The 143093-nt window shown below is 43.6% G+C and overlaps 3 protein-coding genes across 6 annotated transcripts; 2 read left to right on the forward strand and 1 right to left on the reverse strand.

Annotated features, from left to right (window-relative positions):
• Positions 1–6790: 6790 nt before the first annotated feature.
• On the forward strand, positions 6791–88433 carry RBM20 (RNA binding motif protein 20). Its single transcript, XM_074159085.1, has 14 exons — positions 6791–6902; positions 62117–63314; positions 64928–64989; positions 65147–65238; positions 65587–65678; positions 69988–70131; positions 71514–71645; positions 73500–73579; positions 74391–75075; positions 76965–77063; positions 78535–79204; positions 81628–81747; positions 82520–82641; positions 86507–88433. The coding sequence occupies exons 1-14, from the start codon at positions 6889–6891 to the stop codon at positions 86615–86617; spliced, it is 3621 nt and encodes a 1206-aa protein (XP_074015186.1). The 5' UTR covers positions 6791–6888; the 3' UTR covers positions 86618–88433.
• Positions 88434–102290: 13857 nt separating this feature from the next.
• PDCD4 (programmed cell death 4) lies at positions 102291–121576 on the forward strand. Of its 4 annotated transcripts, none has more exons than XM_074159251.1 (13): positions 102291–102366; positions 106196–106340; positions 107534–107630; positions 110936–111235; positions 111766–111860; positions 113616–113729; positions 113988–114209; positions 114479–114576; positions 116033–116147; positions 116984–117091; positions 118129–118239; positions 119343–119482; positions 120822–121576. In XM_074159251.1, exons 3-13 carry the CDS (start codon positions 107591–107593, stop codon positions 120880–120882), a joined length of 1404 nt encoding a protein of 467 aa, XP_074015352.1. In that variant the 5' UTR covers positions 102291–102366; positions 106196–106340; positions 107534–107590; the 3' UTR covers positions 120883–121576. The 4 variants fall into 4 exon arrangements, with proteins under 4 accessions (XP_074015352.1, XP_074015353.1, XP_074015350.1 ...); XM_074159252.1 differs by lacking the exon at positions 102291–102366 and adding an exon at positions 104800–104845 and having other exon boundaries at positions 120822–121574; XM_074159249.1 differs by lacking the exon at positions 102291–102366 and adding an exon at positions 104805–104932 and having other exon boundaries at positions 106200–106340; positions 120822–121574.
• Positions 118588–122810, reverse strand: BBIP1 (BBSome interacting protein 1). Its single transcript, XM_074159254.1, has 3 exons — positions 122754–122810; positions 122503–122672; positions 118588–119857 (listed from the first exon to the last, which is right to left on the reverse strand). Exons 1-2 carry the CDS (start codon positions 122797–122799, stop codon positions 122518–122520), a joined length of 201 nt encoding a protein of 66 aa, XP_074015355.1. The 5' UTR covers positions 122800–122810; the 3' UTR covers positions 118588–119857; positions 122503–122517.
• Between the last annotated feature and the right edge of the window lie 20283 nt (positions 122811–143093).

Raw genomic sequence — 143093 nt, forward strand, 5'->3', positions numbered from 1 at the left:
TAAATAGTTTTAATAGCAGACTCCATTTGAAGAATTTGAAACATCCTCATTTTTATTTCCAAAAACGGTACATGAAATGTATTTATTTAAGCGGGTAATAAAACTAAAAAGCCAGGTCATAAAGTGGTGTTCACTAAAACCTACAAAAATAAGGCAAAGATTCTTGTCATGTGATCTGGTTATGAAACCAGAGGAAATAACTTCCTTGTGTAGCTTCTCACGCAGGTGGAATAGAAAACATCTCTCTCAAAATAAGTAATAGACATGTATGTAATATATCCACGTTTTTATGTGCACGTGTTTGTTGGTATGTGTGTGTTTGTGCACTTATATATAGTTTTATTTAAGGAACTCCTATTTTAGAGATCATTCACAATTTTAGTTATTAATAATGCTAACCTTCCCCAACATATATATACTCCATTGTAGTCTCCCACACAGCTGTTGTGTCCTCCAAAAAGACCTGTGCTCCTTTAACCAGGGAACTGTGGAAAAACGGTGTTAGGACAATGATGTATATGATAAACTAGATTGCCCAAAAGGTCCATTGGTTTCTTACCACATTTCCGGGGCAGTCTGGGTCAAAGCATTGATATGATGGAAACTATCTTCATATTTTCAGGGCATGATTTTAAAAACAAACAGACCTGAACTGTTCCAATCCCCTTCTCCCACTGCTTTGGCTTTTCTGTCAGTTGAGATTTTACATTATTGCATGCTCGTGTGGCACGACCTAACTTTTACAGCAACTTCTGTAAGGTACTCCTATAGGTTTTAGAACATTTGTAATAAATTTGTGATGAGGTTAGCCTGACCCGATTGTTTGGAGGGTTGAGGATTGTGGAAGAGTTGAGTATGTTGTATAAGGATGGCTTTGTAGAGTGTACATGTATGTGTGCGTGAGTATTTCTGTATATATACACATCCATAACTCTGTTCTCTTGAGCTGTGGATAATATCCCACGTTACACGTGGGTTATTGCACGTCTCCTCAGGGATACTGAAGTATTGAAAGCAAAATGGGAATGGCTGCCTGGGAAAGCCAATCCCAGAGGTCTCATTTGCTGAGCTCTCCACAGGTTGCCCTCTCAAGGGCTTGGCTTTGTCTTCCTGGCAAAAAATATCTCAAGGAGCAGGATGGAATGTGTCAGCCCAGGACTATCTTTAAAGGGGATCCATTGTGAAACTAAACTGCTGCGTGTTTCTGACCCTTGTTGGCTTTCAGCCCTGGAGGAAGTTTCACAGAAATGGATGCAAGTGCTGTTGTATAAACTTTGCTTCGCAGGTCAGAAGCGGTGCTAGTCCCTTCCTGGCAAGGAGCGTGTCCAGCTCCCCTTGCAGCGAGAGCGAGCCCTGCAGTATGTGCATCACGGGCCAGAAATAACATAGGATGCTGGGCATTCCTGGTGGGAAAAGTGGGTGAATACTAAAGGCAACTGTGACTGTACAAAACACAATGTTTGGGTGCTGAGTTGCTCTCGGTGCATTCTTCGGGCAGCATTTCTCTTCAGCAGCTGACCATGAGCAGTTTTTTCTGCCCCTACCAGCAGAAGAACAACGTATAACGCAGGAATAACCCACAGCCCCTGTGACTTCAGTGGCTCTGTCCCCTGCCAGCCGGTCCCAACCCACGCACTGAGCTGTTTGGGGCAGTGACCTTAAATTTCTCTGTTGCTGTCAAATGCCCTCGCGCTTTTGAATCTCGCTGCATACCTAAGAGAAGTTGCTAACCAGTCACTGGGGAATCTTCAAATCACCTTGCTGGTCCTGGAGAGCTGTATTCCAGTATGGTAAGCGCCATAAAATCCACTGCAAGAATGGATTTAGCAAGACAATTCATCAGTGGAGATTTGCATCAGTATATAATTGGTTAAGGATCTATAAGCTGTAATTAAAATTTGTACTTAGATATGGTTTTTATTTAAAACAATATCCTACTTAGAATTTCAGTAACATATTTTACAGATCACTCTTCAGATGCTCTTTCTGGAGCTCAAATGGTTACATTATAAATGAAGAACGGATTCAGGAGGCTCCACAGTATTAGTGTTTATCTTGTAATGTTTTCCAGATGGCAGAACATGATGTAATCCATACTGCCCGGTTCGTTTCACGGCGCTGTATACTCTGCCCTACCCAATAAGTAACCAAGAGACTTTAAGAAGCTCATCAGGCTGTTATGACGATAGCTGGTTAATCCAAATGTTCTTTATTACGTTATGAAAACTGCAGATTAACAAATCACTTGTTGGTGAATGCAGGAAGATTGATTGCTATTCAAAGCTCTGCGAGAACTAGATACGCAACTGGGATTAGTTTAGCTCAAGCTACACTTTGGTGAATGAATTCCATTTTCCTCAGGGCTATGAAGTAGTTTACATCTGTTCCATTGTAAATTTCTCCAGCAGCAACTGGGTAATTTTGATTCCTCTTCCTTGGAGAAGTGATGGGAATGTTTATTTGTTGTTGTTTGCATGGATCTGAAATAAAACCGCAGCACCAGCATCACTGGTTGTGTGGGCACGGTGGCTAAGGTCAAATTAATTGCAGCTTGCAGTTGCTCATAATTCTGCCAGTGTTCGTGCAATAATGTTGTTTACTAACTCGTGCTTTTATTAGGCTGACAGACCATCATTTGAATGGCAAACCCATCAAATTTAAGTAGGCACTTAGCTCAGGATTTTCTCAGCATTAATTGAAGGCGCCAGGGGTACTGCCCTGGGACAGGTGCAGTCTTGCTGTGCAGAGGCAGGATTTGAGGAGTACATGGGGAACGAAAGCTCCCTGTGCATCTTGACATCCAGCTGTGTAGGGTTTCTCACTTGAACCCATGTCCAAAAAGTCTTCAAGGGAGATTAGGGCTGGGGTAGGAGGTTTCAACCTACTGGCAGTTACCCTGTAGAGTGGGTTTTGTAGGCACTTCTTTAGGCTATCCTACCCTTTGGTTAAGCCCCAAAAAATGGGATGGAGAGAAGAATAACAAAAGAGATAGAAATACATGGTATTAACTAGCTTTTGGAAGGGAGGAGAACATTTTTCTGAAGTGGGTTTAATAACTTTTGATTGTCTCATCATCCATGGAGCAGCTGCTCGTAGGTTGCCATTGGTAGGACACAGATCTCTGGGCTGGTTGATCTGATCTGGCGTGGCACTTTCTACCGTGTCTGTATGCAGTCAGGCCAGGAGAGTTGGAAGAGGAGCCGAGAAACACTGGAAAGAAGAGCAGTTTCCAACACAATCGTCGTTTTGATGGTTGTGCCATGTTTGCTTGTGTTGCTGTTTTACGCAGTGACTTCCTCATCTGGTTTTTATCATACATGGTGTTGCTTGGCTGGTAGCTGTTTTTATTTTTCCTTTAGCATGTCTCTGGGGAATTCCACAGTTCAGTGTCTAAACATTGCCTTGTAGGAAAGGAGGGAAAGCGGAGAGGTTTACATGATGCACATGTCTCATTTTACAGTTTCCTGATGATCTTCAGTTTGGCTGCTCGTAAGGAGTATTTGTTGTTCGTAGTCACTCGGTCCGGGCTCGTTTATTGACTCAAGCTGTCTTTGCTCACTGCGGTATTGCTGGTGATTAATGTGCTTTGCCGTTCCCATTTCTACGGCTTGTCCTGTGAAACAAAATTAATGACAGTGGCTTTTGGAAACCGAAGGGTAGCTGAGAGCTAATTACATTTTTCATTAAATATTGCTCTGAGTCCAGGGGAAGGGCTGTGATGCTCAGTTTTACGCAGCCTCTTTGCCTCTTTCTCTGCATCTTTTGCAAAGAGTATGTGGAAAATGGGCTCTCCAGTAAAATAAGGGCTGGGAGAAGGGGACAGAGGAGGGGAAAGAGTCCTGAAAGGATGGATTTTTCATGCCCTTCTTCCCACAGCCCTTCTCTCTTTCCTCAGCAACTCTTCCTTCAGTTTTTCTCCCACACAAAACCTTTCTAGTCTTCCATCTGGTTGGATTGGATGATCTTAAAGGTCCCTTCCAACCTAGACGATTCTATGATTCTATGATTCCTGATGCCCTGTCACATCCTGATCTGTCTGATTTTCAGTTTCTCCTCTACCAAACTTTCTTTGGTTTTAATTTTTTTGGGGTGTAAGAATTGGCTGCTTCTTCCTCAACAGCTAAGCCTTGTGTATAAAGCACAAGGAAGAAATATCCATTGCTTTCTCCTGTTTGCAGGAAATGCCATAGAGAATCACAGCAGACTGGACACCTGGAAAGGTTTTTGCTCAGAAATCCAGCCCGCTGACATGGTTTAAGACAGTGGGAATGGAAACTCGGAATTTGTTTGTCTGAGAGAGGCCAGAGATTTTCAGAGTTGATAGAAAGAGAAAACTTTATGTTCTGGAAATGTAACGTTTATCAAAGGCCCGAAAGTGATCTGTTAACAGTGGCTTTCTAGCACTATGGGGTCTCTACTCCAAAGAAAAATTGACTTTGTTGATGAAGGAGGGAGCGACTGTAAAAGACATTACCTTCCTGGGGAGGAGTAGGGACCCCCTTCCTGTATTTTAAAGAGATTGTATAAAACAAGTTGAAATCCTGCCTCGAAGGATTTTTTTTGGCATGCAGAGCGCTGCTGTAAGCGTAGATTTTGTGTTGGCTCAGCGCGCAGACCGCAGGTCTCGGAGCCGTAAGCGCAAAAGGTCAGGATTGCATTTAGCCCGTAACTATCAACTCTGTGATATACCATTAGTCATAGAAACTTGAGTAATTTGTTAAGATATTCTGAGTTTGATTTTGATATATTGGAATAGCTTTTAAAATACCATGATAGTTTAAAGTGGTACTGCCAGTAGGAAAGTCAGTTGATCGAAATAGTGGTTTTAAAAGATTTTACTCCTCCTATGCTTTTTGTGAGTTTACAGTCATACGCCAATTTTAAGAAAAAAATTTTTCTGTAAGTGTGAAAGCTGTCTGTCTAGAATTAATTCTTTATGCATAATATGGTTAAAATACTTTCATGTAACTTTACAGTTGTAGGAGTAAAAAGCAAAAGCAAAATGGATAATCACTCACGTTTATCCATCAATCACCAATAACATACCGTGGCGTATCAGAAAATATTTAATTACAGTAAAATTTTCTATTTAGATACATTAAACAAAATAGCGTCTCACATTTGTTCATATTATATCTCACTCTTGCTTACCATATCAGTGTATTTATTCTCTCAAAGGTGATTGCAAAAATGTCCCATTTTTGTGCTTATTCTCCAGACATGCTGAACACAGAAATTTAAATAATTAGTTCCAGAAGCTATTACTTTCTGAGAGATACTGCCTTATTCTTATTTTGAATTGTTTCACATTCTTGTATATGTATGTAGAGCAGAAGGAAAATACATGTTTTCATCTGTATCCCATCAAGATGATTGTGTGTCATTGAAAAAAACCTTTCAAAAAGCATTTTCCTGGTAAAGGAAGTCCCTTTGGGGTTAGAATCCCAGATTGGAGACTGGCAGGTCAAATTCTTTATCACTTCTAAACTGAACTTAGATAACGTGAAAGCTATTTAGGCATGTCTGAATCTCCGTGGTGCTATTTTGAATTCTTTTTCAGAGCACATATAGGAAAAACCTTGACAATTTTTTTACATTCAATGATTTTTATTTTTTTTAAATCAGGCTTGGAAATAACTTGTTTATTTAAATTTGTGAATAAAAATCTTTTAAATAAGAGGGAATGCATGTTCAGAAACAAATTTAATGGAATAATGCTGATTTCATCTGGTTTAGTAGGGTTTTTTGTCCTGTTCTATATGCTGATACTTTGTCAAATGTGACTAGTTAAGTACTACCAAATAATACCTGTCCTTTCAGTTGGTCTATATAGCTGATTTTCCCCCTTGATTTAATGAAATTTTTGTTCTCTCTGCAACTGTTCAATATCTTAAAATCCCCCTATACCTAAAGGTTTTGAAAGTCAAATATTAATTATTTTCTAAAGCTTTCTGTTAAATATCAAGGTTATTGGTAGAATTTTCTTTTAGTAAATATTCTGAGTAAAATGCAAATGGAAGATTTTTTCTTGTACAATTTAAAAAATCATCTTTCACTACTTCTTATCATGAAAATGTCTTTTTGCAACAATGTGATCTAGTCACGATGCAGAATTCCTAAACTATTAAAACTTTGGAAGGTGTTTTTAAAACTTGGTTTCTGATGCTGAATTTAAAAATCATTATGGAAATTTATGTTATTGTATAGTCTTGAAAAAAGATCTATTAGTACTCAGTTTATAGAATCTAGAATATGTTATTTTTAAATAAAAGCAAAGATTTTCCTTAAAGAAAATAGAAAAAGGTTTCTTATGCAAGACAGCTTTGCAATGGAAAAAGCTTGGTCCTGCTGTTTTGCAAAAAAATCTGCATGTCTGAGCTAAAAAGCACACCACCTTTTTATTAATTAAATTGCGTATCTCGGAAACTGGTTTATTTAATTTTGTTATGAAATTATAAAACTCTGCGGTGGAGAAAGTGTGGGTCCAACACCTCTCTATTCGAAACAGATCTTGTGAATTGATGAGTAAAGGGTAACCTCTAGCGGAACCTGGCAGATGATCTTGTCGATGCATTTACTTCATTGTTGATCTACAAACTATAACATAGCATTAATTTGTAGGCTGTCCTGGCCTTAACTATAACATAACATAAACTTATAGACTGTCCTGGCCTTAAGTTCTCTTTTAAGCATTCGATCCCTTTCAAAAGATAAACTTTCCATAGGCCAGTGCTTATCTGCCTAGCTTCCTGGCTGACTGAGATTTAAGCTATACTGGCTTGGACAACGCGGGCAGTTGAACCCTGCTAACTTCTCTGAGTGCTCAGCAAGAACATGGGGAATTCCTGAATTTTTATCAGTAAGAGGAAAAGCTCAAAAGCAAAGATAATGAATCAGAAAAGGTAGCGTATTCATTTAACTTGATGATATGGGTTTGTTATAATTACTTAGAATAGCATTTAGTAGTTGGTGGTATTTCTTTCCTAGGTCCGTAAAAAGGAAGAGACCATAGGGTATGGTACTGCTGCCTGTGGCTATTGGATCTTTTGTTAGAAGCATTTGTGCCTCCAGTGTGTAGTATTACTGTGTTGATTAGCAAAGGCTGATGAAGCTATATGTGCTTTGGTTTTAATTCATATTGTGAATGGGATGGTGGTGGTGTTTGTAAAGAAGGCGTTTGCTTCTATGGAAGGCATAATGCACAGACACAAGGGAAAGGGCTTCAAGGTAGAATTTGTTTTTCTTAATTGTTCCTATTGCCCTTGACAAACGTGCTTTTTCTCAAACATGATTGAGTTGTTGTTCCCAAATGAGTTACAGCAGATACATATGCTGTTATATGAAGTGCTTAATGTGGTTTGCGAAACAGTGAGATAACTGTGGAAGTGTTCTATGCTGCTTTCAGATGCAGACAGTCTATTTTTGACCTGGAGACCAATATCAAGCCCTGGATTGTGTCAGGTCAGGGGGTGGGCATCGAAGACCTTATCTCTTTGTTTCCTTTGTTGACAACATATCCTTATCCTTCCGGGGTCCTGGGGTGACTGCTAGATAGTGCTGGTATTTAAAAGACCTAAACAGGAGAAGTCATTAACTTCTTTTTCTATTTTTAAGGATGCTCACTAAAGTTGCTAGCGAGGCTCAGCAAGCTGCTGGGGTGCGGGACAAGACTGGGGGAGAACACTGTCAGTGAGACCAGGAAGCCACAGAAAAGCACGCCGCCTTCTATAGGGCTTTGTTAAACAGAGATGTATTAAAAGCATAAATTAGTGTTACATAAGCGTAAACAATTTGCAAGTATTGAATATTTTATGCGCTTCATTTATTTATTTATTGTTTTTATTTAATAAGTGTACTTTCAGGAAAAGAGTATTTTAAATTAAACAGTTTGTTTTTAAGAAGGACCACTGCAATTACGTAGTGTTTTATTTAAAGAGAAGTTATTTATGTGCATTTTTTTTTAAGATTTACTGTTAGATAAGCAGCAAAACCTCAATTATACACCTTCATATAGGTAAGGAATTGAAGGAAGCTTCAAAATAGCAAATAGAAGGAGCACATCAAATTCTGTGCAAACCAGTAGAATGCGTAAAGGACTGCTTGGTCTGTGTTGGAGTCTGGAGGTAGCCAGATTTACTCATGTTATGTTAAATGGATTTCTTTGTTTAACCATTTAGTGTCATGGCTCGACATTGCTCCCCTGCCACAAATTCTTGGACCCTGAAGTGTTGAAAGAGAAAAGCAGTTTAACTGCAGAGTTACTGCTCTGTCTCTGTGTGGAGGTTAATAATAAAGAATTACGTAGCTAAGAAACTATGTTTTAATTTGCTTTATTTATATTGGGATTTAAAACTAAAAAAAAAAATTTAACCAATCTGTAACTGTGAAAATTTAAGAAATCTGCAGCTATAAATAATGGACAGTTTTCCAGAAGAAATGATGACTGTAGACTCAAAAGAAAAAAAATCTCACAAGAGGTTGTGCATAGCTTCTTGTTATTACAGTATCACTATGGATAAATATTGGTGGTTTTGGCAAAATGGTAGTTTTTCCTCTGTTTTCAGTCTCTTTCATTATCATAACAACTCTTTCTTGTTCCTTGAGGGAGCAATGGGGAAGAGAAAAACAGTTTATTCAATATCAGCATTTAACTGGTAAATGGTTCCCTGTCTGAAGGCACATTTGCAAAATTTAAGCAGGACTTTGAGGGAGGAAGCAAAAATGTTTCTGTGTTAACGGAAAAATGAATGCTCTTTAGTGGATTCAGGCTGTATAAAAATGTAGTTATTAATAATCATTAAGTTGCTTCTGTCACTTCAACTTAATGATACCGTGGAAAATGTGTTACAGGAATATTTTCCTCATGGAAAGTTCAGAGGCTACTGAGGCTTTTTTAATGCCATTTGTTGGCACGCCTATTGACGTTAACAATCATTGTGTAATCAGCAATAGTGGTGAATTATACCTGAAAAACAAAATTAAGATGAAAAATAAAATGTGTTCGAACTTGTGTTAGTGAAGCCCAGAAATGGCTAGTATTTAACACCTGCATGTATGTAATCTTATTAGGGAATGGATGTAAATAACTGTACGAGGAGGAAATGCTCTGAACAAAGGAAACCTGAAATTCTTGTGTCTTTCAATATAAATTCTTAATCAGAAGAAACATGGTCATGACAGCACCAGTTCACACAGTCCAGTAGCTCATTAATGAGGTCTTTCCTGGACGTCTTCAATATGTTAACTGTTGTATGTCTAAATTTTCATTCTCTGCAATATTAGTCTAATGGAGGTTTGTGTGAACTGATTTTAAATGGTTGGAAAGACTTTGTGAATGAAAACAAGTGCTACATGTTGGTATTGAGTAGGATTAAAAAGTAGTTAGAAGAGCTGAACAGATAATCCTTGATATCTTACTTCTTATTTATATTGGTCTAGATAATTTCTGTTACAGTCTCAGGTGAAAAGCAGGAGTTAAATTAAAACCACAGAATAAATTGTAGCTTAATTATGCCCTTGTTTTTCCTCAAGTGACAAAGATCTTTATGCCCTTTAGGAAAATGTTGACAGTTATCTTATTAATTACTATTATGATAAACTGTTTCTGTTGCAGTCATTCCCATGAGTGCCGCTCTGTACTAACTACATACGGTCCTGCTTGTGTCAACTAAAAAATCCAAATCACACAACTCAGTCACTCCCAGTCCTGGGAGTTTGTAATTCTGGCTACATAGATTTGTTAAATGCTCTTATAAAAATTATAAATTTAGCAGCATAGACTGCTCTGAAGCACTCTCTAATCCTGTGTAGATAAATCCCAGTGACTCCCAGGAGTTGTTGTGTAGATACGAAAACGTTTACCTGTTCAAAAGTGTGCAATCTGTTTTTCAGTGGGTTGTATGTGGTTTCTGGTAGAGCTCTGTAGAGTTGCCGTATGGAAGTGTTGATCTTTTTTAGTGTCATTCACCTGTCTTGAAACTGTCACAAAAAAAAAAAAGGAAAGAGGGAAAAAAAGAAGAAAAAAGAGCCATAGTAAAGAACAAGCTGCTTTGGTCCCATCCAGATCCTCTCGACCTCTCCAGCTAGAGAGCTGGGATTTCTTCTTTGTCACCTATCATCAAGGATTTAAACAGCCAAAATATTCTATTTGGGTAGTAGTAATGGCTTAACATCCACAATATATTGATATTTTCGATGTTAAAATTTGTAATGGTGACTTTTTAAAATTTCCTAAAATCCAGTTTTCATGCTCTTCATGTATCCAACAGGTAACACAGGTCAGCAGAGTATTAGAACTGTGCTGAACGTGGTAAATTCCTTCAGTGATATTTTGCTGTCCTTTCACTTGGAGTTTGTTTTATAAAGCAACGACCCGTGTTTTTCTACTTTTGTTTTAGCTGGAGTGAAAGCTTATAGAATTTTGTTTTTAGCGGATGTTACTGCTGATCTTCAATATGGTTTGAATATAATGTTTCCCAGTAAATGGAGTAGCAAAGAAAACCTAATCTCGTTGCTGATGCAGCGTTGTCCCTCCAAAGACTGGAGTTGCTCAACTATGAGCTAAACTTTTCAGTGCTGGCAGCGACCTGCTGCGTACAGCACCCTAAGCAAACCTGTGGGGGAGTTTAAGCTGCAAATTACTCATTTGCACAATATATCAAATATCACCATGATGGGACGTGAGGCTTATTTATCTTTTAAAAATACTCTGAAGCCGTTGTTAAGGTATGCTAATAAAATCGGGAAGGAATTATATTCCTTAGGAATAATTAGCTCTGAAAGAGTTCATTACCTTTTTTTTTCAGTGCATGTACATATACATATAACTAACCAAATCGTGCAGTTTTGGAAATCCTACTATACCAATAAATATATTCCATCTTAACAGCCCCAAAGAGCAGCAGGGAGGATGGACTCTTCCTTTCCAGGAGCATGCAAATACATTTTCTATTCTTTTCTGTCTCTTCATCATATATCACAGTGTGCTTGTACCAAAAATATTTTAGAGACTCCTGTTGAGCTCTCTCAGAATTGTACTTGTGTGCAAAGTTGCCAAAGGCAGTTGGTTTGGGGGTTTCTGTTTGTTATTTGTTAGTCCTGCTGAAGCTTGAAAATTTCCTTTTTAGAATTAGCAGTTCTTTTTCTGAATCTTTGCTTGAAGAAACAAGCCAGGGAATCCCCCACATGCTCTCTGGTATCTGAGCAAAATAGATGTTAATGTCCAGTATTAAGCTTTGGTAAACAGTCCATAGAATGAATAAATACTGAATTTCTCAATGAAGTGACTGAAGAAAGAATGGGAATCTTGGCTTTGTTGAGCAGGAAAATAATCTGATTGTGTTCAGTCAGTGATTTCAGATACTCCTATATGAATAATTGATGTTGCACAATTTGAAGCTGTAGCCCAATTAATTCTCATTGATGAATCTTAGAGCTGCTGCATTTATGGAAATTTATTCACTTAAAATTTTGGGCTTGAGAGAAAAAACCTAAAATTACCTTAAAATCAACCAACCGATGAACCTGTGGAGGTGTTGGTAACCTTGGCCACTCTCACTGAAAAGTGCCCCCTAAAGAGCCCACGGAATTAGTGATTTTTTTCCTTCGTAGCACAACTGGGACGCAGAAACCCCGTTTTCCTTAGCGAGAATGCTTGGACGCCCTCCAATCGAGTGGGAACAAAGAGTTGTCTGTCAGGGTCCTGGGAGCCCCCACATCTGCTTTTTAAAACAGGATGTGGGGATGGGGAAAAATCCTCTCCATCTGTGACGCTAGCGCGGCTTTGAGAACACCTGGAATTTCTAGACCCGGCATTTGAAGCTTATCGCTGGAGCTGATTTCTGCTCGATGAAATGCCTTTATGGGCTGAGTTTCTGTGGTGCGTGGGAGCTTTGCATCAGGGCAGATTTTCCACTGGAGGATCTGGACCCTAAAATCTGAATCCAGTCTTTCTTTGGAAAATTGTAAAATAATTTCAACAAATAATTTCTGGGAGACTGTTTAGCCTGTTTTTAGCTTTTATTGAAAAAAACCACACCACCACAACCAAAGCCCAAACCAACAAAATAACAGCAACGGAAAAAATGCTTTGAGTAATTTTTAGTGCATTTCTCTATCCACTCAGAATTTCGTAAAAGCAAATGCATCAAATTTATGCCTTTATTTTTGTTAATTGCTTTCTGTTTAAGTTGATTTCACTTGTGTGAATGTCCAACAAAGCCGAGAACACTAAGCACACAACTGGGTTGTTTAAGGGAGTTTCCTTCTGTGCTTGAAAGAGTATTAAAAAGTAGCTCTGCATTTTCAGTAGAGCCTGAAAGCGTTTCTTCTGATCGATGTGTAGTGAAAACAGCCCAGTCGGCTTTCTACAGAATGTAATTCAACTGGTACTCAGATAATTGGCTAGCTAATAATAAAAAGAAGAAGAAATATTTTAGTGGACAATTTGTAAAAGTCTAGAGTTCTTCATATTAATTATTCACCTGTCTCTTTTTTCAACTAAAGATGCTGTTGGTGAATTCTGTCAACAATTTCAAATAAGTAGTGATGTTTAATTTGATTAAAGCTGTCTTAGGGCTCTGTGTATCATGTCAAAAAGATTGGGTGGGTTTCTAGTATTTTGTTTGTTTCATTTGCAATGGGGAAACAGTAACGGGCCATGTCCTGGCTCTAACCCTTCAAGATTTCAGGAACAGCAATAATAGAACTCATCTGAGCAACTTACAAAAACTCTACTTTCTATTTCAAAGATTCTTCATTTAAATCAGTGACCTAATTATCTGCATATTAATAAGTGCAGAATTTCTTGATATAGAAATAATCTAGTTCAGAATACAGGTTACAATATATTTTAGAAAGTAGCCATAATAAAAAAATGTGGTTATAGTCATCTTTATTTCTGGAATTTCAAAGTTTGCAGGAAAACTCTGAAATGGAAAGGTTGACAGCCACAATTGTAATTATGTGTTCTTGAAGCTAGTGGGTGAATATGTTAATGACCGCTTCTTGTATTCACTGCTCATCATTTATGATAGCATATAATCTTAAAAGTTCATCAGGTTGTGTTTGATGTTTTTAATATTGAAAAACCCCTGCTTATTAAGGAGGATATGCAGTATGGACTGAGAGGCAACTGAGAGCATTAATTCTTGTTGTTTCATTTTTATGGTAAATCCCAAATGTTAAGGATGTTCACAGCTTTTTCAGCCAGCTGAGTTTCTGCTATTTTTCTCAAGTACATGTCTGAATGATGTGCTCAGAGTTTTAAAATTCGGTTGTTTTGGGAGTCAGCTTCGGTTACTAAGAATGAACGTTCCATTTCATCTCTTGTATAATTGTCGTCTTAAAAGAAAATCTTTAAATTGTCACAAACTACAACAGAGTTAATGTGTCAGCTGGGTTGGTTACATCCTTATTAACAGAGACGTCTGCGAAATACTGAAACCATGAAGATCTCTACTTCATAAGTTCAAATAAAGATAACTATAAGATTGTTTGAAGGATTACTTTTAAACTTAAGAAATAGAGAATATTTTAAATGGAAAACACCCTATGAAATTAGGTGGTGGGAGAAAAATCTCTTTCTTCTTACAGTCTTTACACTGTGTGATCCTCCATAATCTAAAACTGGGTATGCACTGCTTTTTCTGTGAAATAAAATATCACCTAGAGGGGAAAAAAAAAAAAGAAGAGGAGTAACAGTTAAAAAAAAAATCCAAGCCTGTATATTACAGAGTTTTTTCTAATTACTTGGGAGAAAGTATCAGTTGCTATAACTTTTAGAATAAAGTTTCATTACTGTACTGCTGGCAATCTAGCCAACATTTAAGAAATTTTGTACTCCTGTATTGCTGTTCTGAGAGGTTGCACATACAGCTGGAGGCTGCTACGCTGTTGGCTTGCTGGAAAAAAGTACAATGAAAATTTCCCTAGATGCTGGCTGTTGTAGTAAAAACATCTTTAAAAGCCATCTCATTCTTTGTGAGTGCTCTAAAAGTAAATTGTTTATGTTAGAAACTTGTTTTTAAAAAATAGTAACACCTGGCTTGAATTGATGCTTTTTTTTATCCTTTTCAATCAAGTATTTTCAAAGTAATGGTTTTAGTAGTTTTTAAGTATATTTCTGTATATTTCTAGGAGGCACAGTCTAACAAAAGTATAGCAAAGATGAAGGGCCATTGAATGGTGGTAAGGAAAAACAATGAATCTCTTGGAAAATGCATTTCATCAGTATGTGAGAGTAGTTAAAATGTTACACAATTTCTGTTGCTTTGAAGTTAATGTATTCATAATAATGCTGGCAATTAAGTAAATTTTCTTGAAATCCTCACTGAGCTCAGTAAGCAGCGTTCTGTGCTGTCCAGAGGGCACAGGGAACGAATGCAAAAGCATTTTGATGTTATAATTAAGTGTCAGTGCGCTATAATGGTTGAACAATATGAGCTTTTCATGTCAGTCAGACAATTCTTTGATGTGTTTAGCATTAGATTTTGGGGGGGATATGTAAAAGGTGTATTACATAAATATTGTTAATTACCATTATTCTACATATTATAATACCGAAGTCATCTGATGATTATGTTTAACTATTACAGTGTTTTTAACGTTGCATTTTAAAATTGGAAAGGAACAAAAACTTTGTTTTCCTTTGCATGCATTTAAATATCTTGAAACGAGTTTAATTTTATTTTAATTGTACAGCTGTACTTTTCCTTTATGGAGCCAGTTTTGATCTTCTAGCTTAGGGGAAAGTGTTCGTCATACAAAAATACCATAGTGTGTTACCCATACCCTTTAAAACGGAATGGAAATACAGAGCCATGGCATATATCATGAATTCCTTGTGTAGACACACACATACCCTCCAGTCTCTTCTTCCGTATATGGTGATTGTTTGGGGGGGGAGATGAGTTTAGGTGGCTTGAACCTAGCTGGCTTTTTTGAAATATAGAATTTGTATTATATTCCTATTGATTTTTATATCTGAACTGATTATCAATGCTTCATTTTTGAGTACTTTCAAGGGATATGCAAAACAAAAATACCTAGGAAATATCTGGTAACTCCGGTGAGATCTGTGAAGAGTAATGACTGGAATACGGAGAGGATGAAATTACAGACAATGCAATAATCTACCGTTATACTGCAATAACTAATTAAAAATGTAATAACTCAGTAAAAGTTATTAAACTTAAAAGTTATAGTAAAAGTTATTAATTAGTAAAATTATATTTCCCATGTTATTTAGACCAGGAACAGTCTGTCGGTGCTAGGAAAAGAGTGGGTAGTTGCAGTAAACCCTCTGTGTTATCCACCTGGCTGTCAGTGTGCGGCGGGGGCTCCGGGCGTAAGGAGCTCCGTGGGGGCACCACTCGTGAGGCCAGCGGCAGGACGGGCGTCCCACAGCACGGGGGGCTGCGCCGACAGCCCCGGAGCCAGAGCTCTCGCCCTCCGTATCGCTACGGCTGAGGTTGCGTGGGGGGCTGAGAGGTCTCGGTGCCGTTCCCGTAGGCGCCGCGCACATCGAACTGGAGTGGTCGCCTCTACCTCAAAGACTTTGTGAAGGATTAGAAGGTTTTAGCAAGGATTGTGTGGTTTCGTTGCTCCGAGAGTTGGAAAATGCAGTTGTGGTTTACGCGGGTAGAGGTTACAGTCCGGTTTGAAAGATGAGCTACAAGAGGTTCCCATAATACCGTGAATTAAATAATGCAAGTTGAAGCACAACAGAGAAGATCATAAACACGGAGAGAACAAAGGAGAGAGTAATAACACTGACAAATGAACTGGGCACACGGACTGTTTCTGGGAACACTCGGGTTGCCTTGAAACGATAGTAAACAGTTTAATAGTCATTTGCCAATATATATTTGGCTACTGGTAAGACTCAACAATATCTTGCATCCTTTTTCCTTTATATATTGATTAAAAATAGAATGTATTACTCTCTCTCATGTGAACGATCTGGGATACTCCCTGAGTGCAGTTTAAAAGATCAGTATTATAATTTAAACCATAGAAAACACAGGTGCAGAGAACATAAATAAGATTGCACATGCTTTAGCCATTCCATATCATGAACTGCTTAATTATCCTTCTTTGCTTGTAACTGAATATAGCAAAACCAGTCGTGTGTTTATGAACGGCAATGGGTGATATTTCTTACGAGATTTCTCGATGAGATTGCTGTATTATCTGACACTCTTGACCAAAAATCATTTTCTTACCTCCTAGCCTGTCAAGAGCAGTAAACCTTTTTTTTTTTTTTTTTTTACAGCTTGATGACAGATGAGACTAGTGTGCTGCACATGGGAATCTTCTTTGTGCTAAGGTGCAAATAAATGAGTTTTATAGCAGAGAGTTAAGAAGGCTTTCGCCTTTTTCTTTTAAATGAGCATGAAGGGCATTGATGTGGGCCATTAATGATAATAGTCAGCTCTAAGGAGAAGGCACCTGCCTGGATCCTTCAGGGGCACAGGGAAAAGCCGTCTGTGTTCAGGCCACAGTTTCGAGCGTAAAGCCCCGTTGGTAGTATCTGAAGTTGGTTGTTTTTGGTAACTCCTGAACAGCAAACTGATAGGTCTGATTTGGATTCCTAGTGAATAAGCATCTGTATCACAAAGCCTGGTTATTGGTCTCAGCAAAGGGAGACCGCGTTACTTTAACATCAGGATGGAGTCAAGGTTCTCCATCGTGTGGGAGCTGCTTGAGTTCACTGGCTGGTGTTTTTTGGTCCATCAATAGGATCCTGGTGGCCAGGCGAGCTGTACTTCCCAGTAGATCAAGGCCCTTCCTATTTCACTCTTTCTAGACAACCAGGATTTACATGTGAGTTTACAGTGGTGTTCTCAAAATGCTAAAATGGCTGCATTTTGTTCTGAGGTGTTGCCTTTCTCAGCCAGTTGCAACTGGGGGTTCTCCACAACACATATAGAAAGTGTTAGAGAGACAGGAATTATGGAAGAGGGATGAAACCCCTGCTGAAACCAGCCTTCTGAAGTCAGTGTCAGAACTGCAGACAACTTGCTTGTTAGTAATTAAGAGTGATATTTGAGAAATAACCTTCCCAGAAACAAACCTGCCGTCCCGAACAAGAGGAGAAACATCACCTTTTCTGGAAGTTCGCTACGTGGAAGCAACTTACAGGCTTTTCCGTACTTTTTTCAATTTGGGGAGGAGCTAATGTTGTGCTGGAGAGAGGTTTGCAAAGAGGTCACCAAGCTGTTGGGAGAGTTACTGTGATATCGCTGCAGTCAGTGGGTTTGTCACCTCAGGGCACTGGAGTGACAATGTGGCTGGTTGATCTCTTCCAGAAACCTCGGGACTCCAAGAATAAGTTTAAAGGTGATTATAGTATGTGGTATCATTTACATAACTTATCTATCAGTAACACTTCCAAAATTGTCAAATGTGTGTGTGTTTATATATATGCCTGCTGAAAGGATCGGGTTCAAAGGATAAACTCTGACAGTGATGGGGACGCAATTTGACCTTGTAAAAAGGTAAGTACCGCCTCCTTGGTGGTACTGCTTTTCATAAGAGAAAAAGCAAGCGCCTACGTTAGCCATTTCTTCTTCCACTACACAGACCATGCAGGACTTTTCCTTGTAAGAAAAAGGAGCAAATCTGGTTATATCCCTTGACTTCTGACAACAATCTGTTTTGGTTTTTGTTCATAAGAATTTTCTGTTGTCAAAGACTTGACTCACGGTTAGGATAAACGGCTGGAATAACAAGGATTTGGGTCACTGTTGATAGTCAGCAATATCACTTAGTGTGGCTTTTCACCAGGCTTCATGCCATATTAATCACGAAGTTTGAGAGCAGTGGTGGGACCTGTCTCCTCGCTGTCAGTCCCCGCAGCCTGTGTGCTGGATGTATCAGCACAAGGCCTCTGGCAGATGGAAGAATTGCAGTAAATATGCACAGTTATGGTTTAAGTGAAAAAGCTGTGGGAAAGGAAATACATTAATCCATTGCGGCTGTTTTTTCTTTTAAGTAACCCTCTGTAATAAATTGAAAGCTTTTCCTGGACTTATCCTTTATATTTCTAGATTCCTTTCTTGAGTGGGGGATGGAGTGGAATAGAAATTGAACTGAAGCAAAGAAAATATTAAAATACAGAAGCAACTGAAAATTAAATTAGGTCTTGCATGTGGAAAGAAATCCTCTCCCATATGGTCTCTTTCGTGAACACGCTTCAGGAAATCCTGGTCTAGCAGGTCACAAAGTATGCACTAGACATACGAGTCCATCGTTTGTTTAGGTGGTGGTGTAGAGGCCATGTTTAGAAAGTGCTTTAAAGCCAGAAAAAAATGGCTCCTGGAATCTGGGAAGAGCTAAACTTGATGAGTGATTGAGTATGGGCTTGCTCTTTGAAAGTATACTAAATATTTGGACTTTCAGCTCTTTGGGTTTTAGATACGTTCTTCCTACGTAATCACGGTTTTCATGTATGATCCTCTTTTGATTTTTGCAGTTTTAAGGACATTTAGCCAAAAGGAGAGGATGTTGAATATTTTACAAAACATTTTTTTTAATTCAAAACTATTAGTATGGTTTTGAAAATCCTCTTGTTTCTCAGATGCCTGATTTTCATTTTGATGCTTATGTCATCACTTTGCACTTTTTCCAATTGTTACAATTCTTCTATCTTACAAGGACCAGATATCCTAAGAAGGCAATCTCCTGTGCCATACAGATGTGGAGAAAAATGATGTATTTTTCTCTCCCATTTCCCCTTCTCCCTTAGTTGTAAACCATCTTTGAGGTGCATGAGAACTTCACTCCTTACTTTTAAAACTACTGTGGCCCCTGCCCAGTGTGGCAGCGGTGCAGGATGCCTGCTCCTCCGCTGCAGTGTCACATACAGCTGTGTGGGGTCTCCATAGGGTTGCGAGGGAGGGGTTTGGGTTCCTGCTCTCTGCAGGCACCACAGCTGCTGTTGCGGTATGTGGCACAGCTCATTTGCCTGTTTGATGTTGATGTGGGTGTCGCTGCAAGGGCTGGTGACAAGTGGCAGTGCGCTGAGGACATGGGTAGCGGGAGTCTAAACTTTCTCTCCAGAAGCGCTGTTAAAATGGAATAAAAATGCCTGCTCAGAGACGGGGTAGGAGCGACAGAGCCTGCACACCAAGCTGAGCTCGGAGGTGGGCACTAATCCGAGCCTAACGTCTCTACAAGCTGTGCCAGTTGCTTTTGGTCCTCGTTGGGATAGATGAAGCCGTGGCAGAGCTCTGTGTTGTTACATCTAGACCCACTTCTTGTGCTCAAGCCAGTTTATTTTGAGCTAGCTTGAAATACCTCTATGCTGCACCATAGTGGGTAATGTATGCAAAGTCATGGATTTCAGTGGTATCAGTTGCAAACTACTCTTCTGTCACATGGAAACCCTACGGGCAGGAGAAGATAAATAGAAGTAAATAGTGTAAAACTCTAGCTAAGCTGTTGCTGACTCTTAAATATTGGTCTCTTGCTTTCCAGAAATTTTGTGGAAGCTGGAAATACTCTAGGAAAAGGTGGCCAGTTAAGGACACTTGGCTGACTTAAGTCATGGCTTATGTGGGTTCTGTTGTGTCAGTAATTTCATATCCTCCTAAAAGCTTGTTGATCTTCTTACAAGGGTTTGATATGAGCAAAGTCGGGGCAGAAGCTGATGCAAAATATGTATTACGCAGCCAAGTCACGCACAGCGAAATGGGTAAACCCACATGCATTTGTCCTGCAGGCGCCTGCTCATGGGTTAAGTGTTTTGTCAGGTCTGTCGTGGTACTTATATATGTGTAATTGGTTTTGTTCACCTTCTGGCGGCTCTCCACCATTGGAAAATACATTGAAAATTGCCTTAATAAGCTAACACTCAGGAAAACTTTAGCAGAGCTGATTTTTTTTCTCTTTTTCTCTTTTTTTCTTCTTTCTTTTTCTTTTTTTTTTTTTTTATTTTATTCTATTTTAATGCTGCTGAAGTACATTGTGAGCAGAATAGCTTCAAGCTCAACTCTCAAAGCAGGCTTTGTCCTTAGAGAGGCCAGCGCTAGCTCTGGTGCAGATGGGGCACCTAATTCCCTTGGCGAAGGAGAAATTGTAGCCATGTAAACAGGAGGAAATGCAGATGTTTTCCTTGTTCAGATCCGCTCCTCAGATAATGCTGTACTGTGCACCATGTGTGCACCGTGCCATGTGGATCCTGCAATTCTCAGAGGGGCTTTCTTTAAACATACGCTGCAGCATTCCAGAGCCGTGGCGACACGGATGCCCATCGCAACATTTCTCCTTCATGCGTCTTTTCTGGTGCTTTACCCGTGCCAGATACATAGGTATCTTAGGAATGAAGCTTTTACAGACTAATTTCCTCTGCTGCTTATTTTCTCATGTAGATTTTATTCCCTTTTTGTGTGTGAGTTGTATTTGTCCATTGTCAGTAAGAGGCGCAATTTCTTGTTAGCAACTGAGGGATTCCAATCTGAAGTTTCATTAATGTTTGTGCAACTTTCTGGCCTGTGCGTTTTGAGATAAAAACGTGAAGCTCTTCTACTCCACCAGCTGATGGGTTACTTTTTCTTCTTAAGTGTTTAATTGTTCTGTTGCTTGTCAAAGTGATACAGCCCAGATGACCGCCCCCTCCCAGAATAGGGGAGAAGTTTCCTTGACCTCAAGAAAACAGACTCCTGTTTCTCTCAAGAAAAAGCCTAATGTTTTGGTGGGGCGGTAAACCTCGTTTCTGGCATTTTGGCAGAGTGTTTTGTGAGCAGCGTACCTCGTGGAAATGTCTGCTGGCATAGATGGAGATTGAGAGGAAAGATAATACTGTGTTTCTGAGGCTACTTCAGCATAAAGGGGACAACTTCATCAACTAGGAGAAAGAAATCCCCGTTCTGTTGAATTTTTGAAAATTAGCTTCAACTTAATTACTTAAAGACATTTTAAAAGTACCTGTTGCATCAGTGGAAAATAATACAGCAATCTTATACCAGCTGTCTTTTTGATAAATGTCCCTACATAGACCAGCAGAGGCTGTGACATTCCTCTTACCCTCTCCTGATAATCTGACAATCTTCTGTGCTGGAGCATCTGCTCCAGGGCAGTAACGCAGGAACGTCAGATAAATTCTGTGTTTCATTCCCTGGTGGATACATTAGCCAGCAAGTTATACAGCAAGTCCGTGTGGGAAAAAGAGGTTACACTGAAACCTAACGGGATGTCTTTCCTGGGAATCAGGAATATATTAATGGCAGTGTGGAAAGATATTGATGACTGGAAGAAATGGGACAGACTCATGACATGATTACATTATCTAAGAAGGAAATCTTATATTAATCTTCAGAAAGAGTATTGTAAGCTCACTGCTTAATCCCTGTCTATTGTACCAGAGCCTTAGCTCTGCTGCACTTGAGCTGGGGAACTCCATTCCGATGGGTGTTCAGTTTTCTGAGGACTCTAAAATCAGTAGTTTTTCTTGGGCTGTCCTGAAATCTGGTGCCTCATTGCACGAGAGAATTAACCTTCTGAGTTTGGGGATCTTATGCTGTCACATTTCCCAAAATACAGCATCCCTCCACCATAGAAGCTTTTATTTCAGCAGATTTTACTGCTTTTTTCATATGAACATGTGGGAATAGTGCTATCGTTCTGATCCCACCCCAAAAGCAGCAGGAGCTCTGCATGTTCACCTGCATAACGCAGGACCCCCTTCATCTTCACCAGAGCAAAACTGAAAGCTTGAAGATTAGTTTGGAGGGACGAGAGGGGCAGAAATCCGATGTACAGGAGATACAGATTACCCTACCTGTGCAAAGATCGTACTGAGGCTAAAAGAGAGGCTTTTAGCCTCTCGGGCATCATGAGAGCTGAGTAGTCCAAGGAGATGTACAGCAGCCAGTTGAACATCGTTTTTAACCAGCTGGTTTCAGTTCTTTGCTATTGGTCTTGTTTTAGCATGTTCCTTGGAGCGCTGTAAAGCTTCTAGCCTTCCTTTGAAGAACTGACCACTGTTGACAAATGTGAAAGAAGGCTTGTTCATCAGTAAGTGAATGTTCATTGTAATGAATGAAATTCATTATGCTGATTAAGTAGTAGATGCACTGATCAGTAAATCGTAACAAAATTAGCACAAAGTACCCTTCTTTTCCCCCTTGATGAATCTGATCTCTGAAAGAAAGATCTCTCTCTCTACCACTCAATCTCTTACGAGTTACCTCCGCTTTTTTGTAAAGACGTACCTCAAGGCATCAGTGACATCTTGCCCTTGTTCACCTCTCCCGTGCTCTCTCGGTGTTCAGACGCTCTCCAGAGCCCGTGGCATTGCTCTTCAGCCAGGTGTTCAAGTGTGCTGGAATGCAAAGTGACCTTCGCTCTTAACTAATGCTATGGAGATCAGTGAAACGCAGCAGCATATCCCAGCAGTAAACCTGGCATCCTTAATTTCAATTACATGTATTTTTCTAAATCAGTTGTGCAACCAGGCTGAAGTTTGGACTCCATGTGGCTCAGTAATGTAAGTTCATTCTAGAATTAGGAACAAATCTTATTTTTCAAAGTTTCCTTCAGTTCAAGCAGGGTTGACAGGAACACGGATTTTGAAGATATTTAACTGTATCAATAAGCAATTGAATGCAACAGCCCAAAACTTAATTCACTTAAAAGATTTTTTTAATAAACTTCAGACCTGGTACAAGACCTCCATAGCACAACAGTATGTGAGAATGACACATAATTATGTTGTTGCACAATCCAAAGTGCTTGCCAAGGAGTAGAGAACTATAATCTTCATAGAAGAGAGAGAGAGAAAGTTGTTAATGTATTTATTGTCCCAGCTACTAATATGTGCAAAAATCAGATTATTTTGAGAGTTACATCCGTATGTGAATATATGTAATAAATAATTAATAATAATAATAATATGTGTAATAAATATATGTAATAAATAATTTCTCCCACGTACCATTCCAGGAGAAGATTATTCTAATACGCTGGATTTGGCACAGGACATGGAATCGTTTAGAAGATAAAGCCAGTGCAGGATTTGTCAGCTTACTTTTTTAAGCAGTGTCCCCATATAAAAAACCACAGCCTATACTGTGGGTCTGAGCTAATGGGCTTTTTGCTTGCAAGCATTTCAGATATAAAATTTCTGACTGGTCATTTTTTCCTCTCAAATGATCCAAAGGGGAGCTTCCTTCTTGAAAGAGGCACTGCCTCTGCATCCATCGCTGCGTGGCAGCTGAGATCTTTTTGAGGTGCTTTGGGCCTTTTTCTCAGGAGGCTGATGGTGGAGGAGCTCTGCAGAGAAGCTGCGGTTCCCGATGGCTTCAGCAGCACGTCCTTGGGATCCCAGGGCGTCCCGGCATCCAGCCTCCAGCTGCAGAGCCAGGAGCTGAGCCAGTGCTTCGGGTTCCTGCCTCCACAAATGGGAGACTCAGTCATGCGTTGCCCAGCCTTTTGTTGAGGAATCAGCAGAGCAGCCTCGATAGCCCTGCCTGCAGCCAGCTCTGGCAGGGGCTTGCCAGATTCGCTGCTTGGTGGTAGAGAACCAGAAACCTCACCTTAGAGACAGAAAACTGCAGTAGTCTGGGAGGAAACCCCAAGGAGACCCGCCAGCATTGTCATGCCCAGTGATTTTGCACAGAACATTTTGATTGCAAATGAATTAAGGACTCAGAGGTCACAGGCAACACTTTTAAAGGCATGAGTGACTTGATTATTTTCTTTGGAAATAAATAGAAATCTTTCTCTTGGCTTCAGTAAGTTTTGGAATAACATCAGGACAGTTGGTTTTAATTGCCCTGAGTATCCTAAGGAATGAAGTTGAGGAGGTCATGGTAATTATTTACATAGTAGATATTAATTCACTTTATAAAATTATTTACATTAGTATTAATCTAAGCATGACAAGTGATAGAGAGTAAGGGTGGCTTCTCTGGACATTAATTGCTGAAGAATTGTGTCCACCCAAATAATAAATGAGAATTCATCAAGAATAACTTATATGGTGAACTGGAGTTCATGAGGAACAAGGTGATCGTTCTGCTTTGGAAGTCAGGTTTCAGATTTGTTTTCTCTGCTTAGAGAAGGGATTCCAGGTGAGGCTGTGTACCTGGTTTAGATGCAAGATGATCTCACTTTATTTAACGTGAATTCATTATGAAGAGAAGAAAAACAGGAATCTGTTTTGTCTTCAGAAGCTCAAATTCTGTTCATTAGGCTTATGAAGAATAGACCAAACTTGTTTTTATTTCTTGTGGTAATTAGTCATAGAGAAATGTTATACTGTTCCCAATCCAGGCAATCCAAAATCCAAATTATAGCCTTCACGTGTCTTTATTTGTTGACCATCTATTGACTACAAAGGAAGCTAAGGGTGACTATGAATCTAGGCTTATCATACTTGTGGTGTGCTGGCCAAATATAATAATGCAGTATTCCCAGGGAGGATTACCTTGATTTGAAAAAACATACAATTCCTTCCTCCATCCTTTGTATTATTACTAGATTGAACAGTAGAGCAACTTTTCTGGGCTGAAATGCAGCTACTCTTTAATAGAAAAGACCCACCATGCAGCCATTTGGCCCTGATCCTGTAAATCATTACCTACGATCAAATTGTGTTTGCCCAAACCTGTTGAATTAAGACCTTCTTGTCCTTTACAGCTTCCCTCAGCCTCCTGCCCAAAGCAATCAGCAAGGGAGAAGTGGCCAGGAGACTGCTTTAGGAAGTTCTTAATGAGTTTGCAGTAGGAACATGGCGAGGTGATGACAGGCAACAGGAAGCTAATACAAACATAATAGGTAATAAAGGCTGTAGAAGAGAGATTTGAAAATACTGTGCAAAATAAATGGCTTTGCATTTCATATCTAAATATTCCACAGGGATTTGCAATTACCCGCAGGATTAATTTGAGGTGAAATAAGACTGAAATAGATAACGTGAAGTGGTGGATATTCAGTAATGTGTCCAGTCCTCAGGTCTCAGTTCTTGAATTCTTTCCACTACCTTCTGCAGATGGGCTCGTTGTATTTCCTGGATAACTTATCTGCTCTCTCTGGGAGGTTTCCTGGGGGGTTTTGGCTCTGCGTGTCTAATTGGCACTTCCCACTTGAAGACCTGAGGAGCATGGAAGGCTTGTAAATCTGAGGTCAGCAATTCCCCTGTATGTTTCTGTAGGCACAAGGATTAAAAGACATACTTGAGAGACACCACAAAGGTCACTGCAGTGGTGCTCAGGAGCTTTATGACTGATAGAGAAGGGTTAAATTTATTTGCCTGTTGGAGAGTAATAAACAGTTGTCACTGATAATAAATTATTTAAACTGCAGGTGGTCTTTGGTAATGACAAATGCAGACTTTATGACCTATGTTCAAGCTAGTAAACACTTCAGTGCATATCTGTGCTAGCTGGGCTAAAAATAGCCCCTAACCCCAGTGAAATCTACTTTAAGGATTTCTGTACTTAAATAACATTTGTGTTTTACTGTCTGCACCGCAAGAGAGAATGACTAAGAGGGAAAGATCAAAATAGGTAAAATCATTATGGAAAATACGAAAAGTCTAGGAGAAGAATGATTACAGCAGCTGTGTGCGAGGGCTGATGGGTAACACTATAAAGATTTGTTTATATTTATATCTTAAAATTATGGCAGTGCTAGAAGGAAGGAAGCAATTTCTCTGTAACATCTGTACAATCTCAATCAGCGAGACTGCCATTTGCTTTAAATTGTTTCTCAGTGTTTAGATTATTTTTATTCCACAAGATAATTTTTTTTACGTGATCATGATTCCAGTTAACTATTAGAAATCTTAGAACTTCTGCCTATGGTTATTAATTGTAGCTGCAAGACCAAGAAATGCAACAAGTCTTAGCATAGGCAAGCAGTCCTCATTTCCTGGGAAGTCTGTAAAAGTTGCAGTATCTGCTTTCTGCAGTGTTTCAACCCATATCTAGATAAGCTTGAATGAGCAATGAACACCTTCATTGCTTCAGAGCAGTGTTTATTTAGCTTGTGGAAGGCTTACTGGAGCCGTGTGGGCACACCTCCTGCTAGCTCAGCACGCGTGCTAACTCTGTTTGTTTAAGAAAATGCCAGTGTCATGGTCCCGCGTATGGTGGATTCACTGGGTATCTGTGCTCTCCCTCTCTGTGCTCACCTGTAAAACGTACGTTACACTCTACAGCTGACAATCCAAAACTGTAAAACACCATTAAGAAAAATTACTAAAGCACCTTGAAGTTCTGGCATAAAAAAATGGATTTGCAGACAATTGAAATACCAAGAGTTAATTTTGGGGAGGCGAGGCCAGCAATACAAGTATTTAATGTGGGAAATTCAGTTTGAAGTGATTACTTGACCTCTTATGATATTGCAAGACAGAGAGGAGCAGGACGGCAAGAAGTTGGTTCTGTGCATGTTTGCATAGTACCTACCAAAACTTCTACATTTTGCCGTGGCTGCTCCGCACTAAGGGAGGATGAAGTATTTTGCCTGGAATCTGTTTTATTATTTCACTGGGAAGTACTATCTCCATGCAAAAAAGGATGTTGGTGGAAGGGGTGGGATCCAGATCTTCAGCAACATTGAGGCTCATCCCATGGTGGGAGTGGGAAGGAAGAAGGAAAGATTCTAAAACTCAGCGTGGGGAGGTGCTGAGAGTCTTTCCAAACAGGGCTGTTGTTTCATTTGCATTCTCTATTATGAATTAAAACTTACCGAAGTGTTTGGCCTAACAGACAGGTTTGTCTACTCGCAGCTCCCCATTCTGAAGGCTCTCTAGCTGCTAGATTGACACTGTGCTCATTCCAGTGCCCAGGAGAAGTGCGTCCATGCCAGGAACGGTATAGGATGCCAATAGTTGTTGACCAGTGCCCTGTGGATCTCAGTAATCCATGCCCGCCTTTACCCGCAGAGCTAACTCATTATATTATAAAAGCAGAAGACAGAATAAATGTTAGTTAATTTCATTAAATTTAATTTGGGTCACTTATGCTTCACTATGTCCTGTTCTGAAAGCGTGAATCCACATCTGCTCCAACAAGGACTTGTAAGACAGTTTGCGGGAACAAAATTATTCCTGTGCTTTTATCTCTGCTGGGTCAGGCTCTAGGTGTTGAACTGCTCACAAATGGGTTTAAAATAACCCAAAGGTAAGAGGGGAGGTAATACTGTATCAATTGTAAGGTTGTCTACAGAGGATTTTTGACAAGGGTTACTTATTCTAAATTACAGCGCTCAGAATAATTTCTCTTCGTCTAACTACTTTGCACAGGGAAATGGAGAGAAAGAAAAAGGTTCCTTACATTCTTTCTTGGATTTATGCTTTTTCGGTGTACCAAATTAACTTCTTTGCTATGCTCTGCAGCTTGTAACAATCACCTGCTGCCCTTCTTGTGGGAATGTGCAATCCAGTTCTGCTAGGTCCGTCTTGACTTCTGGGAAGCTAAAAACAGCTTGCCCATCCACACGTAAATGTTACACACTGTGAATTGCCCAGGGGCAAGTGAATCCCTTTTCGCATCTGTTTCTGTGAAAGGTTTGATGTTCCAGGTTATTTATATCCTGCAGTTTTTTGCCAAATATATGATGTAATTTCCTAACTTGCAGCCTCATGACTACTTGCTGATGGTATTCCATTTCACAAATAGCATGAATGAAATACAAACTTCATACACCTAAAAGAAAACTTGTCTCGTCTGCTTCTCCCACCTGTTGTCTCTGTACCCATAGACGATGCTGCTGCCATTGCTGGCTTTAGAGATCATGTGGTGAACTGCTCCTCCAAGGACAGCTCTTGTAAATATCAGGCTGTAAGAAGTACAAAATACCTTTTCTATTTTGTGCTTTTATATATAATGTTGGAGGTTCAGGGTTCGGTTACATCCCAAGACGCTGGCGTACATCAATTTATCCATTTCCACATGTACTTCTCTTTGTCCAATGGCCTTGCATTTCTTGAATTGGCGGGGTCGGGCAATTTTAAATCCACTGCCCTTGTAAAAACAATAATTTTATGGTTTATAGCTGTGTGGCGTGTGCACAGTAGGCTAAGCTGATTGGTAACACCAGGGTTTCCCGTGAAGCTGGTGGGATTGACAGCCACAGCTTGATGATGAAGACAGATGGAAATCTGCTGTGTCTGCAGGCGGTCATGCCCAGCAGGTTTTAAGGCTATAGCTATGTGAACACCAGTCACACAGCGAAGTCAAGGCCCCAAACCCCTGGTCCCTGGAACCGGTGGGATAAGAATGAATGAAAACAGCTTTCCCTAAATGCCTTTTATTGTTAGGCTTCCTGGCTTGCTGCTCTGGAGAGCTAATGTAAGCTGCTGATATTAAGACAAGCCGCAATTAGTGCAGCAATTGCATTGAGGTGAGGAGTGAAGTATTTCTCCTTCTTTCCCCAGTGAAGATCTAACCTACATCTACTTCACTTCTCTTGTTGATGCATTTGCTGAGTAGGTGTCAGGAAAAATTGCTGCCACCTGACATTGCTTGTCTGGGACGACTCTTACCTCCTCCCCTGAGCTGGGCTGGGGCAGGCGGCAGCCAGGGTTCCTCAGTGGTTGTACGTGGTGGTGTATTGTGGTTGTCTCTTCTGAGGCACTGGCACCTGAATGCCACTTTTAATCAACAAGAAGAAAGTTTCCCTTATTCCTCTGTGTCTTTTAAGGCAGATAACCAGAAGTGACACTTTTTTCCCAGCCAAGAATAGGAAAATTTTTTTCATACCCATCTCTCATCCGCAAGATTAAAATATGTTCAACATGTCTCTAGCTGTAGTAGCTATGGTGTTGTTCTTCTCAGTTCTGACCTATAACCAAAAGGTGATTGTCAGAAGGAAGAAAGAAAAATATGCAGCAGCTTATAAACTGTTTCCTTATAAGCCAAAAAATTAATCCTGATAGCAGAGCCCAAGCACAACTTTGGGCCACGTTCCAGGGAGCTGCAGAGCTCTCTGTGTGCAGCAGCCTGTACCTCAGAAACTGGAAGGCAAAGCCTGTCTGGACATTTTAAGAAGCAAATAGGAAGGCATTGAATTAATTTACTGGACATTTACTTTACGAGACTGTGTGCTATTGCTAAGTCAGATGTACAAACTGAGCTCAGCTTGCTGTGAACAAATTGATCCCCTATTGCAAAATACGTGAGAGAGAAATTGCTCACGTAGCACTGATGGGCTGTGGAAGACTAGCAGGAAGGAACTGATGTTCTCAGTGATTTTAAGAAATGCGTGTTGCTCAAACCTTGGGGAACTATTTGCGTGACTAGGGTCATAGAACTCATGGGATACTTCAACGGCTGAACCAGTGCCAAGTCAGGTTATCTCAACTGAACAATTGCACCACTTGTTTATGTGTCTGGTGCAATGCAGTTTGCTATGGGTTATACTCTGTAACTTCCCTTTCTGCTCAGGTGGCCCTCCATACTCTTAGGAAGGACGAACTTAAAAAGAGAAATGATGCTGGATGTTGCAGTATTAAAGAATCGATGAGTAACTCATATCCACTGAGTTTTGACTGCCTAAGGATTAATTGGACAACCAAGTTCTGGAAAAGAATCTGTTAAATAAAACCAGAGACTGGTGGGAACTAATGGGTTGTATGGCAATGTGTGGGAGGAGAAGGAAAATGGATATGGAATATTTAAAAATGGGCCATTCAATATACCAGAGATCTGATGCAGCCAATAGTAGCACACTTAGCATTGCTAAAAACAGATAATAACCTTTTAATACAAAAAAAACCCCACAGCACACAATACCAGCTGAATCCATTTCAGACGTCACAAGCAGGGATGCAGATGAATTGATCAAGGGAGTGAGATTTGGTGGTTGCCTAGGGACCAGTGTACATGACCTACTTCCCATCGAAGAGGCATATGCTGTTTTGTACGGCTAACACGCTGATTTGGTGTTTCAGAAAGGTTGAATTTCATAACTCTGGGGAAAATCTTAGAGCGAAGTTGTTTGAGAAGAAAAAATGAGAAGTGTATAAATTAAATTTGGATTTTGTTAAGAAGCACTTGCAAAATATCTCCTGCACTCCTCCCACTCAATAACTGAAAAACCAGCAGGGGCGTTCTGCCTGGGAAGTTAAAAATAAAAGAATAAATTCTATGGTTGATGGAAAAATTTACATGTTTCAGGAGAATGACGCTAGAAAGGAGGGAGACCCAATACGAGATAAAGACGGTAGAGGGACTAGAATTGATGCAATAAAAGGCAGAACTGTTCAATAAATACCTCACTTTCTAATAAATACTTCATTTTCTATTTGGAAAGGAGCAGGATAACCTAGTTGTATTGAATGAGGCCGATACAGTATTCTGAAGTCAATATTTAATGAGGGTATGGTAATGTTTATCCTAATAGAACTGCACTAAAAATCCCACATCCCTCTGGTTGCTGCATTGAAGAATCCAAAGACTTGGATGTGAAAGTTCCTTGAGATTTTTGTCCAGAGAAATTAAAAAATTATGGAATATGGGAATAACTCCAGGCTGGTGAAGAAGGGCTAACTGTTGAAAAATGATGAGTGAGGAGGTGGTCTGTTTAGCCGTAGTGTGGTTTGTCTGATACAAGTAAGGGACAATATTACAGGAATGTTTTAGTGTGAATACAATTGACACCTAAAGTGTGGAGGGTAGAAGTGTAATTATTTCAGTCGGCATAATTTTCTGTTATAAGGACTTTGCTGAATATTTTTTTCTTTAAGATTTTTAGTTTTGTTTCATAAAGGTAGATAAACAGGTAACAGGAGTTCATGTTTGCAAGGTATTTTACTTCATATGTCCCAGTCTTTTGGTTCTTAGGAAAAAAGCACATTATCAGTAGAGCAACTCCTAACTGGATTAAAACCCCCGAAATGTCTGAGAACCATTGGCAGTAGTAAATTTCCTTCAAATAGGGATCTTTTCAGTGTGATACCATAGAGACTTGGAAACAGACTTATTCAGCATTTTCACCAACAGTTTGGAGTAAACCTAGATGCTGTTCACTAGAGGTTACTGCAGTTTTAAATAACAATAGCCCTGTAACCTCTGTTTGTGTAGCAAGCTGTGTCCTTGTTAACACAACACATTTTAGTGCCAAATCCAAAGCAGTAAGTTCAGAAATGGATATTTAAATTGGAATAAAATTCCATTTTAATAGTAAGGCTAATTAGCCACTGCAACATATCAAAAGGAGACAAACCCAATCAATTTCTCCCTCTTTTGACTAACTTAGATCAGGACTGTGGTGTTTTGCAGGAACTCTTGCTTGCAGGCAAATGCGTGTTCCCGGGATGGCTGGGTGAAGCATCCCAGGCTGTGGTGCGTGGGGTAAAGCAGGGTGACCCGGTGGCGTGTCCAGCCTTGAACTTTACAAAACTGAGATTTTGTGCAAGCGTTATGAGAGGAGGAGTGGAAACGGAACATGAGGCAGAGGGTCAGGATTGAACCAAAGCTTGCAAAAAGAGGAGGAGCTTGAACAAGCAGTTTCCAGGTAGAGACAGGAAACTTGAATTGGATTTATCCAGCAGGGAGGCAGTGAAAGGATGAGAAAGGGAGAAGTGGTAAAAAGTGGTATAAATCTCTCATCATCCCCAACTGCTTTGCACCCTCCTCTACTTTGATTTCTGGCTCGTGAGTAAAGATTTTTGCTAAAATCCTGTTTCTGTTCCTTTTAGAGTCATGGGAACAGCTTGATCACCAGTAGTCAGCACTGAGTACTGGCTCCTCACGCCGTGGAGTCGTGTCCTTTTGTGTTGCCCATACCCGTGTTAGAACTAAAACCAAGGCAGGTTGGGGATGACCCCGCTTTGTCTGTCTCGCTAGAGCAAAACAAGCACAGGATGAGGAATTCTGAGATATTTGACTGTTCAGGTATGCCAGTCTCCAGGCTCTCAGACAGGAGCTAACGTGCAGTGATTTGTTGTTGCCATAAATAGGGTTGTCCATACTCTAGCGAGCTGCCCGCGATGGGGTGTGATTACAAAGGTCACAAGTCTGTGAGTCTGTCTGGATCTTGTGTATTTGCTGTCGCAGTATTGGAGACTTGTCTATAGTTTTCTCTAGGGATGAAGATCTTTAGGTTCTGTAAGGGCATTTGTACTGGACAAGTGGACATCACATAAACACTGTATACGACTCAGCTGTCGTAAGTTGTCTTTGATATGGATGAGGCTCATAACTTAATGGAGTGTGAAGAGATGCTTATCTAGCTCATTTTGCTCCTACTGAAAGATTAGCTCCTCCGTACATGTCACCGCTAGGATTTTTGCTTTCTTTTCCTGAACGCTTATCCCACAGTAAGAGTGGAGCAAATCCTGCTCTGGAGTAAATGTGTAAATATAATACCATGTGATAGAACTTCATTGACTTGTAGTGAGCAGGGCCTAAATGCAGCAAAGAATTTCAGTATTGCTTATATTGGAAGAAACAGAAGTGGTTATTTGAGTTATTCCACTGTCTTAAACCCATCAGTAGCCCATTGAACGTTAAACACATGCGAAGAATAAGTGGGTAAACAAATAACCATGTGATTTTTAAATTTTTTAAATTAAAATGTGTTACAGCTTTTTCCTTAGCAAGTTTTCAGCTCTAACCATGGGTGGTAATCCTGCTTCAAAGATACTGGAATGTCTTGTGAGGGGATTTTATAAAAATTTGACAATGAAATCTTAAGTTTGTGGGCCTATTAGGATGTTCAATTCAGCATTTGGGAAGGGAGATATAGGTTCATAAGCTGTGAAACACCAGATCACAATTAGCAAGGTTCCTCTGTGCTTCACCTAAAGCAACATTGAGCTGAATTGGAGTCTTGGGCTGAAATTGCTCCTGTGATGTGCAGGAGCCTGTGTTTTTGTTGAGGATGTAGGTGTTGTGAAGCAGCGTGAAGCCAGTGGGCTTTGCCTGGGGGCCCGGAGGTGACACATTTGCTATTGGTAGACCAAACAGGTAAGTTCTAATTCAGAGCTCTGAGGCTTTTCACAGGTACAACCTCCATGTTCTTGTTAGGCTTCTTGAAAACATTGAGATCTTTTGCACACCCCACTTCTTAATAAGGACTTAATTTGTAATCTTCAAGTAAGCTCTTCCTCTTTATTCTTTTGACAATACTATGAACGTCTAAAAGAAGAAAAGAAAGCATGGCTATCTACCACAGTGGTAATCAGTGGCTCAGACCGTAAGTTAGGCAGGCTTAGATGGTGAAGGTGCAAGTCCACTGACTTTCAGAGAACATCACAATTTTACAATGCATTGGCCCTCAAAATGGGTGAAGCTATCTAGGAGGACCAAGGTAGGCAGTGCAGTGTGGTCTGCAGCTGCACGAAGTAAAAAAATAATTTTGAGAATGTAGTCTTCTTAAAGTATTTTGTGTATGTGTGTATTATATCATAGAATCATAGAACGGTTCGGGTTGGAAGGGACCTTAAAGATCATCTAGTTCCAACCCTCCTGCCATGGGCAGAGACACCTCCCACTAGACCAGGCTACTCAAAGCCGCATCCAGCCCGGCCTTGAACACTTCCAGGGAAGGGACATCTACCACCTCTCTGGGCAACCTGTTCTGGTGTCTCACAACCCTCATAGTGCAGAATTTCTTCATAATATCTAATCTAAACCTCCCCTCTTTCTGTTTAAAACCATTACCCCGTGTCCTATCACTCTCCTCCCTGATAAGGCGTCCCTCCCCATCTCTCCTGTAGGCCCCCTTTAGGGACTGGAAGGGGCTACAAGTTCTCCCTGGAGCCTTCTTTTCTCCAGGCTGAAGAACCCAAACTCTCTCAGCCTGACCTCATAGGAAAGGTGCTCCAACCTTCTGATCTTCTTTGTGGCCTCCTCTGGACTCACTCCAACAGGTCCATGTCTTTCTTGTGTTGAAGGCTCCAGAGCTGGATGCAGATGATGGGGTCTCATGAGAGCAGAGTAGAGGGGCACAATCACCTCCCTCGCCCTGCTGGCCACGCTTACTTTTGATGCAGCCCAGGATGTGGTTGGCTTTCTGGGCTGTGAGCACAGATTGCTGGCTCATGTTGAGCTTCTCATCCTCCAACGCCCCCAAGTCCTTCTCCTTGGGGCTGCTCTCAGTTTCTGTAGCTGTTTATATTTACATAAAGACATCCATGTATATGTGCATATTTCATCGTGGGGGCTTTTAATTTCCATTCCATTTCTACAGTTTCTAAGAGGTATTTGTCCTGACTTCAGTTGCTTGTTTTTGTGTACATCGAAAAGTATTAAGAAAAAAACCCCCATCTTAAAATAACTTCCAGTATTTAAAACTTTGTCTATATAGAACATTTCTAGAGTTCACTCTATCTGTGCGCATACTACTGGTATCAACTTTAAGTGGGTTCAGCCCTTTCACTGCTCCAAAGATAGACTTGTTACGAGAACTTCAGCAGTTGTTGCCCTGGCTGACAGCAGGTGGGTTGTCAAAATGTACAATTTTCCCCTGGCGCTTAATAATTTCCTCTTAACTTTTTTCCTGGGTTCAAGCAAATCAAACTCGACCAAGTCAACTATTGCATCCAGCTCATCTGCGTGGCAGCTGATAGTCTAGTGTTCAGAGACAGCTTTTTCTTTCCCTTCTGTTTCTGCAGTAAGTGGCCCCTAGGCCTCCCTGATGGGTCTTTTAAAAAGTAGAAAAGGTCAAATATGTGTACAGAGCACTTCAAAATTACAAGAGAAATGAATCTACAACATTACTCAGTTGAAGAGGGGTTGTATTGTTTGTAAGCACTTTCACTCACTGCGTGTGTGAGTCCCACGCTGGAACAGGGATGGCACAAGGGCAGTATTGTTTGGAAGTCCTGGCGTAAATCTCTGTCCCTGCTGCCCCGACGCCCCGGAGCGATGCGGAGGCGATTGGGAGGCTGCAGGCAGACTGCATTTTGCGAGCAATCCGATTGCTGCTCATGAGAAACAGAACTGCAGTAGCGGTTTGACTGACCTTCGTGTAAATGAAGTGTGGTCAGAAGACATTTCTGGTGGGGTTTTGACTCCCGATGATTTCACGCTTCCACACTGCCCTGTGCAGATGCCAGGGTACTGATCTTGAATGCTAGCCCAAAATTCCCAGAGGGCCAGTGCTCAAGTGCTGGATGCAAGTCATGAGACTTCTACAGATGGTTGCAAGGTGGTTTTTAAGGCACTTCTGGGAATGTGAGAGCTGGCACCAGAATTATTTTGGAATGCAGTCCATCTGAAAGATGTGATCTAAAGCAGATTTCTGTGTGCTGTTACCAGTTAATATTAACCTGGTTTAATTAGTATCATGCAGTGCAAAGAGAGATTGTTTTGTGGTTTCTCACTGCTTCTTATGAAGGTGTCTGAAACGCAACAAGGCTTGACAGTGTGTTTGGAGATGAGCTTCGTTCATACGCTGGATGGTGTGTGAAGAGAAGGCACTGAACGGGCTGCCTTCCTGGCACAAATGGTACAATTTCACTGGAATTATGGCCACTTAACTGACAGTGAACGATCAAAAAGCTGGTCTAGCAAACCTTTGCTCATTTTGGGCCTGATCAGAGGACCCGATCTGGTTCCAGGGAACTGGAAATACTTCTACCAATCGGTCTTCTGGGTCAAAACCTCTATGAAAACCATTTTCTTAGCTCGATTTTTATGGCTTCATGTGTCCTGTAAATTACTAGGAGCTGACATCCGTAGGTGTAAAATGATTTAGGAAATGTTCCTTTTGAGAACTGGGACACAGAGTGTTTTAAAGTTTGAAACAGTGTCTTTGGTAGAAGAGGTTAAATGATGAGCGTTTGAGAGCGTAAGTGAGATTCAGAGCTTTGCAAAGGCTTGGCAGGAAGAGGATGCTTTTCTGTGGCAGAAAGTCTAAATCGAGATAAAATTCTGTGTCCCAAAGTGTCGTCCAAGTCACATGCTGCAGCTTGCTTCTCTTTCTGGTAATGCTATTTGACATACTGTCAGCAACACCAAGTATGTTTTTTCCCTTCCTCACCCTGTATATGTCAACACATTTACAGCTGTGATTAAGAATCCTCTGTTTTCCATTTAATACGTTTTTGGATTATATTACACTGAAATAAGCCAGTCTTCATCTGATAGTGCTAACTGAGTGTACATCCCATTGCCTTAGTGCTCTGACAAGGAACCATGTGTGAAATAAGAGAGTCATATATGTGCACACCTAGGGAAAAGGTTGAGGAGAAAGCTGAAGAGGAGCGTAGCTAAGCAGGATTCTACTCCTACAGTATGTTGAAAAATGCCATAAATGTATTCACAAATTCTTTCAGTTCTGGAGGGAGGCTGGAGGGTCTCTAACGTGACAAGTGAAGATTTACTGCCATCTACTGTGCAGCTGAACACTGGTTATGCATAACACATTTAAAAAAAAAAAAATAAATTGGGCTAGTGGATGTTGTTTTGAAGGGGGCTATGGGTTAGGATTTAAGTTATTATCCCAAACAGGCAGTGAGGTTTGAAGTTCTGCTCCAGTGATGGCAGGGTGATGGCGCAGGGCAGAAGCCGGTGCATTAACTTTCGGACCGTGGTGTGACCAAGCGGCCGGGTACAACCCTGGGCTTTCCCACACGGGGCTACAGCTACAGATGCCAGGGGGTTCTGTAAAGATGTCATCCTTCAAGGGCTAGAAGAACCCGCAGCTGTTTGTAATGGACCTGACTTTTATTATCTTCATATGGTATGTAATTAATCTTAAAAAAACTACTGCGGGTGGTATCTCTTAGCAGATTTGTTACTAAATAGACTCTTTCCCAGATGTAGGGATTCCTTAAAATTTCTGCATGTTTGTCAATGTAAAAGGCAAAACACTGACTGGGAAATAGTTAGAAAGTGTCTCAGTGCCACGGCAGGGACGGGAAACCTAGAAAGTAGATTCTTGTTAGTTCCTGCCCTCCTACGTGTAACGAGGAGCCTTTTGAACTTCTCTCTCACAAGTTTTGCCATGATAAGTGACTTGTTACTGCAAGATAAATCTCTACGGAGTACATAACTGATGGGGCTTCTGAGCACTCGCATCCTGCAACTGGGGCGACAGGTCCCTTCGCGCGGGCCAGGAACAGGGAGTACTGAACTCCTGTGCCTTTCCCAGGCCAGCTGCCCCCCCCAGCCTCCTTAAATCTGCTTCAGGCTCTGCCCTGCCTCCTGGCAATGCAGCCTTGATCCAAAATTTGGAAGATGCAGCGGCCAGTTGGGGTGCCTGTGCCAGCTGCCGAGTCCGTACCCGCTCGCTGCGGTGGCGGCCGGCGGAGAGAATCACGCCGGCGTTCGGATGCGGATGCTGCCACTCACGCTTTCTTTTCGGGATCTCTGTTTTGCTATAAACTTTTGCTAGACAGGTCTTTGTAATCTAAGAGAGAGATGAAATGGTCTTTACATCAAAACCATGCATTTCTTTTAAGAATTAATTAAGCAATGGGGAAGTTACAGTGAAGCGATGAAGGAACTCAGGCTGTTGTGAAATCTTTTTCTCTCCCAAGGTCAGAACGCCCCCAGTCTTCTTTTCACACATCTGCACCTCTTTAGGTACAATGTTATTTGGGATCAAACTTAAACCTAGCTTAATATATAGAGAAAAAGCTTAATATATAGAGAAAAACCCCATAGGTTTATATTCTTGCAGTGGAAGGGCAAGAATCATTTAGGGAAGAATTGGGAAGGGTTCTTCTACCTTTTGCTTCTTGCAAGATTGTGGTTTCTTCTGAAAAAATCTTACAAGTAGGCTTGCGAACGACTTGGTGTGGTGCCTTGCAGTGTTTTGGCAGACTGAGGAGTCTTAATTTTCTGCTGTTTAATATTCTTCTGCTGTATAGGATCTGTGGTGCTGGTCTTACTACAACTGCAAACTACTACAGCTCTATCGCATCTAGTTTTATGTATTTTACTGTAAAGATGCAGTAAATTCTGATAGTAATAATGCTATTTATATCAGGAAGGAAAACAAACAGTGCTGGTGTTAGAGGAGTCTTTTTTCACACTTCCAAGACACCAGTACAGAGGGGTGAAATTTCTTACTAATTTGTCTGAAAAAAATTGCATCTCTCTCCTTTTACCCTTTCTACCATGTTGTGTAATTATCTATTTATCATCATTTATCTAGCGGTTTGCTACAATTAGAGAGGATTTTCACAAGGATAAAAACGTCTGTTTTCTAGCCGAGGCTGTTCCCATCTTCTATAGCGTGTCGTATGATGCGGGTGTGCTCTTTGTAGTCCGGGAAAGATCAGTCACTGAAACTCTGATGGATACTTGTGTGTACATGTCAGTTGTTAGTTTAATTTCTCCTAATTCATTATTGTATTTCTTGATAGATGACTCCTGAGGCCTGTATATAAAGCATGTTAAAAAAATAATCCCACTGTTTCAAGAAAACAGATCCTGGGAGACTAATGAAGTATTCAGATCATCAGGAAGGATGGTGTGGAAAAATAGATTTTCTGGCTTGCTTTTAAGAGTTCTGCTCAGCTTTATCATACTTAAGGCTTTTCACTGCAGCATTGGAGTTCAGTGTGAAACTATACAGTAGCTGTTATGGTATGAATACAGTTTGCTCCCAGTCTGTCAAAGGGGCATCTCAGGGTGCCTGCTGTAAATGAGTTCCTAAGACAATAGTAGGGCTTGTGCATTTTCAGGTTATAAGTGAACAAGGTGTACTAGAAATACCACTGTATAATTTTTGCTGGACTACTTAAAATTTGTGCTACATAAAATAGCGCTACTTAATATTGATGGATATTTTTAATGGCATTTTGGGTTTTCACATCAGAAACGCAGTAGTGTGGAATTCATTCATTTGCGGGGAGGGATCTTACAGTATCTGCCCATCTTTTCTCCCTGGCTGTGCACCCTGCGGCTCTAAAGCCTGCGGTTCCCGGGAGCATATTGAGGTTTCAAGATCCAGATGTAGAAGAGGAACAAGGATTCTTTCCCTGGTGGAATTTGGCTTTTTGGCAGGCGCTATAGGCAGACAGGTGTGGGCAACTTTGGAGCTGGCTTTAGGTCTGTCACTCGATAGGGCTGCTAATGAGCTGTTTTATGCTTCCTTGCTGTAGTGGATGATGTTGTAATTCCGAGGATGGTCTCGGGTTTCCTTTTGGGAGTATTGTCCGCAGCTCCTCGAGAGATCTCTGCGCAGGATCTTTCATGGAGCTGTAGTTAAAGTCTTTTCTGATGCTCACATATAGTTATTCTTTTAATAAACCGGAGTGCCCACCCAGATACTGGTATGTTCAAGCCTAATGTGCTGAATTATTTTCTTCATGCTTGATGGGAGGGAATTCCACAGGGTAATTGGTTGCACTGAGCAGGACCAGAGCGCGGGGCAACACCGTGCCTTGCAAATGGCGAAATTCCCCTTTACAGTCAGAGGCAAAGAGTGTGAGAGTCTGGAATGAGCCTGGCTGAACGTTTACCCCTGCGAATGCATGGAAGTTTTAGAATTGCAGCCGGTGTCTGGAGTTGAAAACAAGTTCGGGGAGCAATTTAAGGCACCCCAACCGTGTCTTGGTCAGTTTATAGTGACCTTATCTTGCAGTTTATTTTGCATATATGTTTGAGAAGCAGATTAAAATAAGGTCTTTCTTTATGTAAATATTTTTTTTAATTATATTGAAAAATTTTATTCTCTCACTGTGGTGTGGCATGTTGATGTGCAAATTTTGGACTAAATCTTCTATTGTAAAGGCACTGAGGGTCCCATGAGAACATTAAGAGCATCTTCTCGGATCTCAAATATGTTACAGCGAATTCCCAGTGGAGGCTGAGTCTGTACTGCTGAGATCAATATTTTATCTTTGGCCAAGATAAATGGTAGATTAGGAATACAGCCTGTATTTACCTTTACTTCCCAGTAAGTTGAAAGCCATGGCAAAACATATTGGACATTAACTATTTGTTTTTTTTGTTTTCTCAGAGTTTGAAAACCTGACCAAATATGTGTCATCCCTGAAATGCAACTTTAGAAATAATATTTTTCTTAGTTTTTCTACCATTTTTCACTCTTACCCAATGGTGTTTTAAAATGAGATGCCCAGCTACTTTCAAAGCAATAAACAGTGGTGGTTTGTTTGTAATCCTTTACCTTGGGACAAAGAAAAACAACTAATGAAAAGTTTAAAAGATTCTATGTCTTTTTTAGTGTGTACAATTATCAGTTCCAAAATTTTTATGTGAGTAAATAGTTTTCATCTGGAAAAAAAGGAAGATCCTATTAGAAATACCCCCAAATCTATCTGTATTTCTAACAGGGCTCCCCAGGAGTCTTCTGTGGCTTTGTTCTTAAGTGTCCAGAAAGCTGTTGTGAAGGTCTCATGTGCTCTTTCAAAGAAAGTAATTATGTTCAGAAATGTATTGTTCCTGCATGTGGTTGTCTGCATCTATAGGAAGGTGTAAATCAGATTCTCTTGCAATTACAAGCTGAGACCAACAATATGTGAAGGTGGGCACACTGAAGGAGTCTGACTTCGGGGTGCATCCTTCTCTTGACATATACCTGAGCTTTTAAATGATGTATGAAATATTTTAAGTATCTCTGAGTAGTTCCCCACTGCTCTGCTTCTCTGTGATTATTTGGCCACTTGCTTTTAGGCACCGGGGAGAACTGTTAGAAGAGGAGATTTGAAGATGAAGGGAAAAGGGTCCTTAGATTTCAATGCAGATGGCATTGAACACATGAGGAGGAAGAAGGACAAGTGAGCAAGTGGGCCCCAAAGCTGATAAAGTGAGAAGGAAAAAGAGCATTGCCAGTGCTGTGAGGAGTTTGAAGGTGAGGACTGTGAAGGTGAAGCCTTCATGCCCTAGAACCTGCAGGGCCATTTGAAAAAGAGGAACATACGTGCAGGAGCTCTGTCATGAGTTGAAGGGATGGGGGCCCTGCAAATGTTATGAAGAGGTGGGTGTCCCATTAATTGAGACAGGAGATGTGTGTTGAAGATTTAGGTGTAACCTGAAAGGAAAAAGACACGGATAGACAAGCAACAAAGTTTGATCACCACCAGATTCTGGAAGTGAGAGGAGAGGGCCTGTAAGGTTAGTGGGGTGGAAAAGAGGACAAGCAGACAAGAGGAGGACCAAGAGCAGGTGAAGCCACTAAAGATACCTTGTCAGAGAATAGATGGTCAGAAGTGTGAGAACCTGCCAGGAGGTCAGGGGAGATGCACCAGCAGTTTGGTCTTGTTTGGATATTTGTTGAAACTATTTTCAGGTCAGTTTGGGAATATGCAAATTGACCTGATACCATTTGCTACCCGTTTTCTCTCGTACTATTTATCTATCCCTTGCACAACATGAATTGGTTCATTGGCCTTTCACCCAATCCAGAGAAAGACAAGAAGGCGGCAAGTGCATGGGCTCTTTTCTCTTTTACCTCTGTCCTTTTTCTTAATACTCTGGAAAAGCTTTATCGCAGAGGGTGACTGAGGCAGCTCTTGGGTTTGTTACATTCTGAAGCCAGACATCACCATCTAGTGGTTGTTCCACCTCCACTCACCGAGTACCAGTTTGGGGAGAAGGATGCCTTGCGCAGCAGTAAGACCAGTTGTAGCCCCCCTGTTATCTCAGTGTTCTCCTTGTGGATGACTTAAACTGCTGTGAGTACAGAATAAAGTACTTACAATTTTTTTTTTCCAAAAGGAACATTTTTTTACTATTTCTAATTTGCATGTGGAAAATAATTTTCTGCTGTATTGAAGGGAATTATTTTACTATTGATTCTGATGCAGCAACTGCATATGAAAATGTTTGTCATCGTAACCCTATGTAGAGTGAAAAAACAAAGCAGGACCAGGTTTGATAATGACAAATGACAAAAAGAATTGGTTACTAGACAGTACTTTGTGAATTAAATTATTCCATTAAAGTGGAAACATTGGGACCTTGTAGCATGTGTAATAATGCAGAGTCATATTGCTGCTGCACGTAGCCCTTTGGGGCTTTTGGAGAAAAACGTAATCACTTGTTTTTCTTGTTGGAGTCCTGCTTCCTACGAGTTTCACCATAAGTCACTGGGTTTTGTCCCATGTTGCCGATGGGCGTTGGTGTTTGGCTGTGAGTCAGCAGCAGTTCATGGCTGGTGTTTGAGATTTGTCCTGGGGAGGGCCGTAGTGCAGCCGTACTGCCTTCCGTGGATGCGAGGGAAATAGTGACAACAAACGTGGTCAGGCTGTCACAACCTCAAATGGGGAGGTGTTTTTAAAACTGCTTGGGACTGGAAACAAGAAGGGAAACCCCCCTATTATGCAAAGGCAAACTCAAGGCTGCACCAGGTCGGTGATGGCAACCCCCTGGCTCTATGGTGCTTTCTCCACCCTGGGGTCCCTGATACCCGTGGGCGAAGAAACAAAGAAATCTGTCATGGACTTGACTGCAGGAATGGAGCCAGAGTTTTCTATTTCTCCTCTATCTTGGCCTTCTAATTCCTTTTGCTTTCCTTTTTGTCTTCTTGAAGGCCCTTTTGCTTTCTCTACAGAGACATTTTGTGTTCAGAGATCACAAAATAACTTGTTGGATCTTTCTTCCTCCCCTGGATTAAAGACTCTTGAGAGCCAGTCAGTATTTGCTTTATGTCAGGTAGAGCTGAAGTGTAGCCAGGTTTACAGCTGCCTGCAGATTTTTTTGGGGGTCCTATCCACACAGCTTCTCCCGTTCAATACCCAGTGCCTGTCGCAGCACCTGGGAATAAGTATTTTCTTACAGTGTAAACTGAGCACTGAGTTTTTCCCCCTGAAAATCTGGGTTGGTTCTTAAATGTCTGGGAAAAAAATTGCCCAGAAGCAGCTTCTGTTACTGATCAGGGACTGGGGTGCAAGGGGAAGGAGGAAGGGGCTGTTTGTCCCTTCTTCTGCGGTGGGGGGACATCTTCAGAAGTGGCTGGCTGAGTACTGGGTGCAGGAGCTGGTGTCCATGCCAGCTGAGTCGCTCACCCGTGTTAATTGCTGGAGATGATAGTAAGAACATTCAGCTGAAATTCTGAGAACTTGTTCCATTCCCACCTTCCTCAAATGAGTATTTTTAACATATTTTATATAGTCATTTTTCATAAGATCTTTTTAGTGGAAGTGTCCTACCCAGGCACGTTCTGTTCCCATAGCAGAAGAAGAACTGGTTCCACATTGCATCTGGCTTTTTTGGTTGTTGGGGTTTTTTTTGAATTTTTTTTTTTTTTTTTTAAGTTGTGAATGACTAAATAGCCATGGGGTGGCAGTATCAGCCAGCGAGCATCTCAATTAGTTGCTGAGCTAAATGCAAAGTATAGGTAGGAAAGATTAGAAATGACAAGTTGCTTTAGATGGAAAAACTGCATTGGTTTGTATTTGAAGAGGCTGTGTTTAACTCCACACCACATACGTTTTGAAAATCTTTTAAAAAACAATTATAACTAATGAAAAGATACAATGTGCTGCAACAGGTTTGTAGTTGCAGGTAAAGCTTTTGCACCTGAAGTTCTTATTTTCTGGGCGTAAATTCAACCAGAAAGTGAGAGGGCTCCCTCTGATTTTATGGTCTAAATGCGGTGAAATGCCAAAAAAACCCACCACTCCAAACAAAAGCCCTACCAATAAGAAAATAATGAACTTTCTGATTGTATCAGATTTAGGAAGGTAGTTACTCCCTCTGCAATTGCTACCCAGACAAGTGAGTTTTTTGGAAGGACTTGGCAATAAAGAGTCAGCTGGTGTCACTGCTTTGTTGTTGTTAAAGGAATTATTGTGGTGCCCAGAGCTCAGACCTAGCATTCTGTTTTTAACTAGAATAGTGATCTTTTTGCTTCAACTTCTTAAAAAGCAGAAGTCTTAATTTGTAATCTCAAAATATATTTTTTTTTTAAGTCCCTATGAACGTAGAACAAAATTAATCGCATGCTAAGGATAAGAGAGAACGCCATGCAGGAGCTCTGGGCAGTGCACTGTGCACCTTTAGCATGCACTTGCACAGGGGCTTAGGTGCTATTTGAGCTTGGTGTTTCCACGCTGTGCGCACACATCAGGGTAGCATTATCTGGGGCTTCACATCATACACTTATTTTCATTTTCCTTTTGTTCACTTTGCAGTTAATACCAAGCTCACTTATGTGTTCAGCTTCACGATTGGAAAATAGTATTTGTGATGACCCAGTATTTAACTCTGCATTTGGAAGCAGCAGACTTTAAATATCAACGTATTTGTAATGATGTAAAACTTGCAAAACTGACTAAGAGTGCCCACTTTAGGCTCTATTTCTAGATAAACTTGTGTTTTCTGTAAGAGGAATCGTAGTTATTTTTGTCATGGTATATGCTGTCAGCTCAATTATAGGCATTTTCACAGAACTACTCTTCTTTACGTTCAGGTTGTTAACTCTTAGCGCTTTCTTCTAAGTTCAAGCTGGCAAGACTATGAAAGCCACAGGCAAATTTTAACTTGCTCATAATACCCTTCACTTCAGAAACCCCATCCAAACGGGAACTTTTTGTGTGGTACCAAAAAAACCCCACAATCATGTTGTTCACATCTTGCATTCAAATGCACCAGATAATGCCACTTGTTTAAGCTTAGTCACGTCTGGGGGAATGTCAGAAGTCTGCATCACATGAGCTGCTCCTCAGATTTCCCATCCATATCGGCATGTTTTCCTGGGGAGAAGCAGAGGGGAGATGTTATTAAAATGGCTCATCCTATATGTTCATATTGATATTTAAATCTCAAGCTTATTCCTGTGATTTTCATGCAGCATTTCATGTTTACATTCAGCTGCTTTATGTGAAAATACTTTAGTATCTTTCTTTTCTTAAAGTATATGTATCAGATAGAGGAACATATATTCTAACTAACCACCCTGCTTGTGTTCCTGTCGACATATTCGTTTTTTGCTCAGCCCCCAGACTCACCACCTTAGGGCAGCTTTGACCCTACCTTTAGCTTAATTTTAAACACTTCTACACCCTCCACTGCATGATTTGTTTATAGAGCCTGTGTTGCTTGTCCTCTTTCCCTTCCTGGAGATCAGAAGGACAAGAGGGCTGTTGGCACATCTTTGTTCATGCTCCGGGTCAGCAGCCTTCTCCAGAGAAAACGTAGCATAGAATCAGAGAATTGTTATGGTTGGAAGAGACCTTTAAGATCATCAAGTCCAAGCGTTAACCTAGCACTGCCGAGTTACTATTAAACCATGTCCCTCAGCGCCATGTCTACATGTCTTGTAAATACCTCCAGGGATGGCGACTTCCCTGCGATGGACAGGGGAAGCTCCAGACACAGTCTGGCTTTGTTCCCTACTATCTCCTGCTGGTGATAAATGCACCACAAACAGAACCTGGAGATGCTCCAAACTGGATCATTGAGCCTTTCCTCCTCAGCATCACTTTCAGATGTTCCAGTGCCACTGTGCTCACCATGCCAGCTGTGCAAACCCTAGAGAGAATGAGAGATGAGGGACCACAAGAGCTGGCAGCACTGAAGCGCTGGGCTGTCTTATGCCTGGCTATTGGGAGAGTTTTATTCGGGACAAAATCTGCTCAGCGTGTCCAACTCTGCCCCAGGGGAAGGTGCTGGCCCTGTTCCCGGGGTCTCTGATCCTGTGTCAAGAGTCAGAAATTGATTGGCGTTGCTTCCCAAGGCCCCGAGGGTGTGCTTTGTCTCTCCCGCCCCCCCAGTCCCTCCCCCGTGGTGCATATGGAGCTGGACGCCCCACATGTGCCCATATAGGGAAGGGTGTAACTGTCTTGTTGACATGGGCTAATCCAGCCAGGCATGCAAATGGGCAGCAGAGTGTGATGCTCACATGTAGTGTGGCAGATGGCACACTGGGACCGGCTGTCTCCATCACACCCCCCAAAACTGACATACAAGACAGGGAAAGAGCTTTTTTGTGTACCTCTGCACGCTCCCGACAAAGCTACCGAAGAGCTGGGCTGTGGTAGCCCCGTGTATTGAGCCACAATTATTCCTAAGAAGAGAAAATGAATGAATCTTTCCTGCGCTGCAAATCAATGGCAGCTCTGCAGTACTTTCAATTTTGTACAAAATCTGTGTGTCGTATTAGGTGAAAATAGCTGAGCAGGACAAGAAGTCTCCCAGTAAACACCATCCTGTATTGGTGAAAGCCCAGCTGGCCGTGTCCTTTTCCAGATGTATGGCCAAGTGGGAGAAAACCCAACTAAATGCTTGGTTACTGAGCTTTCATCAGTGACATGTAGGTAGCCTTCTTCGAGTTATCCATATGCTAATGCTGGAGTGGGCAGCAGAGCTGGTTGTGTGTGTTATTCTCTTTCAAACTCCAATGATGAACAGAGGCTTTGCCTTCAGTAGACAAATCAGGTGGTGAAAGCATGGTCCTATTTAAAATCTAACTATTTTCTCTGCTAAATCATATTTTCTATGGATTAAAGTATGTGATTAGCACAGTAGTTGAACCAGCTACAGAACCCGTGTGGATGGTGGACACATGAGCAAATCCTGTGCGCTTCCTTCTGGGCATTTGGAGGTTCCCGTTTGCTTGTCATCTCAGCTCAGTAGAGGTTTTCTTGACTAGAAAGTACAATTAAACAATCAAGTCTGACCTTAGGTGTAACACAGATGTCTCATCCCCTGACGCTCAGAGGGTGCTTTGACCCTCCCAAAACCAGGTTTTACAGCTCATCCCAGCAGGTCTGATGGCAGGGAGCTGGAGTGACCCCCGACTGCGCTGTAGTCTGGATAGTTTACATCGGCGGTTGGATTTGATGCTGCCAGTGTCCGAGGCCTTACTCTCTACAGACACTTGAGCGACTAAAAAAATAAGTTAGAAATGCTGATATGGGCCTGTGTTAATATCTAACAGCAGTTACACACATGATAAAGTTTGTCACTGTTACTTGATGTCATGTTAGAAAGTATTTATGAACTTTGAATGGGTTTGCTAGTGCTTCTCCAAAAATGTCTTATGTCCATACACCCAAAAATTTTGGAATCACAGTTCTGTGGAGTATTTCTGGTCTTTAGTTTATTAGTTGACATCTAGACATGCAAGACAGATGTTCAGTTTTCCTCTGGAGATGAAGTTGTCTGATTCCAGTCCCCGTAAGAAAGCTGGTTTGCTGTCCTGGCCAAATCAGGCTGCAATGCTGGCAGCAAAAAGAATTGGAACTGGATTTTTTAGTCATTTGTTTGACTATTATGATATGGAGCAGGATGAGAGCTCAGGAGGGGTGACTGGCTGTGAGTAAAAGCAGAAAAAATACACGTGAAGTTTTCTGCACAAACTGTGATGACAGCTTCTTTATCTTCTTCCTTGAGGGAAGAAAACACTGCTGTTGTATTGCATATATCATTATAAAAATTGAGATGGATATAGCAAACTCCTTTAAAAGAACTTACTTGATTGTTATAGAAATACTGAAATTCTTTCAGCAGATCCAACCACAATTCTCTCTGTCTGCCAGTATCTCATTTCTTAGAGTATAATAGAAAGCATGACTATAAAGCTCATTTTTGTGAAATATGGAGATAAGCTTCTTCCGACCCCCACCCTATAGATGGTGGTTTATGCCAGGAGATTTTCAGGCTCATGTTCCATCCAGATAACCAGGATGTGTTGTTTATTCAATAATCTCTGAGTGGGGATGCTCCCATATCTTGAGATCTCAGTCCATTTTCTTTTTTTTTTCTTTTTAATTCTGCTGTTTAAATATTCAAATCGATCCGTCACATCCCTGCTTGGCCTGCATTGATGCATCTGACTTTTCAGGATGTTTTCCAAATGACGTACAGATGTTTTTTTGTAGCAGTCATACTATGATCCAGAAGCTCCGGAGATAGGGGCAGAATCTGAAATTTTTTATGCTTGCTGTAACAAGAAGAGATTTTTTAAATGCATTAAGAGGTATCAGGGTCCTGAGATTACACTAGGCAATTTATATAAAAGAGTGTCCTCTGAATTAGAAAGTTATGCCTAAACAATCCCCAAGTAGAGTGCTAGAGAGCAAAATGTCCTGAAAAGCAAGTCTTACAGCTACTCATAGATATATTATTGTCTTTGACCCAATGATTTCTCTCCACGTGTGCCAGCTGCTCAGTTAAAATTTGTTCTCAGCTGCATTACTTCAACTTTTGCCTTTTTTTTTTGTGTTTTTTTTTTTTTTCTGTGATTCAAGTGGTCTGAATGATTTATTTATTTTTTTTCCTTACCCCCACTAATACTCAGCGACTGCCAGTGAACATTTCTAGTCTCGCCAGCCCCTGGAAGCATCATATTGCCTTAGCAGAAGGCGTCAGGTGGTTGGGAGACCTTTCACGTGCCTACGAGGTGGGTATTGAGACCAGCACATCGTTACTATCTGATAATAGTGAAGGGGCTCCCAGCTGAAATTTAACCAGTTGAGAGGTTTCACCCTCTGTCTCTCAAGTGAATTAACTTTCAAAAGCAGTATTTGTTTTTGATCACTTTTAATTAAGGTAGCAAAAAAGACTGGAAAGGCACATTGTAGCAAATGTTATCTGATTTATTTTGAGTGGCAGGTCTTTCCTTAGCGTGGGGGGAGAAGGACTAGCTGCTGGTTTCTTTTGGGTTTTTTTTCTTTCCTTTTTCTTCCCCAGCTCAGCAGATAGATGAGGCAAGGACATGCCACAAGGATGAGATTTGTCAGATTGCCTGGAACGCTGTCGTTTTGGGGCAAGTTCTTTCCTTGGGTGTGAAGCGAAACGCGAGCATCTGATGACAGATGAAAATGCAGGTTAGGGAAAACCGTAGAGCTGAGAGAGTGAATCTTTTCCCTCTCTGGAGAGATGAGCGAGCGTGCAGCCTGTGTGCTAGAGAGCGCTTTCTGAAATCAAACCGCCCGTGTCGCTCGCCTCGCTTTCCCTCCTCATTGGCCTGCTCCGACTGGGTGGAAAAAATGCAAGTCCATCTGCTGACACAGTCCAGTTGGCCATCCCTGCCCGTGCCACCGATTGGGCCGGCAGCTGCAGGCAGGGAGGAACCTGCAGCCCTCAGTCACGAGCCATATGCGGGCAGTGGTGGGGATTAGCTCTGCTCCTGGCCGGAAAGGTCTCAACGCCGTTCCCAGGCTGAACTCGCCATATGTGTTTCACGTGACCGTCCTGAGGGTGACATGAAATGGAGAGTTCAGATTCAAGTGAAAGTTGGTTTGTGTTTCTTCATCCTGTTTAATGTGATGCAGATGCAGAGGAGACCGTGAGGGCGTCTGCGCCGGGGGGAGATGGGACAAGCTGTAGAAAAGCCCCGTAGGTTTTACGAATTCCTTCTCCTTCACCAGAATTTTCCGCTGTTTCCTGATGGGAGTTGCATGTGTGAAGGAACACCCTTGGGCCACCTGTTAGGCGCCTTTCTCCTTTCAGTCACAGTCTTTGCCATCTCTTAAAAGATAGGGCTTTTTTTTATTTGGAGGAAATCCAGAAACTTGAACAGTCGTTTTCTCCTTTGGAGAGGTGGGGAGAGCGCCCTGAGGTGGCACGGGGAGAAAGAAAGAGGCAAGAAAGAAAATTAGAAAATGTGGATGGAGACCCCTCCAGGCTCCACTTTGAGCAAGTGTGAAGTATTGCACGACCACAATTTATATTTTTAAAGGTAAGAGGTACATGTTCACAGGCTGATGTAGTTTGTGGTTTGCCTTAGCGCAAAGTAATTTTGGAAACAGCGTCTTCCATAGAAGGATCACGTCACGTATAGAATGCCACTACTACTGGAAAAGGCTTCCGGACTAATGCTGCTAATTGCAAAAAGAAAGCTTAACAAGCTCCTGTGTCCCAGGAGGTTAGTAGAGTGGTGAGCTAAACACCTGTAAGGAGAGTGGTCTGATGGGCTGAAGGGCTAATGTACCCTAGGCAAAAATAAGAATACTCAGCTTATTTTGATCTTTACATACAGCAGAACAGCTTATTTATTTCTTATTGACATATACACTGTGGTATGTTAGAAGCAGGGACAGGAAACCAGCATTTTTTTGTGTCTATGTTAATTTTTGAGTAACGCGACATATGGGAAAGATCAGTAATTTTGACATCCAGATGTAAACTATAACATACTTTGGTTTAGGAAGGTGCAAAACTTGAAAAGCTTTGATTTAACAAGGATGGATCGGGAGCGAGGAGAGACCTGGTGAGGTCACTCGTCAAATACCCCATGAAGGATGTGCAGGTTTTACGTTGCCTCTCGCCATCTCTTCAGAGCCCCAGCAGAGCCTGTGGCACAGCTCAGCGTCCGCACGCCATTTGGGGCAGTGGGTTAGCGCTGCTGGGTGATGAATTTCCTTTCTGTTGACCGTTTCTGAGCAGGCAGATAGCTGACTTAAGCCCGAATAACAACAGTGTCTTTCCTCAAAACCTCAACTGTCCTCGGGAGGCAGCCAGTCTGAACACGGACAAATCGCTCAGGGGTTAAAACATGATGTATTTAAGTGCGCGTTTTAAGAAATTGTTAAAACTTTGGCCGGGTAAGGGCTCGCTTTGTAAAAGTCAGTCCCTCTCAGTCTTCGTTAGCGTGCCGCGTTGTTCCCACAGTTCGCCTAATTAGGCTGCCACCCTCTCTCCCCGCTCGGCTCTCGTGGCGTTACACTGTGCAGAAACACGATTTCGGTGCTTGATACGTGAAGAGACCGAGAACATATGGCATAAACATCAACCGATATTGTTTGCCATCCGCACTTGCTGCGTGTAATGCAACAAGACCGGCTCCCAGCGGCCACGTGATCCGCCTTCCAGTCCTCCATTTGGGGTGGGGTGGGTCGTTGGTGGGGTGGTTGTTGTGGGGTTTTTTTTGGTTTGGTTTTTTTTTTTTTTTTTTTTTTTTTTTCCCCATTCCTGAAGTTGTGACATTCTGGAAGGAAGCTCGTAAATAGTTGGGGCGCAGAGAGAGCAGGTAGAATGTCAGTGGGATGTTACGGGGAGGGATGTGCGCAACGCTGACATCGGCTCCTGGCCGCGCTTCCTCCGCACCCGCTCGCTGCTCCCGGCAGCCCTATATGTTGCGAGAAGGTAGGATCGCGTCATGTCACCCGCGTTCTCCCACCGCCGCGCCGAAACCCCCGTCTCCAGCAAGGAGGGGACGCTAATCTGCCAAGCGGAGTATCCGGGCGATTTTAGAATTTACTTTTAAAGTTCAGCTCTTTCCGTAGCGAAGGGGAGAAGGGCAGGCGTGCGCAGCGCTGGCGGTAACAGCTAACTGGGATTTCAAATTAACGACACGATCTGGTTTGTGCTTTAGCTCCTTACGGTACTTAGCTTTTTTTTGTAATACCAGGGCTTTTATACTTTAAATGACATTCCATACCAAATTGTATCCTATTGATTTGCCATGGTTAACCACCCTGTAATAAGCCTCATAGTTTGTGTGAGTAGACACAAAGCAGAATTATATTAATGTCATTTACAACCAGTGGGCACAGAATTATTTGCAAAACGTGAAAGAAGTCAAAAGACCAAAATATTTCAAAGCCGGTTGAATTTGGAAACGCTTTCATTAGGCTATGAATAGAGTTCCTTGGAATAAAAAGAAAAAGAGCAACACTATTCATTTTGGTTTGGTTTGGGTTCTTTTGTTTGGGTGTGTTTTTTTTAATAACCGATACTTTATACTTCAAGACAGCTTTTGATTTTAAGAAATAAAGTCTGGGAAAGAAATAAGGTGATTTTAAAGAAAATAATTTTATATTTTAAAAAAAAAAAGCCGTTACAACTTTTTTAGACATCTTTTCACACAGAAAACTGAATCAGGGTTCCAGAAATTTGAGATTAAAAAAGACAACAGATACACAAGGTGTAATATCTACACAGGCCAGTGTAAAGAATTACAACCTGTTTTTCCTTAGTCGTATAAGCTACTTAGTCGTATGGACCTACAGCTACCGAGGGAGCATGTGCGTTATAAGGAAGAATGGACAAAACCAGCAAGCAAAAATTAAGGGGAAATAATGCACTGTGTAACCAAAAAGTGGTGGCCGACCCTCTGCACTGAGGGTTTTGTCAGCGGGACTGGGCAAATGCCCAGCCGAGTGTCGCGGACGGGTTAGTATCTTCACACTTTTCCCTTCCTCACAGCTGCCACATGCAGTGCTCTGAAACCTGATATTTTTCATCAAAAACTGCATCTTATTTTCCGTCTTAGTATACTAATCAATTTTACCGTGCAGAGCTTGGAGCATATTAACTGTCAGTTACTCCTAATTAATACTGAAGGCAGACAAAAAGGGAGAATAAAATAATTGATGTTATTTAATAAAAAGTGCCTCTCCCAATTTTGTTTCCTTTGTGGAAAACTCTTTTGGTTCCTGTTCAAGATTTAAGCACCGGCCTGTTTTATGTTTTGTTTCACAAGGTTGATTGAATGGCAGTTTATTATTCAAGACAATAAATTAAACTTCTCAAAGCCAAGGAGTTCCAGCAGGTCTGGCAGAGACACTTTTCTGCCAGAAGGAACACACTCAGGTCTGATTCATACCAACTGTTGCTCTTTAACTTAAGAAAAATAAACAAAACCTCCTAAATATCTTTTCAAGATTCACATTAAAAATTCTTTAGCATAGAAATTGGGATGCATTTAAGGAAGAAGAGAGCAACATTCGTTGCAAAATAGAGAATGAAAGCTTCTAGGCCAAAATATCCTGCGTATTACTTCCATGTAACAGCATGAATATTATGGCCTAGTATTAAAGGCTGATTTCAAAGAGATCATGAAAAGAGAGCAATCTTCTTTGATGTTTTATGTTTCAATTAAATGTAACTGAAAAGGGATACAGGATCATTGCTCTTGCTACAGTGAAATCAGGAAAGGCTTTGCAGCACGCTTCATAACAGCTGAATTAGATCTGGGCTTCATAAGCTTCGTGTATAATTTATGTATACCAGTAATGCGTGCCGGTATGTAAACAATAGGAATTTATAACATTTATGTGCTTTTAAAATATACATAAAAGGAAAATTGAAAAATAGGCCTAGCTATATAGTTATGTAATTTATCTTCGGAAATCCGCAGAGGTTCTGGTTTTCTAATCAGAAATCTGATTAAAAAATAAGCTAAGCTTTGTTTTTTTGGTTTTTATTTATTTATTTATTTATTACTTTAAATTGCCTACTTTTAAATATTAGGGGTAAAGAGAAAGCAAATCATATAGGCCACTTTAGATAGGAGCTATTCCAGCGTTTCTCCTCGTGCACTCTTGTGCTATGGAGGTCGGTAACACATAGATTTAAACAGCTTTTAGAGGAGCTGGTGATAATACATTAATTACGAAATGATTGTGATGCTCCTGGGTGACTTTTAGTCGCAAACTGTCACGTTTCGGCTGACCTAGGATACAAACAGGAGAGCTCAGGCTTGGGCGTGATTTCTGTAGCCTGTGCCACTACCATTATGAATGCTGACCAGTGTTCTCCTAGAGACTTAATTTACTGATAGGCCTTTTGATTAAACTTTTAAAATATATTGTCAGGACTAATATTTAAAAATGAATGAATAAAAAAGTTGATTTTAATATTTTTGGTTTTTTCCACAAATGGCAATCCTTTCTTTGAGCACAAATGAAGCTACTTAGAAATAAAAATCCTTCTTAGTACTTTACCCTTTCCGCAGTTATATGCCATTTCCCTGTCTACAAACTGAAGATATTACCTTTGTAAAAGGGCTTTTATATTGTCTTATATTACTGTGAAATAGAAATGGTTTATTCAAATGAGGAATTATCTGCCTACCACATTATGCTTCTTACTTCCAACACACAAATGAAAACGGCTGTGCCTCCGGCAGGGCGAGACACTGATACACTCAAACTTATTATTTTTGTAGTGATTAACAATACCGTGCGGAAAACGCATTAGCAGAAGGTGCAAGGAGATATTACTGTAATGTCTTTTCTAGTAAGTACTATATGCCTTTCAGTGGGATTATTTTTCAGTGGGGCGTTTGTCTGTGCGCTCGTGTAAAAAGCTTTTGAAGGATTTCTGACTTGTTTGTTGTTTTTTGTTTTTTTCCTCTTTTAAGGGCTGCATTTTCCATAAGTTATAATAATCTTTCCAGATCGTTTCTCCCCAGATTTCTTTTATTTTCGAGGGGAGGCTGGGGAGCAGCGCTGCGAGCACCGAGCCGTGAGCGGCAGACACGGTCCCCGAAACGGGGTATGTTTGCCGGAGCCGCTCGCCCCATTCCCGCTGGGGTCATCTCCCTCTGCCCAGGATGGTCCCCATCCCGGCCTCTTTGCTCACCCTATGGATTTATATTACCGGCCACACCACCTTTCCCCCTGTTCTTGCCCTCCCAAAAGTCTTCCTGTGCTCCGGGGTTGTGCTCTTCGCCGCCAGGAGCAGGAGGGGGCTCAGGGCACGGCGGCACCGTCATCTGCACGGGGTCCACGGCCGTCGGGGCGGTGAGGTTATTGGGGACCCCCAATACCCCTTCTTAGAGGAGCCCTGCTGGGATACGGGTTGGCAGGGATGACCTGGCCTGCGGACTTTGCACCAGAAAGGGTATTTGAAGCCTAGATGATAGGAGCTGGGCAGGGAGGGTGCTGGGCAGGCGGGCGCGGGCAGCGTGGCACTGCCAGACCATTGCGACATGCCCTGAGAGCTCCGTAAAACTCACACGATTCCTCTTCTACTTTTGATTTTGCAACATGTTACGGAGGGCACTGATCTGGTGCTGTAGCTATTTCTGATGGTTTTTAGCATACATTTAAAATGCAGTTTTAAAAATACATTTCTTCAACTTCAGTAAAGAATTGTGTTTCCTTGAGAAGCGCTTGCAGATAGATCGTTGCAGTATAGCTAAAGGAATTTATACGGCTGCCTAAATTTAAAATGTAGAGCAGTGTTCATGTGCACACCAATCCTCAGAGACATCCTTGACACACTGCGGCACATCATCAAAACCAAACAACATTTAAATGTCACAGGGAAAAAAGGATAATCTTCCCAACTTCTGAAAATTGTTGCCTATAACCTTGGTTTTAGGTGGTGCCTGCTCTAGAATACGTCCCTTGCTTGAAGGGAGTTGAACTTTGTCTAATTAAATACGGAGAGATGCGTTGCATCAGGAAAAGCAGAAATAAGCCCAGTATACAATCTGGAATTCCATGCAATATAAGAAACATATTTCCGGGGTAAAACGTGTCCTGACTCACAGGGGGAGGAAGTGTGATGGCCAGTGCAGACTTGGTGGTACCTGGTTTTGTTGTTCTCGCACTGGAAGTGCGGATTGTTGTCTACGGCGCTGGATTCTGCATTTGAAAGCAGCCAAATCAAATAACAAATGTTGAAAGAAAATGTAAAGAAAGGAGAACAGGTAGTTGATCTTAAACACCAATCCAGAACAACTCTCCCAGAACTATAGAGCGAGAGTTGTTAATAAGAAATCAGTCTCACTAGAGATGATCCACCCTTTTATTCTTGCAAATGCAAATAGGACAGTTGGGGTTTTTTTAGCAGAAGTGACTGTCTGGGAGGAAAGAGCGTGGTCTCTTCAGCACACAAAGCAGAGCTGCGAGGTGGATAAAATGTCCTTGAACTACTGGTCTTTGGAGAGAAAATGGAAAGGTGCTTTGCCGTTCCCTTCTTGGGAACAGTCTTTAATCTATTTGACACTTTCATTGATGACTTGGGTGAACAAAGCATCCACTAAATCAGCAGGTAGTGCCAAGAGGAGAGGATTTGCAAGTGCTCTGGAGGCCGCACGGGAATCCAGAGTAATCCTGACAAACCGGATCTGACATTGCCTGGATGCAATATTGATGAGGACAATATGAAGTGGCGATTTGATGAATCCATTGGAGAGTCAAAAGGAGAAAGGACTGAGCTAGCGTGTCCTGCGTGGGAAGTCAGAGCAGCTGAGCTCCAGAGATCCCTCCCAACCAACCTCTCTGGGCAATAGCTCTTCAGGAAAGGGGCTGGGCGTAACCGGGGACCACAGGGCTCTGCTGTTAAGAAGAACAGCAGTTGTACTGGGCATTATGAACAAATACAGCACACAAAATGTGCATAGAAAGGAGCTGGGATGGTTGTAGAGAAGATTTGATAGCATCTCATGAAGGTAAGAGAAGCCCTTTTTGGTGTGCACAGCCTGGTTTAGGCTGTCAGCAGAGTGCCACCACAGGCTTAAGAGTAGCTTTATAAGACTAAGGGGAGTTGAGCAATTAATTGTCCCTGGAGGTCATGAAATCTCCACCAAAGAAGGTTCCTAAGAACAGATTAAATAAATATGTCAAGAGTGTTTGGGTTCAGCTTGATCCCAGCTCAGGAGCTGGTCTAACCATCCTCCTAAAATCACTTCCAATTCTATTTCTGCGATCGCAGCCGTTATCCAAGATCCAGCCACTGTGATCGCCCCTTTATCTTGTCCCTTCCCCGGTGGAAATTGCCTGATTTCTCTGCATAGAGACAAAGGCAGAGAACATTTTCGCTGAAAGTTTCAAATGAGTAAAAAGGACTCTCAGCAGGAGGCAGGCACTTAACTCCTATCAGCTTTGTAAACCTGGAGTTGAGCAGCTCTGTGACAGCATTTTACATTTCATTTTCCAGCTAACTGCTAGGTTGGATGATTGTCCAGATAATAGTTTACCATTGCCAAGCAGATGCAAAACCGACTTGGCAAAGCACATGTATACATTGGCTGATGTTTTATTTTACTCCCTTGATAGTATAATGGAGGGCTTTAGAAATCGTAATTTGGGATAAGAAGGGTTTTACTTGCAGCTTATAAACGTATTAAAGTAGCTTAAGGTTTTTAGTGCTCCCCATCATTAGCTGAACTTACTGTGAAACCTGATCTCTTTTTTTATCAATTCTAACCAGAACTCAGCAAAAAAAGTTCAGTGGCAGATGATTTCAAAACTTAAATTATAAAGGTGGAAGGGGTTTTCAACCTTTCAGCAGACTCTCCAAGCTTTACTGTCCCGGAAAGTAATTTCACTAAAACCCAAAGAAAATACTTCTTGTGGAGCTGAAGAGAAAGAAAACAGTCATTTAGTACTGGCCAGATGAGGTCTAGAGTATAGGAAAAAGTTCCCGTCTCCATTTTTTAACCAGTGCACCAGTCTCTATTGACGTAAGCGCTGGGTTTATTCAACAAGCAAAAATGAACGTAACCCCTGTATTCTTAATGCGATCGGCCAAATAGCATAACATAAAATAGTTATAGTAATGAATTATTAGAATTCTTAATATATGTTGTTGAGATTGCTGAACTGTGTCTTCACTTCTGCCACTGTGTGAAACATGGCTTTGCAGTTCCCTTGAATTCAAGAGGCCGGATTTTGTCCTCGCATACAAACATGTAATCTCGCTGAAGTACTGTCAAATGGTGCATTTTAATTCGAATACTAGGTTTACCCCTAATTTCTTACCAACTTCATCTATATAAAAATTGATTTATTTATTTCTAAGTTTGGGGGTGTTTTATTTGCTCTTTTAGTACAGCGGCAATTGTTTTGGATGAATTTAGAGAAGGCAGCCCCATGTGTTTTGAATAAATCATACATTACAGGGAAAGGATGTTTACACTTCTGCATAATAGAATATAATTGATTTTGTGCTTGGATAATTAGGAAATGGTTTTCTTTGATGTATTTGAGAGTCCTGAATTAAAAATTTAAAGTTTGCTAACTGTTAGAAAAATTGATTCAGAAACAGCTTTAATGGATGAAAAGACAGTATGTTATTGCAAATACGGTCTCAGTCTAATACTGTGCTAATGCAGAGTAGTCACACGTCTAGGATACTTGGGTGTCTTAATATCCTTGGCCATTTTAATTCCAAAATCGCTACACTAATACAGACAGTTTGGAAAAAACCAGCACATTTTGAAACAAAATATATTAAAAATATATCTTTCAAAGATTTTGACAGGTAGATGTAATTATATGTAAAGGCAAATGTGTCAGGTGAGGGAATAGAAAAATCTTAGGTGGTGTGCAAGATTTATGGAAAATGCAAGAAAACAAATTCTGCACTGCTATGAATTAGACTTTTTTTTTTTAGTATTCAAATTCACACCCCATGCAGCATTTCAAATATTTGTGAGTATAAATACTTCCTAAATAAATAGTTGCAGCTAAGATCATAACTTTATTAGTTCAGATTTTTTTTTTATTGTTTCTTAATTTTGAAAGGTGCTGGGCAGCAGTTTAAAATCCTTAATTTTGTCAGTTGAAAATCAAGCTGCAGGTTGTCGGTCTGATCTAATAGACGTGTTTTGTGTTCAGCCTTTTCATCACTCTTGCAGACAGGATTACTCAAATAATCCAGCCATCTAGATACTCCGACACTGTTGTGCTCCTCGCTGTTCTTGGATGTTGAAAGCGTAATAAGGATTACAGGGGTGGCAGATGGGCTGAATTGATTTATAGCAACGTTGCCTTGCCAGTGTTTGCAACCTCATTGTGAGTATTGCAATAGTCAATGCACATCTTCAACCCTTATCTCCCAGAGCTGTGAGAAAAACTTGCCTGGTTTATGGATTTCTTCATGGAAACTGTATGGCAGTTTGCCATTATCGCCTGCCATTATTTTACTAAAGAACGACCATTTCTGGCTTTCCTAGTTGTGCAAAGAGAGTGCTGGTGTAGCCTGGCTGTACAACTAACGTTAAATAAATAAACGAAGAGGACAACTCCTGTTTACTTTTTACATCGCTGACCTTCTAATGGGGAATGTTTTGCGCGGGATAGAGCTAAGTTTGGCTGACGCAGGCTAATTCCCTGGGCGCTCAATGGAGAATGAGAGCTTCATTCAGCTGCTTTGAGTCATCTTGCGGCAGAGACCCCCCACGAGCAGGCGGGGGCTGCGCTTTGGTAACCTGAGGACGAGCTGGGGTGGGAGGGATGTGTGTGTGTGTGTGTGTACCAGTGGTGAGCCGCCCCCACAAAATGCCTTCACCGAGCGCTATCTTCACTTTGTGTTTGCAGTTTCCGATAGTTTAGTAAATCTGTAGCAGGAATATTTGCAAAATTATGTTATCAAGTACATAAATATTATGATTGTAGAAAAGGAAGAGGAAAAGAAATTTTCAAAGCTGTGCGTGCCAGTCCTGTGTGTCTCTTACGTCCTGTATTTCAAGATAGAACAGAAATCCTCAAATTTGGGTGTCACTCTAAAAGGTGCTTTTATACACATCTCTTCTCTCGACCTCCCATCTGCGTATCTGCTTTTCCCACTGACCCATGAACATGACCTTCCTTCTTTGCCTTGATTAGATGATAACATATTCTGTTTCTGCTGTGGGAGGATAAAGCATGCAACCCGAAACACCCTGAAATCTGGAAATTCATAACAGACAGCTGGATTTCGAAGCTGTGGCTATTCCCAGACCTATTGGTGCATGGGAGCGACCCTCCTCGCTAATTCTGTCCCTCCGCGTGTGGCTTGGAGCCTGCGGCTTCTCCTTATGGCATTTGTTTTTCTGCAGGTAAGGCAGCTCCCTGCAGCTCCCCAGTTTTCCCTGCTGCTGTCCTGCACTCCGTGGAGGAAGCTGGTAGGCACAGGGAGCAGAGGGCTGCCCTGCTCCACAGAAGGGACAAAAGCTGTTGGCCTGAGCTGGCCAGAGGCAGCCATGCAGGGCATCCCTGCCCTTGCCTTCTCCATGCCCAGCAGGAGAGCCCAGAACTGATTGCAAAGCTGGGGAGCCCAGCCCAGGGGTGCTCTGGCACGGCACTGCTTATGTGCTGGGGGGGGTGCGTTTCTTAGAGACAGTGCTCCAAAGTTGGTCAAAGGAAGCTGAGGGGGCTCCAGGGCTTGTGACGGTGTCGAGTGAGATGGTTTCACTGGAGAGAGGAGCCCATGCCCATGTCCAGCAGGTAGCCACCAGAGCTGGGAAGCGGCTGCAGCTGTTGGGATGCGCATGCTGCTGCTGCGTAGGCTTGCAGCATGGTGGGATTAGATTGCTGGGAACAGGAGTCATCTGCAGCTCCTGAGCCTGAAAACATCATATGCTGGCTTCTGGCTTTTCTTTTTATTTTAAGGCCACCAGGCAATTCTTATTTGCATGCTCTATAAAACTTTTAAAAAGAGTTTTACAGTTTATTTAGCGTACAAAAGGTATAACCAGCTGTAAAATGAAACAATGGTCAGGAGTGTGGCGGGTCCCACGCAGCGCATCACAAGCCAGGAGGCTCCAGATGCTGGTGGTACAGTACAGCCTGGGCACAGGGTCGTGCCGTGTGGTGACAGCGTGTGTGCCAGTGTGGGATCCTCTGCTGGCTGAGCCCCTCGCATTCCACGGGGCTCCTCAGAAGGTTTTGTGGGTCCTCAGCCTCTCATGGGCTGAGGTTTCTGAGAGCCTCCGTGTTGTTTCGGCTCTGCTTGCACCCTGGCTCTCATCCGTAACTGCAAACCGCGCTATAAGTGCAAGTCAAGAGAGTAAGCGATGGAAACCACGCGGGAAAACAAAAGGCACCCCAGCTCTCCAGCGCGCTGGTGTCAGCCTGTGCTGGCAGGGAGTCTCGTCACTACATAATGATGCACTTATCCCAACGGCGTTTCGTATTTTGGGAGACAGATGTGCCTTGCAGTTGCTAGTGGAAGTTAAAACGTTAAATATGAAACCCATTCATTTTCTCTTAGTCATACTTTGGATTTAAGCAGATGTTTTGCTAATTTGTGGTTTTCAAATGTAGCATGCTGACAAGACATTTATCATTAACTACAACTTCATCCATGCAGTTTAGCAAATTGGCCAATTATTAACAGTGAGGGTTGCGTGGTGGTTGATGCATAGCTCCTGCTGCTTTGAAAGGCCTAAATTGAAACTCAATACATTTTTACAATATAAATTAATTGAGCTTTGGACCGCATCCCTGTTATTCGAGTGCTCTCTGCTCTCATTTTCAGAATGAACAGCCATTTGTAAGGCGCTGAGTAGTTGTGCCGTCTGTGAGCCGAGGCCCCTGGTGGTGGAAAAAGTGATGGCTAGCATTTTTCTGGTAGGGGCATGAAAATGGCTGCTGCCAAGCGTAGGCAGCGTGACATATGGGAGGGTGTACGTACCCATGGGCCAGGCTGGCTCTGCCACAGATGATGCAGGAGGCATCCTGGAAGGGTGCAGGGCAGGCAGTGAGAGCGGGGTGGGAGCAGCTGCGGGGAAGCTAGCGCTGCCTAATACTTTCCATTATAACACTTCTTTTGCTTTTAGCTTTTCTATACATTACCTGTTCTGATTTGCTTTATTCCTGTTTTATGTTTGCAGGGTTTGATGGGGTGAGGGGAGGAAGGGTTGATGGCGATGCTGTGAACTGGTGAGATGTCCCAGAGGTGCTTCCCAAAACCAGGCACCACCACCATATGCCTGAAAGTATCACCTCCTATTTTCCCAGCTCTGGAATTTGAGCGGGCAATTTAGTCATCATCTATTCATCCCATGTACGAGACTTGAAGGAGAACACTCAATGCACCTTTAATTTGTAGAAAGTATAAAGATCATGATTTTCACCAGCTGGCACCGCAGAAATTTTGCCTTATGTTCCAGCTGAACGGGGAAAATTCTTCAGGACAGTTTGTTCATAGTTGCTCCAGCTTCTGGCAAATCATTTGATTTTTTTCCTCCTCTGTATTTGCATCTGCACAACAGGGAAACTATATAACTTTTACAGAACAGGCTGTCATGCCGATTAATTAAATGAGAACTGTAAACAGCTAAAATAAATACATGTGATGTATTTAATCTTGCTTTATGCAGCCAGGTGTGCTGGGTGTGAAGTACCAACAGGGCTGGCTTTACAGTCCCACTTGATGTACTTTCTTTCACATCTCCCTCCTCTGTGGAGAAGGGAGTAATGGTCAGGAGCAGCGATGTCTCAGCAGGGAGGCCAGAGGTTGCACCAACTGCAGAGGAGAAAAAATGTAGATTTGGGGACAGCGTGGGAGAGCTTGTGTTGCCTCTGTTCCTGGTCTGCATTAGAGGCATGAGTCCTATGGGTACTTAAAAAGAGCTGAAGGCCTGGTCCAGAGGGTGGGTGAGGAATGCAATGGGGGTTTGAAAGAGAGATGTCTGGCATGGTTGTCTCCTTGGCAGCTTTCTGATTGAAAGGGATGCGGCAGCGGATGTAGAAGAGAAGATAACGGGTTATGTCTGCCTTCTCAACCACCACCTTGCTTTCCCCGAGTTTAGATGAGCTGAATCTCCAGAAGTGGCGGTGTATCCTATGCCAGGCTTTAGTGCTGGTAGGCTTCGGGCGAATTCGGCTAACCCAGATCCTCATCCTTTGCAGCGCTGCCAAGCTCCTGGAGAAGAGTCCATTCTCCGTCGGCGCCCCGAGCCCCCTGCTCCCCTCGCCGGCCAGCCTGCAGCTGGCGCAGCTCCAGGCGCAGCTCACCCTCCACAGGCTGAAGTTGGCTCAGACCGCCGTCACCAACAACCCGGCCGCCGCCACCGTCCTCAACCAGGTGCTCTCCAAAGTGGCCATGTCCCAGCCGCTCTTCAACCAGCTGAGGCACCCCACCGTGATGAACACCCCGCAGGGCCATGCCGCAGGGCCACCACAGGGGCCCGGAATTGCCGGCACGAGGTTCCCCTCCGGCGGCATTGCCTTTCCCGCCCAGAGCCCAGCACTAGCTGCACCGGGGGGCAGCCTGGGGCCCGTCCAGGCCCAGGCCCCCAACGCCATCGTCATGAGTCCCTTTGGAGGCGTCATGGCTCCCACCTCCGGCCAGCAGCCTGTGGTGGTGGGTCTCAACAAGGCGGGCACCTCCACCTCTGCCACCGCTGCGGGGGGCTTCTACGAGTACAACAAGCAAAACGCCGCCAACGCCGCCCCTCAGGCGTATGCCTCGGAGGGCGACCAGCCTGGCCAGCACGGCTTCCTCGCTGGCGGGGCCCACGCTGCCTCCTCAGCGGCGGGGCCACGCTTTGAGGGTCACTTTGGGGCTCCCGGCCAGCTGCAGCACGAGGCGACGGTGGCCACCTTCCCCAAGGAGGCCTATGGGGCGGCGGTGGCGGCCCAGCACGGGGCGGCGCGGGCCTTCCCCGGCGACCCGAACGCCGGCTCCCATCCGAAAGGAGATCCCGGCCCCGTCCTGCATGGCAGCGGTACAAGCAACAGTTGGGAAAATATCCCTAATTTCCCCAGCCAAAACAAGCCTGACCTTGTGCCCGGCGACAGCCTGTGGCCGTCAGCGAGTCAGCAGCAGTATGAAATAAGAAACGAGCTCTACAACCCCGAAGAGCCGACACCTGACACAAAGTTCAGCGCGGCCGCCCCCCCTGCCTTCGGCCGCCTCAACCACAGCAAGCAGAGCTTCGGCAGCCCTCGCATGAGGCAGAAGGAGGAGCGGAGCAGCGGCGGCGGCGCCCCCGACCTGCCCGCCCGCTCCCTGCCGCCCCACCAGCTGGGCGACCTCCGCGGCGTGGCCCCCCTCCACTTCCCCCACGTCTGCGCCCTGTGCGACAAGAAGATCTTCGATCTGAAGGTGAGTGGTTTTAAGGCGCCTCCTGGGCACGGTTGGGACCCGTGAATGGGATGCCTGGTGGTTGACCTGGCTGCCGGCTCTTGCCACCCCGTCGCCAAGGAGGTGGCCCAGGAGAAGCAGAGGCAAAAGGGCCGTAGTTTTGCTTAGGGCGCTGTACATCTGTGTCGTGGCAATTCCTGGGGTTTCAGGACCTGGTTTTGTTTGGCATCTCACTGTGAGAAGCAGGGATAAGCGGTGTGAGAAACGCGAGGTCCGGGCTGGGGTCGCGGCTCATCTCCTGGGCCCAAAGCGAGGGGAGCAGGAGCTTGAAGCTGATCTCTGGCTCCTCGAGCCGGTGGTGTAACCACACATCTGCGGTTTCATCTGCCTCTCCCTTTCTCTTCGCATTTCTGATCCCAAAGGCTTTCCACGAACAGCCTTGTGGAAGCAGCTTGCTTAAACAAAAGAGAGCATTTTGATAAAATTATTTTAATAATTCTTCTGTTGGGATCTCTTCCTCCTCCTAGGAGCTCTAGGGAAAATTTAGGACGTAGGGTCTCCTGCGACGTTGGCCTGGAAGCAAGAAGCTGCCCGGCACGTGTGGTGCAGACCACACTCCCACTTCTCTGTTCATACTGCCAAGGGAGCTCCAAATTCAACCTCACCCTGGAGAAGCAGCTTCCCAGTTGCGCAGAGAGCCTGTGTGCTAAGTCACGTTATATAGGTCAGGTCTGGAGAAGGCCATTTACGTGGCCCTCTGAGCCCCACAGCCATTCATGGGCTCTGGCTGGGGTTGTTCTGGCCTCCTGATGAGCCCTGCTCAACACGTCCTCACAGCCTTTTCCATCACATCACAGGACCAGCACCTAAACCACAAAGGCATGTGTTTTCACCCTGACAAAAACATTACAACAGCACTTATATAGGAGGGAAGATGGCCAGCAAATTAAATGGTACCTGGTACTTACGCAGCCAGGGACTTTGGGATATTTGAATATATTTGCTCTTTTGTTTCCCTTTTACTCTTTGAGCAGTAGGGTCTGCTGTGGATACTGGAACTACAGGGCTGGTCTGAAGTAGCCCCCATCTAAGGCACTCTGGGCATTTCTTATTTTTCATTAAACATTTTAAATGGAGGGAAAATGTCATTATGGTGAGTTTTGGTAGATCTGTTTGCTGGTGTTTAATACACTGCCTCATTTGGATCATAGAAGTGTAAATGGCTAAATGTACTTGGACAAATTTTGGTAATCTATTGAAATGAATAAGCGCTGTCCTGGCTGTCCTGTGTGCTGAGCACCTTCTTTATGGAAGTTGCAGGAGTTGAGGGTGCTCAGTGCCTTGCAGCATGAGCTCTTCAGCTAGAGTAAAGTAACTAAATTAATAGAAATATACTGGATTTGAAAACTAATACAGAGAAGCTCTCCTTTGGTAAAGTAACTGATAATTTAACCTGCAAGTGATGAATCAGTAAATGCTTTGGATGAAGGTGCACTTGGCTCCAGCATCACACGATTTGATCTTCGGCATCTCAGTATTGTTTTTAGAATAAGATAAACTCAATGGAGAGGCAATCTCTTGTAAATTTGTCTCAGGATTTTTCCTATGCTCATCATCTCTTTGTTTCAACGTAGGACTGGGATCAGCACATTAAGGGAAGTCTTCACATCCAAAAATGTATGGCTTTTTCAGATAAGTAAGTATTATTTTAGAGACACTTCTCCAACTGAATTTCTAACAGAGCATCCCTTACTTCAGTGGCTTTACACCGGGAATTCACTGTATAATAATTAAGCTTTAATATTTATGACATATTATGCATGGTCCTAAAGTTCTTTTCTTTCTTTTTCCAGCACTGGTATCCGGTGTGTGTTAAGCACAGCAGATGGAACATTGCATTTATCACCAAATAATGCAGCAGTTTTCAATCCATCTAGTATCGAAGGTGAATGGTTGTATGTGCAATAGTTAAAAACACTTTTTTTTTAATTGAAAGGGAAGTCAGTCTCTGGGGAAAAGCGGACATTTTAAATGAAATGTGATACAAGTTTCCAAGGAAAACTTTTTAGAAGTTGTGCACAGAAGGGCTAAAAGCCGTTACTGTGCCTTTCAAAGTACGAATTTATTTTTCTTTCAAACAATGACTTATTTTCACAGTACAACAAAATAGTGTATAATTTGTGTAGAGACTATGAAATTAATTATTATGTAAATGGGGCATAGCTTACTGAGCATACTGATACAATTAATATGAGTCAAGATTTTCATGAAATGTGTGTAATTCATTATTTAGATTTCCCACCAAACGTCGGCTCATCTTTTATCACTGCATCAGCAAGATCCTTTGGCCAGCCAGGTTCTACATTTTCTTCTCCTCCATCAGGGGTAAGAGTGAGTACCTAAGCAAATTGATCTCCGTGTCGACATTCTTGTAGAAGCCACTTCTGCTTACTGGAATGAAAACCCTGAAGGCTTCCTTTTAGATAATAATCTGGATATTCAGCCTGTTATTTCAACTTCCCTGCAGCTCTTTTATGCTTTTGATTTTGGCCAAATCAGAACTTGATTGCAGGGTTTTTTTTTTCCCAATGCTAAAAGTTGTTTGTTTGTTAGAGATCTGAGGAGGCGGGTAAATGGTTTTGTGTGTCTCACTGACATTTTCCCCCCATTTTCTGAGTCTTTTCGACCCACGAAGGTCAACTTCGGCTTGGAATGAACATTTGGATTAGTTTTGCCTTACTCTGAGTATTGCTCCCAGCAAGCAGCCTGCCATCTCTCCAGTTATTTGTAGCCATTGCTCTCTGCCTCTCCCATGCTGGAGTCCTTTTCCCGGGTAGCAATAGTGGCAAAGACAGTGGCTGCAGCTTCGCTAACCATTACTCATGTGGGGGGGCCCAGATCAATTCATTATACTGGACTAACTTTTTTGTAGGTTATTTTAGTGTACTGTTTATATCATTTGCTGCCACTTGTAATCTTTCAGCAAGTTTGCTTTGCTGTACAGCCTTCCATGGTTCGTGTTTATTAGCTCCCCCCCGCATTCAACACAGGCCCCCAGTTACATTGCTCTAAAGTGCACTTGAATTCCTAGCCCAATAATCAAAAAATGCCAGAAAAAAAGGATAACATTAAAAGTGGTTCTTACACTAATAAAGCAGAAAGATTTTGAGGGGAAAAAAAAAACTAAAACAAAAAAAAAACAGGAAAAAAGACAAATAAAGCAAATCATATACATAATAGAAATACAAAGTTGTTAAAGTTAAAATGAAGCTCAACATATATTGGAAACCTACGATTAAAGCTGGAGACATCAAGGACTCATGTTAGGGCATTCATGGAATAACAGCAATAATCCAGGGTTTCAGGTTTTCACTTGATAGCTTTTGTGTATTTATCCTGGTGTGGTCTCAAACACCCTGGAAAACCAGGCTGAGTTGTGTCCCTTTGCCACTCCAGTTCACATCAGGCCTTGCTTACAGAAACATCACCCAGATTTGTTTAATCCAGCCAATTTTTTCCTGTGACAGAGGTTATTTGAAGGGGTTTTATCTTCTGCCCATCACAGACACTGTGTGTGCAGGGGAGCAAAGAGCAGAGCTGCTCATGACGGCTGCCTCCAAGGTCAGAGGTGGAGTAGCAGCGGGTGTGGAGGAATTTTCCTTTTCATCATGTCTGTCAGCCTCGCAACAAATGAAATTACTGCTAATGCCAGTATCGTTTCTCCTTAGAATCTGTCACTATTTATCATTTAAGCTGCTTGCAGAAGTGCTCCGTCTGAATGACCTGTGATACTATGAGAGATAAAAGAAACAGTAATTTTGATTTTGCTGGGGACTGTAAATCCTCTTTTTCTTCAGAAGTTCATTGGGTGGACAGGGAGCTATATTAGAGGTGTTAAGATTAAGTTTGCCAGCTGTCATTCACCCACAACCCAGGTGGCTTATAATTTATTACACCTTTGCACGGTAGTATTCACTTTCAGCTAAGCTGATGCCATTTAACTGAGCAGTGGGAGATTATACTTGACCCTGCATGTAATCATAAACAAAGTGTTCAGATTTCTGGAAGAGCTTACTCTGTGCTACTCATCTGCAAATAACTCTATCCCTCTTCAAAAGGCGAGTACCGTGCTACAAGTCTTCACTCAGGCACGGAGAGACGTTAGCACTGGAGAGATGGGACTGTCAGTTTCTTATTATCTTTAGAAAAGACCCATGTGAAGCTCAAGAAGGGAATAATGAACTTAAAAAGCAAGAAGCAAAAAAATTAAAAAAAAAAAAAAGCTGTAATAAAAAATAACCAAATTGGATTGGTGAAATAATATGACAAACGGTATGAAATGCATTTCACTGCTGTGTATCAAATTATTTTTGTAGTAGTTGTCCAACTGCATTGGTAATCCCTGTAGACATTGGTTGAAAAGAAAGTTAACTTAAGAGTCTTATAGAAGACTACATTCAACACTTGACACACAACAGCTCCTCTGATTTCCAGACTGTGGATATGGAAGGTGTATATTCCTTTTCTGGCTGTGATTTACAGCCCTATTTAATGAATGGATCCAATTTAACTTCAATCAGCTGACAAGATTATTGCTGGGTACAGCCCATTGACTTCTGGTATGAGTATGTGACCACTTCTGAATCATGAATTACAGCAGATTTATGGCGTAGCATTTTAATTTAAGCTATTGCCAGTTGTGGGGAGGTGGTAACATCTTACCATGGCTTGATTTAATGTACTGCTGAGCGCGTGTCTGAACACGGGCTCTGGAGCCTGCAGAGGGAACAGCGAAATCTTTCTAGTCCCAGAGACTCTTAACATACCATCTCTTAACAGCTCTAACAAAACAAACAGAAGGTTCCAGGTGACCTGGGGTGTTCCTACACTGGGACTGCATTTGCTGTCGGGGAGGTTTCCTTTTTCCCCACTGGCTGTAGTTGTATTCTTCTGTTGTACGCTACATGCTGTCTTGCCAGATGCATGCAGCCATCACTTCCTTTTCTGTTCCAGTGGAGTAGAGTTGCTCCATTTTTTTCAGGATCAGGTCTTTGTTATTTTTCTGCTAAAGAAAATACCTTACTTCTGGACTTGGGCACTTCTTTGACCTACCTTATGCACCTGGGCAGGCTCTGTCAGATGCAAGCTAAATAGCAGACCACTGTATAATACAGGGTCTTGCTGCAGCAAAAATACACCAGTGGTTAAGTGAAGCCTGGAAGGAAGGTAATGGGATGAAGGTGTAAATAAGATAACATTAGCTCTGTAACTTGTGAACTTGCTGACAAGCCAAACATTTGTGAAGGCTCTGGTGAACTTGATCCCACAAGATTACGTGATTTGCATCTTCCCTTGAATGGCACAATTTTAACTGAAGGTAGAGTTACTTCTTCAGTAAAATTCTAACAGCAGAGGTCATAACAGGGAAGTAGTCTGGGAAGACTTAATCCTGTGTGAGCAATGTTTCACGTGTCATTAGCTGGGGTAAATTATGTTCCTCTCCATGTATATCCCAATGCCTCTTTGCACAAGGAGTGCAAAGCCTGTTTTCCACGTCAGGGAGATGGGCGGCTCTTTGGGAACTGCCCCAGCACTCCAAAATAGACTTCCACCCTCGGGAAGCGATTACCACACCGGCGCTGTGTGGCTGTGCCAGCCCAGTTTGGGAGCCTCTCTGTGTGTCTAGTGGTCGCTATTCCCCCAGGGGAAAAGTCCCTCCTACTTCATGTTGTTGCAATGAGAGGGGAAAATAGTAGGTTTTCCAACCTGAGGTACAGCTGTGTGTTCTTTCACAAGTTAAATGGGGGTCACTTTTACCCCCGGCCCAGTCTGGTCCACCAGGGCAAAAACAGGGTTTAAGTTCAGCCCCCGCTGTCCTGAACACCTCTGTAGTCACCTAAACTGATTTCTAACATCCATTAACTCAGCAGGGACTGCAGTGAGCATCTGCTTCAATTTCCAGGCACCACCACCACCACCACATAAATGGGCATTTATGGAATACTTGAAAATACTAATTTTTTGTGTATTGCTTGCAAATTATCTGCTAAGGGCCTTTTACTCAGCAATGGCACGTGCAGGGAAGGCACAGAGCCTGCAGTGGGACAGACAGATGCAGCTGGGGTGAGGAAGGCTGTCTGACTTGGCAGAGGAGCCACAGGGGTCGTGCTGGTGTTCCAGATGGGTACCGGCCCTGCAGGGACCTCGTCAGGAGTGGCTGAGACATCCTGATGGCAGGGGCACCCTCCGTCTCCAAACACCAAGGGGCCTCCAAACTCTTGCTGGTGCTGAGCACAGTGCGGTGGCCTGTGCCTGTGGCAGCCCCCAGCCCTCTGCTGTGACATCCAGGGAGCTGAAACCCTGGAGTCCATCAGGTTTGAGGTGGCAAATTGGCTTTTGCAGCAGTATTGTTAGTCCTGTTTGCATGGCAGCATCGCTTCTAGAAATCCTCTCTGCACTTTGTAAAGTCCAGGGATGGAGACTCCCTTGCAAGCTGCACTGCAGTTAAACATTTCCCTTCCCGTTTGTATTTCTAAACCAGGATGTTAAAATACAAGGTTTTACAGAAGAATATTTGTCCTTAATAACAGGTACGCAGAACAGAACATTTCATTTTTTGCAAAAATGTAAGGTCTTATCTAGCGGATGGATTATCTAGGATTAAAACATCGTTTTGAGTTGTTTTTTTCCCCAGTTTCCCCAGAGGAAATCTACACTGGGTCGAGTTGTTCATATCTGCAACCTCCCCGAGGGAAGCTGCACGGAGAATGATGTCATTAACCTGGGCCTCCCGTTTGGGAAGGTCACCAACTATATCCTCATGAAATCCACTAATCAGGTACTGTGCGTTTGGGGTCACCAGTATTGACGTCTATTGGCATAAAGACATATTGAGATGAAGACAGAGAGACAGAGTCTTTGGGGAAAATACCTGGGGTTTTTTTGTAATAGAAACTTAAATATATGAAGCCTGCTCTTAAAGTATATATAAAAAAAAAAGGTGTTCATGGAATGAGGTGATGGCATAAACATGACCACTGCCTCATAGTTCTTGTTAAAAAAAACCCTGAAATCTCAATGAAGAAGTGTTGTAAAAATGTACTTTTAAAACTAATAATAATTTTTTAAATAGTGAGTGACTTGGGCTTCTTCTCTCAGCCATTTGTTAGGGTTACCTTCAGACTTCTCTTGTTCTGTTGGGAGGGTTTTATTGCTTTCTTACCTGTACTCGTTGAGCTGAACGGGCATTGAAGAATGACTTTTGCTCTCGCCTGGTTTAGCTGTCTTACACTGTTTGTCGAACTGTTACAGCTGAGGCAGATCCCGCAGTGGTGTGATGACAGTCACAGGCTGGTGGCTGCACTGGGTGATCTGGTGCACACATGCTAAAGGAAGGCTGTGTCCTTACAGGGGGCACTGACACCTCACTCACTCCCTTTTAATCTGCCCCATATTGTAGCAGGGCTCTTTCTTAAGGTAGCTTAAGTCTGCCTAAGTAGCTGAAGTCTACCAGTGGTGGTAGGCTGGGAAGACTAGAAAATCTTCTCTCACATACCTGCAGCAGACACTACAGATGGATGTGGAATCCATGCCAGTGGGCAACGTTTGAGATTGTAGGGTTTCAAAATGCAGTCATTACACAGCTGTGAGTATATTCTCGACCAGTTAAAGTGCAGTCACGTCAAATGCAATTTTCATGTAAATAAAAGTGCTAGTTAACATCGTTCAGGTTTTTTAAACTCTTCTTCGGCTTTGTTCTGGCTGCTCATGCTCTGATGTTCTGCTTTTCTCTGGATCCCTCGCAATTCTGCAAGACAGCTGACAATCTCGGGAGCAGTGCGTGCTGCAGCCCTGCAGTTCTGCATCCTCTAAGCAGCTGACCATGGTGCAGAAGCACCAGTGAGGAAGTGAGGGAAAGGTGATGTTTTCATATATCGAGAAAGATTAGATTCCAGTCATTGAGTTTTTAACTAAACCGGCTTCTAAAGTTGCCTATCAGCTTTATTAGCTGGGTTGAAACCATTATTTGCAGTTAAAAGGAGGCTGAGCAACGGACTGTTACTATTTCAGCTCCAGGGCTGGAAAGGTACCCAGTTCTGTATCGTCGAGACATTTTGCATGAGAAGAATCCAAATGAAAATTATTGGGCTGCCTTTTCTCTCTTATACTTTGTATTTGTATTTATGTGATAGATTTTAAAGCTCTCCCCATTTGTGCTAGGCCTTTCTGGAAATGGCTTACAGCGAAGCAGCACAAGCCATGGTGCAGTACTACAAAGAAAAACCTGCTATGATAAATGATGACAAGTTGCTTATTAGGATGTCTAAAAGATACAAGGAATTGCAGCTGAAGGTAAGATAGTCATTCCTGATCAGATTCCCTGAGTTTCTGTGAGAATCCTGGAGAATACATCTAAAAATCTTTGCTGATTACTGATTTCTAATTAATGCTTTAATATTATGGAAAAATAAATTAATGAAGATAAATTAATGAATGTATGCTAATGATCCTTTATACTTAGCTGCTTGCTCTAGTTCTAAATTTTAGCTCTTGGAAAAGATCCCATTTTCTTTTGACCTCTCATACCATTATTTAAAAAATCCCTTCTGAGCTTCCTTCTGAGCAGGCTCCCCACATTGCTTGGTCTAACAAAGGTCTGAAACACAGAGCCATGTGTGAGGTACAACCTGTCAGCAAAATGAAGATGGTCCTACCCTTTTAGTCAGGCATTAAGCCCGAAGCGATGCTATTCACTGCTTGTATGCTTGAGCACAATCTCTATAACAAGCAGTGATGGCAGGGCTACACATCACACTGATTTCTTTTTCGTTCTTTCTTGTGAATGACCTAAATTAAAAAGCAAGATTTTTTTTTTTTTTACATAGAGTCAGAACAGAGCAATAGTCTTTGGACTTCCTGGAGAGTGGGTGCCACTTCTGATGGCATTTCTGAGTGATGTCCAAAAATCAGGGTTCTTGGGAGCGTATTTATGGAAGCTTATTTACCGCCACGTGTAATGCTAAGAGTATTTTTTTTCATGGAGATTTGGACTGGAACTGGCAATGCAGAGCTGAAAAGCTTCAAACTGTATTATCTAACACAGCACAAAGTTTTTTTTATAAAATAACTCTAACATGCCAAGAGTTTAAGGGGCCTTTTACGAGCCTTCAGGAAAAACAAGTAACTCAGATGGTTTGGTTTGACCTTTGGAAAAGCCTCTGTCTCTCCTGTACATGTGTAATAGTTTAAGGAGACTAAAGGGAGTTGCCAAAAGTCCATAAACCAGGGCAGTGTTTCTTAGCATGGTATGGTGAGGGGTTCAGATATAAGGTGGCTGAGACTGCGCATCTTAACATAGAGGCAGAAGAGGAATTACCCAGGAGAGTGTGGGAGTTTGCCTAGACTTCAGGAAGATTGTCAGCCTTTCCAGTGGCAGTTTTTCAGGTCATGGAATTATTTTTCTTTGCACAACCAAACGCCCTTTCTCATTGTTAAAAACAAACAAACAAACAAACAGAAGTGCAAGATGGAAGGGGGAATATGCATGAGCTATTTACCACTACACACTGCTCTGAGTTCCTGCATGATTATGTTGCTCAGCTCTGCATGCTCCAAGTGTTTGACGAATTGCCTGCACTCCAGCCTGGAGCAGCGCATCTTTTGTAAAGGATCTTGAACCTCAAGTAACTCCTGTACGCACCTCTCTTGCACTTAGCTTTTCTGAAGCTCTTGTGTCTAAACATAGTCTCTTAGAGCTGTACTCCAGAATGAGCTAAACTCTGAGATGAAGAGAAGGCAGTTCATTCCTAGAGGGTCAAAGACAGGCTTCTATACGTATTTAATTCAGATATTAGAAGAATTATCTGGTTTGTTTCCTCTTATATCCAATTTCTAGAAAAGACTTTGTAGTGAATGTGTATCAGGGAAGCACAAGGTAGTTTTCAAAACCTGTTACAGCAGCCATGTGTGGGAAGAAAGTGCTACAACGTAATGGAGCAAATTTTCCATTTGCATCATTTTACTGCTTTGGTCGTGTTATTGAGATACCAGCTGCAGAAAAGACGGTAACCACAACACTGAAAACAAATATTTCCTCAGTAGTAGTAGAATTAAATGATGCAGGGATATTGTTTCTTGAAGGACAAATCACCTATGCTAGCTTGGAGAGTACTGCAGCATGCTAAACAGTGTCTTTGTCTTATTTAGAAACCAGGTAAGAACGTGGCTGCTATCATCCAGGACATCCACTCGCAGAGGGAGAGGGACCTGCTGCGTGAAGTGGACAGGTAAAGTTTCTCCATAGTTTGGAACTGGGACCTGGATAAGTCTGTAAACCTACAGATAGAAAAAGCATTATCTGTGTGCTTCCCTCTATCTCATTTGCTTTCTTAATTTGAATTTCACTTCAAATCCCTGTAAAAATGTAAGTGGGTTCAATAGTAGGTGCAGGGCCTATATAATGAGATCAGATTAAAACTGCATGTTATGAAAATAACTGAACTCTTTCCTACTGATGATGATGACTCAGAAAATACGTCTGGCATGTGAAGAACACACAAATGAAGCCATTCCCCTCTCCTCCCTCTTGAGTGAAAAGAGAAAAGGCTGGGAGTGTTGTGAGACCTAGAGAGAAGGAGCCAGTTCACATTACAATGTATTTGGGTATATTTCTGATCTGCCTGGCTTCTGGACCTTCCAGTAAAAATGGAGAGGAATCAGAGTCCTAAAACATCTTTTTTAAACAGGTGACCTTTGTCACTTTTTTCTCGGCGATACCCTAGATAAGTGAGTATTAAGGGTACAGACATTAGGGTCATTGTAAACGTATTAATGTATTACAAGCTTTTAAAGCTAAACCCCTATGAGACGCTTTTAAGAATGAATGAATATATTCTTGACAGATCTGTGGGGATTTAGTTAAGCTCTGTGGATATGAAAATGCCTTTCCTCCCGTTCACTGTGTTTGCAGCTGTGCAGGGCATGTCTGTGAAAGGCCTGGGGTCTCAGTTCGCAGTCCCTATGTGTTTGCAGTGTACAAAAAACTTGATAGACCACTGTGAGTCATCCAGTTACAGCTGTTTTTTCCCTCTGCAGCAGGTATGGCACGGAGAGGCCCCGCTCTCGCAGCCCCATAAGCCGCTCCCTGTCGCCCCGATCCCACACTCCCAGCTTTACTTCCTGCAGTTCACCCCACAGCCCGATGGGGACCGGCAGGACCGACTGGGGAAATGGGAGAGAGTCGTGGGATCAATCCCCGTATTCTCGACGGGAAGAGGAAAGAGACAGCAGAGAATGGCGAGAGAACGGGGATGAGAAGAGGGACAGGACTGACACGTGGGTACACGAGAGGAAACATTATTCCCGACAGCTGGACAAGTTTGATTTGGATGAACGGATTGAAGGAGGCAGAGGGCACAGAGAAAAATATTTAAGGAGTGGTTCCCCTGGCTCCCTTCATCCTTTATCTGGCTACAAGAGCAGGGAAGATGACTATTACCGAAAAACCTCTAAGTCAAAATCTGACAAGTTTCAGAGGCAGCTGCAGGATTTACCTGGCAGATCTAAGAGAAAGGAAGAGGCAAAGTCAAGGGAACGCAGGCATTCTTACAGTGAGGACACTGCCAGGGAGGAGGCGGCCGAACAGAAGCACAGCAAAGGGTCTGAGGGCTCCAGGCAAAAACAGAGCGATAAGAATAAGGCGAAGAAAGCTGAAAAAGACCAAGAGGAAGATGCTGCTGCTGAAAGCAGTGATGTGAAGGAAACCAAGCCTCCCGAGAATGAGGTAAATAGAGATCTCAAACTATACGTAACAAGAACGTAAACGCTGGAGTAATATATTTTCTCAAATATTTTAGATCAGTTGTTGTGGGTGTGGTGCTGGTGACATGCAGTGTTTTGCTATGGTAAAATCTGGGAATATAGTCCTGGAAGAGATCTTGGGAGGTCATCTTGTCTGTGTCTTTGTCCGGATCATCCAGTTCTATTACACTGTTGCGGTGTTGAGTACATGGACGTTGTCTTTCTGTGTCAAGCACAGAACCTCTGGGTAACCAGTGAGGGAAAGGGGACAGACAGCTCCCAACAAAACCAAGCGACAGTCTGATGTTTGCACGCAGGTTGTGTGTGCAGAGGCAGTTGCCCTACTGCTCTCTCTTCTAAGTCTGTGCAGAATGCCCATAGCTGCTCTCCCAGCATCCGTCACCTCCTTCCACTACCTGTGATGTGGATTAAGTTATCTGGGGATTAAGTGGTATTTTACAGGGATGTGCAATATTTGTAGGACAATACAGGGAACTGGTTGTTACACCGCTAAAATGGGGAGTAACTTTTAATGAGGAACGTTTTCTCTTTGGTCAGCTCAACAGAGGAATTGGTTTTTATTAATCATATGTCCCTACCCTCAGCTCTGGCAGGGATAATTCACACCACTCCCTTCAATGTGCTGTCAGGAGTCTTTTCCCATGGCAGAACTGCTGAATTGGCTCACCTGTAAAATTATGGGATCTCTGGAGAAATAGTGCCAGTTGGTAAAGTGGCAGCATTTGTGGGTTTGATTTTCCACTGGGAAAAAGCGGAGAGGGAACAGATCAATCTGCCTGCCTCAGTCAGTCCCAGTAGAGCCCATGCTCATATCCCCACCCTACAGGGATCTTGTTACTGGCTCTTGGCCACTGTGCCTCCCCCAGTCCCCCCTGGTGATACACTGCTGCCATCCACCCCCGGGGATGCTGGCACGGGAGGCTGCAGAGCTGCTTTGCTGACCAGGGGTCCATCTCTAGCTTGTGACTTTGCTGCCAGGGCCATCTTTGGTTGTTTTCAGTTGACCTTGTGTTTGTTCTTGCGCGGGGACAAGGTTGGTGGAAATGTCTAGATCTTGTAACTCAGTTAGTCTCTGTGTCAGGCAGCAGCACTACCTCATGCCATAGGTATGTGTGGCTGTACCACCTTTTATCATCCTTCTCCTTTGGCTGGTATTTCACTGTGATGGATGGTTCCTTGGGAGGAGATGTCAGAGCGAAATGTCAGACAGCATCCTAAATCACCAGTGTTGCACGCTCCTCTGCATGTTCTTCAAGTTATTTTAAAGTTGCTTTGTTAAAGGCACACCTCTGCAGGGACTACTGCTAATAATTTATCTTAAAAGGAAGAAATGGGTTTGAATGTCTTGAACTCACACTTTTGCTTCATCCCTCTTTTACCAAGTGCCAGGTAGTACTGTGGCAGTACTTCCAAAGTATGAACTGTGCGAGCAGTTGCATTCTCAACTGATCCTACTTCAATAAACAAAACAGTTGAGATCTTTTGCAAAGTTTTAACACTGCTGCTCTCCTTACCATGTTTGAGCCAACATTAACAGTAGTGGGTAGAGAACAGAGGGGTGGAGGCTGGAAATTTTAACGAATTCACATTCTCCCCCACCTGTCTTCCAGCCAATTCTATGATGTGAATTACATCTCTCTAATTTTGTTTCAATTTTCTCAATTCTTATTTGTACAGCTTTGCTAACGGAATCCAATTCTTGGGTCTTTTCCCAGAGCCCAGTTGACTTGCATAAACTTTAGAAATAAAGAATGTGACCTTGTGGTGACTTTGTTTCCCTAAACCCAGAATAGAAACATAATAGAGCACCACTGTGTGTTGCCATACGTGTATATGTTGTATTTATTTTAGCTTGGAAAAGAGGAGCAACTTCCAGAGAAGAGCTCACCTTCAGCTAATAAACAAGGAAAAGAATCTGGAGAGATTCTGGAAAACACAAGAAAAGAGAAGGTTGGTGACACGTTGTTGGTGCAGCTTCCACGACAAAATGAGTGAAACCCCAGGTTTGGTAGCACATTCTCCCAACTGAAATATTAAACCCCCATGGAAAGACACGTAAAGGGGTTGTAGAAGGGTGTTGTCTGAATTACCTTGCCTTATCTTGACCTCTGCGATAAGGGATAGCTTTTCCTGAAGTCTTCAGAACTCTTTTTTTAGTTGCTCTTTGCCCATGTACATTGCTTCACATGCATTGCCCTTGGCACTGGCAACTGTAACGCATGCCCAAGTGAACTGTGGAACTTTGTGAACTGTGCCCAAAAATAGGAGTTGTGGTCAGTTAGTGGAGGAGGAGGGGACTAATGATGAAAACTTTTTCAGAACATTGGCCTTAGATGGACTAGAGATAGTAGCCTCTTCTGATTGTTTCTGGTTTTAATTAAATAATGTCTTTACAGCAGCCCTACTGCAGCATCGCAGTCAGGGACAGCAATGTCCTTGGAATTCCTCCAGCTTCATATCTGTAGGGTCATGGGTTGATGGTCAGATATGGAAGCTATTGATATCTGTTGCTGTAGAAAACTGATCTCCTGGCAAGAACAGTGTCAACTCCCAGAGTTTTCGTGCTGTTTTAGGATTCTAGGAGGGGAAGTATGGGAATGGCCAAATAGGAGGAGAATACAGATTATTAATAGATTATGTGTACACGATGAGTCTGGGAGTTGAAATCTAAGCTGCAAGTGTGTCTTAAAAGTAACATATACCTTTTAATTCTAATACTTCTTAAGTCCGGTGTTTGAGTCCTGTAAGTAGTAACTGCATGTATGAGGTATTTCAGATAATGTACCTTGGAGTATAACTGTAAAACTGATTTTTCTTAAGGTCTAGGCCAATCTCTACCAACACAGTCCCTGGCAGAGGGCTCTTGCTGGTGGAAGGAAATGACTGCAGAAGGTAGCCACGTTTTCTCAGTCACCATAGGAATGTAAAGGACCTAGTCCAGCAAAGCAAAAGCCACAATGGCTAGACTGGGGTTCAGTATGTTCTAGTTGTGCTGCCTATTTCTTGCCAGCCCGGGATGGAGGTAGAGGAAGGGGAGAGGTTTGTTTCCTTGGGGATCACATCACATAGTAGCATCAGCTGCATAATAAAGTATAACAGGTTGTGCCTTGTTCTACTGACTACAGAAAAGTAAGAATCAGGAGACTGGAGAGACTGTAATCCCCAAGGCAGTTACAGGATCTCCACAAAGAGATATATACTCCACAAAGAGTTTATATGGTAATTAAAAAGATTGCTTGTCCTTGTGCATAAGGTTTAAAATCACAACACCAAGACATATTGTTCTTTGAAACTAAAATACAAGAGGGGTTAGGCATGGCCAGATTAAAGTTGTTTCTGGTTACTGATGTTCAAAGCTCATTTTTTAACAGTGATGATCTATAATCACTGATCTCTCAAATGTTTTACATCTTTGTGACAGGACCGAGACTGGGAGAGTGGAAGTGAGATAGAAGGTGAGACCTGGTATCCTGCTAACATGGAGGAATTAGTGACAGTAGACGAAGTGGGAGAAGATGATTTAATTATGGAGCCTGATATAACTGAGCTTGAAGAAATAGTACCAGTTGATCAGAAAAATAAAAGTGCTTCAGAAATGTGTCCCTGTATGTCAGCCATGCTGGAACTGAAAAACGATCACAGCCACTTAACCAGGAGCGAAGACAAATTTGCCCATAAAGCTTTAGAAACAAACTTCAGATCAGCAAAGGGCAGCGTAGCTTCTAGCGGCTGTCAGGATGATGAGGAGGATGATGATAACGATGATGCTGTAACTGAAGCATCAAGCCTAAATCTGGACCCTGAGCAGAAGCCAGAAGAATTGCGGGAAGACCAATCTGCTAAGGAGACTGATCCCCAGCAGAAGGAAGGAAAAATTGATAAGAGCTCTGACACTCATTTAGAGCCTGAAGATCACCATATACCTTCTGTTCATCTGAAAGAAGAGACTCTCCAGCTCCCTGATACATTTATAGATGATTACAAACAGATGGGATCACAAGGAGCCGAGAGCAGAGAAGTTATGGAAATGCTTGTTAAAAATGCTAGTGAAGAAACAAGACACGGAAGCCAAGAGTGTCCAGAGGCCAAGGGTAACTACTGTTTTTTTTCCTTTTCAGCCTGCAGAGAGCCTTGCATGTTTTCTCTGACAGTAGACTGAAATTTATTGCTAACAAGCATAAATGTTGCTAATGGTATCAAGACTTGTCCTTGGAGCGGCTCAGTAAAAGAACCCCAGTGCCTTTCGCCAAACTAAACCATTAGAGGCTCTTAGCTGAATAGTGTAAAGGAAATATGATAATCAACTCGCAAGCTTTCTGAAAGGCATAAGCTGCTATAATTGTCATGTCAAGGTTCACATGAGTTTAGCTGAACTCTTTCAGTGCCCTGCTAAATTTATTTTGAATTGTCAATGAAATGAGTGACAGTCTCTGAAGGTCAACAGAAAAGTGTCTGTAATGTCTGGCTGGCTCCTGGACAAGGCGGGTATTCTTACCCACTGTACTGAAGCGTTGGGAACATGGAAATCGTCCGTAGATTGTTACTTCTCAGTCCCTGTTCACACAAATATGTGCCTTTTGTCAGGACTTGCCTTATCATCTCCTGTTACCTACCGCATGCTGCCTTTAATGTAACTGGTAGGACATCCTGTGAGATAATGCCAATAACTGTAATCATAGCTGCCTGTTAATATTTTAGGTGTCAGGAGAAAAAAAGATCTTGAGTGTCTGAAAGTGAGTTCAGTTCCTCGTCACGCTTTCAAATGAAACTTGAGCGAATGGGCTGTGCATAATGAGGGGAAGTGGAAAACAATATAGAACGTGTTGGCCAGGAATGCTCTTTTTTGTTGCTACCGGAGCCCATGTGATGGAGAAGGGTTTGTGCACAGAAGTTGCTGGAAGATTTCTGAGGGTGCAATTTTCCACCAGAAAATACTGGAACGTTTAATGTGAATGTCTTGATTTTGAACTAGGAGATGCGAAACTCGCTCAGTTTTCAGTAGTTCCCTGTTTGGCCTGAAGAGGTGCCTTTCCAGGCTTTGCATATTTGGAGATAACACTGCCATGCAAATTCCCTGGGCCTGGGGATGGCAAGGTCAGCTCCCCTGGGCTGCCCACTTCACAGGCAGCCAGTTGACGGAAGAGCTGGGTATCCCAAGAGCGTAGTTACTTGGGTGTTTTCAGTATCTCAGCTTCCAACTTGCCAGCAGGGAGCCTGGAAGCTCCAGGGGACCTTGTGCTTCCCAGGTTCCTGCCGTGGACTTGATACCTGGGATCTGCAGTGCAAGGCTCTGGGCTCTCTGCAGAGGCAGCTGCCAGCTCAGAGGCCCAGAAACCAATTTCAGTGGGACTTAAGTTGCCACAAAGGCCCTGGGGGTCTTCAGAAGAGCTAACTAAAGCTTGTGGGTTCTCTGGGATCTCTGCTGCAGATTTGGAAACCTGGGATGGGCTTGAAGTTAACCTGAAAGCCAACCAGTCAGGATTTTATGTTATTTTCTTTTAAATCACGTAATAGACATATTTAAAACAATGAAGAAAAATTCATTCTCATAGCCAGAAATTGCAGATCTTTGAACTACAGACTTGAAAGGCAGGAAGGGTTTGGTTTGAGCAAAAATATATTTGTTTTATGAGAAAATATATCCCTTATCTAGGTGAAATTTGCAATGCAATAGAAATTTTGTCAGGGTAAGGGAACTAGTTCTTTGATGTAAGAACTGAAGAATAGGAATCAGACCAGTTTATGTGTAATTCTGTTGCTCTTTGATAACAAATTTCTCTTTTTCAAAATAAAAGCAATTCACATGTTGGGAAAGGAGAGCATCTGTTCTTTTGACTGGCTTTATCTGCCTCAGCAAATCAATCCACTGTTTTCCACACCTTGAATCTCCTGCCCGTGTCCATTAATGTCGGTCAGCAGGTTCCAGCCATCCCATCCCTACTGGCCAGGAACCAAAATCTTCAAGTGGCCGAGAGCCATAATGCAGAAACTATCCCTTGGAGAGCTGAGGGTGGGAGAAGATGACAATGGTGCTGCAGGGGTCCTACCAGAGGAAGGTTTGCTCTGCCCATACAGCTCCTGAGGCAGTTTGGGGATTTGATCTCAGCAGATCCTGGTGCCCCCTCTTTCTCAGCAGCTTCTGTGTTAGCCCAGCTCCATCACTGGTCAGGCAGTACCTGGAGCTTGATTATGGAGCTGCAGTCAGACCATGCTTGCGCCACAGGCATGTATAATGTTATAGATCTATTTAGAGATTAAAATATGAAAAGAAAAACCATAATGAACGTGAAATTAGAAATAGAAAAATGGTCTACTGGGAGAAACAGAGGTGACTGCCCAGTGTGGTACAGTTGTTGGACTCGCACTGAGCAGGCCTCTGATTTGAATGGAAAAGCATTTTTTCCAGACTTTATTTCATTTATAGATCCACCCAGAAAGTGTTCCCAAGAAGTTTATAAATGTCTCTTTAAACTAATAAACTGTTTTGATTCAATACATTTATTCATTTGTTAAGCAAATTCTAGGTACCTGGAAATGAGATCCCTGGAATACCCGGAGGTAGAGTCTAAAAGAAGGCACTCTCCGCCAGGCTGGGAACACGAGGACGTCTTCACCGAACTCAGCATTCCCCTGGGTACGTCCACACGCCCCGGCCGCCCTCCGCCTGCGATGCCGCCCACTGCAATACCTAGAGCTTACAACAAGATGTCACTTTAAGGCTATTTGCTATATTTATTTTTCAGAGCAGATGTGAGGAGAGTGAAGGAACAGGGTATATGACAGAGGGGTGGCTGTTGAAAGAAACGGCTTTTTGATTATAGATCATTGCCAGTTTCATTCCAGATGAATGGCAAAAGATAGCTGTTACTGTCTCTGATGAGATGAAATAAATTCCCTTGGACTATATGTGAAATGTATATGAAAAATACGTAGTAATTTAAAAGCCTTTGTCATAAAAGTATTGGTTATACTTTCAGTATAAGCAAAAGTATTGGTTTTACTGTGTAAACACTGATCATGAGTAAAACACCTGCAAGAAGTACACCCTAAAGAGCAATCTGTGTAACTTAAGCATGAATTTACTGCTAATAAGTACTATTGCTATTCTAGCCCTTGAGGTTACACAGTGAACTTTCCAGTCAATATTATGCGCGAGAAGGTACATTTTAAAATATGTATCATATCTATGAGAGAAGTGGAAGGTGTATTTGCAATGCACAGGACTTTAAGCTGCAGCTCAGTATTGCAAAATTAGGGAAATCAGAGAAGTGAATCCTGACTGAAGGACTCAGTCTTCATATCTATGTCATTTAACTTAGCAGCAATTTTTTTCTTTGAAAACAAGTTTATTGTGGAGGGGAAGGGCTTCAACTGACATTGTAATATAATTCAGAATTTCTCAATAGGTGTGGAGTTCGTGGTGCCCAGAACTGGGTTTTACTGCAAGCTCTGCGGACTCTTCTACACAAATGAAGAGACAGCAAAGACAAGTCACTGCAGAAGTACTGTCCACTACAAAAATCTTCAGGTAAAAACACACTTGAAATGAGCTAACAACTAGCTCATCGGGTGGATTCTAAGATAGATGATGCAACAAAACATTAGTTTTTATTCTGTGGACAGAATTGAGACGAAGTGAAATTTGGATAAGCAAATCATTTCAGTAGTTCCAAATGTTAGCCTGCTAATCTCTTATTCCCAGATCCTTGACATGAACTTCTGGATCATAAGTAAAATGGGGCCAGCGGAAAATTTGCTCTTCTCATCTACATTTGGTCCTTTTCACTATCACAGCATGCAACTCAGATCTTTAATTCTCTGTTCTTGAGGGTCCCAGATGTTTCTATCACTAGGAATCAGCCCAGCAGCAGCCTTTCTTACTTCTTAATTTCAAGACCATCAAACGTGCCACTTGTTTAATAATGTTGCCAGACTTACTTTTGCATTAGCGTGAATTTCTGCAGCGTGTTTCAGCACGCAGCGCTTTGTGACACACAGGCTCTCCGAGGCATTTCCTGTGACCCGCTGAAATCACCTCCCTGCGCTGCGCAGAACACCACTATTGAATCATTCCTATAAGGACGTGCAGAAGCATGTAATGACTGGTATGGTTTCCATAAGTATATACCATAGGCATATCAGCACCTGATAACAGCACACAGAGACCACGGGTGCTTGCAGTTCAAGCAAAAGAGCCCACCTTTATCACTGTTCAGATGCAGTTGAACTATCAGTCATGACAGCATGAGCTTTCACTGCCCCGTGCTGAGGACTCCTCAGAGGAGCAAAAGCCATGAAAGAGCAAAGCAAAGCTGCTCCTTCTTTCTCTGTTCCCTCCCTCTCTTCTTCTGCTCTGCTTCTCTTCAAGTAATAGCTATCTTTCCCTACCTGCCTCGTAGGCATTGGCTTTTCTAGTGACAGAGTCAAATAATTTCTCTGGGAGAATTTTCTTCTTGATTTTTCTGAAGTTACGTAGCTGTAACCATACAAAGGCCTCTGGCTTTCAAAGCCTGTGCCTGCAGAGCTGCGATACTTGTTAATAGTGGAGCCTCCAAGTGTAAGCTTGAAAAACAGGGGCCTAGTTTGCATCCTTGTTTTGGCTTCATACAAAAAAATCCAGGGGCATTCACCAATCAGAGGTGGCACCACTCAGTGAAAGCTGTGTATCCCATGCGAGGCTGTCCCAAAGAAACTCGTGCCAGAGCCAGGATTGCAACTCCAGCCCCTGCTCCTGGCAACTGGTCCCATGGGAAGAAAAGGGATTTTTTTTTTCATTTTCTAAGTTATTTTGTTAGTCATAGAAAAAACGGTCCAACTAAAGCTGAGTCAGTGTGAAAAACAACCTCTTTTTCTCCCCGTTAAGACATTTCCCATGAGCACTATGGTAGATATCTAACACTGACTTGAGATAAAAGAACAAAGACCACAAAAGCTGTTAAAATTAAATCTGTCAAATATGGTAATGAAAACAGACTGTTCTGCCGAGCTGTACCTCTTATCTTACTAAATGGAGGAAGTAAACGTCTCATCCAACTTTTGCCCACTCAAGTGGAAACTCAGCAAATTTTAAATAATTGTTCTGTATTACTAGAACCCTTTCAGTTGCAATAATGCTTATTTATGCACTCTGCAAGAATCGTCAGTCTTCTCCTATGATAATGCAATTTAATGAGCATATCCACCAACATAAGAACTACGGACTCTAATTTTTACTGTACGTGAAGCTCTGGCTCTGCTGCTGCCGACAGTCTTTCTGTCACCTTGCCTACATGACAAATACCATTGTACAATGACAATGACATTTTTCCAAATGCTCTCATGGGTATTTTATAGTTGATTTGCTACTTGTCATTTTTCACATGATCTCCTTGGAGCCACATCCAAAATAAATGTTCAGGGCTTGGATTTGAACATGAAATGAACCAGTTTGTTTACCAGTTTTCTTCCAAAAGCCTTTCTTAGGTGATGAAGTCTTAAAGTACAATACTCAGCTTCGTCTGAGTATGGTGCCCCTTGAAGACCAGCAATCACTGAAAAAAATTCAACAGTTTCTTTGTCAACCTTGCAGACTTTTTGCAATTTTCCATTCTCTTCAGCTTCATAAATTATTTTCCCAGGTGGTATTTATATTTACAGATCCACTGCATTCTCTGTGTCCAAAAATTCCATCATTTGGCCATCCCTCCCACCACTACCACAAAAAGCTGTCAGATTCATCTGGTGTAAGCTACCCTGGCAACTCAGAGCAGCATTTTACCCTGTTTTCCATGGGCTTTTTGCAGTATTCATCAAAACTTGTATTTAAATGAAAAGAAAAACTTTTTCCTTACCTGTCATTTTGCTATAAATTAATATGAATGCCTGATCTGTGAACTTCAGAACCGGTGTTTGTGGTACTCATGATAGCTGACAACGTCAGCTAAAGGTGGTGGGTAAACCTCAGTCTTATTTTGCTGGGTAATCATTAAAAAACAGAAATGCATGGGTTATCTGATCCAGTGACAAGCGTTTGTGGTTTACTACAGTTCGTGGTGTACAGATCACTTCTCCCAGCCTTTAGGGACCCTATATCTCTCTATACTACTGTAATGTTTACTCTGGCTTTCTGCCACATGGAATTTTGTACCCAGGGATCAAGACTGAGAGTTGTGTAATTTCCACAGCCAAATCCCTATATTCAGAGGAGCAAGGGTGCCGTCATCATTATGTCAAAGCTATGCCCATTCATTATTTAGGTGTTATTTCAGTATTTAGGTGAGACAACCTGGCAATCCTTACACAGCCCTTGGTTTTTTGTGTATCCAGTTCTCATTTCACCTCTTCCCCGTGGATGCCAAAGAGCAAACTGTACTCTGGGGGAATCCTGCAAGTAGATAAAATTTTGCAGTGATGTGAGATGGTCTTTTCAAAACAAATCAGAATGAGTAATCAGCTAGAAAATCAGCTAGGGGTTTTATGATCCTGATAATGTGCAAGTCAGTTATTCTTGCATGTGATACATGTATAAGTCATTAATAAGAACAGCTCTGCATTATTGTGTGGAAATTTCCCACGTGTCTCTCTACAGTAGCTGCTACTGAAGAAGCTTCTTTCCATCCATTTCTAGGTCTGTTGACCTTGAATAAACACTTTGAGCACCATTTTCAGACCCACACCAGTTCATCGTCCAGTTTGTGTGCAGCTCTGCCAACCCAGGGCACTGCCAGAAGGCTGAAAGCCTCACTGGCCATGTCTGTATTTTTAAATCACACTGAGTACTTTAAAGCTTTGAAAGGCTTTATCTTAGGGAAACACAATAAATGTAAGTACTCTAGCCAGACTGCTAAATTGTGTTAATTATTACCGAGTTTGATTATTCCCTTAAAACAAATGTTCCTGTGCAAAAGATATATCTTGGAACTGCACGTGCTGAAAAGGCAATATTTATGCTTTAAATTGTGACTGAGAAACTGCATCTATTTTCTGACACCAGTCTTATACCAGCTTAATTCAGTTGACTCTGTGGAGCCTCTACAGCTCCATACAGCTCATACAGAGGAGCCTCTACAGCTCCTCTACAGCTACAGCATCTGGGAGTAGAGAGTTTGCAAGGAGAAAAGGTGAGGTCTGGTTACACAGACGGATGGGGAGTCATGGTCCTCCTGGTTCTGTTACCAGTTCCCCTCGCAGCACAGAGAAAATCACTGGACTTTTGGGTCTCTCTGTGCATTAAGGTAGTTTACCTGACACAGTTATATTTCCTGGCTTGAATTTTTGTCGAAATCGGGCTTTTATGCGTTTTCTTCCCTTCTGAGATGCTGGGAGAGTGTGAAAGCTCTGAAAAAGCATAAAGCATCCCACGTTGAATATTTTTCGTTTTGGTAACGATGCTTTTGTTTTTGATGTTATTGCAGAAGTATCTATCCCAGCTTGCAGAAGAGAGCCTGAAAATGAAGGAGGAGGGCAGCCACCTGCCTCAGGATGACACTGGCATTGTTCCTCACTTTGCGAAGAAAAAGCTATGATGCAGATGAACTGGAAGAGCTATAATGAGTGAATGCTAATACCTTTTTTTTTTTATTTCTAAGATATAACTGTCAATTTGCACTGTACAGAGGAGGGGAAATAAAGAGCATGTTCCATGCATCTATGCCCAGAGTGCCATTAAAAACCAAAATGCCTGAAACTGTTTCCCACGGTGAAGCAATGCTGGCATATCTGTAAGAAGTGGAGCAATTCTTTCTCACACTCTGCGTGCTGGGAGTGGTTTCCTAGATTAAATCAGAATTCTCAGGGATTCTTAAAGTTTTAATTCTGATGTAACGCATCAGGTCAGGCGGAGTATTTAGAAGCACTCAGCATCCTCCAGTGGACGCTGGAAGGAAAGGAGATGTGACTATAAATAGGCTTTAATGTTGCTTAAAATATCTTCAGCCATTTCACTCATTGCCCCGGTGAGAAGTAGGATTTGCATAGGACATCTAAAGCCATTGTGCTAAAACTAGTCAGTAGATGGCATAATCTAAACCCCATCAGCATCCACCTCCATGTGTCTTAGAGCTTGGTGAAATGATAAAATGTGTGTGTCGTTAAGCACTGACTGTGTCGTACGAGAGCAGAGGGAGCCACAGTCTGTCCCCAGGGACCTCACAGCCTGAAGCCAGCGCAGCGAGAGCAGTTCAGATACACGTGCTGACAGCCGACCTGTCTCAGCATTTTCCATGGCGTGGCCAGGATGTTCTCCAGGTACCATTGTGTTTGAAACTCTTCTTTTTGATAACTCTAAAGGGTGCCAACTTTGAGTCTTACAGACTTGAAACTCTCACGAGAGGTTTTTTAAAGTGCCACATGTTCGGACCATGTCTCTTTTAGACATTTTACTCAAGATCCTTGCTTTTGGGGTCTTTTTGTTTTCTTTCAAGCTTGCTTTTCCTCAGCTTGGCAACGTTGATTTTTCCTGGTTTTCGTGGAAAGGTGCCAGACTTTTAATATTGTTTTTGTATTTTATTTCCCTGAATTTTTTAAGGTGAATACAACAGCTGATGGCTCACAGAGTGCTGCACTGAGAACACAGGATGCACCAGCAGCTCTGGCATTATTATGAACTATTGTTTCTGCACAGTTGTTGCTTAGTATTTTGCAAAGTCCCTTTGAAATGCACTGTGCAAGTTTCTGGTTCATTTCAATAGGGCTTTGTGTAGTAAAGTGAATACGTACCAAACCATTGCCAGAATTGATCCCGGAGTTATGCTTTTATAAAATGCCCCACATAATCTGGACAGATGGGGATGTGCAGACATATTTCCGTTCTTTGCCGGACTAATATCCATCCCAGTATGTTACGTAAAAATTGCAGGTGCTGGATGTCCTGTTTAGATGTTGTGCAGAGGAAGTAGTTTCCCAGGAGGTTCTAGCCATCCCTAAGAATGACATGGGTGTCACAAAATATTGCAAAGTGGCTAAATTGCCAAAACTGCTTCTACCAAAGTATTTGTTCCAATGTGTCTTGTGCCAGCAGCGATGCTTGTTCTCTGAAGTACCCTGTAGCCAGGCAGCGTGTCTCAGAGGTGCCCGGTGTTGTTGCCTGAAGCCCTGTTCCATTTCATGGCCTGTGCTTTCCGCTCGTTTTTACCAGAGGTGGGTTCAGATTTCATATTTGGAATTCCTGCTTCTCGTAAGTTGAGGGATACTTTACATCCCAGATTCAGACGTGGCCTGTCCGAAAGACAAGGGGAAATGAAAAACATTACAGCCTAAATCCTCCTTTGTCCAGACTTGAAGTATGTTAAGACTTGGGTCCATCTGTCATTTAAAACAGTGGCTTTTTTGGTTTTCCCTATGGAAAAAAAAAAAGTAAAAATATTTCAAACCAAGTATTTTTCCTTCAAGGACTGGGTTTTTCTTTGACTCCTTGTTTTCCACATCGCAGCGAAATTTGAGCACAGGGCTGTTAGGGCGAGAGCTTGTATTGCAAGCTGTAAGATTACGAAAACAGCAATAAAGATTGTGCAATTGTCTTCTAAAGCACAGCTTTCAAGCTGGCCATGTATCATCTGAATATGAAGTTCCCTTCATGCCCTTCAGCACAACCTGAGCACAGGGAAGGAAATGCAAGCATCAAATCTTTGAAGCTAACTCTGCTATCAAACTGGGGCTCTCACCGGCCTAATGGGAGCTTGTTAGACCATGTGGTTAGGCTTAATTGGATGTGAGACATAGCTGACTGTATATCAAAGTCATGTGCCTCCAGCAACTTTATCCCCAGGTAACCTCAAATGAGAAAAGTATCACTGTTATTATTCTTTATTTGGATTGCAGTAGAAGCTACGGGTCCACTGCCTTTATTATAGGCACGGCACAAATCCACAACAAAGACTTTCCCAGGCCAAAGAGCTTTAAATCAGACTTTCTGAAAACAGACAACAGGTGAATACAGGCAGGCAGGGAAGGCAGGAGGTAACCATGAGATTTTGACTGGCAGCAGCAGAATAATTAAAATGAGTGTTTACCCAGGGGCTTATTTTTGGATTTACGGGAGATGATTCAAGCTACTTTCCCCCTCCTCTGATTCTGAACCAGGTTCACTCCCATTATTCACAGCTTGCATATTTAACCTCCTTTTTTTTTTTCCTGGCTAGCTGCATTAGACAGGCAAAGTCCCTTCTTGAGAGAATGGGCCTTGGTATCCTTCAGTCCCCGGTGGCTTAAGTTTCGGTCTCCAGCTGGGGCTCCAGAAGCTGGAGTCTTGACCGAGGCACACCAGGAACTGTCCTGGCTCCAGATACCTCGTTTGGGTCATGGGCACAGGCCCTTGCTTGCCAGCGAGGAAGGAGGAGGCTGCAGACGGCATCTCTGCCCTGTGTAGTTTCCTCCTCTGGAGGGAGATGACTCAGGTGCCCAGCCCTGCAGGAGTGATCAGACCCAGACGTTTGTAGAGGTGGCTTGGACACCCCGTCCCTTTGGGCTCTGTCCTGACACAACAGCAACCTGCAAAACCCTGGGTATGGCCAAACGGGCAGCACCCCTTCTGAGAAGGTCCTTTCTCCCCCTAAAACTCAACATTTGACAGCAGATAAAAGCAATCCCAAGCCTCAACTAGCTTTTAATGATCCCTAAGATCAGTTTTCGGCCTGATGCACTTTGAGAACTCAGAGATAATCTCCTTCCCTCTCCAACAGGCCATCATACAATGCTGACAGGCACTCAACTCCTCAACTTCTCTCTACTACCTATTCTGCTGAGGAAGGAGCCACTGTAGGCAGCCGCTCACCTTTCTCAGCTTGTGTAAAAATGTGTTGTTTCTTTTGGTTTATTATATTTAAAATCTTGACTTTTTTTTTAGTTGGCATAATTCATCATCACTATAATCCACGCTGTTTATTAATACATATATATATATATATATATAGCACAAAGCAGGCTCAGGTCTAGCCAAACAAATATTAATATTTAAAAAGGAGCTTCCTTAATATATACAAATCATTTCAACACATCTCAACCAAAGATTGCACTTTTTGAATAGGGACAGTGTTTTTCATCTTTGTGAAATCTGTATTGGTCTCAAATAGTCTTTAATGTCAATCTGCAACTTACTTGCTTTGAAGTAAAAAGTAAAAAAAAAAATTAAACATTTGCCCCATAAGATTAGACAAAGATTCATATTGGCTTTAACACTAAATTAGTGTTAGGCTGGTTATATTCAGGGTTTTTCTATTCTGTAAGGATTAAGGCTGTGATTTGTTGAATTATACTTGAACTGGACCAGATGTACTATTTATTGAGCTTATATAATCTTGTTAATTTAAGTTTTGGCTTGTAAACAGTTGGAATTTGTTAGTACTTGTTTAATGATGTAGGAACTGTCACCAGTATTAACTGATCTGTGTAACTGATTGCAAAGTGTTTCAATTTGTGTTTCTTAAAAAGACAGATTTTAATAAAGAGAATTATAAAGCATATATATTTGTGGGCAATTGTCCCAGCAACAAGATGCTTCTGGCTTCCCAGGGGATCTATTAAAACCCCCAAATTAATAAAAGATAGTTTGGGAGGTAACGAGGAAGCAGGAGGCAAAAATGTTTGCTTTTAAATATATTTTCTGGAAGTTGTGATTCTTACCAGGTAGCTCCTGCCGTACAGATCGCAAGTGATTGCCGTCCTCCGGTGCTGACGTCGAAGTGAACACATCTCAGCGGTTCGCTCTGTAATTACTACTAATTGTTATTACCCACTTCTGTCCCTCTAGATATGTCCTCACTTCCCTTTTTATTTCTGAATGAAGCTGTCTGTCCCCGCTGGCTTTTCTCTGTCTCCATCCAGGTGGTCTTCTCATCCTTCTGAAAGCACCATATAAAATCATCCCCAGCCAAACACCTTCTCCACCTCATCTCAGCTTAAGTCCCTCTGGTTGCCCATTTACCCCGTTTCCCTTGCGCTCGCCCTCTGCTGACTTTTCCTCTTTTCAGCAGACTGTCCTCCCTGGTGCCCTCCCAGCTCCACGGGGACCTTTCCCACTCCCTGTCCTTCTCCCTGGCTCACCTCCATCACCAGCAACCGGAGCTCCAGGGAGGAAATACCCAACCTCAGCCAGGGTGACGTAAAGACGTGCTTGTACTAAATATTTAAAGAATGCAATGAGGACAAAAGCCGAGAGGAAACTTCACCTTCAGCTTTGATGAATTCACTCAGCGGAAAACGCTAGGAGGAAGACTGAGACAAGGCAATGTCCAGGCAAGGCAGGGCACGGGGCACCATCAAAGCATGAGCTCTGCCGCCCACCACCCGCTGAGGGAGGGAAACGGGTCTGTCTGCCCCACTGAGCGGCCGGGGAAATGGGTCATGGCCAAAACACCGGTACTCGGGTTTTCTGACTCCCCAGTTCATCAAAGGCTGCGTTAGCGCCTTTGAAGTAACTGTTTTGCAGCTGAGGCACACGTGTAATGTATTTTAAGCACAAATGGTTTCGGTTCTTCTGTTCTGGATGTACTGAAACCTTCGTACGTGCGATGTTGATACCATCTCATCGCAGCTATGAATCTGTCTCGCTCTAGAAATGGGACAAATCAATTTTGTAAGTGTTAACTTGGCATCGTATAGCCGTAACAAAAAAAAAGAAATCCAAACTGTGGTGTTCAAAACATAATGAGTTTCCAGTCTGGGTTTTGTCACACTTAATTTTCTTGGTGGAAAGGGGAACTCAGGTGTGGAAGACTTCACAAGTGAACAGCAGTGTGGTGTGCCCGACCTCACATGGACAGCCAGGCTGCAGCCCAGTCCTCCTGCCGGATCGGCAGAGCAGAGCGGGCCAAGGCTGTCCGAAAACAGGAGCCCTCCCTGGGAAGCTGGTGGGGAGGGAGGGCAGAGGCGTGCAGGGAGCTGGGGACCGTGCTGCCTGCTCTGGATCAGGCCGCTGTGGGGGCTCAGATGATGGACACACTGCCCAACCAGCCTCCCTCCACCTGGTCTTCAGCGCTGATTGCCCAGAGAAGCTGTGGATGCCCCATCCCTGGAGGTGTTCAAGGCCAGGTTGGATGGGGCTTTGAGCAACCTGGTCTGGTGGGAGGTGTCCCTGCCCGTGGCAGGGGGTTGGAACGAGATGATCTTTGAGGTCCTCTCCAATCCAAACCATTCTGTGATTCTGTGATGCAGCCTGGGGCTCAGCTGTGTTTGTGCAGGTGGCGGCAAGGGCAGCCCGAGAGAACAGGTTGGCCTTTCCTTGTTTTTCCACATCCGACTCCACCAATCTCCGCTTATCTGTGTCAATATGTTGAGCGCTCCTCATGTGCCTGGCTTGCCTGATGCAATACCTCAACGTGAAGCCACGAGAGACTGCGGTACCTATTTGTGGAGGAAAAGTTCTCCCCATTATGGAGGTAAGGGGAACTGGACAAAGACCAGGAATTCTCCCTAAAATATCTTAGTGGAACTGGGTAATGCAGCAGTCACACAAAAAAATCTCCTTTTCCCTTGCACAAATAGCCATAAGGGTCAGCCTTCTCATGGCAGGGCCTGAGCTGGACGTAGTGACCTGGTGGCCTGGAGTCCCCTCCACCTCCCCTGGCATGTCACACCTCCCCTTTGCTTGCCTTCAGCAGAGCTGTGGCACGTTACAGCGCTGGCAATCCGGCCCCAACCTTTGTGAAACACGCTGCCTTGTACTAACCTAATATATTCCCAGCACCATGGAAACGCGACTCCCCAGATGCTGACGGGAAAGAAGAAGAGGTATTTTCCGACTCTTCCTTCCTCCCTGTCCCCTTTCAGTGCCAAGGTGAGGCTCAGGAGGGCTCTGCCTGGTGTCCTGGGGGCTTGGGAGTGGGCAGGGGAGCGGTGGGGCCACCAGGATCCATCTCCCACGCCGTGAGGATGGTTTTCTCAGGGCTCGTCCGCACACAATTGCATCAGCCTACTGCAGGGTGAGGTTCCTCATCAGATACCCGAGGTGATTAAAGCTGGGGAGCTCTCTCCCTTCAGTTCACAACAGGCTTAGTCTGGTTAAAGAGCAGCGTTCAGCTACCTGAAGTAGCTTCATTTAAACTGAAATAGGAGCATACGTCAATTTTTAATTAACTGGGTCAGATCTGAATGAGTGGGCACGTCCAAAAGCTTTCTGTGAACTAGAAAGCTGCGTGGGGCAGGCTGAATCCAGCCTACTAAACCTTTAAATAATTGCCAGGCAGAGTCTTGGCCAATATTCCTCCAGGTAAGACAGTATCGGCAGCGCAGCCCTGGGTCCGGAGGCAGCTTTTCCAGCCTGATTTCTTCCCGGTGCCGTAGAAAGGAAGGTTCCTGTTTATAAGCTGTGCTCCGCTGATTCCTGAGCCTTGTTTGAGGACACGCATATGAGTTCCACCTTCCCCAAACAGCGTCTTGGTGTCTTTAGAGGACACAGGAAGCCTGTTTTGTTTGTGGGTTTCTTCTCCGGCTGGGCCGTGTTTGCGTTGCAGCTGGTTTATCTCTGGCAGAGAGCGACCTGCTCTTGGCAGCAAACTTTCACCTTGAGCTCGGGGGGGTGTAGCCACGCCGTGTTTTGCACACCTGTGTTGGGGAACCAGGAAAGATTTGCCTGTTTGTACTCCCCGCTGAGGTGTTAAAACCAGTTTCACGGCAGTGCTGTGAAGGGCTTCGTGGAGGTCCCAGCTCCCAGGACGTGGGCACGTCGGAGGGCAGCGCATGTGTGGGAGCAAGGCTTGTGCTGCCTTCCATGGACCTTAGCATTAAGCAGCTGGCAACGGGACTGTCGTGGTTTCGGCCAAATTTACCAAAACCAGACTGACAGATGGCCCTTCTCCCCCTCTCCCCCCCCCCCCAAAAAGAGAGAAGAGAGAAAGAGAGAAGGAGATTTAGAAGTTTAGAATGAACTAAACTACTTTAATGAAGAATTAATATTAAAATAAAGCAGAACAAAAAAAGAAAATAATGAAATAGATACAAAACTGTGTCAAGCTCCCAGAATGACAGTCACGTCACTGGCAGGCACTGGGGAAGTCCCAGACTGGACTCAGTGAGGGATGGGAATGGGATTCCAGCTCTGGAGTCAGGAACACACGGATCGGGATCAAAGGCAGATGAACAGACAGAGTCCTCTCTGGACGTCAGCCATCGCAGGAAGGGGGCTGACCCTTCGATCCCTCAGCTTTTATACTGAGCATGGGGCAGATGGGATGGAATACCCCAGTTGGTCAGGTTTGGGTCACCTCTCCTGTCCACCCCTCCCCACCGATGTGACCCCTCTACGTTTTTCCGTTTCCGACCCTCTAAGGGGCAAATAATGAAATTGGCTGCCCTTGGTTGTTACGGCAATAGAGAATATAAGCAAGGGCCTCCCTGCACACCATCCCTTGGCACGGAGCACAAACAGTGGGCTTATCATTCTGAGAACGAGCAGTTTTATCCACAATATGCCGTTAATTTCAGAGAGTTAGAGGAGGCCTGGCTAGGATGTAAAATTACTGAACAGAAAATTGGTTCGGTTTTACTTCAAACCGGGACACGGACGTACTTTGCCAACACGACAATCACAAGTGCTACTGTGTTGGTGTCTGCCCCAGCTGAGTTCCTACCCTCCTTCTTTACCCGGGTCACCGTTACTCCCCATCGCGCTCCGTCTGCAGGTCTGAGCTGTGGTGGGGATCTTGCTGCCCCGCTGCCGGCACTGAGGCATCCCGGGGGACTGGCATCGGTGTTCCCCGAGGTGCCCTTGTCTCTGGAAACAAGGCAGACCTCAAACAGAAGAAGAAAGTACACTGAGACCAACTGGGAGAGCAGCCCAGGTCTGTCCTGGTGCTAATAGGGATCGGGACCGCTTCGGCTGGGCTGTTCCAGTGCCTATTTCCATCTGATGGCAATTGGGAAAGAGGAACTCAGCTGGGCAGGATACGCTAGATATCGGCCTGCCAGCAGATCAGCGAGGCAGCCAGGATGCTGCCCATGATCCCAGAAGCCTTCTCCTTCCTTTTCTCTCACAAACTAGCCTGGCTGGGGGTGAGGGTGAGGGGAGGAGGGGTATTTTAGTGAGGCAGGGCAGGGATTTGCCTTTGGGAGGTTCCCCTGCTGTGCCAGGCGCAGAGGGCAGCCCAGGTGCCACAGGGGCGCACGGAGACCCGGCAGTGCCTGGTGTGACTGGTGCCGGGCTGTGCGTGAAACCGACCCGAGAGGTCTGAAATAAACTGGTAGGACTGTGTTCCTGGGCATTTCCCACCAGCAAGCCGGTGTCCCCGTGGCTGCACGTGCCTAGGCTGTGTGTCACCTCTGCTCTTCTATTCCTGCAAAGGCAGGTGCTGATCCACGAGCTGCTGCTGTTCAGCCACCGGCGTGTCCCTTCCCAAACCCCCTCCCTGGGGTCTGATCCCAAAATCAGCAGTAAGACTGGTGGAATCCAGGGCTAGGTGAGCCTTAAGGTAAGTACCTGTTTAAAGCAGCATCAGATGGAAGCAGTGCCCGGCAGAGCGAGAGGGCGCTGGGCTCTGCCAGCCCAGAGAAATGAGAAAAAAACCCCAGAACTGAAGTGAAAGAAACCTGTCAGAAATACAGTTTGGGTACGTTTCCCCTGGGAGCCGCTCCGTCTCTCTGCGCTCAGGGCATGTTCCCACCACGGCGAGGAACGGCACGAACTCACTTTCCCGAATTACTGCTTGTCAGCCAAGCGAAGTGGGGAGTAAGTCACGTTTGCTGAAACCCCCGTGCAGGTGGTGTCGGCGAGTGGCTGATGGCTCCCAAGGAGCCGGGGAGGTGTGTGCCCCAGGAGTGAGTGTGGGTCAGCCGGTAGGCGATAACCGGTGCCTCTGTGGTATCTTCACTGCTCGTGATTGTGTGCACATGCCCCAAGATGCAGATGGTATAAAGCAGAGCGGTGCTTACGAGGTTTATGAAGCTCTTATTTGGTCCTGGAGGCTTTCAGCAAAGACCACCCACTGAAACGAAGAAGACTCATTTTCCTGAAATGCAAGGGACCGAGACAGGCATTCGGCCTCGTTCGATGCCTTTCTGTGATCTTGCGGAGCCTTTGGATTCCTCTTTACCTACAAGAGGTTTGCTACAGTGCAAAATGAGCTCCTGGAGCAAAAAGACGTTCCTTTCTAAGGGGATATGGGTTGTTGAGGCTCCAGGTTTTCCGTCTTTAAAGCTTAATGCTTCAAGGTGAGTTGTCACAGGTTGCTAAAATAATCTTTTCCCACCGCTTTCCCCATGTCAGCACTTCTGGAGCTCCTGTGCGTTGCGGCTGCTGTTGTTATGTAAGGACTTATGAATGGCTGCAAAGTTCAAAGGCGGATTGGCAACCTCAAGTACCCAAAAGCCAGGAGTCAGCCCAAGCCCTGCCCCGTTTCCCAAGGAGAAGTTGTTTGCCAACTATTTCTTTTCCCAACTTTTTTTTTTTATTATTATTATCATTAGCCAGCAAACTCTAGGATCTCTTTATTCACCTCCCAGTTTTTGAGCGTTTAGGTTGCACTAGTTTCATCCTTTCAAATCTTTCATCCACAACCTTGAGGGCTGGGGACATACTTTGTTTATAAATGAAAGCTACAATTCCCTCGTTTCAAGGAGCTGGGATTTTAGGATATTTCCCCCAAAGCATAAAAGTTGTGATAAAATCACGGGAGTTGCCAGCAGCGCACAGAGTCTCCTCTGTTTGGGAGAGGAGGCGTTGGACGGCAGCGAGCTGCAGGCATCACCGGCTACTGTCGTGTTAGTGAGTCAAATAAAAACAACATAGTGGTTAAACATCAGCTCTGCGGGCCTCACTAGAGAAGATAACCTCATCTCTTTCTGGCTGCAGCGCTTCACAAAAGCGGATTAACGTTTGTGCTCAAGCTCCCTGCCCCAGGAGGGCCCTGCGCCCCTGGCAGAGTGGGTTTAAGAGCATAAAGCCCTCCCTGGGATGCGGGGGGGGGCTGGTGCCAGCCGGGCACCTCCTAGGACACGCGGCTGCTTCCCATCCGGGAGCGTTTCAACCCAAGTTGATCTTCTTTCCTTCCCTCTCGTTCCTCTTCACTGTTGCTTTCATTTCAGCTTCGTGCCGCCTTTCACGTAGCCCCCCTCAGCTTGAAGCAGATCCCTGCTGCCTTGTGATGTCAACACAGCTGTTTAAATCCCTTCCCCCAAATCCCCCTGCTCTCCAAAAGCTCCTGCCTGCAAGGGCCGGGCGCAGCTCTGAGGTCGTGGCTTTTGTCAGGTCCTGGCCTGAGCTCAAGATTCCTGTTTGGACCAGCATGAGGTCAAAAAGGAGACGAACTCGGGGAGAATCCTCCGCTTCAGCAAAGCCTGATGCTCGCTGGGTGCCTGCTGGTGGCTGCTGCCGCGCTCCGGCCCCAGACGGACGGGCAGCGCAGAGTGAAGGGAATGATTAGCATTATTAAAAATCCTTTGCAATTATACAGCACCTTTTCATCTGAAGATTTCAAAGCTCCGTAGCGCTCACCCAAAGTTAGTTATTATCCCATGGCGTTTAGCAGAGTCAGGCAATGCAGGAGAGCAGCTAAGTGACTCGCCTGAGGTCATGCAGTAAGTCGGCGTCAGAGGTGGGAACTCGGCCCCGAAGTGCTGACTCCACGGCTCATGCCCCAACGTGAGGAACACACCTCGTCCTCTCCTGTGCTGGGCCAGCTCCTTACGGGTGCGAAGATGGGGGGAGCACTCGGGCCACCCGAAGGGTCAGCGCAGCCTGGGCGGCGTTCAGGAGGTGCCTGGCTGGGAGCAGAACCCACCGATCCCAAGCCCTGCTCCTTCCCCCAGGAACCCTGTGCACACCACCGTTGTGTTCCTGAGGCTGCAGACCCACTGGCCGTGGCACAGTGTGGCCAAGCCCATGGCAGCCAGCGACCCTGAGGTCCTGGAGGCCAAGGTGTGGTGTGGTGTGGTGTGCCCCTGGGCTGAGCATCGTCACTGCAGCCCCCATCAAGGGCACGAACTTGAACATAAGAAGTTCCATCTAAACATGAGGTGGAACTTCTTTACTTTGAGGGTGGCAGAACACTGGAACAGGCTGCCCAGAGAGGTGGTGGAGTCTCCGTCTCTGGAGACGTTCAAAACCCACCTGGACACACTCCTGTGCAACCTGCTGTAGGTAGACCTGATTTGGCAGGGAGATTGGACTAGATGATCTCCAGAGATCCCTTCCAGCCCCATATCATTCTGTGATTCTGTGATTCTGTGATCTCCAGCACACTCCCTCCAGCCCACCGGCCCACCCAGGAAGACTATAAGGACCTTCCTTGACAAGGGACATCTCTAGAGACCCATCATCCTTGATACCCCTGAACATGCTACACAAGAACTGGTGAAGACCAGAGGTGGTTTTGCTTCCATCAGCACTGCAGCCAGGCTGCTGCTCTCCTGCTAGTTGAGCCCTGGCTACGGTGACGGTGCGGCAGCACTGACTCCCTCCAAACCTGGTGGTCCAAGCCTGCCAAGGAGCCTAGGTATACGTGCAGACACCTGCCAGGAGATCAGAAATACATCAGAAATACGTTTCTAAGGTGTTATGCTCTTTGGCTGGCACAGCCGGCCGTGCTGCGGGATGCACTGGGTGCCAAACCTCCTCCGTGCCTTGCAGCAAGAGAGCTGAGAACATCAAGCCCTTCTACACCATCACTTCTGTGCCTTCAGTCCAGCTGGGACTTTGGGACAGCGTTGGCAGGGAGGAAAGCCAGGAGGAGGGACTGGAGAAAGAGGGGGAGAGAGACAGAGAAAAAAGCAGACGTGAAACAGGGTGAAGAGAGGCAGGTAGACATCTAGAACCCCACTGGCCAGGAGAAGGCCTTGGCTGAGTCTCCTGGCCTTGCTGAGGTAAAACACCTTTTTGGTGAGCTACCACAGAAGGTGACCTGCACAGTTGGACTTTTAAGGTTAAAAAAAGTTATTTCTAAAAAGAGCAACTAATCTACAACTGCTCTTCCACTGTGTTGCTAATTTTTACCCTAGAAATATTAGGAAAATTGACTTTGGTCAAGTTTATTCTGGGAGACTTGAGATGCTTCAAGTTTTTTAATGATAAACATTACCCTGCTTAAAATATTATAGCTCTGTGATCAAGGCAGGCGTGACTGATAGGGCTTCAGACTTCCAAGGGGCATCTTTAAAGAAATCACAGGAACTAATCCATATAGTCAGCTTTCCTTAGGAGCTCGGAGATTTACATGTCTAAACTTTACTGGGATGAGATTCCAGGACTGGGGATAAAACTCTAGTTAATTAAGTACAACTTCGGTGGGGATAAAACCCAGGCAAGGGGAAAAACTTGAATGAATTTCAAAACCTCAGAAATGACACTAAGCACAAGCAGACATTACAAGGAATCATTTTAAACAGCAAAATAACCATTAGGTTATAAAAGCTATGTCTCAAAAGTGAGTGGGAGTTTTGTCTTTTAACGGATACCAATAAAAATGGGAAAATGTTTTTCCCAATTGCATACAGCAGAAGAAAACAGGGAAGGAAAAAGAGAGATTACATGGGATAGAGGTTAGTGTATAGTGGGTATGTGCAAAACCCAAACTCATACTTTGCCTTAACTTTCACTGAGGATAAGGATGTTAATCACGTGGCTGCAGATGAGAAGGATAATGGGATGGGGGTATGAAAATGTTCACTGCCAGGATAGAAGCAAATCTCAGGGCTCTTTCCTGCACTGAAGGCAGAGGAACGAGCTAATCCGCATGCCAGAGCTCCGGAAGAACTGGCCCGATGTCTTTAACAGGTCCCTCAGTCAGGGACAGGAGCAGAGGGAGCCTGTACGGGAGAAGTGAACTGATCTGAACAAGAACAGGCATGAAGGTTTCAGCCTAATGGGGTATGGAAAGCCTCAGAACAAACGGTGAAGGAAGGGCTAGCAAAAGAGAGGGAGGTAAATGGCGTGAGATTAAATGGGTTTATCAAACCCATTTATCTTTCTTGGGTAAGACAAGCTGCAAACCATTTGCTCAGTGAAGGGAATGGGGTGGATCTCACCTATTTGGACTTAAACTGCACACTTCATATGGTGCCATGTGGAATGTTCTTCAGAAAAGGGAGAAGTGATTTAGCACAAGGTACAAACCCCATAAAGCCCTGCTGTGAGAGCAGCGCAGGGCTGTCAGGCTGGAGGGCAGTTACCAGGGGAGTGTTAAACATCACTCCTGCAGATCTGGCAAAGTGCTTTTGTAAATGAGCTTGGCACTAATGTTAGTGGACAACTGCTGAAATTGCTGATGACAGAAAATATGAAGCAACCTCAGGACAAAGGAAGCTCAAGATATTACACAGAAAAAAAAAGTAGTCAGCAGCAGCAAGTGGTGGTCACAGGCACCAGTGACCAAACCCTTTCCTACAAGCCAGCTGGCAGCTCACACTTCCGTCACCGAATCTTGCCAATCCGGTGGAAACACAAAGTGAGAAATGCAGTCCTGGAAGGCAGCGGGAAAAGTGCAGGCCAGGCTGCAGCAAAGGCTGGGGTGTGCTGGAGGAGAGGCCATCTCCCTTCAGTTTACACAGCAAATGCTGAGAGCAGGAGGATTTCTGTGCGTAAACACTCCCAGGAAGGGAGAAGGAAGAGCTGACGGTGCTAAGGGTCAGTGCTGGTGCAGAACAAACGATCAGAAAGAGGCATCAGACATTTTGGTTAGAAGATCGTTACTGACCATTTGGCAACGTGGTGCTGGAATAAGCTCCCCATGGCAGTCCTGCATGCAAAATATTAAACCACTTTGAGAACGGAACTTGATAAGTTTATGAAAAAGATTATATCACACGGTGCCTGTGATAGGAGACGTGGCAGCACAGAAGTTCCTGCCAGTCCTATGCACAAAGGTAAATATTCTGTAACCCTCTGTCAATATAAATATAGAGCATGTGATTATACACACATAAAAAATAGGCACATGATTTATTAATCACAGGACCTCAGCTTGTCAAATAATAGTTACAAGGCAATAACACACCTTGTTTTAATAAGTGGCTCCCTAAGATTTTCTCCCACAGTAAACCAGTAAAAAAGGACAATTATTCTGAGGCAAAGTGGGTATTTTGTGTTTCTGGTTGTTAGCTTTTAAATGAACTCACTGTCTGCAACTCTTAAATCAAGTACTCCCATTTTTCTGCACATTTCACAAGTTCAGCCCTTTCCAGTAAAGCGTCTTTTCAGATGCGTGATTGCCTTTTGTTAAGGCAAGAATGAACAGATGACAACTGCAGCGCAGAGGAGACATGCCTGGAACAGTTTTACAAAGCAAACCCCATTCTAACGCTTCTGCCAGGAGGGCGGACTCAGAAATGGGAAGAGGGAAGGCTTTTTGTGCAGCGTGAGGGGCCAGTCCTGGAAAGCCAGGATAGAGAGGGGCAAGCTGTGGGTCGGGAAGATGTTTGCCCAAAGCCATGGTGGGCGGTGGGTGACACTTCAGTTTTCATGTACGGGCAAGCATGAATCGATTCCCCCTCTTCCTTCCAAGGGTGCACGCACAGGTCTGCAGCTCAGGCCCCTTCCCAGCTCAGGGTTGGAGCTGCAGGAGGATGTTCAAAATCGACGCTAATTACCCAGCATTAAAAAAAGCCAAGACGTGTTTTAGTAGCCTTTCAACCCGGAGCTGATGCTGGCTGGTGAGGAACGGGGCTGCTGTGCTTGCAGTTCATTTCATGGAGGCACCTTTGCAGAAGATGCAAAAAGAAAAGCAGGCTGAAGGAAGAGAAAGCAGAAGGCCAGGAGACAGGCGACTGAAGAGAGCAGATTGATTTAACAGATAGGATGCGTTTTTACCGGCTGCATTACGTGTGGAAATATTCCGTGTGTGTATATTCCAAGTGACAGGGTAACAGACTCGATTGTAATCAAACAAACGCTGCAGAGGTGGCAGGAGCACAGATGCCGCCAGTGGAAAATATTTAAAACAGAAAGTAAAACTTTGACAAAACCCGCAGTGGGGAGGGCAGCAAAAACGCTGGGCGATGTTTCTGCCCCGACCCAACTCCCCTCTGCTGTCCCCTGCTCCCCACCTCCGTGAAGTCACCCCAGCTACAGCTCGGATAAACCCCCACGGAAAGCGAAGGCCGGCAGCGAGCTGGCCAAGGCAGGCTTGGGGACTCGCCGTTTCCATTGTGCACTAGCCACGGGGCGGGGGGAAGGGCTGCTCCACGCGTTTTGGGGAACTCCAGCCAATGGATTCCTCCCCTGGGTGTTGCGGGAGGGCTTGGCCAGCCTGTGAGAAAGGGAGGGGAGAGTTTGAAAACAACCCAGCCAGGCTGTAAGGAAGGCAGGCGGCTAGAAAGTGACCTGCTCGCCTCAGCGCAAGCCGCTTTGCTCCAGGTGACCGGCGCCGTTGGGGGGTGGAAGGGAGCCGGTGGCCACCGGCGGGTCCCCGCTGGGCGTGGGGTCGGTGGGGCGGAGGCGCTGGGCGCAGGTAACCCCGGGAGGTAGGTGTCGGGGAGCAGGCCTGGAGCTGCAAACTGGCCAGAAACGGTCAAAAGAGGGTTTGTTTGATTGTTTTGGTTTTGTTTGTTTTTTTCTTTTCCTATAGGGAGAGGAATTCTGCTGGCTTGTCTTGCTGGGGATGGTGGTGGTCTGTGGGCTATTAAGTGTGGCTGGGGGAGGGAGGCGGCAGGCAGGTCTCTGATCAGCTGTGCCTTTTAAACACTGCGGGCGGTTTTGAGGTTAGAAAGGCAGAAAAAAAAAAAAAAAAGAGGCAATATCTTTTCAGCAGACCGGTTGATACAGTGGAAAAATACCAATAATCTTCCATGCGCATCAGCCCTTTCTCAGGTCGCAGCGTTTTAGACACCAGAAAGTTGGTGCAGTCAAATCTAGAGGAGGTTTTGGTGATTGATAACCCAGCTGCTGCTAATAGAGACATCCAGCAGAAGAGAAAAAGCCACACCGTTTCCTTGTCTGGAGGTGTGCTGGATGGTTCAGGGGCTTTCATCTCCTTCTCATTGTTGACCCAGCTTTTAGGCCTCTTGAGAGTGATCCCGTCCTAAATTTTCCCAGAAAATCCTCCAGCAAATTTTCCACTGTGCTTTAAAATGCGTAATTGGCGTGATGCACCCAGGCATCTTCTCTCGTGCGGGTTCTGGTTACTATTTCAGTCTGGTTTCTCTGCCACCTCTTTCCTCCCAGCTGCAAGAAAAAAATCTCTTTAAAGCCCCTCTTGTGTCTCGCAGAGGAAGCTGAATTTCACGATCGGTGTCAATAGCTAGGATTTATTTTCCAGATCTCGAGGGTGACACTGTAGTGGTTTGCCTGGTAATCAGCGGAGGTGGAGCAAACGAGAAATTATTTTTTGATTGATGGGGAAACAACACCTTTTGACGCTGCCTCTGGGTTGCATGTAGAAAAAAGTCTTGTGTGAGCATGTTGAACCGTCCTGACTTGAAAATGTCTGCAACTTAAGTGTTTTCATGAACGAGAAGGATTTTCTTTCTGTCACTTGTCTGATGGGGAAAGTACTATTATTCAAAATCATGCTGCAGAGTCTTTTTAACAGAATACTGTTGTTTTAATTCTTAAACTTAGTTTTGATGATTCACAGACAGCTGGGCCAGTAAATTAATTCAGAGGTTCTTATACAAGGAAAGTTTGGCTCTTCAGTCAAAAGTACACAGATTTGGAGGAGAATTATACTGGAAAAATATGTAAAACCACTACAAAAGTCACAGTCAGTATTAAGTGAGGAGGATTCTCTTGCTGGCAGTTGAAAAATCCCGCAATGCAAAAGTACTAAAGCAGAAGGGATGTGTGTTATCTTTCCTCACAGCACTGGACTGCCATGGCTTGGGCTCTCCGGAGTGACAAACGACAGAGACAAAGCAAAGGGTTGAGCTGAGTTTTCAGGAGACGTTGTGAATGGAGGCAGAATACATGACAGAGTTTGGTCTCTAATTAGGTGTTTGGCCTCAGGCAGACAGAATAAACGGGGGAAATATAAACTGAAATGAGGTAGGATGCTTGGAAGGCTGTGGATGGATATACTGTCAATCCTAAAGGCAGCGTTAGGTGTTTCAGCAGTGGGTAAGGTGGCACCTTTTTACCTGTTGGGTTGCCTGAAGAGCGGGGATCCGTCTGCTGGCTCTGAGGCAGTTGGGGTGACCCTGGCCCAAAGCCCCGTCCCCTGACACCAGCGCTGAGGGGAAGGCTGAGGGGTCTTGTGTGAGGAGGGGGCGAGAGGCCTGAAATCCCCCTGTGAGCCGAGAGCAACACAAAGAAGGGGTAACGCAGTATTTTTTTCTGATGGTTTTGCCTCAGAAAAAAAAAATAATAATTACATTGATTTCTAATTAAAGGAGGAGGACACCATGTTGAAGAAGAGCCAGGCGCAGCTGTTAAGGTTTCCAGGGCTGCCTGTGCTGCTCCTCCATGCGGGCTTCCCCTCGGCCCGCTCAGGCTGTCACTGGGCCTACAGACCCTCGTCCCCTGTCCCCTCACGGGGTCTCTGGGTGCAACCCCTCTCCGCCATCCCGTGGTCTGTCCTTTCAGGCCTGTCACCGCCATGTCCCCTCACGAGGTTCCCCCCGACTGCACGAATGGCTCCTTCCCCCCCCCCCCCCCCCCCGCCGACGCCCCCGAGATGGTTTCACCCTCCCCCCCCTTGCCTCTTCCTGTGGGCTGAGCACCCCCCCCGCCCACCGGCCTCCACGCCCGCCGATTGGCTGCGGCGGCGGGCGGGCGGCAGCCAATCCGCGGCGCCGCGGGCGGCCGTGTCGCTGGGGGGAAGAAAACAAAAACAAGCAGGCAGGGGGCGGGGCCAGGCTGAGCCGGGAGCGGCGGGAGCGGGCGGGCCCGCGGGCCGCCGGTAACGGTCCCGGGGCGGCCTGTGAGGGGAGACGGGCCGGGGCGGGTGGCCCTGCCTCCTCCCTGCGGGCGAGGCAGGCCCTGCTGGGTGCGTGGCGGGGGAGGGTTGCCGGGCCCGCGGGGCGGTCGCTGAGGGGCGGTTGGCGCCGTGAGGAGGAGCCGGCCTGCCCGCTGCCCCGCCGCGTCCGGTCCCTCAGCGGTGGCAGGCGGGCTCGGCCGCGCAGCGAGCTTCTCCGGCGGCGAAGGCGGCAGCGCTGCCGGGGGCACATCCCGTGAGGTGTGGGGGGCTCCTCGGCCTGTGCCAGCGTGCGGCGGGCGGGCCCCGCGGCAGCCGTGAGGCGCCGGGCCTCAGTCACGCCTGCTCTTGAGGGCCGGAGGTCTCCGCCATTGGCCTCTTCCAGCGGCTCGGGCTTTATAGGGGCAGCGAAATCTTACCTGGTTATTCTTACGTGCGGCGCCGGCGTCTGCAGGTCTCCGAAGCCTCGATGTTTGCTTAAAGTTAGGGGGGAAGAGACAGATCCTGTGGGCTGTGTGGAAATTCCTCAGGGATGGTTTGCATAGATGTAAGGTCTTGATAAGCTTTGGAAGCTTGAATCTGCAGCGGGTGGTGTTCCTAAACGTTAATTTTCCACTACTTACCTGCCGCTATTTTATCTAAATGCCAGCCTATTTAAAGTACATGCAGTGGTGGTGAGTAGAGAGAGCTGAGCGTATTTTATTGGTGATTTCCAGTGACTTAGGAAATACCCTTGTCTGCTGAGCTACTTTAGAGGTACTGTTCATATCACTAATTAATCTTAAGATCTCTTGTAGCGTTTTTGTCTTGCAGATGCTTAGATTTACTTCTGTCCATTTTGTTCCAGTATTACTTTTTCTAACATAAAATTTTGGGGTTATTTATTCTTATGTTTTTAGTGTAGTTTTTTTAAATTGTGTTCTTAATTGATTGGTAATACTCTGTGGTATAATTCTGCAAAATACGAAGTGATTTTTTTTATATGCTGGTAAATACCAGCATCCTGAAGCTCCAGCAGATCTATTGGCTTGAGTTAATGAGAGGGTGCATTGCTAAGTGGAGAACATGTCTCTTTATCAATATGACAACATGAATTGTAAAGCTCAGTTATTCTGTTGTCCTTGTTACAAACAGAGCACCGTGCTGGATCTCAACAATACAGCATATGAAAGTTGTGTTCTTATTTATTACATTGCAGTAGGTTGAAAATTTCAACTAGGGTCCTATATGGAAAAAGTATTTCTCCACTTGAAATTTAGGACTTGATTACAAATTACAAAAGTCATGATTGTTATTTAATACAGGTTTTGTTCTTTGTCTTTTTTTTTTTTAAAGGTAGACAACTGATGGAACACTGCACTAGGAAGAATAAAACTGTTCTTACAAGGTAGTTTGCTCAGATTAGAACGAGTTCCATGCAAGAAAGCTCTCAACCAACAGTGACTGGGAACACTTCAGAACCTCTGGATGATTGATTGAGGTAACTCGGAAAAAAATGTTTATCTAAAAAAACTGGTGTGGGGCGGGGAGGACTTCTTATTACACAAAACTGTTAACTGTTTGGGTTGACGTTAGGAAATGCAAGATCATGGCAGCTTGATACTGTGCCCTAAACCAGAATTTCTTTATTGCTAACGGTCTGTGGTGAATCATTTGCAGTTAATAGGTCTGTGGTAGGCAAGTGGGCACAGAGGGGGAAAACAAGGAAAGGAAAGAAAAGGGGAAGGGAGTGCTGCTGTTTGGTGTCACAATCTTCCTACTCAACGGTAAGCTGTTTTCAGGGCAGCATAGGATGAGAAAGGGGGAAAGAAAAGAGCCATTGAATTCTTACAGGACCGACACAAATACCGGTAATATTCACAGGACTACAAAGGGATTTGTGAAGATCTTGCAGGTGAAAAAGTGCATAGGGAATTCTGGAGCTGCCTGATTTTTTGTGTACTTAGAGGAAAGATGGATTATGCTGTCTCTTTTGTAGTGAGGTGGGGTGGTTTGTAGAATAGCAGCTGCTAGGAAGAGGGAGAAAGAGTAACAGACAAAGAGGTGTGTTCAACTTTATCCCTTGCAGATTGAATGGTGGTTGTATGGAGTACTTGAAGGGTGTGGAAGCACAGATGTGAGAGTTTGACAGCTGTATGTACACATACAGTGAAACGTAAACACTATGTTCTTGAGAGCAGGAACAAAAAATAGCTTGTCTTCTAAGGGCTGGTCTGAACTTGATAAATTGGTACCATTTATCAGTATAGTTCACCTGAGGAACATTACTCCAGTGGGTACAATTAGAACATTGATATTGTATGCTCATACAGATAACCACTTTGCAGAATAGGACAGTCTAAGTTGATAGGGGTGGCTTTTATCAACTGAAAAAGAGCTGCATACAGAGGGCTTTTACCCTTAAAATAACGGCTTTTATCCTGGTGCCTCCTTTATAAGCAGCAGAACTGACAACTGCCAAGACATTGAGGCTTAGGTAGATGTGCTTGAGTGGTGCTGTCTCACGTTACACCGTTTACGTTCCCAGGAACTTTTCAGTTGGTACTGATAGTGAAGTACAACTTTAAAAACCTTGTCTTTGCATTGTCTTTTGTGAGTGAAGCCTTTGGAGCTTTTTACTTTATGATTTGGTCTAGTGCTTTTCTTCCCCTAACCTTCTCCATTTCTTTTTAGGCCTTGAAGGGAAAACATTAAGACTTTACATTTCACACTCAGTTCTGTTAAGCAACTATGGAAACAGAGAAGCAACTCACCTATGTTACCCCAACAGGTAAGTAAAATACTCAGTATTTTATTTATTTTAAATTGCTTAACTGACCTGAAGTGTTCATATTACTTGTTGATTTTTTTAACAGTACTGATTTAAAAAAAAATCATCAAAAACTTACAAAATTAGTTCTCTCAAAAATACCCTGCTTGGTTACATTTATTTCAAAATTTGTTAAAATGATAAAGTTACCATTTCTTTAGCTTACTAAATAATAGTGACTCCAGACTCATCTGCCTTCAGTAGCGCTGGACAAGAAAAGAACAAGTTCAAAAGTAACACGTACATGTAGGTGCATTTGAGAGGTACAAATTTTGCTTTTATGTAGCTGTTTATCTTAAAATTAGAGGAAACAAATGATGAAAGGCTTGATTGGAAGTGGGCTGGTGTGAGAAAACTTACTGGGTACGTATTAGGGACTGCCCTGAAGCTGACTGTTTTGTCCATACCGTGAACATGTTTTATGATACTTAGCCAACTTTCTTGGTTTTTTTCTGTGTCTTCCAAAGGTTGTGGTGATCTGCACTGACCTTTCTATACTAAAGAGTTTTTGTAGGTTTTAAATGTTTTTCAGAAAAAAATAGTATATATGTTAAGAGGGTATATACTGCAGTTGAAGTGGCAACATGCTCCATATGACCTCATATTTTAAACCAGAATTAGTTTAATTTAGAAGATATGTTGCTTCTCAGATAGCAGTTTCCCACCTGTTATGTATCTAAATTGACCTAATTTGGTCAAATTAAATTTCTGTGTAGGTAAGTACTTTCGGAATGCTTTGTTAATTAAGATAGCACCATAAAAGCACAGATTTGAAGTGTGCTTGCTAGGCTTAATTGCAGGGTAATAAGATCAATTTGGATAACTTTCTAATATACAGTAAGCAAAGTCTTAATGTTTATAGAACACTGTTACTGCTTTTATATGTATATGTTATATGATGTAGAAATGAGAAGCTGAAAGGAAGATCTGCATCCTTTTATATGTACTTTTTTATAAAACTGTTTTATTTTAGAGAATTATTGAAAACTAGTATATCCATTTAATCTGGTTTTTCATCCTAACCAGGTAACTCATAGTGGAGGGCCAGCTGGTCATAGTATTATGGAGAAAGAGGTTGCAGCTGGAAGCTATAGTGTTATGTAAAAAAAAAAAATAGTTTAGTGATGTAGTGAGAAATACTACATCCTATGGGATGGATGCTTCCTGTGGAGGATTTCCCTTGGTCTCGAACCTGAGATCAAGGTTGTGAAAGGAGGTTGGACTGTAGCCTCCCCTTTTATTCTTAGTTGTCAGATTCAGGACTGACTTGTGTTAATTGTTGGTCATTTTCTTTGGAAATGGAGAAAGGAGTAAGTGTCACTGAAGACTAGTTCCTGGACAGCCTGATTTTAGGTCTAAACTGGAGAAATTCATGGGAGAGTGGGCATGAAGAAGAATTTAAATTCAGTGTCTTGAGATGAGCTGGTTGTGCTGATGGGGTCTCCCTGGGGAACGAGAGGAAGGAAACCTGTTCTTTTTAGTTTTGCTTTTTTCCCCCCTCTGCTAGTTTTATGCAAATCTTTCATTGTTTTATTAAAATATTAGACAAACTGAGAAAGCTCGTTGTGGGAATCTTTTCCTGGACGTGATGTGTGCTTTTCTTTTTCAGCTTGCTGCAAGCATAAAAGGAATGCTTTTGTGGGAGTAATGAGTGGAAAGATGAAGCTGAGACTGGAATGGCTGCATTATTGTTCAGCTGTAGCATTCACGTCTCTGAACGCTAGTACCTAAATGTTATTTCTTTGATCACGAAGGAGGCAGTTGCATCAAACTTTCTTCATGTTGTAGTGTAGTATCCTCTTTGATATGGGCAAATACTTTGAGGTTGGAAATGTTTCATTAGTGCACTTTCAGTTCAAAACAGGTTCATGAAAGCAAAAAAATCAGTTCTGAGAAGTATTGCCAAATGAATGCTGCTAATTAGAATGTATTGGAATAGCGAAGTAATAAATTCAGCTAAGTTCAAATACAAATTTAAAATGCTCTTCATATTCTGGGTTTATGGCAATTAACTTTTCCGTAAAGCAGGCTTGGCACAGCTGGAAAAGCAGCTTATTTTGTGTGCCTCATCACTGCACTTCCTAGGGTTCAGGCTACAGGGTGTGTCTTTGAGACTCTACTGAATCCTCTGGAAAAGAAGGGCTGTGTAACAGAGTGCTGAGGCTCTTTCCTTTGTGTGTGAGTTTTCCAATTTGCAGGGACTCCCAGGGTACCACCTGGAATGTAAAGTAGGTCCCCAGATGCTATTTTATCTTGATGGGTTCACAAGGGGAAGAAGAAATGACGAAGGCTTTTGCTCATAATGCTCTCAGTAAGTTTGCTGAACTGTACAGCTCAGGTGGGGAACATCCTGACTTTGTGAAATTAAAGACTTTAGATCCAAATTTTAAATGTGCATTTAACTTCCTTAAAGAGTGAAATTATTGCACTTCTCAGTGCTCAGACATTTACAGATCCTTAAGTTGTTAGAGGGTTTTTTGTTGGGTACCCATTATATATGATTGTGCTAGGGAATAAACCATGGACGTTTTAGAAACAGTCTTGACAGAAGCCACAGTGAGGGGCAATCCATAGAGAAGATGAGCGATCACACTGTTTCAAAAGACTTTATTTATTCTATGAGGTTTTGTTACCAAACTCCCCAGGCTTTGTATTAAATGTTTGTTTTTTTTTTTCCCCCATAACTTTCAAAACAATAAGAGTAATATTGCTTTTGTGTTCTTGTAAGCCTAAATCATTGCTTTTCCAGCTGGTGAGCTGTTTGTAATTCATTCCTTGAATGAGGGCAGTGTTGGTTGATGATTTAGGAAATTAATTTCACTTTGGTGACTAGCCTGTTAACATTAGTGAGTTCTTACAGAATGTACTGTATTGGTGGTTTTGTTTTTCTAAGTCATGAGATGAGTGGGTGGAGTGAGAACTAGGCACTTGGATCTTAGGCACTGAGGAGTTCCGATAGTTTTTTTGTTTAACAAGGGTGGAGTTTTCTGTGGCTTACCTGTTTATAAATGGCTTATTCATTTGCTTTCCAACTCTTGACATATGCTCTGTTTAGATTGTGGATAGTTTGTACAGGGGAACAAGGAACTCCTTATTACTGTGATGTGTAGACATACTCTAAAGCCAACATCATTTACATTAACGCTATTGATAATAAGAGTTTTATTTAATGTTGTCATCCTTTTTAAATGCAGTGTGTTTTGGTATTTTCACATAAAACTGTTTAAAACTATAACAGACTCTTTTTGCTCTATCTCCTTTTTAAGAACTTGAGAATCTAAGCGATGCTCCATTTTCCGGTGATGAAGAAAATGGTGGGTCTGAGGAGCAAAAAACTGAAATCAATGGAAATTGGATTCCTGCGACTTCCATTACTGAGGCCAAAATAAATGCTAAAGCGAAGAGACGGTTGAGGAAAAATTCTTCTAGAGATTCTGGGAGAGGAGACTCTGTTAGTGAGAATGGAGAGACGCTGAAGATCGGAGTTGTTGTACCAACGAGCCCAAAAGGGAAACTCCTGGACAGGCGATCCCGATCTGGAAAGGGAAGGGGTCTACCGAAGAAAGGTTGGTGTAGTGTAGTGAAGACAATTGCATGGTAAAGATTCTGCCTGAAACGCAGTAATTTTTTTGCAACTGGGAATCATTTTAATAAGCTACAGCCTCTGCACAGGTATTTGGTTCTTTATGTTAGATAGCAGGTTGCCATAGGGGCTAATATATTAACTAATAACTTCTGTCTGTAAGGTAAGTACCTTTTAGCAAGTTTAATACATGAATTTGAACTGTTGGTGGTTTGTAGGACTGTTACTAATGCAAACTTAAAATATGATTACATTTGAAAGTACAGTTTCAACCTTTAGTAATTCTTGTGCAGTTTCATACTGCTTTTAGTATCTTACTGGAAAGTGATGAAAAGACTGGTTGCTAAAGTGGGAACACGTCATACAAACACACCTTTTTCAGCATATGTTGTTAGAGTCAGGAGGTGGGCACACACAGTGATACGTCACTCTAAAGTGAAAAAATGTTGGGTTGAACTCAAAAGTACTCTTTGTAAACTAGTGGTCCTTGCTTACCATCCCGTGTTTTGCCAGGTGGAGCAGGTGGTAAAGGAGTTTGGGGAACACCAGGTCAAGTGTATGATGTGGAAGAAGTAGATATAAAGGATCCTAATTATGATGATGACCAGGTAGGCAAATAATTTCTTGCGGTGTTGGTTTTTATTTCCTTCATTGATGTCAATTGCTGTGATGCTTATATTAATGAAAGTTTAACCTTTTAAGTTATGTGAATGTCAGGCTGGCTGTACTAAGTGCTCATCGTTATGTTTAAGAATGGATTATTGGCAAGTTAAAGTCAAATGGTGTAGAAGTGTCGCAGTGTAACACTCACAGATTTTACCCCACAAGCTCGCTTTCTGTGCCTGACAAGGCAGTGTGCTTTTCCCAGGTGTGTTCTTTCAGTGCTGGTTTGCAATATTGCAATGTTGCTCTGTATTACAAACAGGCACCCTGTTAAAAACGCAACACGGGCTTTCTCAAGTCGGGAGTTAGTTTAGGAGTTTAGTCTGGGGCAGTATCCTTTATGGATTTTTCTCTTCCCTGTATTCCCAACCCTCCCAATATCTTGTATCTACTTGGTGAAAACACTTAAAAGTTAGCGCAAAGTTCATAGCCTGGATATTTTGTTTGCATGTATTTATTTAGGGTACGTTGTGGAAGATTGTACCTTACAGCCGTATTATTGGGGGGGCGGGAAATAAAGTCAAGCTCATTGGGCAAAGAGTGCTTTGTTACATTAGATCACTGAGGATAGGAAATACTGATTACAAACAGAGATTACTAAAGTGTCTGAGATCAATACAACTGTGAGATCATAAGTAAATTCACAAGCAGAGTGACGGTGGTGTCCTTTAAGCAGAGGCTGTTTTTTGTAGCCGTAGCTGCTGAGAGGATGGTATGTGAGAATATCAAAACTTACTTCCAGTATCAGTTTGTTTTTCCCTGCAATTCAATGCTTTACATGAGCAGAGATCGCTATTAAAGAGGAAGTTAATGAGTATATAAAAGCAAGTTTAATGAAGAATGAATATTCCATGTAAGTTCTGCATCCATAGCTTTTCTAAGCTTGAAAACAGAGACTGATGGGATGAAAGGATAGGCTTTTGGACTTCTGCTGTACTTGATCATGGAAGGCTTCTCTCCAAAAAGCATTAGTTGGAAAACTTTGTTCAGATTTCTGTGACCTGTAGTATTGCTCCGAATGTTACTTCTGTAGTCTCTGAGGAGTAGGGAGCTGAATGATGGCAGGGAGATCTGGTTGTGCTGGAGCTCTGCAGGACCAGGTTATACAGGAGGCAGTTGCTACATTACTCTTTTTTCCCCTTAGGGAATATTTTCACTCACAAGTATTCTGAAAATGCCTTTTCTTTCATCTGTATGTGCTATCACCTGTCTGGTCACGCAGTCACTAAGACAGAGGGAAAACAGGCAGGCTGCTGTCAGGGACTGGAGTGCCACTTGCAGGGAAAGATGCTGAAAGTTAAATCTTGTGCTGTGGCACCGCTAACTCTGCTGGGCTGGGACAGGAGTTTCTGTCGCTCTCCCTTTGGTACATGGTACATAGATACCTGATCCCTGTGTTCACGTGCTGTCAGCAGAATTCTAGGAACAGAGTTTGGAGTATTTACTATTGTTTAACATTAAATTCAGCATTTCACTTGAATTCCACTAATGGTAAATTCAAAACACAAGCAGCATGATGTTTAGCCAATGTTGTCCACACTTTAACGGTAGAGACAGAATCTGCTGGTTTTTGGCAGAATACTGACTAGCAAAGCATTAAGGATTTAGAAGATGTATTTTGATGCTATTAGCACTGCATAAGATGTAAGAGACAGTACTGTTTACAACAGGATATGTGCTTTTGTTGTATTTTGAAATAGGAGAACTGCGTCTATGAAACAGTAGTTTTACCTCTGGATGAAAGAGCATTTGAAAAAACTTTAACACCAATCATACAGGAATATTTTGAACATGGAGATACTAACGAAGTTTCGGTATGTCGCATGCCTTTTTAGATATTTATTTTAGGGAGCAAACCTGTAGCATACAAGGGTATCCCAACTGCTAGCTATAAATGAGCGTATAGAGACGTTACCAAGAAATGTGCAATAAGAATACCTAAGCGGTTAGAGTTGTTACATGAGCAAAGGCATATATGTAAATATATTAAATAAAAGCATGTAAATATTTATATATTTATATAGTAAGAATTACGAAATTCTAATCTGTTTTGTTTTCCAAATCTTGTTTAGGAGATGCTGAAGGACTTAAACCTTGGTGAAATGAAATACAGTGTGCCAGTGCTGGCTGTTTCCTTGGCATTAGAGGGGAAGGCTAGTCACAGGGAAATGACATCTAAGCTTATCTCTGACCTTTGCGGGACAGTAGTAAGCAAAACTGACGTGGAAAAATCATTTGATAGACTGCTTAAAGAACTACCTGAATTGGTGTTGGATTCTCCCAAGGCACCGCAGGTATATTTGTAGTTTATGCTAGTAGTCAAAAGCTTTTTCTTTTAAATTGTGGCTAACAATGATCAAGTAAACTGAAACAGATTCTGTATTTTGAAAAATATCTATGGCTTGTCTTACTGTTTGTAATCCCCTACTGATTTCCCAGGCGGTGTTTTTACTGTGAGATGGCTCATTTAAATAAAATCTAAAAACCAGGCATGTTATAATTGTCTGCTTAGAACTACTTTGAAATTCAACATTTAATTAAAAATGCTTCTGTTTTGTTGCAGTTGGTGGGCCAGTTTATTGCTAGAGCTGTTGGAGATGGGATTCTAAGCAGTACCTACATAGATGGCTACAAAGGCACCGTGGATTGTGTCCAAGCTCGGTAACTGTCTTGCTTTCTATATAGCTACAGTTTTCTATTCGGAATGGCAAAGATGATGATCAGGAATTTAGGACTTCAGGATAAATCATGTAGTTCTCTATAACTTCTTATTTTTTTAATGATAAAAAAGAAACCCACAGTCTGCAACGATCACAACAACCACAAAATCCAGAATGACTCAGGTCACAGGAGAAATACTAAAAGTGCCTGCAAAATTTATTAATACATTTGAGTTTGGTTTGTCAGGTTTGTTGTCCAGCTTATGTTTGAGAGGCGGGGGGGGAAAGCTGAAACAATAAGTGATTATAGAAGGTTTTGTCTTTAGAAAAAGCTTTAATGTGATTAATGAGTAAATATAGCATCAGGACAGCTGCTGTAAATATGCTGTGAAATACACAAGGGATTAACTGTTTTGCCTTATAAAGGTTGAAGCTTGTGCAGCGCTTTCCCAGACTGTCTCTGTAATGCTTTATTCATCAAGAAGTGTAATTATTTTCCATGTCAGGGTGAGAAGTTTGAAGGAACAATCCCTGATGAAGAGGGACATTTCAATAACTAGTCATGTTTTATTATTATTCCCTCATAAGCATATGTTTCAGGCTTGATACAGAGCTGCTGAAGTCTTATAGCTTCTAAAAGTTCCATTTGTAATGATTATAGTTGGGTACTTTCAGAAGGAGCTCCCTCACTTGAGGGTTCAGACTGTGAAAATTCAGTTACACAGCTGTCTCCCGTGATTTGAAGGATCGTAGCCTGCGTACTGCACATCTGGGATGCTTTGCTGCTTTTGCTAATTTTTGGCCAGTCTTTTCTGCTCGTTAAGTCTTGATGAATACATTTATTGTTACTGGTTAGCCCCTAGTATGAGGATTGGGATAACTATTCCTTCTTTTGCTGGATGATGCTTAGCTGGGTCTTGTTTACACCTTTTTTCACTCTTTTCTCAACGAACTGGCAAGCTTCTCTAGTTCACACCACCTTTTTGCAACTACGTATTTGCCTTCTGAAGTGCTGTTTTGGCTTAAATTCTCAAGGTTTTGTAATTCTTTAGACTCAAACAGAAAATATTTCAGTAGAAAAGCTGTTCTTCAGTGTGGAAGCAACACAAGCCTATTTTGTTTGGGATCCACGTGGTGCCAAGCTGCACTCTTGGAGGAGCCCAGATACAATCCATGTCTGCATAAGAAAATATTAAGTCCTTTCTTGTGAGGGTGTTTCAAGTTCTGCATTGATGATTCAGATCTGCTACAGTCACAGACTGTTACCTGTCCTAAGCATGGTATAACCACAAGTGTTATGCAGTTCTCAATCCAGATGTCCCCCTGGAGTTGGTAACCCTGACCTCTTGCCAGGGATCTGGTCGTTTGCCCAAAGAGGAATGGCAGTGAGGGAGGTTACAGAGGCCTTTTAATGAAGTTCTGTAATAACTTTTTAAAACCCTAACTTTGCTTTCTAGAGCTGCGCTGGACCGAGCTACTGTGTTGCTGAGTATGACGAAGGGTGGAAAGCGTATAGACAACGTGTGGGGGTCAGGAGGCGGCCAGCAGTCTGTGAAACACCTTGTTAAAGAGGTAACTGACTTCTACAAAACTCTTCTCTCTAGAGTTTACTGCTTGTCTAAGCTTACCTTGTTCGGCTTGGAGCGAAGAGATACATGTATTCTGTAGCAAAAAGATGTCTTGAGTATTGATTTTGTTGTTGGGGTGTTTTTTCATAATTTATTTATACAAAATAGTTTTTAAAAGCTGATGTAGATAACTGTTGATTTTTGTAGTATTTGTCAGTGGTGGGAACATGCTAGTACAATATTCTGTATTGCAAGTGTACACTTATTTTTGCTTTAAGCAAAACTTACAAGCCCTTAGCTTTTTAAGGACTTAAAATATGAAGTGGTGAAGTAATTAGAAGAGTTAAGATGAAACTGGCTAAATGAGATAAACTTACTATTTTTTGGCACCGCTGATTAAAAGCACAGTAATAATTGAAAAAAGAGAGAGGAAGAAACAGGGAAGTTCATAGAGATCTGTGCTATGAAGTAGGCAAGTTTAAAGGAAAAATTATGTTATAATTTCTAGGTTGTGAGTGTAACAGATGATAGGAGGAGTTAGTAGTTCAGGGGAGAAGATAAACTAAATTGTACATAAATTAACCTGTTATGGTGATACGCATCTTATAAGGCAACGTTTTTGGTGATGTGTGTCTGTATTAGCACTATGGATAGCTATTTGGCTTACACTGTCTTTCAGGTTGCTGATACCATCTCAATTTAATTGCATTTATAAAAACACTAGTAGCGAGCTCCAGGAACTTACTTGGTGCTGGGTTGATCGTAGATTATCAAAACAGTCGACAGCTTTTAATTTTTTGTCTCATTTATCTTGGGCTTCTTTATTTTAAAATTCAACAGATAGATATGTTGCTGAAAGAATATTTGCTTTCTGGAGATGTACTGGAAGCTGAACGTTGCCTTCAGGAACTGGAAGTACCCCATTTTCACCACGAACTTGTATATGAAGTAAGGAAAAATCAAGAGTCCCTTTAATAATTGTCAGTAATACCAACAGGTTTGGGTTTGTTTTGATGTGGGCATGCAAATAACATAACTGGAATCTGAGGCTCAGGTTGCAAATTCTGGTGGTGTTTGAATAACTAAATTGTTTCATGTAAAGTCAATGGTTTGCGTGCACAGCGTGCAAAAAGTAAGCTGCTGCTAACTCTGGGAAGATCCAGAATTAATTTTTGTTTGTTGGGTAAATAGCTGGGTTCAGATTATTATTGATTTCTAAAAAAAGAAGAGCTCGGTTTATTTTGTGCTGAGGAATAGCAGCAAAAAAGCCATGCTTTGTTTTGGTATTTATTTCCTTGTAGTTTCAGATATCTGGGTATTCTAATGGGTGTTAACTTTTTTTTTTTTTAACTTATAGAGCTTCCTTCTTAGGGTGGAATTGTTCCATCTAGCACATTTGTAAAAGCTCTGAGATAGTTCAGAACCAGACTATATGAGAGAAAGATCTTTGCTGTATCTGGGAGACTCTTCCCATTTGTACTCTTTATCTGCCAAACTGGGAAATGGTTGTTTACCAATAAAGCTGAACTCCCACAAGCTACAAAATTTTCTCTTCAGTAAATTGACTCCATTTAGAAAATGCCTTCACGGTAGAGAACCAGAATCCTTTTAGTTGATGGGGGTTGCGGAGATTTGTAGATCTTAAAACTGCAAAGTTTTTCTACAATCACAGATACAAAAAAAAATCATAGATACAGAATTAATTAATTGCCATCTGTACTGCAGCATATGGATGCAGTCATGTGTCTCTCAAACCAGAAAGGCAGTGCTTTGCACTCTAGTCCTTTCTGGTTTTTCATACCATTTCTATTAATTCAAATAATTTTTCATCAGTTTTGCTCTTCTAATAATAATCATATACTGATACTTTAAGTGCATTTAAGAAATGGACTTGTCTTCCCAGAAGATGCGTGCTAATGCACTCCCTTGTGCACCTCATACGCTTACACAACATGTACTTGAACCACTTGCATGATTTGTTTTAGGCTGTTGTGATGGTTTTGGAATCAACGGGAGAAAAGACCTTTAAAATGATACTGGATTTGTTGAAATCTCTCTGGACGTCTTCTGTCATTACTATGGACCAAATGAAAAGAGTAAGTGTGGCATTTAGAGAATTTTGGGTAAGGTCTTTCACAATTTGTATAGTTTTTACCTTCTTTTAAATACTATTTTTAGTCTATTGCTGACTGCTGCTCTTCATTAAATTCTGCATGGTCATTGTAGATCTCATACAAATGATCTGTCACTGATCTATGTGCGATACTTGCCATGTACTGGGAGAAGTTCAAATGAATTCTGAGCAGTAGTTCTCTGTAGAATTGTGAGGTGCAGAATATTTAAATGTTCAGTCAAAGATTTCACTGCTTTTATGCAATTAAATAGTTAAAACTAATCATTTAAAATGCTGCAGTATAGCTTCATTTTTCTTAAATTTATTTTTTCCTTTAATACAGTAGCTCTTCATAATTCAAGAAGTACAATAAGGACCCACTTCATTACAAATGTAAATTAGAACAGTATATAGAAGCTAGTGATGTTTGGTTTTTTTTTATCAGTTAGGTTGATGGTTGGACTAGATGATCTTAAAGGTCCCTTCCAACATAGACAATTCTAGGATTCTAGTATTTTACACAGTTGGGAGTCTTCCTTGGCTTTGCTTCTAGGTATGAATATAGGACAGCTGTTCTGTCCCAGGGCAAACTAGGTACCACATAGAAGACTTGTGTCAAAATTTCCCCAGCCATACTGCTGGTGGGAAGTGATGATGTCATCTCTGGTTGTCACCAGTGTTTCCCTTACCGTAGAAACTGTTGCGGTGGAGATTTGTGGCCACGTTTTGTTCGTTTACATGGAAGAATAATTAACTTTTTCTTCCTGGTGTTACTACCCATGTGATAGCAGCCAGGCTAACATAACACATTCTGTACTCTTTGGATTTCTGGCTTCTAAAGATGTTAAAAAATTCATCTGTTCTTTATGTAGATAGGTAGTTGTGTAATACCATGGTACTGGCTGGTATTATACCTTGCTTTGCCACTCACTTGCAGTTGCTCTGCTTTAGGTTTGTTGAAATTGTCCATAGTGTACATGTAACTATATTGAAAAAAATAAGTCCTCAGAGTGTAAAGGTGTATTTTCCAAAAATGTAATAAAATCATACAATAACAAGACCATTATTTGAATTTTTACATTGCAGGGCTATGAACGAGTTTACCGTGAAATCCCAGACATTAACCTGGATGTGCCACACTCCTATTCTGTACTTGAGCGCTTTGTAGAGGAATGCTTTCAGGCTGGAATAATCTCCAAACCACTGAGAGACCTCTGTCCTTCAAGGTACTTGTTTTATTGTAGATAGGCAAAGGTGCTGCTTTTTGTCCCCACTGTAGGTAACAGAAAGCAGGATCTTATGACTAAAGTATGACAGATTGGAACTGGAAACTATGAGGGGAGAGAAACAGAGGGTTGGACTGGTACAAAGTTTATTAAGAAGCTGCCCTGATGGGAAACCTGTTGTGTGGAAGCTGGGATAAATACTTGAGGAGAGCAAGGCTCCGGTGAGTCCCAGGCAGCATGCCTGCGTGCTCCCCAGGGAAAGAAGGCCTGCCTCTCCTTGGGGTGCTGATTTGCTTGGTAGAGATCAGCGCAGTACCGAGATGGAAGATTCGGGCGTCACAGTGATCCATGCAGGTGACCGCAGAAAACTGTCAGCTACAGTGGGGAGGGGGAAAAATAAAGAAAAAAATTTGCTTTTAAGCAATGGCTTGACCATAGCAAATGGCATGAATAGAGTTCTAAGATGAGACAACCAATCCTCATCCTTATGGCAAAAGGGAACAGGATATTTATGTGGAATAATTTCTACACACATGATCCCTTCATTTCTGTCATGGTTCGTATAGTGCTTTTTGTTATTGTTTACTTAGCATAAATAATGCTGTTTGAACTGTAGCTAATGGGTATTCTGTTCTCTCCTTACTGGTCACAATACAAGTCATAAGTTCAATTTTCTGTGGGGAACATGTAAATTTAAAAATTTTATGTTAAAACTGTTATTCACAATTTACACATAGGGAATACTATTTATCAGACAGATCTTTTCCAGTTTGGGTGTTTTGTTCAGCTTCTTAAACCATCTTGACAGCTTGTGAGGAATTCAGGTTTTGAAATGTCAGTGTCTTCACCAAAACCAGCCTCTATTTGTGGACTTCAGGCTTAACATTGCGTTTGTGTGTATCTTGGTATCAAATGTTTTGCAGGTTTGGGGTGTGGGAGGGTTGAAAGTCATCACTGCAACAAAAGCTTGGTTATACTTCAGTTCCTAATAAATTGAGAGGCATTTTTGGTTTATGTACTTCAGTTTTGGGTAGAAAAACACTATTCCTAGGCTTTCAAACTAGGATCTTTTGCAAGTGTGAACATAAAAAGATGAGCAAAGTAGAAAGCATGTGACAACACAAATTTGGAAAAGCTTCTTGCAAATAAACCTAGACATAAGATTCAGCTGGATTTTAAGCAATTTACCAGTGATAAGAATGTCAGCTAATCTTGCTGAACTTGCACAACTTACATTTGACTCCCAAGACCAAGAGAAGATTCTTCTCGGTAACAGATAAGAAAACGCAAGTGATGCTACTTTGAGCTTACTGAAAAGATACTTTCTACTCTCTTACAGGGGCAGAAAGCGTTTTGTGAGTGAAGGAGATGGAGGTCGTCTTAAGCTAGAAAGCTACTGAATGTGAGAACCAACTCCTGAAGCCTTAAAAGTTTAAAGGGAAAGTAGATACCTATATATACATACAAATACACATGATTTTTTGGTGTGTGTGTGTGTATGTATGTATACACATATATAATATACCAAAATTTTAAGAGTTGCTTAGCACAGTTCATATTTTTTTAAAAGCACACGTTTTGGGTACAAATCATTTTTGTTTTTTAAAATAGTTTTATAAATTTCAGAAAGGAAATGTCTTTCTTTGGGCATATAGCAGAACAACTGGCCACTCTGCTGTGGGGGTGCCTTTTAAATAAGCTATCTTTTTAAGTGCCATATGTTTTATGACCTAATCATTCCGTGTTTGCATCGATGTCTGACTGCCACCCTTTCTTTCACGGACAGTGTTGTCATCATAAAATCACTGGTTTACACAAAGCTTTATAGAAGGGTCAAGTTAAGCTGCTGTGATCCCATTTCCATTGCTGCTGAAGAAATACTGTGCTTTGGGAGAAAAAAAAAAAAAAGCTGTTTCTTTGTTTTAAAGAGCCTGAAAAAATGGAGTTTGGTCATGAGATTAATTCATCTGTTCCAGGGGAGAACACTGGTTGGTTTTAGCCCTTGTCTATCAAACTTGTCATTTTTTTTTTCTATGTAACTGGAAAAGTGAAAAGTTCTGGTAAAACATATTAAAAATATTTTTTGTGAAGCTCTCCTTTCTCCCTCCATTATTTTCTTTAAGTGGAACAAATTTAACTATGTTCACATCACTGAAGTGGGTGCAATGAAGCTGTACATCTAACATCACCCTCTTGAATTACTGCTGGAGCGAGTCCAGAGGAGGCTGTGAAGATGATCAGAGGCTGCAGCACCTCTCCCATGAGGACAGGCTGAGTTGGGATTGTTCAGCCTGGAGAAGGCCCCAGGAAGACCTCACAGCCCCTTCCACTACCTAGAGGTGGCCTACAGAAAAGGTAGGGGGGGGACCCTTTATTAGGGAGCGTAGCAATAGGATGAGCGGTAACGTTTTTAACCCAAAAGAGGGTAAATTTAGATTCGATATTATGAGGAAATTCTTTATTGTGAGGGTGGTGAGGCACTGGAACAGGTTGCCCAGAGAAGCTGTGGATGCTCCATTGCTGGAGATGTTCAAGGCCAGGCTGGATGGGGCTTTGAGCAGCCTGGTCTGGTGGGAGGTGTCCCTGCCCATGGCAGGGGGGTTGGAACTCGATGGTGTTTATGGTCCCTTCCAACCCCAACCATTCGATGATGAGTCCGTTACAATTTATAGGATTAATAATTAAGCCCAGGGTAAGTATTTGCCAAATATGTTTTGGGAAACAAGTGACTTGTGTAGGAGCATCCTGGCTGGCAGCGAGATGCTCTGAACGTGTCTCTGCAGCCCAGCTTTGCCAAGCCCTTTCTCCAGCACAAGATGGATGGGGGCGGACTCGCAGAGCAACCCAGCGGCGCCCCTCCCGCTCCCTTACGTTTGTCGGTTTCGTGTCAGGATTGAGGCGGCTTTGAAAGCGGCAAGTGGAATTTTGACGGAAAAACGCCAGAAAAGGAGCCTCCCGCCCCCCGTCCGCCTGCGCTCCCGGCCGGCCCTTCGTCCGCAACCTCCCCTTCAGAGCGGTACCTCCGCGGGGCCGGGCTAGGGCCGGGCCGGCGGCGTCCCCTCGGGCGGCCGCGCCGCCTCCAGCGCCGCCCGCTGCAGCTTCTCCAGCTTCTCCAGCGACACCGACTTGAGGGGCAGCACCTTGGGCTTGCACAGCACCATGGCGGCGTCGTCCTCCACCGACAGCTGCCCTGCGAGGGGAGACAAGAGCCGGGCGTGAGCGCCGGGGCCGGTTGCCGGGCCGGTTGCCGGGCCGCGCCCGCCGCCGGTACCTTGCTTGGGCAGCACCTCCCGGAACGCGGCCTTCCCCTCCGGCATGGCGGCTCCTTCACGGCGGCGCGCAGGCGCCGTGCTGAGGGAGGAAGGCGCGTCTGCCGCCAATAAAACTACAACTCCCAGCCTGCACTGCGCACCGCACCGTTCACGCGCCCGCCCTTCAGGCGGCCTCCTATACCTCGGTGCATGCTGGGAATTGTAGTCTTGGGAGGGAAGGCGAAAGGAGCTGCCGGCTCCCCGCCAGCCGCCGTGGGGCCCGGCTGCCCCGGGGCTCGGTGGGGCGGCCGCGGCCTGGCTGGGAGCGCGCCGAGCCGAGCCGGTCCCGGGTCCTTCGGTGGGGCGATGCCGTTAAACCTGCGCGGGCCTGCCCGGCCCTACAGCCTGCCGCTGCCTGCCCTCCCTGCCGCCCCGCCCGGCCTGCCCTCCCCCTCGCCGCGGCGCTCGGGTTTTGGGGCTTTTGGGGTTTGTGTTTTGTGGGGTTTTTTTGGTGGTTTGTTTTTTTTGTTTGTTTTGGTTTTTTATTGTTGTTTAACTTTTTTGGGTGTTGTCCAACAGACGGGCTTGGCCAGGGCGTACGCGTTCCGATTTCCATTTTCGGGCAGGGCCTTGTGGATTCGCGGCGTGAATCACGGCGCTGTTTAACATGTAAACTGTAGTAAAAACCGGTGTCTTTCTCCCTAAACGCTGAGGGATTAAGCGTCGCCAAACCTGACGGGCCGGTGCGCCTGAGATCCCCCACCAGGATGGGTTTGGAGGATCCTTGGCAGCTTCCAAGGAGAAGGGAGAGGGAGATTTAGATTAGATATTAGGAGGAAACTCTTTCCTGTGAGGGTGGTGAGGCACTGGAACAGGTTGCCCAGAGAAGCTGTGGATGCCCCATCCCTGGAGGTGTTCAAGGCCAGGCTGGATGGGGCTTTGAGCAACCTGGTCTGGTGGGAGGTGTCCCTGCCCGTGGCAGGGGGTTGGAACTCGATGATCTTTAAGGTCCCTTCCAACTCTAACCATTCTGTGATTCCCTCAGAGATCCCGCCGTGAGAGCCGAGGTCGTTGCGGGGGGGGTTGGCCTTGCTGCCCCGTCTCCCTGCCATGCCCCGGTGGCAGGAGGTGGTGTAAATTTAAGATTTTGCTAATGAGCTTGCTAGCCTGCCTGCCCTGCGCATGTTGTCTGCCTTGGCCTTTGCTGGGGGATTGACAGTTAAGGCTCCTAATCCCGCTCACCCAGCCCCAGCGGGCGGTGACGATTCCTTTAATTGTTGTGGGACTGAGCGGTTGCTTCGTGCCGCCGCGCAAGGACTGGCCGTGGATGGATAAAATGAGGGAGAAAATGATTTTTGCCAATCGTTCTCTTCCGTTCTGCCTCGATGCTAGCTCAGGCACCGCGCCCTGGGCCTGTCAGCTGTGGGATCCAAGGCGTTCCTGGCTTTGCTGGGAGACCTGTGATAAAACTTTTAATTTCCAGTAAGCGGCACCTCTTAAATAGTTATTTAAAGCCTCTGTCTGCATTGTTCCAGAACGATTTCCTTTTTCCTCTAAGGCAACCTAGAGTAGGAAACCGACGGTCCCTCAGGTAGCCCGCTTCCACCTCACTTGGAGTCTCGGCTGCTTGTTGGGTTGGAGGCCAGCAGAGAACCTGGGAGCGGGTCTCCTACGTCCTGCCTTTTGTGGAGCCGGCCAAAGATAACACTTCTGGTTTGGTGTGGGGCAGCACAGAAGGTTGTCCCGTTGCTGTTGTGATTCACGTATTCCACTTTCAGGTCAGAAGATTGGCATTGTTGGGGCTATAAAATGGACGGGCTTGCTTGGGACATCCTTCTCTCCCCTTTGAAGTGCACAGAAGCATTCCCACTGATTTCTGTGGGAAAAGCTCTTTTGTCTGGTGTGCTGGTCTGTGTGCCAATTAGTATTTCATACTGATCGGAAGGGAAAGGACTAGGGGCTGATTTATGAAGACTGGATGTTTGTAGACCAGGGCATTTTAAACAGCACGTGCGATTTGCAGATCAGTAACTTGGGAGTTGTTTGGTTTTTTTTAAAAACTGATACAGCATCTTAGTTATGGCTAAAAACGAACATAAAAGACAGCAAGTTATGACCGAAAATCTTGCACTGTGAAACGAACAGTTATTCCTGTGGTAACAAATATAGCCTGCAGAGCAGCAGAAGATGAACTGAAAGCAAGAGATTGAAGTCAAATTACAGGTGACAGTGCCCTTCACGGTGCCGAGGACCACCTGGAGTCCAGCATTATGTGAGGACTGGCATTTACGGCAACCAGAGCCCATCTCAGTCACAGAGGGAATCACTTTCCAAACGCAGTTTTCCTGCCAACGGGGTTTGTTTGCTTGGTGATAAGAAACAATGGTCAACTCGGTTTGTTACTGGAGCATTTTAGTGACTGAGAAGTGGAATCTGGCATCGTCTGCTAAATCCATTTTCTTAGCTAGTCAAATGCCAACTTGGCAGCCTATCGAGAAAGCTGATAGTGCTGGGACAGGCATGATTGTGGAGATTGTTTTTTACAGTCTGCTTTTAAGACACCTCTTTCCATTGGGAAAAAACGAGTTACCACCTTCAGGACTGGAAGGACTGGATTAGAGAGAGGAGAGAGGCATGGGCATTGTCTGCAGCTTAATATTGTACTTTCCCAAGTGCCTTAAGAACAGGAATGGGTTTAGCTTTGAGTAAGGCTGGTATTTATTCACTAGAGCGGTGTTAGCCATAGTTGAGAGGAGAGGAAAGCGTGGCATAGAGGACCTAATTCTTCTTGTTTTGTTGGAAGAGGAACAACAAAAGATACAGATGAGGGACCCGATCTTTTCTTCTGCAAAAGAAAGCATAGTTATACCCCATTTTTTGCCATTTTCTGCCTCTGGGGTCAGCATGTGCTCAAACATACACTCATTTCTCTCTTGGGCCTTTCCAGTTGCCAGAAATAGCTAGAAAGCTGAAATACTTTGCCAAATCCCTTCCGTCTGGGAAAAGCACCGTGCGCTTGCAGTAGAACCGTGCTGAGTCAGTTCGTTTTCTTGGTGCTACCCCATGTGGCTGTAGAAGTCAGAACAAGGCCAGCCTTGGCGCACAGCATAACGATGCCCAGGTCTCAAGTTGTGTCCCCATGGCATGCGGCTTCATAAAGTCGTGGGACTCGACCTTCAGATAAAACCCAAGGTTATTTGACAAAGCATGAGAGAGGTATCCTCGGAGAGGACAGGGTGCTCTGGGTTGCATATCCTTATTCTCCTGATGTCACAAACAAGTTATTCTTGTACACTGCAGAAAGCCTCATGACCACAAAACCAGCAATAATTTTATAAATGATAAGCTTGTTTTCCTCCTCCTCTTCCCAGATACTCTGAGTGCAGCAGGCAGCAGAGAAGGGCACTGCTGGAATCCAGAGAGTTTCGTAACATGGCAGCCGCTTGCTGAAAGCCCTGCAGATACAAAACAACACTTATTTTAAGTCTTGAGAAACATCTCCTACTAAGTAGAAGAAAAAAAGCATTTAGGTGAAGCAATGTTGCCAGTCCCATTTGTTTATGAGGTTTGTTTTTTGCCTTTATACATTTTAAATGCTTTTTATTCTCATTCTGTTTTTTGAGCCTTTCAAGTTCATGTTTTCCATTCGTCCCATACGACAAGAAAGTCTGGAATCAAGTCCGTCCTTTAAAAACAGAAGCTTGGTTCAGAGTCCTGTTTAATCATGTAGTTCCAGACATGAGGTGTTTAAAAATAAAGCCACTTTCATAAGAATTACCCATCTTGAAGGTGATTTTCTGTTCTGAGTTTAAGTAAACACTTTGTTGACAGTTTAAGAAGCTTTTAACAACACCTGATCTGTGTTTGCTTTCCAGGCGGATCTCTCTCTCTCTTTTCTTCTTCTTTTCTAAAAATCTAGAGCTTGTTTCACCTCTGTATGTGCTGGCGAGGTCTCAGAAATGTAGTGACATGGGTTGAATAGTGCATACCAATGCTTTCAAAAATACACGGGCAGATTTCATGGCACAGCCCCCTTAAGCTGCTGAGTAGTACCATGGGCTACAGAGCCCATCTTCTTCAGAGACCGGAGGAGGACGGTGGCTTGGGTTTAGTGGGTGGGGTAAGGCAGGGAACCGAAAGCCTCCTGTGACACCCTGAGGGAATCCCAAATGCCTTCAGAGCCTGAAGCTTGATAGCTTGATGTTTAACCCAGTCCTTGTTTTTGGAAGGGGGTTGACAGATGAGTGATTTCTTTTAGTTGAGCTTTCTGAATATGCTTATTTGAAATCTGTGGTTGGTTGATGCAGTGGTATCCTCAAGCTGTACGCACAAGGCAAGGAGACGTCCTTATTCAGTGTGAAGATTTGTCTTTCACTGCTACGTACGTAAAAGTCCCTGGAAATGTATTATCCAAGGGATGCAGAAACAGCTTTTTGACGGGCTGCTCCTCCTGCTCTGTCTCTAGCAGTAACGTCTGGTAAATGCAGAGACCCGACTGCCTCTTACTGCTACGGGTAAGTCCCATTCTGGCCTCCCAAGCCAGATGCTCTAAACTGGCATTTCTAGGAGGTTACCGCTCTACTTGTGTGGTTTGAATCGCTTAAGTCTTTGGCCTTGTGCCTTAAAGTGCCAGCAGAGGCATGCTGTAATTGCCCGTAAATGCACCGTCTGTCATATTATTGTTTAATTATTCCAGCTTCTCACCACCACGCACTGCTCAGTGTCTCTCTTGCTATCTTTATTTAATTGAGTGGAAAAAATCTGAGACTTGTGCTTCACTTACGTCACTTTGTATTTACCCAGCATCGCTGGATCCTACGATGAAGTCCCAGCTTTTGTATGCAGAAGTCAGTCTTCTGTACAGAAAAAATAATGTCAATATCTAAAGCATATGTTAAAAGAGAATCAATATTTTAACACATGGTAAAGTCAGGCCATAAATCTCTTAACACAGTAAATGATTGTATCATTCTCCCTTGAAACACCGCTCCTCCCCCTGAGAAACAAGAGGGGGAAAGAAAACTCTTGAATAACCAAGCCTTTGTCCTCACAATGCAGGGCTGTTCTTAGCCTGTCGCTCTGTGTTGCTTCTTTCTTTCCTGTCTACTAACTCTCTCTTTTCTTGTGTGACAAATGCCTGCCTCTTCGAGGCCCGTCTTTCCCTGGCCCATCCCTGTTCAACTGTTTCAGAGCGTTACCGGGATGTCGGCTCTTTCCTGAGATCAGCTTGTGACGACCAGTTCCACTACCTACTTGTTACCATTTCAAACATCTCTACGCTTCCTCCCAGCCTTGCGACCAACCCCTTATTAATGTGTGTTGAAAAAAATCATCTTTCAGAGCCCTCTCCAATGCTCTCCTTGTCCATATGGCCTATAAAAAAGCCTTGGCAGCACACTGACTGCTTTTCTTTCCTTGTGCTCCCTGTGTCTGTGACAAATGCGTATCATTTTTCTGGTCTTTCCTTTAGCTTTCAGCCTCTGAATCGGAACACTCTTTTTGTACAGCACCCGCACACAAGATCAAGATCAAGGCTCCTGTCCACTACCACAATAATAATAAATATTAGGATTGCTGGCGCTCACTCTGCTCTAGTTTTCATGGCTCTGTGCAGAAGGAGTTTCATGATGTCCTTTTGGAAGAGCATTCTGCACCTGAATCATCTAGTTTTCAGGGATTTTCTCAGAAATCCTCAACTGAAATTTTCCTTTACAGGTGTACTCCCTATAATGCCTGGCTCCCTGATGGAGCCAGCATCTTTATTGGGGTTGTTCTTTTTGCTTCCCGTAACTGAACTGTAAGATTACTCATTTCATACTATTTTCTGATTTATTTTATTTTTTTCATCCATCTCCTTCCTGCAGGAAAGAGCAATTTATATAATGATTTCACTGTCAAATTGACTTCAGGCTTTACTGCTATTTGTCACCATTCAGGAAATCCATCCCTGGCTCCAGGAGAACACTCAATCCCTGCTGACAGTCTGGAAGAGGGAGAGAAAATAGATAGCAGAGCTGCAGCTATTAAGACCAACAGGCAAATATTTTATTCCAACTCAATTTTCCCTTCCCAAATTACTTTTAAAGAATTTTTTTCTCTTTGTGAGAATGCGAATTAGAGTTGTTTGTTTGTTCATTTTCCTGGGGACACTTCTATTCAGCTGATCATCATCTTCCACGTTTCAGACAGCAGAGCTTGCAGCAGTGACAAGGTGTAATCCCAAGAAAAACTGCTTCTGCTTGTGGCCTTGGTTAACCTGCTGGCAACGATACTTGCCTGGGCATGGGGCAGCTGGCTGTTTTACACAGCTCAGGGTGGATGTGCTGCCACTCCCAGCCACTTTTAGGACACAGTTGAGCTGTTTACAGTAATCTTAAAAAACTTGTAATAAATTTGTTCTGCCTTCCTGGGGCCACCACTCCCAGAGACCTTTCCCCTTCTTGGCTACTGCAGGAGCCTCTTTCCTTCGGCTTCACACCTTTATGGCTAAAAAGCGATACCAGTACAGAACTGGTTGTCTTCAGGCTCTCTCTTTGAAGGGCAGGCTACGCTGCTATCCCGTTGAGGGACTGGAAGATCAGAGAGGACAATGTGGAAGTGGAAGCCTGCTCCCTGTTTTATGCAGAATGGAGGCGGGATATGCCCTTTTATGACACAGTTCAGCAGAGAAAAACTTGGGCTGCTTTCACACTCGCATTCCTACATACCGTGCCATACCAGTCTGCCTTGTGCTAATCTTCACGGACCTTTGAAGGCATGAAACGACATGCAGTGTAAATGAAATCTAAGCCACACCGTACCAGATTATTGGTGCCAGCCAGTTTTAGAAGGCTGACACAAGCGCCAAGTGAAACAGGTACAGTGGTAGGAGATGTGCTGTACCACCTGCAGGCATGCAGATCCGCGCAGCATCGCAGTCCGACACCGACGTGCGGCACGTAAAAAGCTGGTGAACCCCCAGCCACTTAGGCTTGAATGCACTTTCCAGGGGAGGAAGTGGCTTTTCCCTTGGAAACCTCAACTCCCCAGGGTCTGCATGAGGTCAATGGAAAAAGTGATTTCTTCAGAATATGATTCAGGCTGCCTAAGCACAGGCTTATCTTATTGACTACAGAGGAAGCTTAACCTCTGTAGGTTTAAACTAGGTTTTGTGAATACCCAGCCCCTCTTGCTCCTTAGTTTGGGAGTTATGTTAGTCCTGGATGTGGTTAGCCCATGGTAGGCAAACTGCCTACCAAAATTCAGGTGCTGCAGACCCAAGCTAAGAGAAGCTTGTCCACCAGAGCACAGAATGTCCTGTTGGATCCTGCTTTGTCCTTTCAAGTTACTCTGGGATGTCAGAAATGGATTTGCAAGCACCAGAAGAATGAAATGAAGTCAAGAAAGGTTGGTTTCTTTAGGGATGGCCTGACTGGAGCTGGAATAATCAGCATCTGTTTCAGTTTAACTGAGTTTTTCATTCCAGCCTTTCTCCCCTTTCAAAGTACAGACAACTGCAGCCTTTAATTTGCCCTGTCTTTCACTGTAGAGAAAAGTAGGAGTTTCTAACAGCTGATACTATCCTGTCTAGAATATCTACACTAAAAAAAAAGGAGTTTATTGTCTGTTGTGAATGAAAAAGCTCTTGCTTGTTTCTGTTGTTTGTAGTGTTGACTTTGAAAGATAAATTGCTTGAACTGGTTGACTCTCCGTTTGTATAACTGAAGATTAGCTTGCTTGATAGCCTGCTGGATTTGCAGTTTTCCCTTGCACTAAATAAACTGAGGAGCTGCTGGCCCTGGGGCAGCCAGGATACAGTGCATACTTGAAAAAGTTTGTGTGCATACAAGTAAATAAGAGAAAATAATTTCATGCATGGCATTCTGGATGTGCTGTTTCAGTGTTGATATGTTCTGTCTTTCCACCTGGAAGAGAGAGCTCCTGTAAGACCTAGGAAGTCTGTTCAAAAAACTGCTAACGGCCCGACAGACATAGATAGGTGGCTAATGAGTTGAAAGCCGAAGCTGGCAGGACCAGAATTTTTTTTACATGGGAGTTTTACAACCCTAAATCATGCTACTTGGTTTTGAGAACATAGGTACCTTAATCAAACTCTGTCCTTTTATCATACATTTGCTTTGCAGAACCAACTGGAGGAAAAAGCAAAAATAATTTCTTGTCACTCAAGTAAGCAGACCTGACTCTGAACACATAAAAGGAACAGACAGTAAAAATAGCAACATCTTACTGTACTGTAGTCCTTCAAAGAGAACCACATTTTGAGGTTCCCCTTCTTTGTATTGCAACAGTATCTCACACCAAGCAGAAGCTTTCGCTCCAGTGGGGCCGTCTCTGTTTTCATTGTGACGGATCTTCTCAGCCGCTCTGTTGCAGGATTAGCTTCTAGACATTGACAAGGGCTCTGAATGTCTATGTGTGTCCTTCAGGTACAGTTTCTGTGTCTAACACCCTTCCTCGCTCTCTGAGTTGTGCCAGCTCTTCCAGCCTTCCCAGTTTTTGTAACAGCTCCACGATAAAGGCAGCAGAGCCAAGCTTACATTCAAGGGGAAGAGAGAAAAGCAGTGACGAGGGCATACACTGGTTTTGTGATCATGATGCTCACAAAATGAAATAGGTTTTGTCATGCCATCAGCCTTCAAAACATGCTTCTCTCCCCCAGAGCAACTGAACACCTTGCAATCCTTGCCTAAGAGACTGCAGCCAAACTTCTGGTAAACTGATGATTCAAGAGAAGGGAAAGAAATAGGACAGGGTAGGAAGGTCTGGGTAGACTGAGGTGTAGGTGAGAGGAAGATAAAATTTAGGACTAGGAATTTTGAGATTTAAGATGCGATAGAGGGAGATTGAGATTCACAAAGGAAGTGAAACTGGGAATTAGAGTTTTATGCTAAGGCTGGCAAGGAACTAGCAGCAGGGGAGGGACAGAAGACGCAAGAGAATTCAGTTTCCCAGTCCAAGGAGATGAGAAGGAAGAGACAGGAAAGTCAGAGGGACAGGCAATGAGATGACGAACCAGACAACACGTTGACTGGTTGGACCTGGCATGGGGAGCTGGCATGGGGAGCCAATGTTGGAGGCCCTGCTGGAGGTTAAGAACGGAGAGGTCAGGCCCAGGCAGAGGGAAAGGGAACGGAGTACTGGTGAGAGCTGCGGAAGGGAACGGAGTACCGGGGAGAGCTGTGAAGGCAGCCCCACACAGGGCAGAGCAGAGGGCTACGTGGGTGGAAAGGGACGCAACGGGCTGTGCTTGCTGGGACATCCTGTCTTCCAGAGCTGGAAGTGGAACGGAGCTTCCAGGAGGCTGGCCTTCACATTGGCTTAGCCAGCAAAGAATTTGGCTCTTGTGCTGTCTGCCCCAGCCAGAGTTACAGAAATGATTAGAATGGAGTGTCCTTGGACGAGGGAGCAGCAGCTGCCTGCCTAGGGGAGGAGAGCGGGCTTTCTTCTAGTTAGATGACAAAAATTTTACAGTTGGGAGGAGGTAGTGAAAAGGCCACGTGACCAAGAGAGAAAGGGTCAATTCATTAGTCTGGATGCCACTAAATTAAAAGAAGGCAAGTGGGGCTATTATATCAGAGGTATCTGAATTCAGTCAGAGATGATTCTGAAGTTGCTAGATTGATCTTGTGGTCAGCTTAAGCAAGCTTAACTAATTAATTGCTTTATATTATTCGTTGTGTAAGAGCTAGCTCCTAATAAATCACACTGCTTTGTAGAAACATGCTTGAAACAACTGTGTAAATACTAAATAGCCTTAGGAATGGTCTTATGAATCCACTGAATAATCCGAATTCCAACACTCATCCCCCTCCGCTGCTGGTCTAAATGGAGGATAACAGTCCACTGTTGCCATCTGTTTCTCCCTGAGTAAAAGGGGCATAGGTCTGTGTTGGGCATACAAAGGTACCAGCATGGCTGATGACCCATGGAGGTGCTGTGATGCTGCGTGGTCCTGCACCAGCAAGTTGTCCTTTTCAGGAACACAAAGTGCTACAGGTGTTACAGGAACATTACGAAGGCTGCAAAGGCAAGCGTTGAAAAGTTAGGCAATGTCCAAATGAAATTGCCAGTGAAACCTTAATTCAGAATCTGTACGCACGTAGGTTAAGAAATGCTCGTTAATTATATTTCACCTCCTGTTTATTTCAGTGTGAGTGGCGGTAATTCAAGATCCTCGCGCAGTTCTATGGGTTTTCTGGGGCAACAGAGACTGAGGAACCTCTGACTTACTGTCTGTGGATCTATCTTAAGGAGAGGTACTCAGTCACAATACCACAAGGTTCACAATATGGGCCTGTCAGCGTAGCCTCCTGAACCTGAGAGACCCTTAACTAATACTTCTAAGGATTGTGACTCTTATGCTCACCTTCTACACTGGGCCAGGTCTGTGTTGATGAAGATTTGGGGACAAACAGTGCTGACGGAGGCTGGGAGTAGGTTGGAGCTGAGCTCTCCAGCATCCAGTAGGAGGGTATAAAATTAACTACTCCATTTGTCCAGATTAAAAACAAATCTTGTGTGTATGAATTCTGCCTTTGCAAAAAAATGTCTGTTAGTTCTGACTGTTGGCACAAGTATTACTGTGGTATCAGTCTAATCTCATAAGACATATTTAAGAAATTGCAGCAGAAGGGTGGAGTTATCAGCGTAAACTTCTTGGCTGATTCCTTGTCTAGTGACAATTGTCTTGCTCTGCTTTATATCAGCTTTTTGGTTTTATGTTTCATCATGAAAAGAGCAAACCAGGGTTTTTTGAGTCTAAAGTAACATTTTTTTAGATTGCAAATTGTAGTTTTGAAAGCAAAGCAAGTAGAAACAGAAGTAAAATCTCTAACAGAACCAGAGTACACAGAGCATGTGTGCCTTGTACACACTTCTTCAATGCTAAAGCAACTGGGCAGTGGCACTTTGCACACAAAAAGCCTGAGAAATGCAAAGGTACAGCACACAGTCAACAAAACATTCAGATCGTCCCTACGCGTGGTGAATACGCGCTACGGTCACAGAATCACAGAATCACATTGGGGTGGAAGGGACCTCTGGAGATCATCTAGTCCAACCCCCCTGCCAAAGCAGGTCCACCTAGAGCAGGTTGCACAGGAACGTGTCCAGGCAGGTTTTGAATGTCTCCAGAGAAGGAGATTCAACAACCCCCCTGGGCAGCCTATTCCAGTGCTCTGCCACCCTCAAAGTAAAGAAGTTCCTCCTCATGTTTAGATGGAACTTCTTATATTCAAGTTTGTGCCCATTTCCTCTTGTCCTATCCCTGGGCACCACTGAAAAAAGATCGACCCTGTCCTCTTGACACCCTCCCTTTAAGTATTTGTAAGCATTGATCAGATCCCCCCTCAGTCTTCTCGAGGCTAAAAAGACCCAAGTCCCTCAGCCTCTCCCCATAAGGGAGATGCTCCAGGCCCCTCATCGTCTTTGTAACCCTCTGCTGTACCCTCTCCAGCTGTTGCCTGGTCTTTAATACAAAAGATGTAGTTCTACATAATGTGTTCAAATAAGCTACACAAGAAAAAAAATGTCTTTCAAACTCTAAGGTTTTCAGGGCAACGCACGTATTTCCGTGTGCTTTAGGTGGTCAGTGCACTGTCCACCCTGAAGGTTTTACTGAGTAATAACAACAAATAAACATCCAGTCATTGTAAGAAATATTGTCACGAGGAAATTTCACCTAGTTTCTGCCCTGTGACCCATTATGTCAAAAAGCCAATTCTGCTTTTAACACTGTCCAGCATCTATTAGTCAAAAAGTGTGTAACCACATTGAACTGTCTGGTTTGCCAAAGCATCACACAAAGGAAACTGGCAGAAGCCAGATAATCCAACGTGGATAGCTGTCTTTCACTGAAACTAGCCTCCATGGTTGCTAACAGTTGTAAAAAAACTGATGGAAATAGCAGATACTTAGATCTTACTATCATCTGATGTAGAAAATGGCTCCCAAATTTACTCAGGGTTTTGATTTTGCCGAGGCGGCTGCTGTTCCTTTCGAACGTGAGCCAGTGGGACTAGTCCAGGCCAGCAAGTACTGAGATCAATTAGTAGACTCCCACTAGCTTTAATCTGTTTTAGAAATTAGAAAGTTGAGCTGCTATTGCAGTGCTTGAAAGGGGAACTGATTGCAACCGCCTGAGAATTTAGCATTAAAAAGCTAAACCTTTCTCAGCAAAATACCAAAAGATCGGTTATAACAAGTTGTTGAAGAACTTGCTTTTAAATCCCAGCTGAAATCAAATGACGACCGATGGCAGATGCTCTGCCACACTTGAGCGTTATTTGTCTACGCAGAGGCACGGTTGCCACCTTCTGAGTGGCCATCGCCATTCAGCTCCCACGTATTCCTTGCAAGGGCGACTTGGTCACTTGTGGTATCTCCTAAGAAAGAACAGCCAGCGCAACAGCGTGAGGGTACAGCAGGTGCCAACTGGGGATGGTCCCGATTTTGTGGAAAAAGGAAACGTGGGAACATCGCAGTCCCCTGGTCCGTCTCCTTCGTAATGTCTCAGGAGCTAAAGGCGACCCGCAGCGAGAGCGGGGAAGCTGGGCCATGCCCGTACAGCACTGGGAAGAGCCGCAAAACTCTTTATATTCGGATTTCTGCTCCTGTCTGTCCTGGGGGCAAGCTCTCCAGTTCACCAGGGGGACAGGCGGCAAAATAGTTCCTGTTGCAGTACTGTAATGAGCGGCCAGGCGGTAACGGACCGAGCGACGGGCTGTCCCCCCGGCTCCGGGACGTCCTGACAGAAGCTTCTCCCCGGGGTCGCAGCGGTGACAGGACGGAAGGGTCCCCCGGGACGTGCGGCCGCGGGGGCTGCGCTGTGAGGCCGCGCAGGGCTGGAGACCCGTCCGGGCGGCCCCACAGCCGCGGGGCTTACGGGACACCGGGACAAAAGGCAGAGAGGCAGCGGGGAGCCCGGCCTCAGCTCTGGGAGGCCGGTGCGGAGCCCGCGCAGGCCCTTCCCTTGCCCGCCCCGCCGCCTCCCCGTCGCCAAGGGCAACCGGGCCACTTCCGCCCGCCGCCAAGATGGCGACGGCGCCGTAACCTGGAAGCGGTCGGCGGCCCCGCGCCTCGGTGGGCCCGCCCCCGTGGTGCGGCGGGAGGTCTGTGGGCGGGGAGTCCCGTGACGGCTCGGTGCGCAGAGACGGTGGCCGGCAGGGGCGGGCGGGGAGGAGGGGGGGGGGGCCGAGCGCGCCTCGGGAGGATGGCGGAGCCGCACGGTACGGGGCGGCCGGGCGCGGGGCGGCGGAGGGGTTCGCCGCCGCCGGGGGCGTCGGGGCGCTCTGAGGCGGCGGCTGACAGCGGGCGGGGTGGGCCTGGCGGCGGCCGGGGGCGGCGGCGGGGGAGGCGGGAGGCCGCGGGCACAAAGGCGGGGAGGGCCTGGGCGGCAGGTAACCGGGCGGGGGGCGCGTCCCCTCAGCGGGGCGGCGGGGCGAGCTCAGCCCCCAGCCCGGCCGGGCTCGGCGGCACCGGCAGCCGGCGAGTTGCGTGTCCGTGGGTTCCCCGGCGGGGTGCAGCCCCGCCCGGCAGCCGCGGGGCCCGGGGCAGGTGGGGCGAGGCGGGGCGGGCCGGGCCGGGGGCGGCCGATCGCCCCGCCGGGCTGGGCGGCCAGGGCTGCCCCCGCTCCGCCGGGCGATGGCATCGACCGGCCGCCGCCACAACAACAACAACACCAGAAAAAAGAGAAAGGAGGAAGCTCGATTTTATAGCCTCACCTCTCCTCCTCCTCCTCCTCCTCCCCGCCGGCCCCCGGTACCGAGAGCTGGCAGAGAGAAATTGAAGGGACTTGGCGTGCGTGTAGTGGCACTGACGCTCGGGGTAATTAATGATTACCGGCGTTCAGGGTAATGATTACATCTGCTCCTGTGTGTGCCAGTGCTGTCCCCCACCCTGCCGTAGAGGCGTGAGGCTCTTTTCCTGTTTCACCCCATGCGTTTATTGTGGCAGTTCTGATGGAACCGGAGAGGCAGAATCTCCTTTCAAAAATTCGTCGCCTTCCTGTCTAGCCAGGTGATTTTCCCGGTATTTAAAACGGAGAGGTGTCGCAGAGAAAGCGGTGTGACAGCTTCCCACCTGTATTTGTGGCTGTAGAAGGTGTTTTCACCGAGCGGTACCTGCCTTTCTCTAGGAAATGGTTAAAAAGCTGTAGCAACCTTAGGTAAGGTGAATGGCCGTGTGTGTTGACTAAAATTGCGACTGGGCGTGAGCTGTACAGAAATTCAGCACAACTGAAGTTTAGTGAAACTGTGTTGCTGCTTGACTTTCCTGGCGTATTTAGGAGCAGGTACTGAGATGGAATAAAAACTTGCAGTGTGTGAGAAAACAAAGGACTGAAATAGCATTAGTAATTTTTAACTCACGTATTTGAGATGGGAGCAGACGTTTTACTCAGTTCTGCACATGTGCAGACACTTTCGAGGCAGAATATTCATGATCAAGGAGTTGTAATTGTGTGTGTTGTCATTGCTGCAGTACTTGGTCAGGATTTTTTGGGACTATCAAAATAGAAATTAAGATGGTTCTAATAACTACCTTCAGGGTCTTAGTTTTCTACTGTTTCTTGTTTGCATGTTTGACTTTCTAGTTATTGTTTCTTCTTTTACCTTCTAAACTGTGGGGGTTTTTATCACTAGTCATTATTGGATGCTTCTATTTATAAAATCAAGGGCTTAAAGTAGGTGGCGGTCAAATTAAGTCACACTTATTTACAGCCATATTTCAGGCATATGTTGTATGGTGATCTTGATATAATCCTAGCCTGGTTTTGGGAAAGATTTACTGTATCCTATGAATTTGTTATTACACTGTTGTGCATACATTTTAATTTTAGTAACACCCTTATCCTCTTAATTCCTGTTGAATGATTTGGGTTTGACTATTTTGGTTTTCTATGTAATTATTCTTTGCTCTGGATGAGTGAAATGGGAGATTATTTTAGTCATTTGAAGCTGGTTTCCTTTTAATTTAGGCTAATGTTTGTCAGCCGTCAGGATTTCTGTACGTGTGGCAAGGCAAAACATGTACATCAGGCAAAACTAATTTTATATATAATCTTGTAATACAGAAAGATGATTCCAGACAAAGCTCTCCTTGAGTCCGCAGCCTTCCTTTGAGGAATACCAAGAAATCCTCAAAGAGGATGCTGTCTTCTGCCACTTCCCTGTATTCTGCTGTTTCTAGAAATGTTAAACAATCCCTAGCAATTTTTCTTAGGGATGATGGTAAGGGTAGGGTCGATAAACAGTGCTGTCTGCAAATAGCTGGTGTTCCCGGTCGAGTTTTTCCTTTCCAGCGTGACATATCTGTAAGGCAGGAGGTGCTGGGAGGGGCGTTCCTTTGTTATGTTGACACTTAAATCCCACTGACGGGTGTATTCTCCTCCAGGAATTTGGTGTGATTGAAGGGATTCCTTCAGACGAGGAATATTTTCTCCAGCTGTCTTCCTGCGCTCTTAGCCTATGTACAGAAATTAATTGCTCTGAAGATCGCTGTGCGTGTGCCTTTTAGGAAGCCCCTGGATTGATTGTGACTTGGCTGTGGCTTTCTAGAAAAGCATGTTTCTGCTGAAGCAGGGTGTGTGTGTGTGGCGGTCCCAGCTTGTCACCGCGCGAGCCGGCTGCTGCTGACCTGTGTACAGCACCCCTGAAATAGATGGATGTGTGTGCTTGCGGGTGTGCGTGGTGCTCATGCATGTTAATTCCATTAAAGCTGTAAAAGTGTCTTTTGCTGCTGTGTGTTACGAATGAGAAGGATCGCATTTTGTGATGCCCTCTTGACAAGGCTGAGGAAGCCCTGCAAAAACCCCAGCTCCCTTTCAGCAAGGTTTAGTGCGACGATAAGGAAATAAAACTGCGTGAAGAGATCTCTGATCTTCCAAAATAACCATCGTAGAGAATTAGGGTAGGTGCTAAAAAGGAGCTGTTTCTCTCCAGCAGCAGGTTCTCCTTCGTGTCTGAAGAAAGATGAAAACTTGGGTGTCTGGAGGGAGGGGAAGGCAATGCTTCCCCCTTCCCCTCGCTGGCCGCAGCCCCCCAGGACGGCTCAGCCCCGATGCCCACCTCGCCCTGCCCTCCTCAGGGGCTGGTGTTTGGGTGCAGGGCAGCCCCCGGTAACGTGTACCCACGTCCAGCCCACCATACCCTCTCACCCAGCTTGGCTAGTGGCATTTCCCACCCTAAACGCTTCGAGGACCGTTGCTTTTAATTTTATTTATTTTTTGCGCGACAGCTTGGTGGATGCTCTTTTAATTGAAGCGGGGCTTGCTTTCCTCTCCGTCGTGGTAATACCTTGCATTTATTTTTACTGCATGCAACTGCGTCTCGGAGGAGATATTTCTGCCTCTTTTTCTGGTGGGTTTGTGTGTGCGTGAAAGGGCTGGGGAGGACACAGTAGTGAAGATTAAACAGCCAGTTGTAACTAGATTGTAGAGGTAAAAAGAACCCTCGCTTACGTTAAAATTGTACCGGCTGACATAGTGTAGTCTGTTTGATACAGTAGTCTTGCTGTGTTACAAAACATACCGGGATAAAATGTAACAGGTTGTATAATAAGCAGGTAATGTTTGCGGTATTAGCCATTGACCTTAATTTGCTTGTTTTTTGCTGCATTGCTTGGGCTTGACTGTGTTGTGAAATGCACATAACGTACTATTAAATCTGGGCTTTCTCTGACACCAAATTTGGTTCAATAAAAGCATTTTCACTATAGCAAAACAACGGTCTCTGGATAAAAAGGGATTTTTAATTACTAAGAATTTTTCCATCATTAACCTCCAGGTAATGGCTCTATTTTGTACAGAAATTCTGCAGTGTTTATAATTTCTTTAGTAATTTTCTGCCACGTGGTAAATTTCTGCCTGTTTTAAGATCGTTGCAGTTTAAGAAGCACTTTATCTGTGTTGCTCTACTGGAGGAATACAGGAGGGAAGGGAGCCTATCGTATAATTGTACACATGCTGATTAGCCTGAGAATATGTTAAGAGGCTGTGAATTGGTGTAGATAAATACTAGGATGCATGGGCAAAGGATTTAAAGCAATCTGGCATGCCTGTATACTTTCTTCTTTTAAGGTGTACATTTAAAAGAAAACCCATAGGGAAGACTTGAACGTATTTGTTTGCGTTTTGGCTTTTCTATAAAAGTGTAGCCTATGTGCTCAGAGTGGATGTACATTAGATCCTGATTTGCACGCCTGCCTCCCTTTTTGTTACAAAAAGTGCCGGAGAGTATTTTTTTTGCCACAGGAGAGTATGTAGCTATTTGTTTGGTTTTTTTGTTTAATTTTTAGCATAGTTGGAAGTTTGCTACTTGCCCCTTGGTGGTGTTGGGGTTGTGCAGAGAGGAGCAGCCCTGGGGAGGCGAGCTGAGCTCTGCCCCGGCCCAGTTCATCTGGGGCAACACGCGACTGGCGCTCGCAGTAAACTGGGTTGTAGCTTGCTCTTACCTTTACCATGCTAATCCTCTACTTGTCTTAAAATGCTTCATGTTCTACGTGTGAGAGGTGTATGGAGTGATCCAGCAGACAGTGTTTCCACGGGTGATCCCACAGATGCTGTATCCCGTGCAGTGGACCTGCCTACCCTGTGGTCGGAGGCTTTTTGTTATGCGTGCATCCTAATTGTTCTCTCTGTTGGCATTGTGCGTCGACTGAAGGGGCTGTGCACCAGTGCAAATAGCCTTTCTAATACCTTAGGCATTTGCATTATAATGGCTGCATAAATGTTGCAGCACATCTCGGTTCACTCTCTCCCTGCTTTGACTGCTGGGGTTTAAAATAGGTCCTTTCTGTAGCATAGATCTCGTTCGTGGTTGGTATTGCTTTCGAGAGGGGTTCTGCAGTGCATCTTTATTAAATACTGAAGCCTGTTTGCGATGAGGTGCAATTTTAACTTATCCATGTTCTAGTCTCCCACTCCTTTCAGCCCACAGGTTGATACAGGCGCTTGGAAGAAAAAAATAAAATAAAGCTTGAGCAGTTTTACACCAACTATTTCTAAACTCACTATATTTGGGGTTGCGAAACATGTTTGCTTGAGACTTGGTTTTGCATTTATTTCCAGAAATCCTATAGATGTCTGTGGGAATATTTTATGCATAAGGAATGCAAAATATTCTGCCACCATTGTTTCAGTGCCGAAACATTCGGTGAGATATGACTAACTTTACCAGAAGCACCCCAAATTTCCTTTGAAAGTGTCGATGCAGCGACGTGATTGAAAGCAGACACTCTTTTTGGGCACTGATGGCAGATTGCCATCACCTATCTGTCAAAAGTTTGCTTTACAAAGTTGTTAAACAGAACAGCAATTAGTATCACTTACTTGACTCGTAGTGATTAGTAGATGCATAGAGACTTTTAAAAATCATCACAGAATGCCATCTTTTAAAGGTTTGAATTCATTTCTTGTAGCTGCACCCTTGTTATTAATGCAGTGTGTCAAATTTTGGTAAGGGTAGTATATTAAACCGGTACTTATATTTTTTTGGCTAATCAGTTGTAATCCTAGAATTTGTTCTGTCTCACACAGTTTAGTTTGTGAAAACTGCAGCACAGAAGGTATGTTTAAATCAAATGCTCATTTTTGTTTCATGTATCTGATGTTAGTAGCTTGTCACTTGTTTGCACATATTGAAGTGGTAGTATTTGTTTGGGTTAAGGATATGATGAATGACCCTGTTGTTGGAATTAAAGTTACAAAAACAGTTTTCTGAAGCAGTAACTGATAGCATTGCAAGAAACCGTAAATTTACTTAGAACTTCTGTATGATGATTGATGATGCACTTATACATGAAGTATTCTGCATAGTGCTGCAAACAACAGACATATTACTATAATACGGTCCTTTTAACACCCTGTCAAAAACTTGCGTTGTGTCTACTGGAAGTTTAGGATAAGTATCTATAGTGATGGGCATGAAAATACAAAGTTAAATAATGCTAAGTGAAAGAACAAAATAATCTAGAAACCCTGACACCTGAGAACCTTAACTTGTAGTATATTTATATTTCATATGTACTTGGATTTTAATTATCCATTAGATTTTACAGATAATGTTGGTTTAGTACCTTGAAGAATATGGCAAAACCACTTTAGAACTTGCTGTTGTATTTAGATCTATGTTTTCAGTGTTTCCATTCTAATAGGAATTAGTATTAAATCAGAAATTGAAGATGTGTTTCATGCAGTTTGAGTGGTCAGAACGATACATTGGTCTGGCATGTTGTGTTGACTGGGAAGAAAAATAAACATATTTATTACTTTTATGAAGAAATACCTGACTGGCAGCCAAAAAGACCAGGGCCTGATATTTATTTGTAGCTGAGGTACAGCAATGATCATGGGGAGTCAGATGTCTCTCTTTTCCTTTCCCTTTCTCTATCTTGTGTCCCAGTCATCTAAATCTTGACAAATAGGGGGTTTTGCCCTCTCGTCAGTGTGGGGCTTCGCTCCTGTGCCTGGCAGTAGTGGTGACCTGTGTAATTGTAGCACGTGAACTGTCCAGTCTTCTGTGTAATAGGATTTCTCACTGTTGTATTTTTTTTGATGCTGAAAGTTAGGTTATAATCTGTTTTGTAATACACAGCGTTAATCGTGTTTATTGATAGTTGTCCTGGGAGCAAATACTCACATTGTGTTGAAATACTTAAAGCAAAAAAAAAATACTCTTTTTTACTGTTTTAACTGTTGCATAGATTTTTTTTTTTAAAAAACCAACAAAAGGAAGCAATTCAGTATGTCACTGTAACTTAGAGCTTGTATAGCACAACAATGAAGGTCCTAGTAAATTTGTAGATAATTGGCTAAAGCTATACATACAGTGCAGCTGCAGGCGCTGGGTAAAGTGCTTTGTGCCATGGAAGAGTTCAGGTTCTTAGCTTCAATCTTATTTTTCCTTCATGTTATACCTAGTCCAGCAAAATACTGGAGTTTATTCCATCTTCATTAAAAAAAAATAAATAAAAATCCTATAACCTCTCTCAGTACCCCCCCCCCCCCCCAGCCCCTCCCAGTGAAAAAAAACCCAAACCAACCCACAGCTGCCCAATGCAAGGAAATAATTGAGTAATCCTTATTCTCTTTATTAGATGATCTGTTGTATTTCTGAAATTGTGATGGTAGAATTTTGTGCTTTTTTATATTCCCCTTCCCCCTCCTCCTTGAGTCAGCCTCTGCAGAAAAGCAGAACTGTGCGTTTCTTATAATTCTAAAGGATAACCGCGCAGAGAGGAGCCTTCTCCAGATTTCTGTAAATGCCAAGTCCTGTTTAGAAGCATTTAGTTACATGGAGTCACTATGTGTAGCAGAGAGAAAATGACTTCACTAGCAAACTATATGGCTCCTGGAGGCATCAGGT

The sequence above is a fragment of the Numenius arquata genome, chromosome 15 (assembly GCF_964106895.1).
Source record: "Numenius arquata chromosome 15, bNumArq3.hap1.1, whole genome shotgun sequence".
In the NCBI taxonomy this organism is placed as follows: Eukaryota; Metazoa; Chordata; class Aves; order Charadriiformes; family Scolopacidae; genus Numenius; species Numenius arquata.

Excerpts from the sequence above, each read along its gene's own strand:
- PDCD4 (XM_074159251.1), top strand. The coding sequence starts at position 107,591 with ATGGAAACAGAGAAGCAACTCACCTATGTTACCCCAACAG. Across the intron at positions 114,577-116,032 it reads GTGGATTGTGTCCAAGCTCG|AGCTGCGCTGGACCGAGCTA; the intron begins GTAACTGTCTTG and ends TTTGCTTTCTAG. Across the intron at positions 118,240-119,342 it reads CTATGGACCAAATGAAAAGA|GGCTATGAACGAGTTTACCG; the intron begins GTAAGTGTGGCA and ends TTTACATTGCAG.
- BBIP1 (XM_074159254.1), bottom strand. The coding sequence starts at position 122,799 with ATGCCGGAGGGGAAGGCCGCGTTCCGGGAGGTGCTGCCCAAGCAAG. Across the intron at positions 122,673-122,753 it reads GGAGGTGCTGCCCAAGCAAG|GGCAGCTGTCGGTGGAGGAC; the intron begins GTACCGGCGGCG and ends CTCCCCTCGCAG.
- RBM20 (XM_074159085.1), top strand. Across the intron at positions 65,239-65,586 it reads CAATCCATCTAGTATCGAAG|ATTTCCCACCAAACGTCGGC; the intron begins GTGAATGGTTGT and ends TTCATTATTTAG. Across the intron at positions 75,076-76,964 it reads CCAAGCCTCCCGAGAATGAG|CTTGGAAAAGAGGAGCAACT; the intron begins GTAAATAGAGAT and ends TATTTATTTTAG.